General features: G+C 42.7%; 3 protein-coding genes across 13 annotated transcripts; 2 read left to right on the top strand and 1 right to left on the bottom strand.

Moving 5' to 3' along the window:
• Positions 1-2,506: 2,506 nt before the first annotated feature.
• On the bottom strand, positions 2,507-20,281 carry LOC117003458 (tumor protein p53-inducible nuclear protein 1-like). 4 transcript variants are annotated; one of them, XM_033073435.2, is made up of 5 exons: positions 20,167-20,196; positions 16,823-17,102; positions 15,975-16,323; positions 14,331-14,364; positions 5,841-5,940 (listed from the first exon to the last, which is right to left on the bottom strand). In XM_033073435.2, the coding sequence occupies exons 2-5, from the start codon at positions 16,932-16,934 to the stop codon at positions 5,923-5,925; spliced, it is 513 nt and encodes a 170-aa protein (XP_032929326.1). In that variant the 5' UTR covers positions 16,935-17,102; positions 20,167-20,196; the 3' UTR covers positions 5,841-5,922. The 4 variants fall into 4 exon arrangements, with proteins under 4 accessions (XP_032929299.1, XP_032929308.1, XP_032929326.1 ...); XM_033073426.2 differs by having other exon boundaries at positions 15,975-16,326; XM_033073408.1 differs by lacking the exon at positions 14,331-14,364 and having other exon boundaries at positions 2,507-5,940; positions 15,975-16,326; positions 20,167-20,281.
• Positions 20,282-39,236: 18,955 nt separating this feature from the next.
• Positions 39,237-58,570, top strand: LOC117004387 (NADH dehydrogenase (ubiquinone) complex I, assembly factor 6-like). 6 transcript variants are annotated; one of them, XM_033075153.1, is made up of 10 exons: positions 39,407-39,713; positions 42,464-42,544; positions 43,660-43,759; positions 44,655-44,777; positions 46,782-46,838; positions 48,451-48,553; positions 51,056-51,189; positions 52,960-53,061; positions 56,949-57,005; positions 58,418-58,570. In XM_033075153.1, exons 2-10 carry the CDS (start codon positions 42,528-42,530, stop codon positions 58,544-58,546), a joined length of 822 nt encoding a protein of 273 aa, XP_032931044.1. In that variant the 5' UTR covers positions 39,407-39,713; positions 42,464-42,527; the 3' UTR covers positions 58,547-58,570. The 6 variants fall into 6 exon arrangements, with proteins under 6 accessions (XP_032931028.1, XP_032931044.1, XP_032931061.1 ...); XM_033075145.2 differs by lacking the exon at positions 39,407-39,713 and adding an exon at positions 40,229-40,403; XM_033075137.1 differs by lacking the exons at positions 39,407-39,713; positions 42,464-42,544 and adding an exon at positions 39,237-39,376.
• A 16,830-nt stretch (positions 58,571-75,400) lies between these two features.
• Positions 75,401-96,487, top strand: LOC117008880 (pleckstrin homology domain-containing family F member 2). 3 transcript variants are annotated; one of them, XM_033082987.1, is made up of 2 exons: positions 75,401-75,487; positions 92,713-96,487. In XM_033082987.1, the coding sequence occupies exon 2, from the start codon at positions 92,727-92,729 to the stop codon at positions 93,474-93,476; it is 750 nt and encodes a 249-aa protein (XP_032938878.1). In that variant the 5' UTR covers positions 75,401-75,487; positions 92,713-92,726; the 3' UTR covers positions 93,477-96,487. The 3 variants fall into 3 exon arrangements, with proteins under 3 accessions (XP_032938878.1, XP_032938885.1, XP_032938893.1); XM_033082994.1 differs by lacking the exon at positions 75,401-75,487 and adding an exon at positions 75,770-75,873; XM_033083002.1 differs by lacking the exon at positions 75,401-75,487 and adding an exon at positions 76,024-76,104.
• Positions 96,488-120,865: the final 24,378 nt, after the last annotated feature.

Here is a 120,865-nt window from a genome sequence, read left to right on the forward strand (position 1 = left end):
CATGACCACATCATGGGAATAACAGTGCCACAGCATCAGCATGTTCTTTTGATGAATCATTCCTACATGTTCCAAAAAGCCCAAACTTTCCTTGCAAGTGTCACTCAATAACAGTCATGATATTTTGTGGCTGTGAACATGCACCAGAACTCAATGAGACAAAGAAAGGAAAAACTGAATGACTTGATGAGGAAACATAGTAATTATGGTTCTCTCTGACATTTAACACTGCTGAAGGCACTGTATCAGAGACATACAAGGATTTATATAGACAGAAACTAGAATGAAAAGTGACAACTTAAGCCAATAGTTACACTGATGCAACCCTTCATACAAACATCTTTGCTTCAGCACAGAGAAGTTTCAAAAAACACTAGTTCATGGTGTTTTGGAGACTGTCTAAGCTGAAATTTAAAAGTTGCACCAGGTCTGAAATAAGCAGCCCCAAAAGGAACACCATCAGCTTAACTATGTTAGGTTATCTGTGTAGATACAATAATACAAGCATAATTGATCAAACTTTCTCCTGAAGAATACTCTACAGCTCTCAGCATAGCCTTGCTGCTTTGATAAACATACAGGACAAAATCTACATTTCAGAGGCAAAGACTGTACTCAGTTCTTGCTCTAGGAAGATGGATGCTTTGTTGCACAAATACCTTTTCACTGCTGTCAGTTAAACAGATCATTTTGTCACCCTGCTTGTTTGGTGGGTGAGAATTAAAGCAGAAACTACTTGTAGCAACTCAGCCCATACAAATCTATGGAAGCCTGCATACAGTGTGCTGAGACAGCTGGCTGAAGTAATTTCAAGACCATTCTCCATGATCTTTGGAAAGCCACAGAGATCAAGGATCTGCAGTGGCTGGAGCCAAAAAACCCCACACACTCACACAGTTTCAGAAAAAGCCAAATAACAACGTGGTGAAGATCATTGTGCCCATTTCTTACATGCAAGGATTTCCTGTATTTCAGCTTGCGCACACTGCCTTTTGTCCTTTCATTAGGCACCACTAGAGAAGAGCCTGGCTCTGTTGTCTTTATTGGCCCCTTCAGCTGTTTATATACCTTGACTTTTTTTCTTATATACCCCCAGACTTTTCTTCCCCAGCCTAAACAATCCCAGCTCTCATCCTCTCCTGATTGTTTCACTCTTCAATCCTATGATTCCCTGGCCTCTTACTGGATACCCTCTAGTACATCCACATCCTCTCATCCTGGGAGCTCTAACAGTGTAAGGATCCTGCATTGATAGGGTGCACCAGTAAAACAACCTTGCAGCTTGGCTTCATGTGACTGATCACAGCACTTTGAACACAGGGTTCAGCCAGCTCTCCTGCTCACCATCTGGTTCACACAGTCCATAATTCATCACTTTGGGAAGATGTTATGGAGGTCAATGTCAAAAGCCTTGATAAAGGCAGACTAACAACATCCACCACTCTCCCCTCATCCCCTGAGCCAGTTATCTAAGGCTCAGTACTGTAGAAGGCTATCTGGTTGTCAGGCATGCTTTTCCTTCCACAAGTCCATTCTGACTACAATTAACCACCTTCTTGTACGCTTTGGAACTGGTTTCCAGGACTGTTTGTACCATTACCTTCCCAGACATCAAGGGAACAGTCTTGCTCCCCTGTATCTTGTCTGCCTCAAGGATAGGAAGGACACTTGCTTTTCTCCAGCCCCCAGGAATCCTGTCCATTTTTCTTAATTGTTAAGAACAGCTTCACAAAGCTATCAGCCAGCTCCTTCATCAGTCATGGGTGCATCCCATAAAACTGTGTATGATGCATTTCTTACCTTGAGACTTCTCATCCAAGGGTTGATCTTCATTGCTTTTGCATTTCCCACGGGCATCAGGAGCCTGCAATCCCAAAGGATGGTCTTCCCAGTAGACACCAAGGCAAAGAAGACATGGAGTACCTCAGCCTTCTCCATGTCCTTTGTCACATGGATTCTGGTCCCGCTTAGCAGCAGCCCACACTTCCTCTGCTCCTCCTTTTGCAGCTGGTATATCTGTGGAAGGTCTGCTGTCCTTCACATACCTGGCCAAGTTCAGCTGCAGGTGCCTTTGCTTTGCCCTTCCTAGCCCCATCTCCTAGGCATCTGCACAGCATCTCTGCCCCCTCATAGAATATCTGTACCAGCAGCTTTCCATAGTTTTTCATGGTGGTGCATGGCAGGAAAATGATAGACAGTGGGGCATGAATTGAAACAAGAGAGGTTCAGCCAAGATACACAAATAATTCCCCCCCACCCCTTGCACACTTGATATGTTTTTAATCTGTTCTGTTCACCTACAGAGTTCCTGCATGTTGATCAGGAAAGGCAGCAGTCAGCAGAGATGTGCAACCCTGCTCAGATGCACTTTATCATCACCTGAGCAGCAATGCAGACCAAGTCCCAGAGCACCTGCTGTATTAGAGCAATCATTGAGACACTCAGTACTTCACCTGCCACCTGAACAAGATGCTCAGGCACTTGGATTTTCACTAACCTGTAACATTAAAGAACAGACTGACAATTTTTAATAGGCCATTTTTTATTGAGAGTTAAGATCATGTTTTCCCACAGTGTGCAGAACGCACTATGAAAACAAAATACAGAAGATCACTTTAGTAAATACACACTGGTTAAGCAATGCTACTTTTTTTTGGCAAAGTGCTGTATTTTGTCTGTTTCAGCTTGTGTTAAGCTATTAAAAATAAGAGCCACACATTCTTCCATATCAAAAGGACTGCTACAAATAGAGAAGTGGCTCTGGAGAAAAGCTGCCATATATGCATAGACTGATGTACAGTATTAATCCCAACTGAAATGTCCCTTTTGAATCTTCAAGTTTGCTGTGTAGAAGGCACAGTTTAAAATGCAAATCTGTCCATTGACCAATACATATGAAAATACAATTTCTGCAAGATTCATGAATATCAATCAGTATGAGACAGTGCAAGGCCTCCACTTTTACAAGAAAAAACACACACTTTAATACAATTCAAAAAACCATATAAAAAGCCACACAGCTCACTATTAAAACAGAAAACCAAAACAAATCTAATTGCCCAATAGCTCCAGGCACAAAAGAGGGCTAGACCAACATAAATATATAAAACAAATTAACAAAAAGCCATTGATGTAGTACTATCTCACACAATAATATGGTTTCCAATATTACAAATTGAGAAGCACAGCTTTGTGCAACAAAATAGTTTATATCCTGAAAGATATAGGTTTTCATCACCAGAAAGTCATCTAGTAATGCAGTATAAAAAGATCAGTATCTCCCAATTCTAGGAGCAGTCTAAAGTTGCATTTACTTGCCTACTGAGAAGAACAGACCAAGGCTCTCATTTTAATGCCTGGGAGCCTTATACTCTCAGCTCCATCTCCCCATCAGGAGTTAAGGGATTACTTGCTCCTTCCAACACAGGGAGGTGGAGACTCCATCTTCCTTCATTGCACTTTAAGAAAATTAAAGCTGAAGGAAAGTAGTTACTTATATAAAAGAAGACAGGAAAGCAAAGAATTTTCCTGAGCTAGAAAGTTGGCATAAGGAAGTTTAGCTAGACAAAAAGTTGGAGTGATAAAAGTAGATAATCTGAAGCAAGTAAGAGTACTTGTGAACAGATAAGAGACTAGTGAAACTACAGCTATTTGCAGATAAACCAAAGTATTTGGACCACATGAGAATTGCTGTATGAACATGGGCACACACTGCTAAAACAGTAGTAACAAAATATCTCTTTTAGAAACTCATGATGTGGCTAATTTTGTTTTCCTTCAGTGACTATGTGAATTCAACTTGTCAATGCCCCCCACCCAAAAAAACCCCCTAAGTGCATCCAGGAAAGCACCTCTTGCTTTTACACATTTAATTATTTTCAACATCCCTTTGTGACATTAATTGCAATGAAGCAGCACATCTGCAGTGAAACACAGGTTATAAATGCTGTTCCCTGTATCCTAAGTAGGTTCCACAATTCCATCTGCAGAACATGCAACAGTACCACTACATCAAGGTCTATCTGAATTTTTGGGGTTTTGCTTCAGTGAAGTTGAAGCACCTGGCCGAGTTTAAATACTTCATAGGTCTGGAACAATTCACATTATTGACCTTGCCTTATTTCAAAAGCTCCCCACATGACTCCTTATACCATCTTCTATGTAAGGACTACTGGAAGACACAGCTGAGTGTAATGTTAACACTGTATTGCCCTAGGCACTAAATACAAGGGAAAACAGCAAGTCACATTAAGCACTGGCAAAAAGGAAGATAAACTTACTTTTACTTCCCCCTCTTCTTTCAGTGCAGATTTCTGCTTCCTTACTTCCATACCCATTTAATTCACTTCCCAGATTGATCTATCAGGGTTCAGCATACCACTGGCTGCTGTGTAACACAGCTTTTGTTAACAGGTGAACTTTACCTGTAGTTGCAGTCAGCAGTGCCTGCCAACTTCTAAAATATCTTGCACAGTGTTCTTAAGAAAACTACTTGATAGTTTTGAATGGCTTTTCTTTCCTGTTGGTCCATAGAATTGCTATCCAGTCCTCCTGCCTCCAGTGGGCTAGAACAACCATGGCTGATCAATCAATTTTTATACACTGTTATTGCTGTGTTTAGCTCAGCATCCACTTCTCCCTGCCTCACACTGCCCTTCATTTCCAGTCCCCATTAACTTGGATTTCATTCTCATAGAAAAAGAGAGAAAATTAGGAGAACTTCAAATAAAAGCTTCCTTCTAGCTACTTCTGAGCTACTCTCAATCTGTAAATATGAGACAATCTAAAAGCAACTTGTAGCTCAAATAGCTGTCCATCAGCCTGACTTCTTTGAAGAGCAGTCAGCTACTGATAGGAATAAAAGAATGGTCAATCCACCATCTTTTTCCTTTAACTAGACTAGAGATTAAATGAGCTAGGGTAGGGGAAATACATGCTTCAAAGACAGAAATAGTTAGAGAAACTCAAAGTTTACCTAGTAAAACCCAGTTCAGTTCTCTGTGTTGTGCATCTGCACATTACCCAAAGGTTCTTTTCTTCCCACTCCACTGTAAGGTACTACATTTGTAACACCAGTGCCATACTGTACTGCAACAATATTGGTGGGACATTTAACCCTATTTCAATATTCATATCCAGTATCCAGCTCACCTACACAGACCCCACTAACACAAGTAAGTTCTAGGAATTTAGATGAGATGTCCTTCTTGAAATAGCTCAACGCAGCTATGTAATATCCACTGGCAGCTATAGTATTTCCTTGTTAGAAAATAATCATATATGCTGAATACAGACAGATACACAAGCTGTCAAGTACTGGTCATTAAAGCACATGGCTAACCTCAAATTTTCTAACTCCATTTTGATTAATGCAAAATGTAACTGATTTCCATCTCAGTTAAGTTTCTTTAAAATACCAACTAAGAACCCATCTATACATAATAGTTTATAAAACAGCACACAAACTATCGTACTGATAGGCTTCCAAGACATTGATATTTAACATCAACATTTAGAACTTGATGCAAGATGTTTGGAGATTTATGTGTCTTTTGAAAATAACGCAACACTAGTTTATGATTGTGTTCAAGGGATTGACGATCAGCTTCAGATTGACCACACTTACCTACACATGAAAACAAGAGCAACCTAAGAAACAATTAGAGCAGAGATTAAAACCACAAGAACCATCAGTAATTGAACTGACGCTGGCAAGGCTGGTGAACAAACAGTCCGTTGTGCTTGATTTGCCGAGAGTGGCAATCCCGGGTAAGGTTTTGGCGACGGAGACTGTTTCTGTTGAGATACTGTCTTTCATTATGCTCCTTTATCCAGTGGGTAGGACGAAAGCTCTTGTTCTTTTCCAGAAAAGTTGAACTAGTAGCAAGAGCCGTGACATAGCAGTGAACACGCTGTCCTGTTTCATTTCGGGCCTCCAGTCTAGAAATGTAACAAGCAGGTATCAGTCACCACTAAGGTGCTTTGGAATGACAAGCAAAATAAAGGCTAAAACATGGACATCAACATCCAGCATTTCAAAAGGGTACCCTTATTCTACTGGACAAAGATTTGGGCTGAGGTGAGGTCAAGCCACTTACCATGCTGGTAAGTAATGTGCAGTGCTGCTAAATGACTTTCTGTGTGTGAAAGCCCCACAACAGCCTTAGGACTTTTGGTGTCTTATCCTACTGTGCTCTTTCTTCCCCACATCACCTCTCTAAGCCCAAGATGCAATACAAATCAGAAATAAGGCAATGTGTGTCACACTGCTCCAGCTTTAGAAGACTTGAAAGTTATCCACTAGGCAAAGTTTGGTTTAAAATCATCTTGAACATAGATGGTTCAGCCTGAAAACAGAAGCACACTAACAAAAACGCATTTCAATTATCAGCCACACAAGTAAATCCAAACAATGTTCATGCAGAGGAATGGAAAGGTAGACCAGTTGTGACACACATGAGAAATAACTTAGAAGGATTGTTCCTCAACCAGCCTCCTAAATTTCATGAGCAGTGAGTCAGCAGTTTTGGCAAACCCTTGCTTCATCATGCACTAGTGAAAAACAAACCAGCAGCCTATGCAAGCAGTGACTGACATATTGAAAAAGGACGTCCCTACTTGACAGAACAATTACTGGCATTTCCTGAAACTTCCAAAGTTAAAAATAGCCTAGCCATTTTAAAAGCAATGCAAAACCCTAATCTGAGTGCTACAGCTGGTGTGAGACAGTGGCAGCAGAATTTCTTGCCTTCTCTCTCCCCACTCAAGGCCTAACAACCAGCTGTCAACTGATTAGTGGTGCCCAGGAAAGATGTTTACAAGACCAGGAGACTACCCAGGCATGACACTAAGGGGTCTCTTGGGAAGCCTGTCTTCCAACACTAGCATGACTTTATCATAAAGTCTCTTCTGGAAGATCTTAACTTACAATTATTGTATGTCTCTGTAGACATAAGTCAGGTCTGCTATGGCAGACCCTTTGTAGCCTTACCCTGGGAAGCTGCAGGTGCCTGACATGAAGTAAGCTCTTCTGCCTCTTCCCACTCCACACTGGAGGGAAATGCTCCTTGTTATCAAGGGAATACTCCCTCCCTTCTACTTTCTTATTTTAAATATCCTAATCCTACTTTTAGATCCTTGGGTAGCTTGATATGATTGACTGAAGACTAGAGACTCCAGAACAGTCATGTGTGACATGCTGGTCTCCCCCTGTTTATTCACTGGATATTGTCCCAAACCTAGCACTTCAAATATCAAGCAAAATATAAGTGAATAACAAACACAAATAAATTCACAGTGGTTTCACATCCTTTGCAGATTATACCAGTTTAATTTACATGAGGGTAATTGCAAATATGGGACTACAATTTTCTATGTGGGGTGATCCCTTAGATCAAACAGTGCTGGAGGTAGAACTGCAAGTGAAACCTTTCTGGGGAAAGCTATTAAGGAGCCAGGAAGCCACACCACAGTGTTGTGGGCTGGTGAGGTTTAGAAATTTTTCCCATTATTATGTTAAGCTAGCCGGGATGGCTCTCCTATTAGCCGTTAAGAGCTGAAGACAAAGGAATGGCTGAACCAGCCTGATGGCTCCATTAGGGAAAGGTGGAGTCCTGCTTTTGTTTTTCGGCAAGTAGGAGGACACTCGGAGTAGGAGAACTCTCACAGCTCGCCGGCCGAACTGGAGGAGAGAGGTTCCTTTCTCCGTGATTGGGATCAGACTTCTTGGATTCAGACTGCTAAAGCTTTCCTGCTTCCTCTGAACAACTGGGAACTGGGATGCCCACGGTGAGCAGAGTTCCTTCCTCACCCTTTCTTCCTACCTGGGGCGGTGCCACCACCTCGCCCCCCTGCTCCTGCAGCAGCCGCGACTGAGAGGCTGCCTGCCCTGCTCCATCGGACTGTGTGGAGGAGGAGAGCCATCAGTGACTGAAAAAAGGGACTGAGACTGAGTTCCGTTCTGTTCTGTCACTGTTTTTTTTTCTTTAATATAGCTGATGCTGTTTTTGTTTGTCTTATATCAGTAAAGAACTGTTATTCCCAACCTATACCTTTTTTGCCTGAGAGTTCCTGAATTTCCTTTTCCTGGCAATACTGTCCCTTTAAACCGGGACAGATCTTGGCGCCCAACGTAGGGCTTCCTCAGCGCGGCTCACTTGTTCTTGCTCCTCGTCATCGGCGAGACCAAAATTTTCACCTTCTGGCCAGTTCGTAATTATCTCCAAAATCCCAGGGCGATTTGGGTTTCCGATGCGGGCGCGTTGCGTGATGAGGGCAATCCACTTGCTCCATGTGGCGTCGGTGGCGTGGTGGGTGGAGGGAACCTTTCCTTTGAACATCCACCCCAGCACTGGTAGTCAGGGTGCCAGGAGGAGTTGTGCTTCCGTCCCAATCACCTCTGAGGCAGCTTGGACTCCTTCATAGGCAGCCAAGATCTCCTTCTCTGTGGGAGTATAGTTGGCTTCAGACCCTCTGTAGCTCCGGCTCCAGAATCCCAGAGGTCAGCCTCAAGTCTCCCCAGGCACCTTCTGCCAAAGGCTCCAGGACAAACCATGGCTCCTGGCTGCAGAATAAAGCACATTCTTTACCTCTGGTCCCGTCCTGACTGGGCCAAGGGCCACTGCATGAGCGATCTCCTGCTTGATCTGGGCAAAGGCTTGCTGCTGCTCAGCACCCCAGTGGAAATCGTTCCTCTTACGGGTGACCAGGTAGAGAGGGTTCACAATCTGGCTGTACTCGGGAATGTGCATTCTCCAAAAGCCTATGGCACCTAGGAAAGCTTGTGTTTCCTTCTTGCTGGTTGGTGGAGACATTGCGGTGATCTTATTGATGACCTCAGTGGGGATCTGGCGCCGTCCATCTTGCCACTTTACTCCCAGGAACTGGATCTCTTGGGCAGGTCCTTTGACTTTGCTCTTTTTAATGGCAAAGCCAGCTCTCAGCAGAATCTGTATGATCTTTTCTCCTTTCTCAAATACCTCCACTGCCGTGTTCCCCCACACAATGATGTCATCCATGTATTGCAGGTGTTCTGGAGCCTCACCCTTTTCCAGTGCAGCCTGGATCAGTCCATGACAGATGGTGGGGCTGCGTTTCCACCCCGGGGCAGACAATTCCAGGTGTACTGCACACCCCTCCATGTAAAGGCAAACTGAGGCCTGCACTCTGCTGCCAGGGGAATGGAGAAAAATGCGTTGGCAATGTCAATGGTGGCATACCACCTTGCTGCCTTGGACTCCAGCTCGTACTGGAGCTCCAGCATGTCCGGCACGGCAGCGCTCAGCAGTGGAGTCACTTCGTTCAAGGCACGATAGTCCACAGTCAATCTCCATTCTCCATCAGACTTGTGCATGGGCCAGGTGGGGCTGTTGAAGGGTGAGTGGGTTTTGCTGACCACCCTTTGGCTCTCCAGCTCACGGATCATCTTGTGGATGGGGATCACGGCATCTCGATTCGTCCGGTACTGCCGGCGGTGCACTGTTGAGGTGGCAATTGGCACTTGTTGCTCTTCCACCTTCAGGAGTCCCACTGCAGATGGGCTTTCTGACAGTCCAGGCAAGGTGTTCAACTGCTTAATGCCCTCTGTCGCTACAGCAGCTATTCCAAAAGCCCATCTGTATCCCTTTGGGTCTTTGTAGTAGCCACTCCTGAGAAAGTCTATGCCTAGAATGGGCGGAGCCTCTGGGCCAGTTACAATCGGATGTTCCTGCCACCCCTCTCCTGTCAGGCTCACCTCAGCTTCCAGCAAAGACAATTCCTGTGATGCCCCCGTCACCCCAACAATGGAAACACGCTCTTCCCCCACATGTTCTGATGGTATTAGAGTGCATTGTGAACCAGTATCAACTAATACCATATATTCTTGTGGTTCTGATGTGCCAGGCCATCAGACCCACACCATCCAATAGACTGTTATCCCGTGCCTCTCCCTGGCTAGAGGCAGGGCCCCTCTAGCCCTGGCTATTATTCCTTTCCTGAACATACATAGTGGAGGTTCCTTCAAGTGGGTCTGACAGATCATCCTCCCTTCTGTAATGCCCAGCACCTTGGTCATGGGAGATTGAGGCTACCTTCACTTTAGTGTAGCTCCCTCGGTTAGCATTTCCCTCCCTGAGTTGACGCACCCGTGCTGCCAAGACAGAAGTGGGTTTCTGATCCCATTTTCCCATGTCTTCCCCATAGTCATGCAGGAAAAACCATAGGTCAGCTCGTGGGGTGTACCCTCTTCCACTAGCTGGGGGGCGTGGGGCTGTAACCTTGGGGTATGAGGCTCGCACTGGTGCTGCCTTGATCTTCCTGATCTCCTCCCTCATCTCACTTATGTCACCTCTCATCCCCCTCACCTCCTTCATCTCCTCCCTCATCCCCCTCACCTCCTGGACCACGGAAGAAACCTGGGCCTGCACTGCGCCATTCATCATACTGTGAAAATCCCTAAGCTTGTTAGCAACAGAGCTCACTGTTTCTCGGTGCTCATCATCATTAATCATTGCAATGAAGGTGGTGTATTGAGATGGCCCTCGGTTTGCCAGGTTCCACAGCATGTGACCTGTGCACCTGACCTTGTCAGGGTCATTGTCATGCTGTCCATCCCTCCCAAAGAGTACCTCCAGTACCGCCACCTCTCTCAGCTGTTGAATCCCTTCCTCAATGGTTTTCCAATGCATTCTATTATGGTGCTCCTGCATTCTTTCTTTGTTGACAAACCTCTCTCTTACACTCATTAAAAGCCGCTCCCAGAGGGGAAGTGGGCCTGGCTCCCTTACAAATATCTGGTCCACACCTGAGTCCTGGGACAAGGATCCCAAATTCCTTGCCTCTGTACCATCCAAGTGCACACCTGTACCCATGAGGTCCCAGACCCAAAGTAACCAAGTTGTCAAAGTCTCCTGGCCCCGTCGTGCAATATCTTTCCGCAGATTGCGGAGATTTTCATAAGAGAGGGACTCGGTGATGATTTCAACCTCTGGCTCCCCTGCTGGTTGTGAGGGCCCTCCTCTCTGGTCCTCTTTGTCTAGGTGCCTTGTTTTCATTTTAGACTTCCTAGTTTCTACAGGGGCGACTGCTGCTGGCTGTGAGTGCCCTTGCAATTCAGCTGGACCCTGGGCAGATGTAACACCTATGGGTTCCACTACAGCATCACTGGATTCTCCCCCTTTATGGCAGGGCTTCTCACCAGCTGGGGAGAGGTACTCCTTCATCAGCTCGCCCATCTCACTCATCTGCTTCACTAGAAGCCCCACCGTATAACCAACTGCCAGCAGATGAAACACGCTACGCTCTTTTCACCGACGGCTCCTGCCGCGTCGTGGGGATGAACCGGAAGTGGAAAGCAGCCGTATGGAGCCCCACTCGACAGGTTGCACAAGCTACTGAAGGAGAAGGTGGATCAAGTCAACTTGCTGAACTCAAAGCTGTTCAGCTGGCCCTGGACATTGCTGAAAGAGAGAAGTGGCCAAAGCTCTACCTTTATACTGACTCGTGGATGGTAGCCAATGCTCGGTGGGATTGGTTGGAAAGGTGGAAAAAGGCAAACTGGCAACGTAGGGGAAAACCAATCTGGGCTGCTGATGAGTGGAAAGACATTGCCACCCGGGTAGAGAAGCTACCTGTGAAAGTTCATCATGTGGATGCCCATGTCCCCAAGAGTCAGGCTAATGAGGAGCACCGACACAACGAGCAGGTTGATCAGGTCTCAAAGAAAGAGGAGAAAGAGTTCAGAAAAAAATTTAAGTTTGATGGTGAAATAAAAGTTCTTTACTCTGCAACAGGAGGGAAGAATGAACTGACTGTCAAACAGGGAGATGAGATTGAAATCAATCGCCTCACAGACAACCCAGAAGGAAAGTGGCTGGGCAGGATAAAAGGACGCCATGGATACATTAAAATAACTATGGTGGAGATTGATTATGATTCTTTAAAAAGAAAGCAAAAACCATCTGCCATAGCTGCTGCGAAGCATACAGACAGTGACCAAGAAATGTATGATGATGTTGGAGAGTAGGACACTACTATCAGTCAAAGTGGTGACCAAGGTGGAAGTGGAAACATGTTCCCACCTCCTCCTTCTGATCAAGATATTTATGATGGAATTGATGATGAAGATGCTACAGCTAGCACATCTTCTTCAACAAAGCAGTCTGGAAAAGATTATGGAGACGATGTTTATGATGACATAGATTCTTCAGACTTCCCTCCTCCACCATCCAATCCCAGTTCATCAAAATTAGGAAGCTTTGGAAAACCTAAGTCAGATGAAAAAGATGCACAAAAGCTCAAGATGGAGAAACAAGTCCTTTGGAGGCATGGCACCCCTGAGAGAATTGAGTCAGACAACGGGACTCATTTCAAGAACAGCCTCATAAACTGCTGGGCTAGGGGACACGGCATTGAGTGGGTGTACCACATCCCCTACCATGCACCTGCAGCTGGGAAGGTCGAACAGTGCAATGGCCTGCTTAAAACCACCTTGAAGGCACTTGGTGGGGGGACTTTCAAGAACTGGGAAAGTAATCTACCAAAGGCCACGTGGTTAGTGAATACCCGAGGTTCCACTAACCGAGCAGGCCCTGCCCAATCTGAGCTCTTGGGAACACCAGATGGGGATAAGGTTCCAGTGGTACACATGAGAGGTATGCTAGGGAAAACTGTTTGAGTGAACTCTGCCTCCAGCAAAGACAACCCTGTCCGTGGGGTGGTTTTTGCTCAAGGACCAGGTTGTGCCTGGTGGGTGATGCAAAAGGATGGAGAAACCCGATGCACACCCCAAGGAGACCTTGTCCTAGGGTGAACTATCTATGGTACTGTGTCTGTAACTGCATGTATGTATATAATTTAAAGGTTCTAATTTAATGTAGTATGTTAGCATGGAAAAAATTTGGGGTGGATAATGTTGTGGGTTGGCGAGGTTTAGAAATTTTTCCCATTATTATGTTAAGCTAGCCGGGATGGCTCTCCTATTAGCCGTTAAGAGCTGAAGACAAAGGAATGGTTGAACCAGCCTGATGGCTCCATTAGGGAAAGGTGGAGTCCTGCTTTTGTTTTTCGGCAAGTAGGAGGACACTTGGAGTAGGAGAACTCTCGCAGCTCGCCGGCTGAACTGGAGGAGAGAGGTTCCTTTCTCTGTGGTTGGGATCAGGCTTCTTGGATTCGGACTGCTAAAGCTTTCCTGCTTCCTCTGAACACCTGGGACGCCCACGGTGAGCAGAGTTCTTTCCTCACCCTTTCTTCCTACCTGGGGCGGTGCTGCCGCCTCGCCCCCCCACTCCTGCAGCAGACGCGACTGAGAGGCCGCCTGCCCTGCTCCATCGGACTGTGCGGAGGAGGAGAGCCATCAGTGACTGAAAAAAAGGGACTGGGACTGAGTTCCGTTCTGTCACTGTTTTTTTTCTTTCATATAGCTGATGCTGTTTTTGTTTGTCTTATATCAGTAAAGAACTGTTATTCCCAACCTATACCTTTTTTGTCTGAGAGTTCCTGCATTTCCTTTTCCTGGCAATACTGTCCCTTTAAACCAGGACACACAGTTATTGCAACCTGTATTTCCTAAGTATACCCTTAGCTAGCATAGGGCAGCAACTGTTAAACAGCAAACTGTTGTGGTTTTGTTATGGAAAAATATGACTAATCTGACAAATAGGGAAGTTTATACAACATCCTTTTGCTTTGAAAGGAATTTAAAATTAAAGAGATTTCCTCCACAAAAGGAGAAAGACTGGTTTAAACTTGCTAGCTGAAGATACTTAAGCTTTTTCTCCCCTCTTATCAAATACCCTTCCAGCAATGGTTTGCAAACCAACACTCTTCTATTTGTCATCATAAAGTGACACTAGGATAGCAGAGATGGTCTGAATTAGCTGAACAGCCACATACTCCTCCAAAATGCAGCATTTTGCTACCTTAGGTGCATTTGGTAGGCTGGCACTAGTAACCTGCATGCACTGAGGATCGGTAAGTCTCTATCATATTGTCAAAATTGATTTTTAGTAGGGCTGTGTCTTAAGCCAGACCACCACTACATAAATTCTCTGCTGTGCTTCCAGTGTCTCTTTTGCTAGAAAGCAGAAGTGTCCTGCTCATTGTGCTACAGAACCACACCTCACAAGAAACATTAAAGGCTTCAGACCCCCACCCCAATTATTTCAGTAATTTTTCTGCACTCAGCATTTTGGCTTGTTAAAGCAGATGTAGTTAGGCTTGATCAAGTAATCATTTGGCACAAAGGTTAGTCCTAAAACCAGTATTGCTTTGGCAGACAAGGCTCTAGAGGAAGCAGTGTTGCTAGCAGCCTGATCAAACAAAAAGCATTGTTCCAAAACAGTAGTACTTACTGTGCCAGTGTGCCTTAAGCAGCTTTTCTTGGCCCTACAATATTAAATGGCCAACCATTAAACCACTAGAGACTTCATAACAGTTTTTGAAACTTAATGCAATACCACTGTAACCATGTTCCCACATACTGCATTCTACCTCAGCTTTAGATTTGAATCTCATCCTAGCCTGTACAAGAGCCTAGATCCTCTGACAAAGCAACAGGACAGAGTTCAGTGTGAAGAAAATGACCAGCTGAAGAGCACACCTCTAGCTTCCCCACACATTAAAGCAGCTTAACTGTACTGTATAATGCAAGACATGATTATTCTCTGGATGAATTTACACCAATGTCCCAAATTGAAGTAACTGAAAAGTCAGTATCCAACTTCTGAGCGTTATTATTCATTGCAAATTGGCATTTTAGATAAAGTGGCTTACTGTCTTTTGCAGATTCCTTCAGATCCTCATTTTAAAGATGCTGTCTGCTCACAGTTTCCCCCAATTTAACTAAACCTAGACCCCGATGCCTAAGATTATAAACTGTCCTCCCCAAATAATTATACAAATCCCACACCAAGATCAATAGTACCAGTGCTATACTTCAACATTATACAGCAGCATATAATCTCAGTCACATGTTTTTTTGAACTAAAAACTTAAGTATGGCAAGGGGCTGATCAGACAGGTCAATACCTCCAGCAACTCAGCCCCTATAGTCATTTCTTCCTGTATATCAAACCTTAGTATACTGTGATACTATTCTTTAGTATTATTGTTTCTAAACTTAAGAACTAGATGGTATGAAACATCAGTCTTTGTTACTAACTGGGATTCACAAAACACCAAATTATCTCAAAACCAAGGAACACATGGGCAAGGGTGGGGTCATGATGGCAAAGAAATACTCTATTTGCATACAGCCATGTATGCTATACTGGTATAACTGCATACACCAACACCAAAGAATGGCAGTGCATGGCAAATGTGCCTCCACAATAAACCCACATGGATAGATTTTTAGGATCCAAAACCATAAAGCACTTCTTACTTTGCTAAAAAGTAGAAGTTTGCAGCACAGATTTTCCCATTGAGGGGACTAAGTTTTGTGGAATCTTTCAGTTTGCTTTTGCTCCACAAGCCACTTGTGGGTAAATTTAATTCTGTCCTTATCTATCACTAGGTTGAGGAATGAAAAAAAACAAAAACCTAAGAAGCCTCCCACCTAAACCCAAGCCACTTCTCTGCCAGGATCATTAAAGTTCTATGTTTCACCTCACAAGGTGACTGCTAGCAGTTATGAAAAACACACAAAGCTGTGAAGAGGGCAAAGTGCTTTCCTATCTGCGTTACTGGCTATACAGTTAACTGCCACCAGTTTACACAGGACTGGAATATACTCTGCAAAGGAGTAACAAGGCTCCATAAATATTCACTGTAGTGCCAAAATGCATACACCCAACTGTTTGCCAACTGGCCATCTTGTATAACATTTTTCTGAGTAGGCAGGCACTTGACCACTCTACACACCTTATGTGGTATTCATGCTTTATTCACCTACACTGAAATAAGCTGGAAAATTCAGTATTAAGTGTCTAAGTTGATCAAGGAGAAACCAGATATTTTCAGCAGCAGAGCTCCTTGACAAGAGAATTCCGACATACCTGGGACTACCTGGGCTGTGAAACTGCTCATCCCCACATCCAGTCTCATTAAGGCTGTGGCAGGTGTTGTGCACAGCATACACAGACATGCTGGGGTGCTCTATTAAGAGGTTCTCCATCGGACTGGTCTCCACTTTGATAGTGGTTAATCCACCTGCAGTAAAACATGGGGGAGGGGTAATAAACCAGCTCTCCTCCATAGGACATGACTCAAACTGGATGAAGCAAGACTCGCTGGCCTCCGGCAAGTGTTCCAAGGGAGACGATAAACAAGAGAACACAGGCGAGCTGTCCGTGGCTGATGGTTCAACAATGTCTGCTTCCTCCACGGAGCAATTAGTGCAAGTGTCTGCTGCAGGGGACCATTCATCAGTGGAGAGGAACCCATGGAGGTTGGTGATCGCAGGATGTTGAAAACAGCACAGTTGCATATAGCCAGAAATGAGGTATGAAAAAATAATAAAAAGAAAAAAAGGCCCTGTTAGCACATATACAAGTCTTTACTTTTTAAAAGCAGGGGAGGGGAAAAAGGAGCTCCCAGACAAGCCATGTCAGTCATGTGAACCAACTGTTATCAGTGAAGCTATATAATTGCAAAACAAGTCAAATATTTTATTTGTACAAGTGGTTCTGCTGAAGCCTGTGTCAGGCTTATAAAGCTGACATCATTTTTCTCACCAATTTACACAACATGCAACATTTGTTTAGATGACACCCTTCACTCTAATCCCACCTAGGTTTTGCAAAGATAAAGTTTCCCCAAGCTACTGGTTTGTTCATATGGAAGTAAGACAAACAAGAGCCAGAGCAAGAACAAAGGCAGAACTTATGTCTGACAGACATCTTACCTATGAAGTCAACCAGAATCCATTCGTCATCTTCTTTCTCACTGAACTCTGGCTTTTGGCTGGACAAGCTATCAATCTCTCCCATGAGCATGTTATTTAACCTCTGGAACATTACTAAGGCAGGAACAAGACTTTGGCTGGGAAGTCTTTATATCCAAGGTTCAAGGCACAGCTCACACTACCAGCAGAGTGGCACAGACTTGAGATTAAAGTGCATAGATGCTTTATCAGCTTAGGTACAGGACATGCAAAAGCATGACTTGTAAACAGTTTGTGAAACCTGTAAAAAATGATGACAAGGATCTTAATGACAAAACCACAGGTAACATTCCTAGGGAAACCAATTAAAAACCCCTTGTTAGTGCAGTCTGAGGTACCAGTGGACATTTTTCCCCGAAGAGGAGAGGCAACTTCACTGGCATTCGCCCTCCTCTCCCAGCTAGATACATACAGAAAACCCAATCCTGAGGTTCTCCGGGGAGCTGATTGCCTTTGTCTCAGACCCCCTCCCCAATAAAAGGTCTGTTCAGTGCTGTCAGTCCCACTTTCTCCTAAGGGAGGAAAGATTTCTGTACAGGACTCTTGTGTCTACACTCCCCCAGCTCCCCCCCCATCTTCCTCCATGTCAGAGAGATACCAAGGGCAAGGGTATGTTTTTTGCTCCAGACAACTCATCTCCTCTGACACAGAGGAGCCCCTGTGAGGGCTCCCAGGGAAGCCCAAAGCCTTGTTTCTTTGTTCCATCATACACATCTAAGGGCTGCTGACTAAAAGCTAACATAGTAGCAAGGCACATCCTGTCTTCAGGTTCAAAGTACACCACAGAGTCACCAGTGAGATCATTTTCACAGCAACCACCCAACTAATCATGTATCCTAAGTCTAAGGAACATGGAAGAGTATGGGATACGTTTAACTATTTCTCAATTCACTCCCCTAAACCTACATGCAATTGGTCACCATGAGCCTGACCTCTGCATCTGGCAGTTAAGACAAAAAATCATCTTAGCACCAAGAAGCTGAATGTTTAAACACCTCAAATCAGCACACTGACAGCCTTCGATATTTATGTATAAGCCAATAAATAGAAGCCATTAAAGCAGGCAAAAAAGTAAAAACTATGGGGAAAATATTCACCAAGTTATTTTTGCCCATAGCAATATTTGAATCATCACAACAGGTCAGAATTATTAATGATTAATTACCTGTTTGATAATTAAACACAAAATAACATATCCATGTAAGACAGTATGAATGCCTGAATTCAGAAAGGAAGCAAGACACAACAGTAGACCAACCCAGGTATTAAAAGACACAACTCATAAAGAATATTGCTTATATATAGGCCAGTATACCCTGCTTCACCCTAGAACTGTCAGGCCACACTAAAGAGTCATTTGGGCCTCCTGTGTCATCTTATCCCAGGAAACCAGACCCCATTACCCACTTGTTCAAGGTAAGGACAAGCACTTGCTCCATGCACACATTTATGCAACTTCCTCCTTATTCTGACAGCACAAAAGGATAGGAGCAGAATTCCAAGTAGTCTTCAGTAGCAACATGAAAAGGTAGAGTGAAACTCATGAAGTTATGCACTCTGGTTCCTCAAGAGAAAAGGCTGACTGCAGGAAAACACAAGACTGGAAACCACAGGCTCAGCTGCAATTGTGATACAGGTCTATTTTTAAGGACCACACTTGAAAATGAAACATAAGGTCTCTCCTAAAGAGAGCTACAAAAATGATCAGAAGTCTAAAGAAAATCAATTTAAAAAACTTTAAAAATTGAAAAGTTTAATAGAGGGAAGAAAAAAAAATACTACAGCAGTAAATTATGTGAAGAAAGAGGCAAACATCTATTGCCTTCTTGTATTCCCAGAACAAGCAGAAGTGGCTTTAAACAGCAGCAAAGTTCAACTTTCAGTGGTTATTAGCAGGAAACACTTTTAACCATTAAGGTTGCTAAGCCCTGGATGGGTTACCTAAGGAAATGCCAAATGCCTACAGTGTTCCTAAGCACCTCCTTGAGAAGGTTTGAGTGTTTCAGTTATAGGCAGAGTTTACTATGGATAAGGTAATGAACTCTAAGTGAAAGCTTGAAGTCTGTAGTTTTCCAGTTACCTTCCACATCTTTCCGTAACTCTCTCCTGGCACCAGGCCTATGAAAAAATGAGTTTGTTTTTTCTTTAGGCTAACTAGTAAGCCATTGCATTGCTGATCAGCACTGGCTTTCCCTGTACTCCCACACATACATGTTGCCTCCTTCCTAGACCAAGCCTGGAGGTACCTTAAGGCACAGGCTGTCTTTTTGTTCTGTGCACAGAGTGGAGCAAGCTGAGAGCTCACACTCCTCTAGAAAGGCTCCCAAGGCATCACAGCAACGCAAAATAATTAACCTCTACAAATAAGAGAGAGACCACTGTTCCCAAGAATGTGAGCGAAACAAACCTCAGCTTTTGACCCACAAATTACTCTCTGTAGATCAAAAGCAGTTTGTCCCATTTTTCCCTTCCCCCACCCCAAGGAGGATCCAAAAAAACATCTGAATCATTTTGTCCTGGTTTCATCTCCAGCTGGGCTTAAAACCACGGCACATTTAGAAAGTGGTTGATGCTTTGACATCCTTTTGGACAAGCGCCTTTAAAAAGGCCACACTAGTGCGCTATTGTGCAAGTCAGACAGCAAAAGAGAAGTCAGGCTGTTATCAAGGGGCATCGTCCGGGGAGGAAAGCAGGACAGAGACCGAGAGAGGATCTTAGACAGGAACTGCCAGCTGCAGGAAAACACAAGCCTGGGAACAACTGACTCAGCTACAGTAATGATTAAGAGGCTGTTACAGATAACACATCCAACGAATGTCAACAATACAGTACCGCTGCAACTAAAAAAGTATATTTTCCTCTTTTTTTGTTACTAACCTAGCAGAATAAATGGGGTACGTGCTAAGCAAAAAGAAAACACAACCAAAAAGAGACCCCTCCCAATGAACCCCAGTGTCAGAGCCGAGCCGCCGCTCCCCGCGCCCCCCGCCCCGGGCCGCCAGCAGGAGGCTCCACACGGCCGCGTCCGGCGGCCCGGCACAGCCGCAACGGCTGCGCACCTTCCCGGCTGCGCTCCCGAGCCTGCCCGGGGCACACGGACGGGACCACCGGCTGCCGCACAGCCGGGAAAACGCCAGGAGCCCCCGGCCTCGGCGCCTTCCCGGCGGAGAGAAGCCGGGATGGGCGCACGGGAAAACGGGAGCTCCGCCGCTGCTGCTTTCCACCGCTCCGACCGCGGGAGACCAGCGCACCCGGGACACCGGCAGCGCGCTCGGTGCCCGCAGCTCCCCGCAAAGCCAACTCACCCAGACCGCGGCCAGCCCAGCCCCGCGCCGCGCCCGGCCGCCTCCGCGGAGCCCTTTGTTGTCAGGGCCCGGCGCAGCTGACGGACCGGCCGCCGGCCACGCCCCCCGCCGCTCCGCCAATGGGCGCCGCCGCCGCCTGTCGCTAACGCACGTGACGGGCGGGCGGGGAGCGGAGGGGGCGGGGCCCTGCGCCTTCGCCCCGCCCCTCGCCCCGCCCCGCGGCGAGTTGGGCTGGCGGGGAGCGGGGCCGCGGCGGTGTCCCTAAAGTCCGCTCTGGTGGTGTCCCAAAACCCTGCCATGGACAGGGACATCTCCGCCAGACTAGGCTGCTCACCGCCCCCACCTTGAGCACTTCCAGGGATGGGGCAGCCACAGCTTCTCTGGGAAAAGTGTTCCAGTGCCTCACCACCCTGACCATGAAAAACTTGATGGTCTCCCTGGAGCCTTCTCACGGCTAAACAATCCCGACTCTCTCAGTCTTTCCTCACAGGAGAGGTGCTCCATCCCTCCAATCACCTCGGTGTCACTCCTCTGAACTTGTTCCAATGGGTCACAGAATCACAGAACAGGTGAGGTTGGAAGGGTCACCCGGTCCAACCTTCCTGCTCAAGCAGGGCCATCCCAGAGCACATGGCACAGGATTGTGTCCAGATGGTTCTTGAATATTTCCAGTGAAGGAGACTCCACAGCATCTCTGGGCAGCCTGTTCCCGTGCTCAGTCACTCACATAGTAAAGAAGTTCTTCCCTATGTCCGAGTCGAACTTCCTGTGCATCAGTTTCTGCCCATTGACTTGTCCTATTGCCTGGCACCACTGAGAAGAGCCTGGTCCATCCTCTTGACTCCCTCCCTTCACAGTCTGATGGACACTGGTGAGGTCCCCTCTCAGGTGCCTCCTCTTGTGGCTGAACAGAACTCTCTCAGCCTTTCTTAACAAGAGAGGCGCTCCAGTCCCTTGACCAACTTTGTAGCTGCCTGCTAGACCTGCTCCAGGACCTTCACACCTCTCATGGACTGAGGTCCATGTCCTTCCTGTGCTGAGGATTAGATGCAGGACTCCAAGTGGGGGTCTTATGGGAGCAGAGCACAGGAGAAGAATCACATCTCTCAACATTTATTAGGCTGAGGCACCTTATCTGGGCCGTAAAGTTACCAAGTCACAGATGTAAAGCCTTAGAAAAGTCATGCATTAGATCACTTCCCCCATTTTTTAGGGGAGGAAAAAAAAAGGCAATGAATGTAAATCTAGCACTTTTTGTTTTAGCTGCTCAGGTCTCAGAAAGGAATTTCTGGACAATGAAGTTACAGTCAAGGAGAGCTGCTGTAGCTGTGCTGCACACCTTCAATCACTTAATATAACTGAGTGTATCAGAAAGTTAATAGCCACTTCAGACTGCAGTGAGTGCTGGATGGGCAAAGATCTGTGTCCTTCAGAAGACACTGAAATGAATCAGTGATATGTAGCTAACCAGCATTTTACATGCAACCTGTCCTACCAATTTAGGATTTTTCATACTTTCAGTTGTGCTGTGGAACTTGGTTTATTACAAAATAATAACATTTTGTAATAAAATACTATGTGTGCAGCATGGGTGTCTCGGTTGCTAGAGTCCAGATAAACTTGATCTTTTAACCTCCATGTTTAATGATATCTTTCTTGTCTACTTTTTTGCTTTCTCTTTCTTTTTTTTTTCTCCCTTCATTTTCTTGTAAGGACAAAGCTTCTTTATGTAGAACAAAATAGAGAAAGTAGATTTTGGAAAAATGCTGCAAATGCCTTCCTGTGGCTGGGTATAGGCTGTGTGAGTTGACCAAGAGACTGCCTAGCTGTACAATCTGCAATATTTTTGCAAAAGCTTCAATTAACTAGCATTTGATGATACTTTTCTATGCAGAACTAGCACTTCCTGAATTAAAATATCAACTTTATTTTTATAATATCAGCACTATCAAGGGACATAAGTAGTAAATTTTATTGAGCTTTCAGTTTATAAGTTGAAGCAAGAAATGAGAATGCCTACAAAGTCTCTGCAATTTTCAATGATAGTGGCATCAGGATAGAAGGGGGAGGGGAGAAGCAGCACATATCTGCAAATTCAAGATAGGCGAGACAGAAAATTAAATGTAGAGAATAAATGCCCCAAAGGACTAATCTGTATTGCAAAATTACATAGTGTTAGAACATGTTAATTAAGGGGATACAAACCACTTAGTGTAGACAAGAACTGTCATGTTTGGCAGCTGGGTTACCTTGGGTCAACAACAACAAAAAATGTCAAAGCCTTAGTCTTTGTATATACTGATTGTTATATTAAGCATTACATGTTAATCAATTAACATAATGCATTTTTTCAGTGTAGGCAAGCCCTAGGAAAGCTTGGGTTGTATTTGAGACAGACTCCTATGAAGATAAAAAGTCATTGTTTATAATTTGGAAGTCCCCTGAGAAGTAATTGAAGGAATAGAAGCTCTCCTGTTTCTGTAGTATTGCTCTCAAATTCTTCCATTTTCATTTCACTTATTTCTTAATTCTCTATTGTAACAAAATGGTGGAAACAATGAACTTACTTATTTCTCTCAAATATCATTGCTGTTGGCAGGAGAAAGGCAGTTCTGAAGGCTACTCTCTTTCTCAGCCTGGCAACCATCATACTTCTGCTCCATATCTGACAAGTAGTTAGGCATATGAATGGTTTATAATGAAATAAATTATGTGTGTGGACTCAAATACCAGCTGAGCAAGAGCCCAGGTATTTCATCCTCCACTCACTGAGGTCAACGATAAATTTTCTGGTGATTGCAAAGTGCAGGTTGTGGCCTTGGACGCTTTATCCAAAGCCTTTCAAATCAATTAGCCTTTATATTTATTCTAATGGTTGTTAGAGCAGGCCCTCAGCAAAAGAGATAGAGTTGCTTAGGTCTAGGGCTTGCTGGACACAAAAATTGACTCAGAAACTGGCCTTCCTTTCAGGAATTTAATGTTTATATTTGTATTACAAAAAATATTCTGAAGAGATCTCTGGAGCAAGGGAACCATTCATATTCCAATAAATATGCCCATGCATGATTCTGGATTTATTGGTATGAGTTAGCAGAGAGCACTTTCTTTGTACACATTGTACATTCTGTGTGCTCAGTGGCAGCTTAATGGCACAGCCATTGCTGCTCTGTGTGTCCTGGGAATAGTAAACAACTGGGCAGCAGTCCCCTGTTATTTGAATTGTATTGATTTTTCAAGATCCTACACATTAATGCAAGGCATGACCTATTGTCTGGGCTCCCACTGCGATGAAATGCTACAGCAGTATTGAGCGGGCACAATATGTGTCTAGCCATGGAGTAGAGAGTGACCTTCCTACCACAAGACCTGTGAGTTACAATGAGTGCATTGAGCGTACAACAAAGCACTGCCATGTGTTGTGCCTCTTGGAGAGGCCCTACTCACAGTCCTGCCTGTTTCAAGGGTAGGTGAGAATGCAGATCTGTCTCTATTAGAAACACTGAGTAGCAGGAGGGAGAACCACACCAAACAAAGCTTGCACATACTAAAAAAATAATCTGCTCTAAACTTTGGACAAGATATATCCTCCAGACAAAGATAAATAAGAATTCTTTTCAAACAATCTGCAAAACCCCACTTGATATCACTCTGACTGATTTGCATAAACACACCCATAGTTCATACACAGAAAGAATCTGGTGTATCAGTACAGGAACCTCCACACCAGTCACCTTTGCTGATGTGTGCTATTGTTTTAAGGTCAGTCTAGCACAGCTACCAAAATGGAAGTCTCAGTTTAATGGTAAGCTAGAAACCGATGCTCTGAACTTAACCCTAGTAAAGAAGAAGTCTGAAACCTGCTGCCCTACTGCTTCCATCTGGCTGTGGCAGAAAGTCCTGTGCTGTATGGGAAGAGATTCTGTGTGATTCTGCAAGATCACAGCTTTCAGATAGATCCTGGTCTGTCCTACTGAATGCATTATGCAGAAATAGCCAGGGTTTCTAATTTTTAAAATATCTCAAGTTTGTGATTAACCATAACGAAATACTGTTGTGTTGGTTTGGACTTTTTATTTGTTGTTCCTATGGAAAAGATACGAGCTACTGTTCCAAAGAGCACAAAGTTTTCTGTCCAAATTTAGGTACAAACACTTCAAACCTGCTGTTTAAAGCATGAACAGTCTAAACAGATCCAAGCCTAAAAAAAGCACAGTCTGACATTTGTGTGCTTGTACAAATGTCAATCCCATTTTTGAAGTGGACTTCTAGATTTAAACGTCAGTCTCAACTAAAACAGGCAGTTATTTTTCTGCTCTTCTTCCCCTGACTTTATTTAGTGCAAAGATTTCTGCCACATTGGTTTCAAGATGATAGATTGATTGTTTCTGCTATAAGTCACAAGTTTCTAATGCTATTTTCCCAAACAGCAAATTATAATTTGAGTAAGAGCAGGCCTTTCCAGACTTTTATGCAAAACAGGTGTTAGAGACCTGTTGCTGTATTTCTACTGCATGAATTCAAGAATCCAATTTTGACATGACTAGAACCCTCATGATTTGGCTGAGAAAGATCCAAGGAGGCAGAAATTACTGGATATGATCATTTAAGACAGACTGAAAAAGTTGAGGGATTCCATTTTCAGAAGAGCTATTATCTTAAGACATCCAATCTGTTGCCCTTTTCAGCAGAGTGCATTTTAGAAAAAAACCTAATTTTCCTTCAAAACTGTCAAAACACAAATCCTGCTTTTTGTATTGTTTGAGAGCAAAACCAGGTATAACTCTGCCTTCAAATTGCTATTGGCAGAAAGCCATTTTAAATCATAGCCAGATTGAAAAAATAATGGTAAGCTTTAGCCGTACTTTTCTTCTTGTCAAAATAAAAATCCTCTCAGAAGTCAGTACAGATTTCAGTGGTCTGAATAACTCTGCTTTTTCCTAGAGCACCTTCAGTGACAGCATTTGAATTGTTAGCTTGACTTCCATTAAACTGAAGTGTGTTGGGCATCACAGGAGGTAGTACTGTACTACAGTGCCAGCCAGCAGAGAGCCAGAGACAGATTCCTCTTCTTGTCATTATGGGAGTGATTTTTCTCCTGAGCCCAGAGGCATTAATTAAATATTTTCCATTGGGATTGTCTGTCCTCTCTCATATTTGTCTCTTGTACTAGAAGAAGTCCAGTGCATTTTCACTATTCTTGCCTGAACCTGTTCTCTCCTTCAGCACTCAGTAATAAAAGACCCTATTGTAGCTCTGGGTACAGCCAGGAATACTTTCTACTGTTTTCTTCCTTGCCATGTGATTAGAGAGCCTTTCCAGAAGCAAACCTCCCACCTAACATAGCCAAGCAAAGTGTTCTTAACATCCAAAGGGGAAGTGACCCGTGAATTTTTGACTGTGGCATTGAACATGCATTTGTTACATTTATGAAATTCTTGCATGCTTCAGCTGTTGATGGGTTATTACCATGGGTTATTAACCCTTCATTTTTTTTGTTCTTCGTTTCAGTGGTGATGTTAAGATGATCAGCACCCCATAGTCAATGTATAGGCAAGTCTGCTTGATCAGTTAATACGGGTTGTTTAGGAGGAACTTGCCTTGATCATATAATTTATTTTCCTCTCCTGAATTTATCTTTCAAAGATTGTCAGATAATGTTCAGTGAAAGAATAAGCAGTGTCTGTCTGTATCACATCTTTGTTTGAAATCGCCTAAGAAGGACGGACAGTGTGCAAGATGACTTCCTCCTTAAATTGTCAGCTCAAAATGTTTTTTGTGTGGCTAACCATGCTTAAAACCCTTCCTCGAATTTTTTCTGCACAGCCTCAGAGTCAGCAGACACACTACTCACATCTCTGAGGCATTTTTAGTCTCACCAGTGATCTATTTGTTTCCTTTTGACTCTCCTGCTGATTCATATGCTTCCTAAAATAGAGCCCACTATCTTTGTTCTGTTGTGACAAGTTACAAAAGAATTAGCAACATCAGTTTTGCACCAAGTAATATGAATCATATCATATGCTTAGATGTACTTGGATTTCAACTGTAACATTCCAGCTAATTGTAAATTACCATTATTTTGAAAAAATTCTTAGTCTTTTCAGGATACAAAGCCACACACCATAATTCTGCATTGTTATTCTTTTCAGCCATGGATGCTTCTTACAAATAGTGAGCCCAGTGTTCCTCACCATAACTCAGACCAGTCCCAATTAAAAAAAAAAAGAAAACGCCAAATGCTTCTGAGAGAAGAACAAATGATGTCTATGGCAATAGAGGCTGAGGTGATCATGGTGGATAAAAAAGACATGACCTTTCCTGCGCCTGGGTCTCAGGCACTGCATTTGTAACAAAGCAGTCAATAGTTCACAGTGTTCTTAGTGTCCTTAGTCCCATTTTAACATGGGATATATTATATGTTAAATATATATGTGTGTCTTTGTGTATTTCATAATTTATTTATGCAGTGCATTACAGCATGCATGCATGTTTACGTAGCTGACACACATGAACACCAGCATTCTGTGCCAGCTGAGTGTGGCTGAATGAGTAAATGGTGTGGGAGGTCTTGTCTGTGGGGTTAAGCATCTCACAGGAGCCAGGTGCAAGTGTCATCTTTGCACACTGAATCTCTGCAGCTCAGGATCTGGTAATGCATCTATTTTTTTCAGAAAGCATTTCAAATTGGTCCTGAATAATAATGAATTTATGAAGTCTCAGTCTCTCCAAGATTTGTGTTAATGAAGCCTTCAGGCAAGGAACAGATTGTCCCTTCCACATGCCCTTCCAGTTTGGAAAAGTTAGTGTTCACAGAAAGGTTCAGCTTCCCTACATCACAATATAACTACGCAGGTGACAGCAAAGGTTTTAGTAAAACTTGCTAGCAAGGTCATGTTGTCCAGCCACTACAGCAAGAGACCTGTAGCTCTAGATTTAGTTGTTAACCTGTTGTGTGGCTTTGGACAGACTGCGTAACTCTGCCTGAGTTCCTTATGCCTAGGATGTGGTCAGGCAGCCAGGCACTCCACTGGGATGATGCAAGAGAGGTGTTTGCACTTAACCCTTTTTACTCTAGGCTGCCTAAGAACTTTTCAAATGGCTATAACTTGCTGGAAAGGTTTTTGGGTAAAGTGAAGTAGACATGCTCTTGGGATATTCTTCCAGCTGATAATTCAGCAGGTGTGAGGTCCAAAACATAGAGAAAGTAAATTAGTATGCTTCAATTCTTAAACAAATACACCAAAACAGCACATTCTTGGCCATGAGTGGCAGTATGACAGAATGTGACAACTTGAGAATGATGCCCTTCTAGCACCTGGTATCTCCCAGGGGTCAGCCCCAACAGTTGATGTGCCACAAACCATTTGTCTCATGTGTGCCGGTGCTTCCAAGGCATGCTACCCAATGTATTTTAAAGGTACATATTTTATCCTGCTGTAATGAAAGTGCTGAAGTATAAGAAATAGTTTCTTATTAAAAAATTTCTGGCTGAAGCAGGGCCTTCCAGTGTCTTCCAGGGTTTTTGGGAAAACACAATGAGTGGTTGTAACACAGTGTGGAATGTATCGTGAGAAATCAGGCAGTTCGAGAGAACAGATAAATAAGACTCTGAAGTTAAAGAACCCTTTTTCTCTGAGCCTGAATTTTGGACATAATATCACTCAAATGTCAGTGTTTGAGTTATTAAAATGATGTAATGAGATGTAATAGCCAGAGCTGCAAGGACAGTAAACATAACTGCACTATTATCAGAACAAGCTGAACTTCCAATGGTGCAACAGGTCAAACAGCTATAATCATAACACTGTTCTGGAACAGTGTAAGTGGAAGGGCCACATCCAGGCTGCCCATGAACATAATGTACCTGTGCTCTGGGAGTATAACTAGAGCAAAGCTGAAGGTTTATAGATCCCAGGCATAAGCCAGCATGATAAAGTTTAAAAAAATTTGAAAGTAAGATGGAAGAAATAAAATAGCTTAGCGTTCAACTAAGCAATTTCATACCACTTAACTACATAGCTGGATTGTTAGTGAAAAAATAAGAGGCTATTTAAGAACAGGAAATCCAATATTTTATGTCTGGTCAGGACTAATCCACTGCAAAAAACACAGACTGAGGAGCAAATTAGTAGGGAGCAGCCCTGAAGAAATATTCTGGATGTTGCATACTCTTTCAAAAAAAGCAAACTACGTACTGAGAAGTACAAATATAAATAGCGGCAATAAAATACATGAAGTGATTCTTCCACTTTCCTTAGTATTGGAAAAGATCAGTGAGAACTCAGCAAGCTTGGCTTGGGCCACCATGCTTTGGAGAGATAAAAATTCATCAAGCTACAGAGGAGTACGATCAGAGTTCTAGAAAAATACAAATTACATGGGAAGACTGGACAAACAGGGGTGCTTTCTCTAGTGAAGAGAAACCTAACAGAAATGTGAGAGCAGTCTTCAAAAATAAAGATATTGCAGATTAATAAGACATTCCATTGCAGCAGAAATAGGCTTTGGTTAGACATTAGGAAAACTTTCTAAAAATAAGGCTAGTGATGCATTAGGCAAGATTGCCTGGGGATTGTAAATCTTTTTAAAAGAGATCAGATAAAACTTAGTCAGTAATGACAGAGATAAAATTTATCCATCTATAAAGAGTGGGATGGTAAAGATAACTTCTTGAGATATCTTTTCATCTCCATTTTCTATGTTCATCCACAAGATGAGTGTTTGTTTTTTTTCAGACTTGCTTGTTTATTCATGCTAGTCATTTGCTTCTTCATCTTAGAAATGGAAATCCCATTATTCAGTCCCAGTCAGGGCTGAGTTCAGGTTTTTCTTGTACTCCGTGGCAACACAATGTGACTGTTCCAGGTGCAAAGACATAAAGACAAAATTTAAAACTGTGTTAAATTAATAACTATGAGCAAACAATCATACCAGACTTATCATTGGCTTCAAATCAAAAGAGTTCATGAAAACAAGTCCTAAGTCATGAGTCTTGGATAATTCACATGGTCCCTTTGACACTTCAAAGAGATTGTGATGCTTGGACGAGATGTGCAATTTTACTGGGACAGGCAAAACAGAGACAGGAACAAACCATTTGGATCCACTCTGCAAAGCAGCTGTTCCCACTCTTTCCACATGGGAAGCAGATCTGTGCTGCCAACACCACTGACACTTTTAAACATATCCACATCCACTGCCAGCAAGATGGAGTCCCTCCCACACAAAGGAGGTGGCAGGTGGATTCCAAGTCTGCCAAGAGTGCTCCCACTGAATTACTGGGGTCTTCAGCAGGAAGACTTGAGATGATATCAGCAACACAGGCCTCTCCTTGTCACTATGGACACCTTTGGTGGTTTTTCCCTCCAGTGGTCCTACAGCAATGGAATCAAAGCATTGAACAGCTAAGCCTTCTGCCTATACTCTGGAAGATTTGGTCAACATTTGACTATGTTTCTGTCTCAATGTAATTTTGGTTACTACTGAGAGAATTTTACCTTGGCATCAAATTATTTAAACTCCATTACAGTAATCCTTGTTATGACATGTTAAGGCACTTACCTCTGAGCAAGTGCCTTACAAAGAGGATAATATGCATATATCTATCATGATTAATATTATTTTGCTAAATATGGAGGGCACTTTGGCTGCTCTCCCTCTAGGTTGCTACAGCAACACACATCTGCAAGGAGTCATTCTTCTAATTGTGCCAGTTAGGCTTGTATAAAGGTATTTCAGTGATCCAAATGCTGTGGAAAGCACAGTCTGAGGTCTGGCTGAAGACAAACCTCATGCTCCAACTGCTAGTGAAATTATTTTAACCTCCTTCTGATGTAACTGTATTAGTCACGGTGAGCAAGGAGGAGTGCCGTAGCTCTGTGAGCTGGGCAGGTTCCTTTACTCTCTGAGAGAAGGAAACACAACAGGAGATTTCTCAAATGCATCTCTGAAACAGAAAAAAGTGAGCTTGCATTTTGTTTGCAAACATTATTATGCTAGCAAGGAAAGGAAATGAGAATGCAAACCTAGCATGTAAAGGGCTAATGAGATTAAAGATTAATACTTTACATCTAAATCATGCCAGATTAATGACTAATACTTTACAGCTATACATAACTTTTTGAATAAAGCCAACCTGTGAAATACATAGAGGTGCACAGGTTGGCAACAGTGAAAGTGCAGCAACTGTCTGATTGACACCTTTGACTGGAACAATGTGAAAGCTCCAGGGCCATGTGAAAACTTTGCAGGCAACAGCAGAGTCTTTCTCATGCAAGAAAACTGCTCTTTTCCACACAATAAAATTAAGTTAAGAAGTTTGTAATAACTAGCTGCTTATTTTATTAGCTTTATCCTCCAAGGGTGTTTTTGCAACCAGCTCATTATGTGTGAATAAGAAACACTTTGTGAAAACGTGGACTACTTGAGACAGTTGTCATTAAAACATTAGCAAAAGACACGGTTTTGCTGTTACATGACATTATAACACCACACTTGACATGATTTGTCGATGTGAGTGATCATAGGAGTTTCCTTGAGACTGGCTATTGGAACACCATCCAATTGTAATAATTGCTGTCTGAAACCTCCTGAAACAAAGAAAATTATATCTTTAAAGTGAGACAAGTATGTCTAATTACAGCCTATGATGGTCATAAAATAACTGTCCAAACATAACAGTACAATTGTTCAAATATGTAATTATGTTAATCCAAAAAAATTTGAAAGTTTCAAAAATCAACACGCTGATTCTTTCCGAGTCTCATCTTGTTTTCCAATGGACTTACTGGTCAGGCTGGAATACTATTTATTATGTATTTGCACACAATGTGTTCAAATTATACACTCACAAGATCATAGATCAGCTTGGGTTGGAATGGACCTTAAATATTATCTAGTTCCACCCCCCTGTCATGGGCAGGAACAACTTTTGTAGGAAAGTATAATAATGTCACTGTGAATAAAAGTTTATTCTTGCTTTGTTTTTCACATGGTTACAACAAAGTAACTCACAAATGCATATTTCTTTAAGATGGACCTTGAAATGTCCTTATGTTAAAAGGTGATAGTAGCTTATATAGGGTAAAAGATGACAAAAGAACCCCAATGCTACCTACATTTAAGAAATTCCTAACTCTAGGCTAAAGTATGAATCACCATGTTGGAGCAATTTATTTTACCCTTGCATCAGGCTGCCTTAGAGCTGCAGCCTTTGGTTAGGAATTAGACTGTGGAGCTGAATGTGAAATGACACCACCAAAATGCACTGGCTTCCCTTTGTCAAAGAGGGGGTGGGGAGGAGGTAACATGGTGTAAGAAAGCAACCAGAGAGGTTCCCCAGCTCAGCATTTCCAGAGCCATTGCTGACCTACACTGACCTGCCTCCCAGAACTGAAGCTTTGCCATGCTAGTGCTGAAAGGATTACTTCCCCATGGTTTTCAGTCGTCAATCTTCCAACCTAAAGCTCCTTTCTCCTTAAGATTCTCAATAATTGTTCTGCTTCAGCAACCAGAGAATCACCATAAATCACCTTTCTACAGTACTTTTTCCCCTTCTGTTCTCTCTCAGGGTGTTTTATCATTGATCTTGTCTGCCCTGCAACTCTTTTCACTATTTTAGCTGCATTTAATTAGCATGACCATTTATAATGCTCAGAACTGGAGTGTTTGTGGATTTGAAAAGAGTTGACTTCTAAAAGGTGTTTTAGAAATGCTTTGAGATTCCATGTCACTGGAAAAATGTGGGGAAGTGAAAAGCAGGGCAGTAGAAAGACATCTCATTCTTTCCAGCAAATGCTGTACTCTGTTAGTTGTTATGGTTGGCTGATAAGGAACACTTTTGAGGGCGATTGTTTCTACTTACCACTGCAAATTTCAGTATCAAAATTCCCATGTCTGCTTGTGCCCTGGAGCCCTCTACAGAAGATCCTCCTGGCTGCTGCCCAAGTGTGTCCCCTCTCCTAGGCCCCCTGGATCTAACAAATTATTTTGTCCAAGCAGAGCTGAGAGGGATTCTCCTTGAGGAGTCAGAACACCATCTGTAAGAATGCTCATGTGGATGGTTGAAAGAGTAGGATCCCACTGTGAGATGGAGCAGAACAATGTGACAGGGTAGAAGCACTCTGTGTGACCTGAGGAACCAGGCTGAGTTTCAGAAGGGGACATAGTTACCTGAGCTCAAGACCAGGCAGAAAGCAGTTTGACTGGATGGTCAGGCCCGAGTTGTTGATCTGAGGAGCTGGAAGTGCACAAGTTTTTGTCAGAAAACATACTTAAGACACCCAAGATCCTGCTTCTGCATGTGGCATTATTTTGGTACAGTTGGCTGCCACAGGACCTTTGGTACATCGGCATCCCTTACCTCAGGAACTAATCCCAGGAAAACTCATATTCCCTCAGCAACCATTTAAAAATAAATACAAGCAGAACAAATGCTGTACAGTCTCAGGAGCCTAGGCAGGTGTCTCTACATTGTATTCTACATTGTCCCTACAATAGTTTCTTATGGCCTGCATGGTATAAAAATTGTCAGATCATTTAACAGTATTTAGTTGGGTTGGCAACTCTTCACCTTTGCACAATGGGTTTCAGAAAGAACTTTTTTCAAAAAGAAGTTTGCAGGATTTGGGGCAGTCTCCTGCTAAGCAGCTGACTCTACAACCTCTTCTCACTGGGACTGCTGACACCTGCCATGAGGGTCTGGGATGTAGGAAGGACAGAGGAGGAGAGGTTAGTTTCATATCAGGAGCAGGGAAGGAGACTGCCACTGGGACACAGAGAGCAAAAGTCAAGATGCAATGAATCAGTCTGTGTCCTTGTAGCTCTACAAGTTTTGAACATGTTGCTGCCAGTCATTGGTTACAGGTGAGCTTCCCAAAGCATTGTCTCATGCTTGGCAACTGGCACACTGCCTGGTCTGCAACATCCTAGGAGTGTCTGTTCTGCACAGAAGGTTTTCTCTGAGCCCTTTTACAAGCTGTTACAAGGGCCTTGGAGGCAGCAAGGGTGCATGGATTGCTGTAGCACTGCCAGCAAACCTGCAATGTTTTGCCCAACTGCCTGGCAGCACACCCAACCCTGCAAGAGTTTGGAGCCTGGTTAAAGTTCTTGGACAGGTCAGGGGTTAGGCTGAGCTGACCATAATAAAAAGGGATCCCCTCAGGCCACTAGTTTTTTAAACAGCAGAAGACATCAGAAGTTCCTGGCTTGTGTCTGGTGGAACATATCCAAATGCCAAAACATGCTGTCATCTTGGACTCTGCCAGGGTAACCAGTTTATGAATTATCCTTGCTGACTGACAAGGCTCAGGCAGATCAGGTGAGGGATCCTTCCTTGCTCTTGCAGACACAGACCCCATACATAGGACAAACAGCAAAAGGAATGTGGGTCCTAATTCTGTCTCTTCTTTTGGTGAAATGGCATTAGGTAAATTCTCTTGCAGGTCACTCCTGATGCCAGGTTCTACCCTTTACCTCATTCTAACACACAAAAGTAACAAGCCCCAGCATGCCTGCATAGGGAGCACAAGGCAGGGAAGAACAGTAGAAGAGGAAGCTGTCTGTATCCAGCCACAGCAAGTGCTGCTGATCTCATCTCTTGTCCCTCAGTTAACAAAACTGGACACAGGCCTGGGGATCTTTGCCATATGGGACAGCTCTCATACCACCCTGTACCCCCATTAATATGCAGCAGTGATGTGCCCTGTGCACCAAAAAAGCCCTTAAATGTGAACACTAAAGATGCAAATCAGTTAAAATGACCTGTCCCAGGACCATGAAATGCAGGCCTCTCTCAGAGGTGACCATTGCAGACAGTACCTGTGTTGCCACAGGAACTCAATGACAGGACTTCAGAAGCCCAACTGCCAACTCTGTGCTTTAATAACTCAATAATGGTCCCTCCTGTATGTTCCTAAAAAAAGAAAACATAGGGAAGTGGGGGAAACCTCAGTAGAACATGATAAGGCTCTGGAACAAGTTGTTCTCTCTACTGTTGTTGCCTCTTTGCCCAAATGCCTAAGGCCTCTTTCACCATTCTGTATCTGCTATCACTTCTTTCCAGGCTTGTCAGGGACAAGTCCTGGTGATGCAGTTTCTCATTACTCATCTTCCCTCCTTCCGAGTGCTAGTTTGTTTGCAGGGGTCCAAGCAAAGAGATGTAAACAAAGCAGTGTACACAACAAATACATCTACCTTCATTCAACACAGCAGATACAACATTTAGGTCAATTTAGGTTCTGGTGAAGAAACATTCACTTGGTGAATTCCACTGAAATAATTGTTGTATTTGCAGTTGACTTCATCTGCATGCTTCAAACAAGCTTGCACACCCTCAGCTCCCTGTTTCTCATCTCCCTACCAACAACTTCACAAGAATTTCAAAGGAAAGGTTGGCAACTTCTTGAAAGAACACAAAGACCCTGTCCTTGCTAGGCAGAGGGAAAGTGCTGGTACCTGTCTGTCAAGAACTTGTGGCTTTTCAGTTTGCATATTTCTTGCTAACACTGTTTATCCAGGTAGCACAGATGGGGCGTATCATTTGGCAAGCTTACCCCCTAAGCTTTTTACAAGAAGGATGATAACAGGTGCAAGATAAGGGATACAGACAAAACCAGGATTTCATTACAAATACATTTGCATCCAAAGCTGCAGTAGAAGGACTTGGCTTTACATTATCTTTAAAGCACACACTTTGTGAATTCCATTCAAATATTCACTGTATTTGCATTTGATACTGTGCACACAGGATTTGATACTGTGCATTTGTAACTGTGTCACACCAGACAACCACATGGAACCAAACTGTGTTTGTGTGGGTTTGAGCTCCTGTGCAAGGGTGGCCAAGTAAGTAATCTCTTCTCATGGCAGTATGGAAGTTTTACCATGGGTGCTGAAAACTAGGGACAAAATTCCTAGGAGAGTACATTGTCCCCCAGAGAGCAGGATTTTTGAAGGGACGTGAGATTAATAACAAAGGCTTCTAAAGTCGAAGGTCTTATTTTGATCCCAAAGTTGAAGCTGGGCAGTTACAATGCACTAAACACTTGGAAACTTGGCCCCAAGTTCTGTATCCATGTGTTTGTGTGTTCAAAGGACGTGGCACAGCTGTGCAGAGGTTTCTGGTCAGAAACAGTCAGTAACCTACAGCAAGGAGACCGACTAAGTTGATCACCTGAAGCTATTCCTTATTCTAAATTGCTCTCTGTAGAAATTTTAATCTGCTGTCTGAAGAGAGATGAGAATAACCTAACAAAATATAGGTATCAAAAAGTTGCATGACACTGTTTCACTCAGAAGTCTGCATGCAGTCTGAATCAGAAGGAATTAGAAGTCGGTAATATCTGGCCTTTACTTGATGGATTATGTAAAGTGTGTTGATAGATCCATCTCTTTGGGAGTATACCTGAATCCCAGGTAAAACCCCAGAAGGCTTGGGATATCAGATGAGCAGCCACTCCTACTGAGTGCAGTGGTTAGCAAGGTGCCAGTGGATCGGGAAAAATTGCTGTTTCCTTCCCCTCTGCAGGACAGTTGCTCCAGCCCAGTCCTGCAGCACATAGCCAAGGAAGTTTGCAGTGGTTCTCACTCTCTGTAAATCACCAAGACCTTTGTCTCCCACTGCTTTTAGCACACCACCTTGTACAACCTCATTTGTGCTTGAAACTGGGAAGTGAAAGAGCACAATAATAACAAGAAATAAACAAAGGCTTACCAGCAATTTATCTACAGAGAAGCATACCAAAAATAAAATATGCAGCAGCAAATGAAGATGAAACCCCTTCACTGCAATGCCCTTTGGGATAGCTTTTCATCTACTTCATAATTAAAGACTGAGATGTTTAAAGCATGAAGAATGGGGGAAATGTGTTTTAAAGTGGCCTGTTATTTATTAGCGCACACATTAATGCATTATTATTTGGTCAGGACTGCCATTAAACTATGTAATTTTCTTAGTGTTCTCCTTAAAGAAAGATTTCTGGTTTAATACTTCTGGTAGTTCAGGTAAAAATAACTGCATATGCCTGTTCACTGTGGCATGGAACTTGACAGGAAACACTCTTGTTAGTACACATGGATTTTTCCTTAACCCTGATATTGGAATTAATCCAGGATTATTCAGAAAAAGATAATGAGAGAGAGAGAGAATCCTTAGCCATGTGAGTGTAGACAACAGACCTGTCAGATCCCTGTTTGTATTTCTGCTTTTATTGCTAGAGATGAGGGATCCTAGTAACTGTCCCCCATATCCGAGTTGACACCCTAGCTGCCAGTCACTGGATATTCTGTGAGAGATCTCTCACTTCCCTGCTCTGTTCTCTGCATGAAGACTTTTGTGTCTACAAGAGTCTATGTAGACTTCCTAAACTTCAGCCTCTGTTTTGCCAGTTTTTCTCATTTCTCTGTTGACAAATTGTACCTGGATGTTCTTTTAACAAGGGTGGGCTATAACTGATCAGTATTTCCTTGGCACAGAACTTGGGTTTTTTTCCAGAAATGCCAAGTTAGAGTGATAACTGAACCATCTCTGCCTAAACCAGCCATTGCTGTCACTAGCACTGCTGCCCAAGGATTTCAGTTTTGTCTGAGGAGTCAGTGGGACAAAATATTCAGTAAGAAGTATACATCAGAGAGGTGGTCACCTTTCAGCTTCTGAGAGAAATAATGAAAAAGGTGATGGAATACGCTTTTTAACAGTGAGATAAGGAAAAATAAGTTTGTGGCTGACTCTTACCAAGCTTCAATTTTCATATACAGTGTTAAAAATTTGCTTAAACATTAAGCCATTACTCCTACTGCGCTGGCAGCACAAAAAGCTAACTTTCTAGAATCTATAGAGTCTTGAGGAAGCTTTTTAGTAATTACACATGACACTTGGAGTATTTGTTTAAAAAAAAAAGAAGTACTTTAATAAGAACAGTAAAGGTACAGAACAATAAGAAACAAATGTCAGTACACTGAGGACAAGGTCAGGATTAATATTTTAAATAAACAACCAGTTTATTCTTTTCTTACTATGAGTTTAAATCAGTTTAGCACCCTTTTTGTTCAGAGACTTAAAAAAAGTTAGTATTTTAAAAGATTTATTTATAATACCCTTGAGGTTTAGAGTATGTTTATGTAACCCTTCTGCCAGGAATTGGCAGCAGCTGAAAGAGCTGGATTCGTTTATCTAGGGGTTCTCCCTGAAAACTTAAACAACAGCAGTTTCAGCCTCCACCCAAAGCTAAATGACCTTCTTTGGGTGCCCTGACAAACAATAAATCCTGCTCAAGGCATAGCAAGGGTTTAAAACAAGGTTCAGACTTTCAAGACAGAGAGAAATTTAGACATGAGAAAAAGGGAAGAAGAAAGGTTCGAAGGAAACCCACAAGCGCCACTATAATGTTTAAGAGTGATCCCTAACCTCCTTCTCCTCCTCGTCTCTGTAACACAAAATATAGGCTTGCTCTCATTTCCAAGTAGATGCCTTGTCCCTTTCATATCACTGCCCACTCAAAACTCTCCCTGTATTTGCTGCATGGCTTCATTTTGCAGAGAAGCTCATGAACACACGTTACTGCCCACAACCCAGCAGAGCCCACCCTCTCGTGAGCCCACAGCCCCTTGCTCAGCTGCCCATGCAGTGAACTAATTCAAGACACCAAACTGGCAGAAAAGGAACTCATGAAAAACAAAAGTGAGCAGTGGATGGGTCTCTGTTGGTTTAACTCCCTGTAGTATAAAATGAACATCAAAGTTGGCACCAAGGAAGAGGATGGCACAGCTGGGGATAGAAAGAAGAGTCAAACTGCTGTTGTGCCTCTTCTTGTAAGAGCTAGGTTGGGCTAGTTACTAATAGGCTGGTGTAGTGTTAAGGTGAAACTGCTTTTAAGCATAGTGGCATTTTTGTATGAATCTGCTGTCTTATCCTCATATAGGCCAAATTTTGAGGAAGCTCAAAAGTTCTGTCCATGACCACGTGGCTAACAGCGCCATTCTGTCTCTAGGTAAAGTTCAGCCAGCCTGTACTGTGAGGAACCCCTCATTCAGCTAAAAGGAGGAAATAGGGCTTCTGCTGCAAACCTCAAACACATTTTACCAAGGATGGAACCCCGGGGCTAGTTGTGCTGCATGGGCAAAACCACTCTGCCTTTCTCTCTCCCACAGTACAGCAGCCTGAGGCTTTTCCCAGTACCACAGCCACTCCTATACCAACCACACTGCCCAAAACAGGGAGGATTTTACAATTCAGCTTCCCTGAGTTTTTTGGGCACCAGGTTTAAAAATTTAATCACAGAATCAATTAGGTTGGAAAAGACCTCTGAGATCATCGAGCCAAATCTGACCAAGCACCACATCAACTAGATTAAGGCATGGAGTGCCATGTCCAGTCTTTCCTTAAATATCTCCATGGAGTTACTACTCCACCACTTCTCTGGGCATCCCATTCCAACGCCTAATCACCTTTTCTGTGAAGAAATTCTTCCTAATGTCCAACCTAAACCTCCTCTGTGACAGCTTATGCCAATTTCCTCTTGTTGTACCACCTGTTACTTGGGAGGCCAGCCCCCACCTGGCTAAAACCTCCTCTCAGGCACTAGTATAGATAAGGTCCCCACTGAGCTTCCTTTTCTCCAGGCTAAACACCTGCTCCTCATCAGACTTGTGCTCCAGACTTTTCCTCAGCTCCACTGCCCTTCTCTGGACATGCTCCAGCACCTCGATATCTTTCTTGCAGCGAGGAGCCCAGAACTGGACACAGCACTTGAGGTGCCGAATGTTTTCAGTGCCCTGGTCCTGCTGGCCAAACAGGCCAGGATGCCACTGGCCTTCTTGGCCACCTGGACACACGTTGGCTCACGTTCAGCCAGCTGCCGACCAGCGCCCCGAGGCTCTTTTCCGCCGGGCCGCTTTCCGGGCGCTGTGCCGGAGGAGCGGACGGGCTGGCCTCGGGAGGCGCTGCAGGCTGAGGGGCGGTCCGGGCCGGCCGCCATTGGCAGGCACAGAGCGCCGCGCGCCCCCTCAGCGTGCCGGCCGCGGGCGCCCCCTGCCGGCGGCCCGTGGCCATGGCGGGCAGCATGGCGGGCAGCATGGCGCGGGCTGCGCTGCGGCGCGGCGGGGTCGGGCAGCGCCTGGCGCGGCCGCCGGCGCTCGGAGGGAGGGCGGCGGCGGCGGGCTGGAGCGGCCCGGCGGCCGGAGGAGCGCTGCAATACTGCGCCGAGCTGGTGCGGTGAGTGCCCGCCGCGGGGGGCTGCGGGCGCGGGGGTGCGAGCCCGGCCCGGGAAAGCTCGGCAGCGCTTCCCACCCGACCGGAACGCTGAGGAGTTCTCGGGAAGGATGACTGGGATTGCCCAGGCCGCCCTCGGGCTCTCCTGGCCCCGAAAGCAGCCCGTGTGGGCCGGCGGGACCACGCCGTGTTGGGAGCGTGGAAACCAAGCGCGTATTTAGGCCGCGTGGATGATTCAGCCTGCATACAGAACCAGCGATTAGTTTGCGTTGGAAGGGACCTTTGGAGATATCCAGTCCAATCCCCCAGGCTAGAGCAGGTTACACAGGAACGTGTCCAGGTGGGTGTTGAATGTGTCCGGAGAGGAACACTCCACGACCTTCCTGGGCAGCCTCCCCCTCCTCCTGCCGCCCCTCACGGCTGCGTTGCTTCAGAAGTGTGGAACCTTCCTGTTTGCTTGGATCGGTGTTCTGGAGAGCGAGGTCACCGAAGTGGATGTGTAGAAACACTGAGTGTTTTCAGATCTTGGCTGCTGAGAAATAGCCATGCTTCCTGAGTGCTCTTTGGAAAAACGGGTCAAAGCAGAGGACATCTGACAGCTGGAGCAGCTCTATCCTAAACGCAAGAGGAAGGCTATGTTTCCAAAACGTCCTCTTTTTTTTTTTTTTTTTTTTTTTTTTTGTCAAACCCGAAATGCTCCAAGAAGAGCAGGAATGCAGTCAGACACTTCCAGGCCACTTTTCCTTCTTGGACTCTGGGCCATAAACAATGTGTAGGGCCCCTTGGCTGTTTTGTAGCTCCCAGAAATTCAATTATTTGTAAAGTAAAATATTAAACAAATCTTTTAGTAAAGATCTAGGTAATTTCCTTAGTATACAGCAGTATTTGCACAGTTCCGTTGTTCCAGATGATTGACAAAAGCTGGGAGAAGGGTTCCATGTGTGTATAGAAAGAGTGGAACAGGATTTCTTCTCCAAACTGGTGCTTGTAAAAGATGGAAAGGTGTGTGTGGTCTGCAGTAATATCTGAGGTAGGAAAACTAAGGGAAAGAAATGGGACAATCTTAAATGTTGAGTGTAGCACCAAGAAGCTGGCTTGTACAGATGCACCAGAGTGCGCAGTCACATTGCAATTTGCATGCTTTTCAGAATACAGCTTTCTTTTCCTAGTTATTCTACTCAGGATTTATTTCCCTTATACTCAGGAGACCAGAGGCTGTGTGCAAAGCCAATATACAGGTAGAGTTAACATCTGCAGCCGGAATATTTCCGGTAACAAGCAACTGTGAGCAGAATAGTTAGGTTCCAAGGAGATGGTTGAATTAAAAAAATTTTTAATATGTATTTTTGTTAAATGATAAAAAGACTAATTAGAAAAATACTCAAGCATTCAAAATAATAAAACGAAGGGTAGTTATGCTTTTAACATCATTTAATTGAAGCTGCTGTTCCCAGTAGCTCAAATATTGCATGGAAATAATAATTATAAAAAATAAGTGGAAGGAATTATTATTCAAACACAAATAAAACACTTGGGGCTATGCAAGTGCCAGCAACTCCCTAGTTCTGAATTTAAGTCTGAAACACATTAGGAAGTACAACTGAGTTATGTTTTAATAATGTATATTTGTTTTTTGCAATATGGAAGATGCCCTTTCTCTTGGATCTTCCTTTTTCTGTTAAACAGCTAAATTCACTTCAAGTTATTTGACTAAAAATGTGTTTCCCTTATGGATATGTTTTATGTTTTTTACTGTCTATGATACCTGATTTCAAAGACAAGCTTGTGGATTGATAGCTTTATTATAAATTCATTATAGGGAAAGTCTGGTTATGACCATTACTGCAGTAATTTCACGATTATAAGCCGCACCATTTTGACTAAAATTTTGGTCCGAACCCAAAGTGCGGCTTATAATCAGGTGCGGCTTCATATATGGACAAAGAATGAAAAGTTGCTGTTTTAGTTTGGAGGACAGGTGTCTGCTGAGAAAGGCAGGAACTTCTCTTTGAAATGGAGAGTGTAAACCCCCTTCCTCCAAATTATTATAATTTTGAAATCAAGGAGTTTTCAGGCAAAAATATGGGAATTAGGAATAACAGTTCTTTTCTAGGGAAATTAAAATAGAAATACAGTACTAGAAAGAAACAAACCTCAAACCCTGACAAAGTCAGAGTACAACCTGACACCCCGTCAGGCAGGGTGTTGGTAGCAGTCCCATTAAATGGTGGCTGCATCCTCCTGCACTGACAGATGTGATTCAGTTGGAGCAGTGCTCCTGTACAAGGTGCAGTTTCCCTCCGGAGATCCAGTGGTGATGTGGAGAAATCCGGTTTTCCTCTGGAGTCCAGTGGAGAAAGGGGCTCCCTTAGTGTCCCAAAGCCTCTGTTTTTATCTTGGTAAGAATAAAGTTCTGGAGCAACTTCCAATGGGATGCAGTAATTTTATCAGTCACACAGTGGGACTCAATGGGCCATTAGCAGAAAATGACTCTCTGGAGGAAGGATGGGTTGTGAAAAGATAAAGAACAATGCCCCGCCTGGTTTCAATGGATGGCCCATTAGCAGAATATCTGCTGTTGAGATAAGGATCACTGTCCCCACCCTCAACAGATGGTGATAGAATAGATACCTTTTGTCACACTCTGTATTGTAACGTGTGGCTTATAATCAGGTGTGGCTTATGTATGGACAAAGAATGAAATTTTGCTGGCACCCGGAAGTGCGGCTTATACTCTGTGCGGCTTATAATCGTGAAATTACTTCTGTCTGTGGGTTCATATTTAAGCTTATACTTATCTGAAAACTATGAAAACAGTCAATACCTGACTTAAGGTCATTCCGTCCTTTCTTCATTCCTTCCACTGATACATGGAGAGGGTTGGGGTGGAATGTGATCTATACAATATCAATTTTATTTTACTGAGGCTTAATGGATTTGCTACACTAAATTTTTAAGCTTGGAATAATTGAAAAAAACCCAACCAAAATCCCACTGTGTCAACACCATTACCACAGAGAAGACAATGTTCTGTATTGTGTTGCTATGTACTTTGTGTAACATATTTCTTTGCTTCCTTTCTGAAAGTAGAGGTGGTTCTGTGTTATGTGAACAACACAGACAGTTTGGAACTGGGAAAACGTGGCTGTAAATCATGCAGCTCTATTTAGGGTGAGCAATACTGAGTATTTCTACAATTAGTCTTGAAAAAAATACTAGGTTTTGAGCTGATAATGCTTTTCAGAAAGTGTCTTAACTGAGGGAGGTTTAACACATCTGTTCTGTAATATGAAGGTGTCCTTTAAAGCCTACTACAACTCAAAAGTGTAGGGTTTTTTTGGTTGATACTCCTGGATTTGCATCAAGGTCTAAAAGAGTTTGACAACAGTTGTGGAAACTAAGCATTTGACAGTTTTCAGCTGCTGTGTGTTGTAGGGTTAAGCATCTCTGTTAAACTTGACTTCCTTTTTGTTTGATGCTAAAAGTAGCAATCCTAATAAACCCTTGGGTTTAATTTGGCTTTCTATTTTAAGATCATATTCAAAAGAAATACGAGTGCATGCAAGAACAGCAAACATAATGAAAATGAGTACATGTGTTTTCCTTGACAACCTGCTTCTCCGCTCTCCAGGCCAAACTTGGGAGTTCGTCTTGTTCTAAGGAAGAATCAGGTTTCAGGCTTATCAGAAAGTACACAAAAATGTTGTTCAAAACAAGCAGTTTAGCTTTTCAGAGGTGGTCAGCTGTTTTTGTTAGCTGGGTTGGTTTTGTAGTTCATGATGCAGAGCACTGTGTTTTCAATTTCGTGGCACACCCACGTGGCCAAACAAAGGCACATCACTCCCGGCTGGCAATGAGTTACCTGCAGCAAAACTGCCAACTCCCCGAGGTTTTATGCTTTGAATACAGTTGCCAGTAAACAAAAACTGAATGGTTAAGCAAGCACTCTTCTGCCAAGCTCCAGAGCACAGTCTTATAAATAATGTGGTTTTGTGTTTGGATCAGAAATCTGGATTCTCTTTGCAGTTCTGCCACAGCCTTGCTTCATGGCTTTAGCCAGATATCTTGAGATGTGGATTTCAGAGGTGCACTGAGAGTTCAGACAGCCTGCTCTCTCTGTTGGACTTGGTCTTATTTTAAAACAAGCCTAAAAGCTGCTACTTTTGCAAAGTCAGAGTTTTGAGCTATAACTTTCTGCTACTCTTTCAGGAGTTCGGTGCTGAGGAATAGCACATCTAATGACTTAGAGCTGTAAGTAACAAATGCACATTTTGATTCTTTTATAGGAAACGTGACTATGAAGGGTTTCTGTGTTCTCTGCTGTTGCCTGCGGAATCTCGAACATCTGCTTTTGCCTTGAGAGCCTTCAATGTGGAACTGGCTCAGGCAGGTATTAAAATACATTTGTGAACTCTGGAAATTTAAAATAACATTTTTGATATTCTAAATTACGTTTGCAGGTACTCTCTCTGTAGTGGGTGGTGTTTTGCCAAGATCAACTTTTATACTGTCAAGGGCAATGAATAAATAGTGCAGTGTGAACCTCCAGTTTTGAATGGCCCATGAAAAGTACCCAGCCTGTCCTATTATTTGGTTTATGTATATAATTTCTATGACTTTTTTTCTTAATGCATTTTAAAATTGAATTATAACAGGCAGTGGTTCTTGGTACTGTTACATACATGATTGCATCTTAATCCTGACTTCATGTGCAGTTAATGGCTAAAGTGCCACTAAATCCTAACTGTAGAAGGTCGGTCAAAAAATGGGATGCTATAATCCAGTCTTTGTTGGCAGAAGTGAGATGATGAAAAGGCTGCAGGAGGGAAGTTTGTTCTAGAGAGTTGTGGGAGAGGAGTGGCTGCAGTCTCTCCCCTTTGCTAGGTGGCCAGAAACTGCCAGTGCAACCAGGAAAGTTGGCAGTGCTTGCCAGAAGGGAGTGATCCAGGAAGTGAGCTGGCCAGGCAAAACCCCTGGCTGGTGCTTCTGGCAGCTTGTGGTGTGCCCTCTCTTGCTGCTGTCACCACTGCTTTTTTTCCTTCAGGGAAGAAAGCTAAGGTGAGGGTTGCCCAGCACTTAATCTCTATGGGTTTTAAAATCAAGTTGTGGTGAAGATTTCACATTTACTCTATGTAGTGTTCCTAAGCTTTATGGTGAATAAATGTCAAGTCAGAGCTGAGCTCTCCCTGCTGAGTTGACTATGTCCTGTGTCTGTCTTTTCAGCATAGATAGACAAGTGTCTTAAAGATGCTGAATTTCACTCCAGATGTATCCTTTCCAGATTAAAGACTCTGTAACTCAGAAGACTACAGGTTTGATGCGGATGCAGTTCTGGAGGGATGCCGTGGAGGGCATATATGGTGATAACCCACCACATCAGCCTGTTGCTACAGAATTGTGGAAGGTAAAATACACCTTTCTTGTCCTAAAGTTTGCTTTAATACTACTTTGGGAAGTAATGTCAGTGTTTTGTGCCGTGCTGCATCTGTTCTGACCAACAACACAGTTTCCAGCACAAATCCAGAACACAGCCCCATAAAAGTACTGTGAGGAAACTTAACTCTATCCCAGCCAAAACCAGTACAGTATTCAGATAAAAGTAATTCAGATTCTGTGATACCAGTTGCAACCCTCTCCAGTAGGTAAGACTACCAGTCGTGTTCCTTTCTCACAGAACAGAAAATTGGTTTTGAAGTGGAAGAAGAATGGTCTTTGAGATTTCACCTCCTATATGATTCCTGTAAAGGAAGACCAGTGTAATACAATCCAAACAGAACTGCTTGCAGAAGAAGATTATGAAAGATAATTCAGAAAGTATTTTTAGGAGCTCTGATAGCTCTGAGCACTGCAGAGCACTGGACTAACAACTAGCAATTCAATGTAGCTTTATGACTTTTACAGTCAAGATGGGATTTTACTTCCATATTTCAGCAGGAATGACCTGCTTGAAGCCCATGACTTCACAAATGTCCAAGAATGTAATTAAAATTCTTAGAAAAAAGGATTTGGAAAGACACCTGAACTCACAAGCCTTGCAGAGCTGTTAGTAGAATTAATGTGTCTTTGCACAGCATATTTTATGTATGCTTCTTTGTTGCTGTTGAGTTTATATGAAGACAATCTGATTTTCCAGAATAAGTTTAATTTATGATATTTAAATGTGTTCCTGAAGTTTTGTATATCCTAGAATAAATACTTCCATTTGGGTTCCAAATTATTATGCACTAGTAAAGTAGATAAATAGTCTTTAATAGTATTTCTAGAATTATTAATAGCTCAGCTCTTGGTGACTTTAATATAAACTTACACAGCAGCTGTATGACGTGTGATCTTACTTTTCTGTCTGTTTTGAATGTATGAAAATTGGGGCCTAATTCTTTGTTAATTTGCATGGAAGAAGCAAATTTTTCAAACTTTGGAGAAATGAGGACCTATGTGTTTGAATGAAGGTAACTCAACATGGATATAATGTATAAATTGGGTAACTTAGCAGAGTTGAGTTTGGTCCTTTAAGTCTTGACCTGTTAGTATTTCAAGGATTTAATTTACAAAATGATACTTGAGGTGAAAAAGTGAGACTCAAAACTGACATTTGTAGTTATAACTTAAAATGTACCTTTTCATATACCAAGCAGAATTATGGAATCAACAAGATCTGGTCTTCTCAAATCTTGAAAAATATTTACTAATATGATGGATGTAAAGAAAGTTGAAAGTGAACTATAAGGAATAAATTGTGAGAAATCCGCTCTGTATATTTTGTTTATAGATGTTTTTATGTGTGTTTGTAGCCTTTCTGACAATGTGTACTGAAAAATTCTAAGTGTGGAATTAAGGTAAGTTGATAGAATGGAGTTGCACAGGAAGGAAGTCAAATATAAGACAAGAAACAAAAGAAGAATGCATGAATATGAGATGTTGTGAGATATCTTTTTTAAACAAACCCATAATATTAATTGTATTGCTTTGTTAGCATTCTGTCTTTACAGTATGTGTTGGTATGTTGTGCTGACATTTTCTTGAGAATTTACAGGGGAAATATTTTTATTGCTGGACTCTGGAGGAAACTGTTCTTTTTGGAAAGTGAACACAGTTGTCTGCAAATATTTAGTGGGAGCATATGACTCCAAGAATAAATTAATTTCAAGAACATTTTTAAAGAAATGCTTTTTGTTAGCTGGCTTGATGTCTGGTATTTATTTTCTGTGTGCAGCAACTTGCAGTAATTGCCAGTTGTAAATTTTTGTATTTGTAGAAAATTCTCATTTTCCACTGACATGCCACTTTGATTTAACCCAGTGAATACAATTCTTGTATTAAATACCTGAAATGTATTTCAACCTTCAGAATGCAGAACTACCATCACTTTGTATACATTAATATAGAGGTTTTATTTGATAATTTTCAGGCTGTCAAGAGGCATAACTTGACTAAAATGTGGTTCATGAAGATCATAGATGAAAGAGTAAGTATTTACCCTTCAGAGTCTGATTCTGGCTTTAATCATATTTAAGTTTTCTTTTCCCTGTTTTTATGTTTGTAAAACAAAAGCTTGTGTAATTTTCCAGACAGCAGTATTTCTCTTTAAAAATGATACTGCTACATTTTTAAACATTCTTTCTTGATGCTACTCTTCAAAGTTTGTTTTGTCTGCCAAAATGGCTAATAGAATCTTTTGTTTATTTTTGTCTTAAATTGATGTAGTTTGTGAGTTTACGTGGATACAAAATCTCAAGAATTAAATGACCTATCAGAACCCTTCTGCCACACTTTCGTACTGCTCATCATGGCTGTGGAATTTTTTCTAAGCAGTGGTGTAAACTGGAACATTCACATCACATGAAGTTTAAAATAGCCACCATTTTCCTGGGGATAAACAAGATTAAGAATATCACTGGTACAGTAATGTTGCTACAAACTCTGACACAAGGACGAGAATGAAAAGCAGAGTTCAGGAATCTCCTAAGCTAATTTTGCTGCTAAAGTAATGTCTCATGAAGCTATAAATTGAGCAGATTGATGATCAGTTACTTGCAGAGGGTCATGTTACCAAAGACTTAAGACTTTCTTAGTGTTAAGACTGTTTTTTAGTCTTAAGAGTGGTATGTTTCAGCCACAGAAACTCCTAGGACAGGAGGAATGCTGGAGGATGTTGTAGTTTTGGTTGTATTTCATTATTTTGAGTGTATTTTTTATTAGCACCGCTAAGTTGTTCAGAGGGCTGGAACACCTCTCCTGTGAAGGAATGCTGAGAGATTTTGGACCGTTTATTCTGGAGATGAGAAGGCTCTGGGGAGACCTTAAAGCACCTTCCAGTACCTGGAAGGGGCTTAGAGGAGCTGGAGAGAGACTTTTGATAAGGACATGTAGTGATAGGATAAAGGGGAATGGCCTTGAGGTGAAGAAGGGTAGGTTTAGATTAGATCTGAAAAAGAAATTGTGTACTGTGGGAACGGTGAAACACTGGAACAGGTTACCCAGAGGTTGTGGGCTCTCTGTGAGGTGTCCAGAGGTTGGGTGGACCTCTGACCAACCTGGTCTGGTACAAGGTTTCCATGTCCATACCAGGGAACTTGGAGCTAGATGATCTTTAAAGTCCCTTCCAACCCAAACCTATGATTTTTTTAGTCTATGGTTTTTTACATGACTTTAACACTTGTGTGCATTTCATACATTGATTTTATGTTTTTAAAAAATACATTCCTATTTATCTGAATTTCTCTCTACTTCAGATGCAAATTAAATATTAAAATTGACAACTTTATAATGTAAGAATACCATATGATGTTTTGTTTTGGCTGTTTCTTTTTTTAATGGAGAATTCTAATTTCATATTATTGCAGAAAGTTGTATTTGCTCCTATAAGCAGACTTGGCTGCAATTGAGCAATTATTTGTTAGGCTTGCTATAAGCTTTAATGACTGCTTCTATCTGAGTTTGTACTGTCTCACTCTGTCTCTCAATTTTGTCCTTTTTTTGTGTTTGGTAGTGCATTGGGTTGACATTACTGTAGCAATAAGCCTTTATGAACAGCAGTTACGTTTGTGTTCTACTGAAGCTCTGTGTTTATATTCCAGGAGAAGAATTTGGATGATAGGGCGTACCGTAACATCCAGGAGCTGGAAACATACGCTGAGAACACTCAGAGTGCTCTCCTGTACCTCATCCTGGAAACGCTGGGTAGGTGTTTTCCCCTTTCTAGGTTTTGCTGATGACTTATTAGTGCAGGTACAATATTTACTGATATTTCAAAAAGCTCTTTCTTTTTCCCCTGGAGTTTAATTTCAGTAAAAGTTGTCCTGGGTAGAACGTTCAGATATCTTTTGAATGCTGAACCATAGATGTGAAATTGTACTGTAGCTGTTGTAGAGCTCTGTTCTTTCCTTGGAAGCTGCTCAGTGTGTATCTCATTGAAGTGCAGTTTCCTACTGTTCTTTGTTGCTTTGTTTTCTCTGTTCTTGCTCCTCGTATAGAATGTGGTAAATTCAGCTCTTCACTGTATTTTGATTGTCCTACTTGTCAGAATCCAAAGTGCTATAAGTATCCTGCAACTGTTGTTCTGTATTGCAGTGATGGGCACTGATTATCCTGAAACAGGCAACTTCCCAACCTATAAACTTCCCTTGGTGATGTTGTAAATTTGGGTCTGAATCCTCTCCTCTTCCTAGAAGTAGGCTAACTATCAGTAATTGAAGAGCTAGAAAAAAATGCAACAAAGATGATCCCTGAGATGAAGAGCTACCATCTGTGTCGTGTCTATTGTAAGAACCACAGATTGGGAAAGAATTGCTCATTTATAGTGAAGAAAAGGGTCATTTTCATTTAGGTGTCTGTTGTTTTATAGAAATATTTCCAGTATGAGCTTGGATGTAAAAAAAAAGGTGAAAATTATTATTATTGTTATTATTTAGTTTTTAGTATTGTAGTAGCAGTATTTTCCTTTTGCTTGTCAGACTAATCTGATGCAAGGCAAATATTGATGTCAAAAGAGATAAAAAACATAGAAAAAAGAGAAGTAAAAAGAGAGAGATGTGAGTACATTCTTCTTTGAAGAATCAAGGAACTTATTTCTTAACATCTGAATTTTGCTTCCTCAGTAGGAAATCAGTGAAATGTTGCAAGCATCTTTCTGAATCTCCTATTGAAGAAATGTAGGACTATGAGAAATGCCAGTGTCTTCCATTCTGAGAAATCCTGAATAAGTTCAGTCATGGATGACTCACTCCTTGTACAAATCAGATAAAACTGATTTTGAAAATCTGTATGGAGACTCTGGATATTCTAAGTGTTCTGTTGTCATGTTTAACTTCTCTTAAATACACAAAGGTAATGAAGTATCTAAGCAAAAGTCTCCTTCATTGCGTATTAAACAGTTAACTTCTGTGATTTTTTTTTTTCTCCACAAACAGAGAAACAAATCAAATACAGCCGCTTTGTTGGTGTTGCCCATCAGCAGTGTTTTCTAAACTAGGTAGACCTGGTTTCATTCAGGTCATGTTTGCTAAATTTCTTGTGCCTTTTAGACTCTACTCCTGACCAGTCTTCAGTTAGTGTGTATCTCTCACAGCACTAGTGCTGTTTTATTCTTACTGATTTCAGGTTATTTCTTTTGTCAAGCTCATTTTGACTGGTCGTCATCTCAACTGAAGTCCTGGTACTTCCTCTCAATTCCTGTCATTTAATTAATATTAATATTTGTGCTCTCTAACTAATTACCCAAGTAGTTAGTAAATAATATCCAGTGATTCCTCCAAACCACACTTTGTTTTTTGCTGCCATTGCCAAAATCAGTCTCTGTAGTTTGGGTGTAGTCACTTTTTCAGAGAGGATTCTGAGGCCAACTGAACACTCAGGCTTCTGCAGTGAATCTGGTACCTCCAGTGTTATTTCCAGATGTCAGTTAGGCTCATCAATCTGTAATTGCTGTATCCTCATTTCTTTGTAGAATACTGTTTCTGTTAGCTTTTTTATGAATTTTAATTTAAATTTTCATTTTATCCCAGCTCAGCTTTATAATCAGTCTAAGCCAAGCTTGTACGGTCTTGCCGTGAAGAGCAGTGGTGCTCTGCCACACTCATCTCCCTCTTTCAGTTCTCAAAATTGTGTGACTGTGCAGTAACTGACATTAGTTTTCCATTGTTTTGGCGATCTGATTCAGTTTGCCTCATTGCTACTGACAGCACAAGGGACAGGGCAGAAATATGGATTTGGAGGGTGAAGCATAGGAATGCTCTCTTTGACTTCACTACACTGATTAGTCAGCTGCAGCTAATCATGAAACCACACTGTAAGCATTAATGCTTGTCAGAAGTCTCACACTTGAATGACTTTCTGGCAGGAAATGCAGTTGTTAGAATACTGTTACCCTGGAAGAGGATATGCAAGTGCAAATGAGTTTGTGTACGAGTGTGTTAAATCTGGATAGGTGCTGCTCTGCTAAGTATACCCTTTGCAGATACTCTAACAAGAGGCATCTTGCTCCTGGATGTGGAAATGAATGAATTTTCCTGCTGTTTTGCACCTCTGATGAGATCTCGAGGCAGTTTATGCACATGGACAGTTCTATCACGGACCAATGCATGTAGCTTTCCTAAAGTTTGACTGTGATATGCATCAGAGAAGACCATGCCCCTCAAAAGGCATGACTTCATGTTTCTAAACACATTGTTTCTGCAATTTTAGGTGTGAGGGACATCCATGCTGACCATGCAGCCAGTCACATTGGGAAAGCACAAGGCATAGTTACCTGTTTAAGGGCGACTCCGTATCATTGTACAAGACGAAAGGTCTTTCTTCCTATGGACATTTGTATGCTGGTAAGAGAAGCAAATAGTCTGGAATTGAACTGCATAGCTTTTCCTGAATGTGTTTCTCAAGGCTAGATATGAGATCATAATGTATTATGCCAGAAAGAAATGGTATGTTTTTTATTCATTTTTACTCATTTTGCTGTGGGCTGCTAATATGCCATTGTCACAGTTTTATATCTTTTGGGAAGTGAGAGGAGTGATCTTCAAGAAACTCAAGATTTCTCTTTGGGTTTGTTTGTTGTTATTAAATGTAGTAGTACTTTAGGTTTCAGGAATTTTTCCAAAAATGTATAAAAGTGCATGTATGGAATGGGGCCTGGAGTTCTGTATTTTGGGGTTGGGTGTGGGGTTTTTTTATTTTTTTTTTTTTCTTCTTTTCCTGTCACTATAAGGGAAACACTGTGAAAAATTTTAGTTTTGAACAATCTTCTTATGCTTCTCTTTATTTCCTTTTCATAATGTGCTGGTGGTTTGTGAGGTTTCTCTGTGCCATATTTGACAGTTATAGGCCTATATTCTGTACATTTCTGTAGGAGATGGTATAATCCTCCAATTTAAACTGTGCATCAAATTGGCAATGAAATTTAGAAGATCTTGCAGCTTAAGTAAAATGGGATTAAAGCCCAGAATTTTTCATTAATTTTCCATGGGTTAATCTGTAGGCATCTCAGCTGTTAGTCCTCTATTTCCAGTCTTAATACTCAGAAAATAGTAACCCAACCACCTTGGGCATCAACATAATTGCATCAATTTTGGTTGTTGAAAAGGAACGGTATTAACGTTTTTAAATAATTTCAATCCAATTAAAAGTTTGGATTGTAAGTTTAGTAATGTAGGTAGCTGCAAAAAATGTGGATATTAATATAGGTCAGGGTTATAAGACTGAAGAAAGGAATTGCACTCTCCTTTCAGCCCTTCTGGGACTGCATGTTATGGGAGGCCTTCCAAGTTTTCAGCTTTTCAAACGTAGCCTGAAAATTCAGTCATTCCTTGCCAAGGTAGGTGTTCTGTAGTGGAGCTGTAAAAACAGCTTGTATCCCTTCTGTGCAGACAATCGTGTAAGCATTTCAGCTGGCAAGAGCTGTGAAGTTCTCCTGAGCCTGTACCTCCTGTGAAGCCTTTCTGCCCACCTTCATACAGCTCTCACATGCCTGTGTTGCTGAGAGGAGTGTGCAGCTGGTGCAATTCTGAATAAGTCATATTCTGTGTTAACATTGCTCACTGTAGTCAAAGAATAAGTTTGGAGTTGGCTTTTTGGGGTTTGGAAGGGTTCTTTTCTGGTGGTTCTGGCTTTCATTGGTTGGTTGTGTTTTTGGAGATGGCTTTGTTTGATGTTTTGTGCGTTGGGAGTTGGTTGGTTTTTTGCAAGCTTGGGATATGCACACTAATCCCAAGATTCAAAAGCCAGCATGGCTTCTGTGGTAGCTGTTACTGGCTTTCTTCTGCTTAATATTGATTCTTGGATTATGGTTTTAAAAATTAGGTATCTAAACTGATCTAAATTGCTCAAACTTTAAAATCTGACTGTCTTACTGACCACATCATTTTAGGAAACAAACTTGTGCAGAGAGTCTGTACCAACTGTTCTCTTTGTTCTCTTTATTTTTTTTCCAAATGACTGACCAAAAGAAAGGGAATAAAAAAATAAGAGAGCAGTGATAGAACATTTAGGCTGTTTTAGTCTTTAGTCCTTGGCTTCATTGCTGGGACAGGTTTTTGAGAAGCAGATAGAGGGTTTTTTCTCTTTTTGATTTTGGTTTTCCTTCCTATGTCTAGCATGGAGTTTCACAAGAGGATTTCATAAGAGGCAAGCAAGAGAAAAATGTGAGAGATGTAATATATGACATCGCCAGCCAGGCTCATATTCATCTAGAACATGTGAGATTCCTTTCTTTTTATTTATCTAAATGAACATAACTGATGCTAGTCTTCACAAAGCATTTGTTGTTACAGGGCTTAAAGCTGCTTACTTAATTTCAAATATTTTGCCTTTTATTATTTTGAGAGTTTACATTAAAAAAATCCCTACACACAAAAGATCCAAATATTACTACTTCTGTATGAATATTCTCTTTATGTATAGGACACAAGTTTGCTGACATCCAGGTTCAATTTCATATATATATATATGCTGCCTGAAAGAATTATTACTTGTAATAAGTAGAAGAAAGAAACTTTAAGTGCCAGCATGGGATGAGCACCATAGAAAGCACATCTGCATATGATATTTCACAGCACAGTGGAATGGCTGCCAGGAAAACAGAGCATGTTGCCTGTAACTGCTGGTTTGTGTGTGTGGGAGCGGGGATTAATTCCCTAGCATGACCAGCCATGCCCAAAGCTATGTTGAGAAAGGTGCTTTCTGTTTATTTCTTTTCTGGCATGCAGCCAAGTCAGTTAGGGGAGTCTGGTTAGAACAGTGGATGATGGGCCCTGAAGAACTGCAGAGTCTTATTCTATTTTTTCTTTCATGCTTTTATTCTAGCTACATTCTCAGATGCTTGCTAGTGCATAGCACAAAAGCAGAAGAATGTTTTATTGGCAATGCTTTGTCTGCCTCTAGCTGGAAAACAGAGCTGCAAAGAGTTTCTTAGCATCTACAAGTACAGGTACACTTTGAGTATTACACCCAGTGGTTCCAGTCAAGGTAGTCTGGAAGGATACTACTTCAGAGAAAAGAAATGCCAGATTTATCTCTGCATTTGCATCATTAATCCTCAATTACAGCATTACATGTGATCACGCTATCTTATGCAATCGGAACAGGGGAGCCCTTCATCTTTTTTCAGCAGGTCAAAAGTGGTTTCAGTCAGTGCCTACTGAGCTGATTAATGTTTTTATTTGATGTTAATAATGTGTATATGTTAGCTTCCAGTATCTAAAGGGGGCCTACAAGAAAGCCAGAGAGGGGCTTTTTACAAGGACATTAAGGACAAGGGAAAATGGCTTTAAACTGGAAGAGAGCAGGTTTAGATTAGATATTGGGAAGAAATTCTTTACTGTGAGGGTGGTGAGGCACTGGAACCGGTTGCCCAGAGAAGCTGAGGATGCCCCACTGGGTGGGGCTCTGAGCAACCTGGTCTAGTGGGAAGTGTCCCTGCCTGTGGCAAGAGGGTTGGAACCAGATGATCCCTTCCAACCCAAACCATTCTATGGTTCTGTGTACCCTTTGGCTTTATTTTTCATACACTAATTATGATTCGCATTTAAGGCATTCCTGTTCATGTTATTTAACCTGATGTCTCAGTTTTTGTGGTCAGATGCCCAAAAAAATTGTTCCATTTAGAAGCAGGGAACAAAATACAACATCAGAACTGTCAATTGTCTTTGTTCAAGCAGAAATATTTCAATTTTTTTTCTTGTTTTTTTTTTTTATTCTCCACCCTTCAACCCATAATGTACAGTGTATAAAACCCATTGCCTTTAGTTGCAGTTTTGTCTTAGAAAAATGCCTAGTGCCTGGCCTGAAATGCCTCATATCAGGGGTGCGAGGTGTGGAAAGTGAATAATGTGTATTTATGGTCCACATATTTAAAATTTGGTTGCTGGTATTGTATGGAAACTTTGGGACAGAAGCAGGAAGAGAATTTGGTTCTTCAGAGCCTTTAGATAATTTGATAATTATAGTGCATTAGTCGCCTGGATCTCAACATGAGCCTAACAGCTTCTGGAGAGAAAAGGCCTCCTTTCTTCCCACTTCATTCCTAGAGCCCTGCCCATGTTATGCACTGGGAGGGTCCTGTGGAAAATATGCAATGTGATCATGTAACTGGAGACTAAAGAGAAAAGTATAAATACAAAGAAACCAGATTAGGGCAGCATTAGCATTTTATTCAGCTGAATGTTGATCCTGGCACTCTTCCCATTTTCTCTCTCCCGTCCCTTTTTAATGGATGGGTTATATCATCTTAATTAAAATTAAAAAAAAAATATCCTCTCTGAATACTTGCTTCTAGTCTCCCATCATCAGTAAATAGTTGACAGTGCAGGAACTCCAGAGTCTTCAAACCACTTGAGCTGGTCAGAGCTGGCAGCGGTAACAGAGTGTTGGCCTCCTTCATGATCGGATGGTCTTTGTTAATGCAAGGACAAGGATACTTTCTGCATTATGGATGAAATGGGCTTTTGCTGGCAGCATTTGTTGGGTATTTCATGACTTTAGGTAAATCTAATGGGCTGGTGCCTTGAAATGCATCTGTTCTGCAGTATAAAATAACCATTTTGTTTTGCCTGGGGGTCTTAACAGCCACTTACCCTTTGTTTTAGTTGGGATTACAGGGTAGGGTAAGGTTCAAATTTGCAAAGAGATTTCACCTATCTCAGCATTTGTTGCACAAAACAGGTATTTTAGAGGACGAGGGTAACAATTACTATCCCCATTTCACAGCCAGAAGACAGATAAATCTGAGATGCTGAATGGAGTCTCAGCCTTGTTACATGAAGCATACTGTAGTCATGTGGCCCTTAATCTTGAGAAAAAAAAGTTTCTGGGGTATGGTCAGGTCTTCCTGACACTGCAACTGCTGACCAGCAGGTGGCAAAATATAATAATGAAGATTGCAGTTTTCCTTAGGAATTGTGTGTCTTATGAGCATAAAAGCATCTAACATAATGTTCTGTCAGTCCCCTAAAGCGTTCCCTTTGAAAGCCTACAAATGCATTTACACATTCTCCCTCTTTCTTTTCAGCACCCCTTTCCCAATTCCTTTTGTGAAAAAGGGTCTCCCTTTTGGCTTTCTGCCCTTGTCTCAGTTGTGCTACATCATTATGGGACTCAGTTTACCGAGGGAGATAAAATGCTTTCTGAATGACATGTGACCCATTCTGGGTTGAGAAGATCAAATAAGACTACTTTATTTTTCATCTTGCAATTAATACTAGAAGGGCAGAGCATTAGATCAGGGAAGAACATTATTTTAGAAATAGATATACACACACAGAGGTATTATTAGACCACAAAACTTTAAAATCATTTGTCTTCTGAAAAGATGATATTTTCCTCCTAAAGTTTCAGGCTCATTTTCTCAGTTGTCTGGAAAGGTTCGTGAAAAACTAAACAAACTCACATGTCCTTATCAGTATTTATAGAGAGGTAGTTTGTTTCAGCCTGTAAGAAAAGGCAAAACAAGGAGGGATTTTGTTTTTATAGACAGGCATTACTTGTTCAGCTCTGTTAAATGTACTGAGTTGAATATGAGTTTAAATTGCAGATTTGATGCAGCTCTGCTTTAGATTTTTATATGTAGATGCTGATGAACTGAGACAATTTTGATGTCTTAGAAAGGTAACCAAAGCATTTACAGCTGGACTCCTGGAACTGATGGCAACGTTGAACCAAAAAGATGTGCTCAGAAAAATGCATTTCTGGTCCTCCATCATTTCTGTCTGTTGGGAGGGGAAAAAAAAAATGGTTAAACTGTGTTCACTAAATAAGATGCAACTTGGGACTTAGCTGGAACAAGGCATGCTAATTTTCCTTGGTTTATAGTATGTAGTCTTGAGATCTGTCAAATCATGCAAGTATTTTAGCAAGAAGCCTTTCCCAGTGTTACATACGTTTGTGTAACTACTTCTGTACACAGCTTTCGTGGAATTGAATGTTACAGTTTCAGGCTGTCAAAAAGGGATAATAATGCTAATACAGTTTGTTGCCTCTAAGCATGATACATAGTACTTGATGTTTAATTGGAAATGTTAAATTCTTCTGATAAGTACTTTTTTTTGTGTTTTGTTTTTCTCTCCCACCTTACCCCATTTACTTTTAGGCTAGATCTTTCAGTAAGAAAGTTCCTGTGAAGGCGTATCCTGCTTTTTTCTGTACGGTGGGTGTGATATATACACTCTTTAAGTGATGGACTTACTACTGTGCTGATAAATTTGTGAAGAGTGTCAAATGAAGCATGTTAACTACTACTTCACATCTGTTTTGGGAGGATGTAGTACCTAAAACTCATAGAAATCATAACGTGTGCCTGACTGTAGAGCTTTATAGTTTAGATCAACACTTACAGTAATTTCACGAATACAAGCCGCAGCAATTTGACAAAAATTTTGGTGGAAACCCGGAAGTGCGGCTAATAGTCGGGTGCGGCTAATATATTAATAATTTTCTGACATTTACAACCCCAGACGTGCCAGCCAGAGTGCCGAGCCAAGCACCTGCCAGTAAAAGCCGGCATTTCGCAATTGTTACAGTGTTGCCGTGTTGCCCTGGCTCCCTGCAGGCAGCACGGGGGGCGGGGAGAGAGGCGGGAGAGCTCTCTTTCCTCCTCTGCTGCAGCCCAGGGGAGGAGGGGGGGGGGGCGCGCCACCATTGCCGCGGCCCGGGGAGGACGCGGGGGGGCCGCGCCGCCATTGCCGCAGCCCGGGGAGCCGACGGGGGTGGGGGGTGCCGCCGTTGCCGCGGCTCCGGGAGCCGGCGGGAGCCCCGCGCCGCCATTGCCGCGGCCCGGGGGGGGGGGGGGCGGGAAGTGCGCGCCGCCATTGCCGCGGCTCGGGGAGGAGGCGGGGTGCTTTGTCCGCGCCCGCCGCCGGCGCCACGGGCGCGGGAAAGCTCCGTCCCCGCCCGCCGCCGCTGCCGTAGGAGCGGGGGAAGCTCCGTCCCTGCCTGCCACCGCGGGGTAGCGCCGACCCGGGGTGACCGAGCCCAGGGGCAGCGGCGGCCGGCCCCGAGCGGCAGCGCCGGGCTGGGCCACCTGGCCCCGTCAGCGGCCCCTAGCGGGCCGAGCCTGCACAGCCTTAGCTCAGCCAGTAAACCCCGCCCTCCCGCGGTTCTGTTACTAATTGCACGCAGGTCCTCGCTGCGAACGACAGAGCGGCTTATATTTGTGTGCGGCTTATCTATGGACAAAAACCGAAATATTTGCCAACACCCAGAGATGCGGCTTATACTCAGTGCGGCTTGTATTCGTGAATTTACTGTAATCTTTCTCGTTTAACTACATCATTCCACCCAAGATGTCTATTTATTCATAGACTACTGTTCTGATGCAAGAGCCCCAAATCCTGTCTATATTATAATTTGGTGTTTGGTCTACTAAAAGATAATGCTTCTCTTCACAAAACTTGACTTTTTTATATGCTTGGAATGGGATGATTACACTACCATTTAATAGCACAGGCAAACTGTCAAGCCTTTTTTGCAGTTTCTCATTCAGTGTCTCATTGCTTTTTAAATTTAATGCCTAATTACTTGTGTGCACTGTGTGTATTAAGCTTTTTTCTTCTTTTCTAGGTTGCTTTAGATGATTATTTATATAACATGCGAAAAGTGGACTTCAATATATTTCATCCAAGCTTACAAAAGAAGAGTACATTATTACCATTGCATTTATATATTAGATCTTGGAAAAAAACATATTAAAGTTTGTTTGATTACTTTAATATGGATTATGAGTGCTGAGTTTTTTTTCTTCAATGTCTTAACTTGCTAGAATTGTGAAGTGTCTGACTTAACACTTCTGCAAAGTGCTGTTCCAGGGAAACAGCAGATGCACATGAACTGTAGCTGTCAGCTTGCTGGCAGTAGCTAAGTTTCTTCTTGGAATATTAGGCTGATGTCTCTTTTTCACTTGTCTGCCAAGTCATATGTCCTTGTCTGAGATTGCTTTTCTTGTCTTTCCTGTAATAACAGCAGTATGACAGAATACTTGGACAAATACTTTGCTAATGGATACTTCTGACAGTTCTGATTCTTTGCTGAGAAAAGGAAAAATAAAAAAGACTGCTTTGTTTGTGCCCAAAAACAGTTACAGTAAATGCCCTATAAATCAGCTAAGTAGTTCTGTTTAGTGAAGGAGCAGACTTCCTGCAAGTAGTGATGATGCTTCAGAGTTGCAAGAATGAGCATATGTATTTGAATGCAAGAAAACTGTCAGGAAAAGCTTTAGCAGAAATTACTTAACTGTGTGCTGAGATGGAGCACTGAAGTGATTATAGGTAGTGGGAGGATAGCTTTGCAACCAAGAAAGAGAGCCTATATGTTAATATGTATGGATTAGCATGGATAAAACAAAATACATATTTTATCTCTGGCATTTTCACTCTGCTCTTGGTGTGGCTGTGTCTTCTTCCTGGCCTTGTCTCTGTAGTTGCCCACAGCTGTCATTGCAATGTGGGTTCAACTGCCCCTTTGTTGAGTATTCAGCATGTCTCAGAACACACTCCTGCTTGGCTTCCCTGAATTCCTCTCCTTTGGTACTGTGAAAACATTCCTGAATGTTACAGGTAATTTTAGTCCTCTCTCTCTCTAAAGATACTGGACTGGGGTTGTTTTGTGGGAAATTACTAGTAGCTTTGTACTTGGCATCTCTTAGGATCAAGGTTGATGTTTTTCCTAACATTCAGCTTGATTCAATTGCACAAATCTAGTAGTTTGTTCTGCCCTCATCCTTGTTCTAGTAAATAGCTGCTTTTCGTAGAGACTTTTTTTCTTAAATCTGGGCTAATCACCCCAGATGCTTGGCTGTATAACAACATCCTGTATTTTTGTGTAAAATGCTGCATAATGAATTTCTGTGAACAAGATTCATGGCTTTTTTTATCACAAACTGTCAGCATAGTAGAAATCTTAGGAACCCAACATTAAGTTCTTCATCTGTTGATTTTGCTTTACGTGTTTGAAGTTGGTTTGTGATCTTGGTTAATCTGCAGTTTTTATTCCTGAGTAAGACATCTCTCTTTGAATTTGTTCAGCTCAGGATCCTGGTTTCTGTATTACTAGAGGTGGTGATACAAATGAAGGTGATACAAACCAAGAACAATCAGTATGTACTGGATTGGGAGCATTCTGGCTGGTTTTTTTAATGTAACAGGCTCTGTCCACTTTGCAGATCAGCTGCAGGATCGTATCACTGGTGTTTCTGAATGTGGCAAAGAGGTCTGGTGAAAAGAAAATGTTCAATTCCTGTGCAGGCAATGCAGCTCTTCCTGCCAAATTAAGAGCAAAGGCTTCAGCTCTGTCCCTGCTACCAGGCCAGCTGCACGTTTACTCTTGTTTATTTTGTGATCTGGAGCAAGCATTACAAACGCCTCTTTTTGCGCTTGGTCATGTTTTGTTCCAAATGTGCTGAGTCAGGACAGTTAAGGCAGACCTGTCTGTGCTCTCAAAAGGAATCACTCTCCTGTGAAGTCTTCTCCCAGGTCACTAGCAACCAGGTGAGAGAAGACAGCCTCAAGCTGTGCCAGGGGAGGTTTAGGCTGGACATTGGGAGGAATTTCTTTGTGGAAAGGGTTGTTAAGCATTGGAACAGGCTGCCCAGGGAAGTGGTGGCATCACCATCCCTGGAAGTGTCCAAGAAATGACTGGATGTGGCACTTAGTGGCACTTAGTGCTGTGGTTTAGTTTGGAAGATGGAAATCAGTCAAAGGTTTGACTCAATCTCACTCAGATGATTCTGTGATTCTGTAATACTTCCTTTCTCATCATGGCAAGTAAACAGCAGCCTCCTCTGCCTTGACCATCCTCCAGCTCTTCAACCTAGCAACTTCCCAAATTTTCCTTATAGCAATATCCTCTGAAAGGCAGGTCCTTCTCCAGCCTTTTCCAATCCATGCAAAGTTGTAGCTAGGCCTGTCCTTCCTCAGCTGTAGCCTAGGATGGCAGCTTCTCTCCTCCAATGGACAGGATAACTTTATAACAACGCAACTCTATGTATGCACAATTCTAACACTGGATTTTGAAAGAATTTGAGAAAAAGCAAGTATTAGTATTTTGACCAGGATGAACTTCAGGTCACTAAACTTCAGGTTTAAAAGTCATTACTGCTTAAAATCAGTCCTTTCCTGGTTCCTATTAAATAAAAACAAGCAAACAACAAACCAAAACAACTCCACCCCAATCCATCATAAATACTGCTAAGACATTAATAACCAACATTACTAGGAGGTTGTCAGTGGGCTATTTTGAAATGTAAGTAGCCCTTTTACATTAAAAATTAGGAAAAGAAACTAGTCTCCTAAAATTTAGTTCACTAAAAGCAAGAGGAACAGTCTACACCAGCTGTGGAAACAAGCCATAGTCCATTACTGGTTGAATTATTTCACAAGCTAAATATCCCTCCCATAATTGTTTGAATTGGCATTGGTTAACAACCAACTGAATTTGCAACTGTACAAGTATCAAGAAAATGTCCCACTTTAGTATTAACAAAATTGAAATCAGACTTGCTCTGAGCTTAGGGTAATCAAAAAATGCTCCTCATGTGTAAATTTTCTTGCTTTCCCATCACATACGTGTGATTTTGCATCCACCAGAGAATATCTTGCATGAATCATAGGATATACACACAAATATGCAGTGACACAAATGTCTTAAATCAGGATTTCTCTGTATTTGGAATACAGTAGCTGAAGTATGCCATACTGGAATAGGTATGTCTGCAATAAGAGAGAGAACTAGGAAATGCTTGACTTATACTTTTTGGCAAAAGTCACAGCTTCATAAAAATGAGCAACTTGGATACAAAAGAAAAAAGCATTAGGGAAAAATGTCATGTTACGATTACAGCTCTGTACAGTAGAGCTCCAAGTAATTCAGGTTAGGAAAAACACCTTGCTTTGCAAACTTTAGGACATAATTACTCTGTTTCACATGGAACTCAGGGTCCACATTGCTTGAAGTACAGCTTTTTTACCCTACACTGTTTATTACTGGGACACTACTAATAGAAGAAATGAAAGCCAAGAGATTATTTTTCAATTAGGTACTGTTTGAAAACCAAACTACAGAATCAAAAAACATCAGGTGCTGAAAAACATGAGTTTGGCCAGCATAACTGGAGGGGCAGCAGCATTATGCAAGAAACTCTGCTGATTTGGGATAAACACAACAGAAGTAACAATGGATTCAAGAAAGCTAAAACCTAATAAATGCTGTAACTGTCCTTGGGAAGAAAAAAGGAGCTAAATGTCCAGTTTGACTTTCACTTGCTATCTGAAACTGCATTTCAGGCGTTTGAGCTCTTTGACAATCTGACATTTCATTCTCCTTGCTCAGGTGTGACTGTTTAGGAAATGTTATAGTCTTATTTCTGGAAGGAGACTTAGCCATGAGCATCACTCTCATTTTTTGACCCATTTTTCAGTTGTCTTTGATGTTTTAATGTTCTTCCACAGAACTATACTGCGAAGATGCAAACGGAACTTTCCTGAGAAAAGATGAATGAAAACAATTATCTGAACTACCTATATTGAGCTAAGAAGGAAATTCTGACTTGCTGAGGCAAGTTTACTCTGTAATTCTCCTGACTCAGCTACCAGCAGGTAACGAACCACTTCTGCACCAAGAAATAACTCTCAGGAAAAAAACAAAACCAGAAAACAACAAACCAGCTTTTACAGCTAAAGATCCCCTCCTACACTCTTTTCTTTTGAACAACTTGAGCTTAACAGCCTTTGAAAAAATTATTGTGGCAAAGCCTTTCATGAAAAAAACCAAAAAAACCCTTAATTTCAAAATTAGTTCAGTGACCAGCTTCTAAACATGACCAGCATCTACAACATGATGAGGGAAAAGCAGAGGTGCTTAATGCCACACAGTCTTAAACAGTAAAGACCAGCAGCCCTCAGGGTACCCAGCTTACTGAGCTGGAAGAAGGGAACTATGTTCTTCCTTCTTTTCCAAGGAGTTTTCCTCTGGCAACATACAGTGTTTCACTGGACACTAAGACTGATGAGAAAAAAGACTGAATGTTTATCACAGGTACTGTAAAATAGTATAGGTAGTGATAGTGCTGGTACCTCACACAGGTATTTTAAGAATCTATTGAGAATCAACACTTCACTCTCTGTCACTTCCCTACATGCCCCAGGTTGGATTTGACATCTGAGGTGCAGAAAACTTGCAATGGAGTGTGCAGGAAGTGGAGTTGATGATTAAACTGTTTTTACATGCATTTGAGCATGTACTGCAGTCAATAGAAATAAACTGTAGTTTATTTCTCACAGGCAGTTGCCATCTGCTCGTGTTCATAATGTGCTACAGTGCTGCCTGTTGCTGCTGAAAATAGTCTTTTAGAATTGCTTCCATGGATGATTCCATTATGGGAGTTGGTACCTAACTTTGGTATAGGCAAGGTAAGATATATCTAAGGGAAAAGAGGGGAAAAATTATTAATATCATTGTGAATGTGCCTGGTACCTGGGCTTTCAGATGAATACTAAACTTGGTCATACTCACACAAGACTTCGCTGGAGTCATGCCCTTCTGATCTTCCTGGGATAGAAACCTCATTAAACTGTATGACATAGTAAGAAAATCTTTGAAAGCAATTCTTCTGTTCCTTCTAATGCCACCCATATCAGAGCAGAGACATCTCTTCTGCCTCTTTTCTTCCCTTGTTTATTTACTTTCTTTTCCTCAGCCTCTGGCATCTCTCCTTTGTCCTCTGAAGATTCATTCAGCACCAGTGTTAACCTGGACCTGCAGTCTTTCAGCTTAAATCTGCACTTCTGGCACAGTAACATAAAATATTTGTACTGGTTCACTCTAGGGAAAAAAAGCACGTCCATCCTCTATCTTCCTTTTTGCCCCAAGCTGATTTTGCTCATGTTTTCCAAGTGCTTCTTTCCAACAAACTCACCAACTGCCCTGTGTCACACACTTACCTCCTCCTATGCAGTAATTATATTCTTCTTACTAAGTCCTAACTAAATGCCTTTCAGGAAATTTGGCACCCAAATAGAAATGGTGTTGATGTGTGGCAAGATCTGACAGTTGAGTCAAGGTCTTGGCACACTTCTGGCTCTCTGCTATCAGCAGACTGTAAAATCATGAAGGATGGGACAAAGTAATAATGAAAAAATCCACCTAATTTGGTTACACGGAATACTTTGATGGATTATTTTTTTGCACTTGGCTAAGGCATAACGGAAACACAGTGACAGTTCTGTTCCTCCGAAGTTCAGAATCTCAGCTTTAGACATATATCCTAGAAATAAAGTAATTGGAAACAACTGGCCTCAGACCTGCAGAACAGTGTATCTTTTTCGACTTGCTAAACAGGAATTTTAGGGGTTTTTGGTGGTTTGTCTTTGCAGACAGACTAACTCGACTTGTCCCTGAAAGCATTTTTGGCCTCTGATCATATATTGAATTGATATAATTTCTTGAATTAATAGCAAACAAATCAAACTCTCCTATTAGAAAGACAGTGCAATTCAGGGGAAAACAAAAATCAGAAAAATAAAACCCCCCCAAAAAAATGCACCATTAAGTCACAAGCCCGTGCTTTTGGCATGCCCCAGTCTTTTCAAAGTTTGCAAATGGCTACATGTAAAGAAAGGTTTGAGTTATTTATGCGTCCTTTCCTCACCTGAACTGCTAACTTTGTCCATTCTTTAACTGCTTTTTGATTACTTAAAAGCACAGAAGCTTGTCTATTTGGTTTTTTGTGTTTAGTTTTAGCTAATTCTGTATGGTTTGTATTGTTTTACCTTGTAGGGTCTACCTACTCCGCAAAAATCACAAGAGTAGTAAAAATCCCATTTTTGTTTTGCAGTATTTCCTTCACAGAAATATTCTTTGGGATGCTCTTTGCTTTTTTATTATTATTTTTTACTAAAAGGTAGTTGTTTAATGACTAGAACTGGTGCCCTTATGTAAAACTAGACTGTGATAAATGGTAATACTTTGAGAATAACGCATGTGCTGTGATGTCTTGAGAACCTTGCATGCTGCAAGAGTTGTGACGTTCAGTGTATGTGAGAAAATGCACACATGTGGCCAGAAAAACGGGTCAGTTCTTGTTTCCCTGACACCTTTATATGACTGCAGTTGTCTGGAGGAATTGATAATTAAAAACCACCCCATGTCCATTGAGCTGCATGAAGTATTAAACACCAGTTGAAGAGCTTTCCTCTCATAATACATTTTTCTCACTTTCTCCCAAATCAGGGAAAATAAATTTAGCAGTATTTACTTAGAAGTTACCTACAGATTGGATATATGATCAGTTAAACATTTTTAATGTATTTTATATAGCCATAGGACTTACTTGTGTACTCAATTTCATTGGCTGGTAACTGATTAACTGAGAAAAAAAGACTGCATGTTTCTGTTGGCTTATATAATAATGTTACAACAGTTCTACAGTGAATTTTTCGCTTGGAGTGATGGTCTTTATTTCCAATCTTTAGCTGTATCAAGTACTTTATATTTTCTCTCCAGGCCCTTTCAGTTGCTGGTCTCTGCTGAACCTGCTGTGTCAGACTTGTAGTTATTGACACAGAAAAAAGGACATTTTTTTTTCCTGGTTCTGGGTCCTGAGGGGTTTTTTCCCCAAAACAATATGTAGATGGCTGAATAAATGGTTCTAACATTATTGAGAGATGGTGGGTTTCTAGAGCCTTTGAGGCATAGGAGCCAACCCTACCTGTAACCTCTATGACAATGACACTTTTCCAGGACTGTAAATTTATTGCAAGTAAAATTAATGATAATTTCATTTTTTAAATGCCTGCAGTTTAGCAAGTAATAAATACATCCCATCTCCCACCCTCTCACAGTAGTCTCCTCTTGATGAACCATTTTATGCTGTGAGATGTCAGTGCTACTGGCCTGGATTCCTGACTTTCCTCTCTGGTTGAAATTACTGGCTAGGAGAGGTTAGTTGCTGAGATAATGGGATAGAAAATATGAACCCATTGGACTTGGACCATTTCTTTAAGCAAAGGTGTTCTGAAGATAGGAGGCAGGGAAGGTTAGAAATCCAAAAAGCCTCCATTTAAGTGGCAGTAGACGAGAAGGTGTTTGAGCTGCAGAGGTCAGGCAGAGATGCCACTGTCAGCTGTCTCTCTATGATTTTCCAAGGATCCTCAACCAACAACCTGGTGAGGTGTTGAGAGCACACAATATTGTCCTGCAATTGAACCGGCACGCCACCAACAGTAACAGCAAGGAAAATTCATTTCTAGCTGTCAAAAAAAAATTTTTTTCTAGTCTGAACTATTAGTTCATCTTGTGACCATCTGCAGACAGAAAATTGTTGCTGCCTCCTTCTTTTGGTGGTGTGGCTATAGAGAGAGATTTAGCTTTCAAAAATGTCAGTGTTTAGTTTAATTTGGAGTGCTTTGAAATGTGGTTTATTCATTAACCTGGAGATTGGTGACTCTTCACTGTTCTAGAGAGTGGAAAAGAGACTGGTTGAAACATCAGACCCAGCCACCTCAACATCTTCAAAGGTTACACCAGTGAAATCCTCAAACCAGACAGTATTGCTGGGTACCAGAAATTTCTGGCACTATTGAACATTGATAGCTTAATGCTCTCAATTCCAGATCATATTCACCTATTAATTATAGATAGGAGTTTATAGTGGATTGTAACCCCCAAAACTCCCTTGGTTTGGCTAAAAACGAATTCCTCAACGATGATTCTAATTATTGACAGGTATTGGAACAGTGTTCCTCCAGTCTGAGGAACATCTCTCTCTGCTGAACAGACAAAGGGACCTTTTCAGTGAGTATATCTGCAGATTGGGAATATAAAAGACACACAAATGCTGAAGTTACAGTCTTCCTCTTGAGCCTCTGTAACATTTCTACTGGCAATATTCTGATCAGTCAGAGTCATCCTTAGTTACACACAGTGCAGTCAGTGAGCACGCAGATTTGGACAATAAACATTAAAAATGGGTGTCAAGTACCAGTAGAGGCCAGTATACACCACTTGAAATCCATCAATAGGTCTGGTAGGTCATGGGCTAGAAGGGAGGGAAAGACTGACCCTTCTAGTGTATTCTACACTCACAAAATAGCAGCTGTCCTTTCACAGGTTGTCAGGTATTATGTCAGCAGCTGGAAGAAGTTTTGGTGTAAGCACACACAGAGAGAAAAAAAAAGAACCCAGACCAAATTTGGGAGGAAAAACCCTGGGGAGAGGGTGACTGTTTGAATTAATGTAACTTATTTTACGTGTGTGGATAAGTGTAGCCTCAGTCTTTGGAGAGTCAAGCTGAAAGGCAGAGTAGCAGTGCCAGCTCTGAAGAGCCAAGGCAACAAGAAAAAGAGAAAGAAAAAGGAGCAGCAGTAGCAGCACAGGAAGTAACACATTAAAAATGGAAGAGAACTGGAAAAGAGCCAAAACCACAAACATGGGGAAAAAACAAAAGAAGAGCAAAGAGAAAGATGATCAACAGGTGAAATCTTGTCACTTTACAGAATGACAGAGGATAAAAAATTTACTTAATTTCACATTCCTAAGTCCTTCCGTCCCTGGGTATGCGTGCTAGTTTTGGACATGCAGATCCATAGGACACACAAACCCATCAAGACATGGGTGTGTTCTGACTGGACTCAACACCAAGGACACACAGCCAGTGCATGGAGACACCCAAGGAACACACAACCCTTTGGCATCAGTCCAGCATCTACTGATTAAGGCAGGGACACAGTGGTGGAACTGGTTGAGTGAGGGGTCTCAGGAATGCTGCCTCAGCAGGCACAGGGTGCTGGGATGAGCTTGCCAGGGTATGGACCCCAAATGGGTGTGTACATGGGAGGATGGCAGTAGGTTGGAATGTAGCATGGGATTCCAGGCATGGGCTGCTGGAGTCCTTGGGGTTGGGGTTACCCTGACGCTGGGTTGGAATCCTTAGAACTTCCTTAGGGAAGTTCTTATGTCACCTTGTGTCTCCGTGGTTGCCTTCAGTCTCTCCCAGTCACTCCAGGACCATTCCATAGTGGATTTTTAACACCATGGTCTGTCTCTTCTTGTGGACAGGGAGGACAGGAATTGTCCCTGTCCAGGGACAGCTGGGGCTGGAGCACCTTGGTCTAATTCCCAGCTTCTAGTGCTGGTTTCATTCTTTGCTGTGTCCTCTTATGTGCTGCCTGAACACGACAAGATGGGACTGGAGCCATGAGGAGGCTGCAGGGACACCCCCGACTCAGACCACCCTTGTTACTCCAGGTTTGCCCACTGGAGCAGGCACTGAGTCCCAGGAGACACAGACTGCTGGTGTGGGAAAGCTGGGTTGAGTGCAGATCCTTATGGAAGATCCTGTGGGAATGAGAAATCCAGAAGTTGAAGAAAATTTGCAGGCAAGCTTCTGGGAGACATAAAGATGGGGCTTGGCAGGAAGTCCTGTGTGCACTGCTGTAGGAATAGAGTGTGCAACAAGAGGCACTGAGGAATGTGGGACAGTTAAATTGCTTCTGCTTTCTGCAAAGAGTTGGAGCATGCAAGAAAGAATGGACCCAAACCCAAGGCATTGCAACCATTGCAATGGTGGTGCTCCTCCATGAGTGTCCTCCTCCATCTTAAAATGGCTCTGCCAGAACGGGATCTTCTTCCACAGAAGAGTTCCATGGCCTGGCAGGAAAAGTGGGATGTGGAAGGGGCCTCCAAAACCCAGGCAATACTTGTTTCATCAATTACGTCCTGCAGTGCCTGATGTATAGCATGTTCTTGGCAACACCTGCTGTCATACGAGCACAGACAGTCCTATGAGTCCTTCCTGCTCCACCTTTTACATCTCTTGGGCAGCTTGGAAGGATGGAAAACCAACAGTGACTTTAGGAACAGCTCCTAATTTCCTCCTGGAAAGCCTTCAGAGCAGGCTCACTGTAGCACAGCAAACAGGTTGGTTTGCTGTCATGTGCCACATTCTGACTCCCAGGGAATTTCTTGCTTCCTGTGGCTCCTGAAGTGCATCTGAAAGTCCTACCTGGAGTTTTAGTCACCTGTCATTTAAATGTGGGATTGTTTGGTATTTGGGTTTTTTTCTTCCTTGAAAGTTTTTGTAAACCACATATTTCACCAACACAGTTCTTTATGGCACAGACAGCTCTTTAAGGAAGTTGTCCAACGGCTTCAGGGTCCTTTCTCATGTGTGACTTTTGAAAATCACTTTTCTTGCCTGAAAACAAAATGGTTGCACTTTAGTTTGTCCTAAGTTTTCTCTTAAAAAAACACAATGGCCCCCCGCCAAAGCCCTCACCCCAACACAAATACTTTTCTTATGTGCTATACTTTTAAACATTTTAAAGGTCAGTTATTAATACTCTCTTTGTGTCTTCAAGTAGGAAAGTCAATAATTCTCAACTTGTTACATTAAACACTTGCTATGAGTTGCAGTGAAATAAAAGGCATTTACACCTTCCATCAAAATTGAGTTTTCATAAGTGTGAGATCTAATGATCATGAGGAAAAAATTTGTAGTAAAAAACTTATCTGAAAACGTATATTTTTCATCAGATTCTCTGCAATTTAGCAAAATTTCATGGTGACAGTCTCAGTTCAATAAATTTGCTTTTCTGCCAGTTCTAGCTGGAACAGTCCTAGCACTCCATTCCAAATTGCTACAGTTACTACCAAGAAGAGTAGGTACAACTCAAATTACTGTCACTTATCCAGAAAATGTCAAATGTCACTTATCTCTGATCTTTGCAAGACTTTCTTTGAAGTACTTCCTTATTAATTCTGGCAGATTTTTAGAATTCTTCCGCAGTGGGGAATCGTGTATTAGATCTACTTCATGGCACCTCATCCTCTCTTCCTGGAAGCAAATAAAGACTGGAGACAAATTTTTGTGCTAATTAGTGCATTTTTGCTAGCCTTCAATCCAAGAAGCCTTTTATCTTTTTTTTTTTTTCCCAAAAAAGTGCTAAAAAGTATTAGTGGTAGCCAGAGAAAAAACACAAAACCAGGGTTCAAATTTTGCACACTGTCTCCCACACACCACCCCATCCCAGAACTTTTTGGTTGCTACATACTCTTTTTTTTTTTTATGCTTAGGTGTTGCCAATGAGCTAGAAGGTTCCGAAGCCTTGCACCTGTGCAGTGTGCTTTACATCTTAGTCCAAGTCTCTGTTAATAAGTACAAGTAAGAACGTTAGATCCCAACACACTTAATTTGCTCCAGCACCAGGCTCGATCAAAGCTTTTGTTACCAAAAAGAAATTCTTGTGTGCACACCATTTTTTTCGTCTTCAAGATGCTATAGCCATACTTTTAAAACTCATTCTTTTTTAAACATTTTGGTGTCTGGCAGCATCCCATTTCCATCTCTGGTCAAAATGAAACCAAAAATGACCAGAGAATTAACTGCCTGTTGTGATCATGTTACTCACACATATCCAGTACCAGGTCCACAGTAAATGCAGTCTCCAGACAGCTCTCTGGTGTCCAAGCTGGACACTGCTGATGGAGACTTGCACTGCTCTGCAATGCTGCCTTGTTACAGGGGTTTGTTATAAAGATGGACTTTGCCTCATAAGCACTAAGGCTGAGTTGAAGTTCTGACCTCTTTGTTTGGCAAGCTGAAGTGGAATTCTCACACAAAGTGCCCAGTCTTTATAAAGCAGGATCTACAATTCCAGTCTGCAGGTGGCTCTGATTACCACAAGCTTTCTGCCAGTGAAGCCATCCATTAGTGCCAGAAGTGCTCCTACAACAGAGCTAACAGAAAAATACAATTTCCATTCACTGGTTTAGTAAATTTTCTTCAGTTCTGCATAACTGTCCCCACTGATCCCTTAAAAAGGACAAGCTTTTAATGATGAGATGCTGATTTGCAAAAGACTCGTTTTAAGACATTAGATACAGATAACACAAACCTTGGGCTGATTTCAAGCTTATTGAATTGTTTTCATTTCTCATTTAAAATCATCTGACATTCGCTAGCACTGAATTACTAGCTTACAGGTTAAATGAAGGTGTAACATAATAGGTTGCAGGCTTCTTTTCACAAAGATCAAGCACCTTCTACACAAGATACAAGACATGTCCTACCTATGAACTTGGTCTTGTTCACATACAGGAGTTAAGAGAATCAGTCTCATCCAGGTAAACAATTGAAGGTCGCATCTGATAGGCCTAAAATTAAAACACAGGAACACTGACATCAGGAAAACAGCACTAAGAGAAAAATACATGAAAAACATTATGGTTACAAGAGCACTGGAACTGGTTAGTTTGGGGTTTTTTGAGGGGGTGGTGGTGCTTCAAAAATTGTTCTTGTTTGCATTATTAATATTTCCCAATACATCCCAAGATTTCCAGCCCCTCAAAACTCCTCTGGTAAAGGAAACACCGATAGTCCCATTTCAGTGGAAGGACCTGACAAAACATGCAAAAGAATTTCTTCTTGACTGCAGAAAATTAGTTACAACTCCAACAGAACATGTGGCACATTTCAATCTTACCTGCTTAAATATTAAATGAAACCATCATTCATATTCTCCTACCCATTCACTCAGGCATTTGACACCATTTCTCATAAAAAATATTATTCCCCCATCACCCTGGCTACATTCATTAGCAAGTGCACAAGCTATCAGTGTCTTTCCAATCCCTGGTGTACCATAGAATAGGAAATCTCTGCAATTAAAATAAAAAAAAAAAAAACCCACATAAGAAAAAAATCGTAATGGAAAAATGTCTGTTACAACCCCCACATGTAAAACACACAGCTCTGCTCTCCTCAGCAAAACACTTCATGGATAAGACAACAGTAAAAGCTAAAGTGTCAGAAAAGTCAAAAGGGTTCTTACACAATTCAACAAGGCAGAAAATTAAATGAATAAAGAGGATAATGTGTATGTACAAAACATTGAGAAAAGACAGTAACCTCCCAGAAGGACACATCCAAAAGCTCTGACAAACCAATAGGGGTGGTTACAACACAGTGGAGCCAAATAAACTTCCAGTGCAGAAGCTGAGACCAGGATAACTTAGAAATCACTAGTTATGCATATTCATTCTCGTTTTCACAGAAGGCGAGACTTGAGAGTAAAGCATTTAATTGCCCCTTAAATAGCTTTAGGTTTCTGGGTCTCCCTTTGCAGGTGATACAGAAGAAGTAATGTAAAGCTGGGAAGGTATTCTGCATTTCTGCATTTCCATCAGCTAGAAAAGCCAAGATGCTCTGCTTCAAAATGAATTTCATTTAATAAAGAAGCAAAAGACAAAGATTTTATTTTCATTGTTTGTAATACTTTTTAAAGTTACTGAAAACAAAACATTTAAAGTCCCATTTCCGTATACGATGACTGAATTTTGCTGACCAAGAATATATAATGTTAATAATTAAATCTCTAATAATTTCATTTTGTAACAGAGAACTCAGCTGTGTAAGTGAACAGATTCCTATTTTAGCCCAAGCACAACAAAACACTGGAAGATTCTGGTTGCAGGCTCTGTCAATTGCAAAACTGATGCTTGAGCGTTTGAAAAAAACCAGAGTTTCTGGGAGAGACAAGAGGACTTCCATGAAGCAAACTACAGCTGACTACCAGTAGGCAATTCATTGTTTGTGGAACTCCAAAGGAAAAAATCTCCAACTCCAACTTTTAAAGGCAAGATACCTTTAAAGGATAATCTGGCCATCTGGCCTCACAGTAAATATCTGAACCTACATATATGCTGTTTTCTATAAATTTTTTATCTATTTTAAATTTTTTAATTTTCTTAAAACTACTTTTTACTACTGATAACCACCCCCCCCCCCCCCCCCCATTCAACAGTGCTGAAAATTTTGGAGCACTTTTATATGTTAAAGAAAGCTGCAGCCTCAATAAAGTTCCATTAGAAATTCGATGTCAATGCAAAGGAAAGGTTTACAGCAATTTTCAAATTACTTGAGAGAAACCTGTAAGCCGAGGGAGTTGCAGAGAGCCCATTACTGGAAGCTTTCATAAATAGTGCAAATGTCTCACTGACATGATGAAGTAAAAATCCTTATTGAAACAAATATTTGCATTGGCTCGACACCAGACATTTAGTTCAATTTTCATGTGATCCCTGTGAAGATGTGAAGTGAAAATGCAAGCCCTGAAACAGCTGTTCATTCAAAAAATCATAAGGCAATTCAGGAAGCACAGTATAGGATACAATACAGATATTGTGTTGCAGCATATCACTGCTATTTCTTCTTTTCTGAAGAAGGTATTTCCTCCACCCTTAAAGCACAGCTCTGGCATAACTGACAGTAAAATTATAATTAGAAAGCAAAAATAAATGTCACCTTAGCCTACACTGTGCTTTGGAAGACTTTTTTTCAGCTAAATTAAAATTACAAATAAATAATCACTCTATGTGAAATAGTAAAATAAGTTAGTGTCTACTTTTCCCAGCAGAACACCCCATGATCTCCCATCCTTTTCCTTCTGTGCATCTTCTCTGTACAGCCAGTTTTTTGCAAGATTGCTTCTGCAGTACTAAGATACAAAGTAGACATGTAAGAGCAAAGAGAGATAAATACAAAAAACTCCATTGAAACTGGCACACATGATCAGTATGGCATTTTGATACAGTGAATACAAAGCAAGAATCACTGGCATTTAACCAAGTTTTTCAACTGTACTTAAAAAACAGGTCAAATGTTTACTTTTTTAATAGACTTGGGAACAAGTGTTTGAGGATTTGCAAACAGACCACTTTCAGGCTTACTTTTTTCCTCTTGCTGAACAGAGTAAAAAAAATCCCATTGAGCAGGAAAAAAAAGAATTCTGAAGATATAGGAAAATAACAGAAAAAAATCATGGCAGGTTTTCATAGCACTTAAAGTTGCTTTGCATGATAACATTAAGTCATTTTTAGTTCCCAGCCTTCCTCAGACAACAGGTTACTTATTCTTCTCTTAACCAGGGTTAAGGTCTCGTGCTGATTTTCCATTACTACATATGGTAGTAGTATTTATTAGTTACACTTTGCAAACCTTTCGGAAAACAATGTTAGTTGTTTCTAACTAATCAGTTTGCACTTCATGAGGAGAATTAAAACAGACACACAGGCAGAAACACTAGGACTGCTTCACTTTGCCTATATCCAACTTTCTGCTGCATCTTGACTCAACTGGGTGTTATAAAATTATTTGTAAGCATGAAAGAAAATTTGATTAACCATGAAACTGCTTCTGATGCCAAGAAAATTGATTTAGAGGACAAGTTACAGAAGTTTACAACACAAAGGGATCTTTTTGGTTCACAAGAACCAGCCCAGCCCATGCATAAAAGATCCTCTGGTGTGAAGATCTCTCTGCAACTGGCATTCACAAAATGAAGACATTTGTGGCCAATTTAAATATTGTCTGTGCCTGAATTCTTTACACATGAAGCACCTGCCAAATACACCCTGCTGCACACACTCAGATTTGTGGCTTTAACAGCCAAAAGCACCTGTTTCCAAAAAACTCATGTTAAACAGCTTGGCCCACACCTTATATAAATCAGTGCTGTAAGAATAATTACATGACAGCTCAGGCTGACACACTGCATGGATTTTAGGGAGAAGTGGAAGACCAGATTGTCATGCTGTAGGGTGCTCAGACCTCCACGTCCTGCTCCCTTTCCTGTGTCTCTCTTCCACAGCAGGAGAAACCCAGCTCAGTGATGTGGTTCTTGCCTATCTGTGTCTGAGCTGGGACAGAAAACTCTGGTGAAAGTCAGAAAGCTCAGCGGGTTCATGATTACTACTGGAAAGCCCCGCTACCTATTTTTAATCCCCAGAAAAGTGAACCATGTTATTGCTCAATAATGTGAAATTTGAGTAATGAAACTGCCATATTACATGCAAGTGAAATTTTCTTGGAGGGGTAAAAAAAAAAAAAAAAAAGCCCATTGGGCCATTTTCCAGAGCAACACCGTAGAAGTTAATGGTGCTGTACCCTCTTACCCCTGCTTGCCCCACAGCTCTTCAAAACCTTCCCAGCCACCCTTCCCCTCTGACAGCCTCCATCGACGGCTTGAAATCCTAGAGGATCAGGTGCTAAGCCACATTTGGAAAACACTGCTCTGGATGGCTCGATATGTACACATAAAAAATTCTGACACAGAGGGTGGAAGGGGCTCCGCGTGTTGACAGTGTTTCTGGTGGGAGCCCTTCAGCAGACCGGCCACAGTTTCTCCGGGCTGGTCAGCAACTCTTCATACTGCAAGGTGTTACTGATTCCCTTCCATGTGCAGCATAGCGAGAGGCGGTTAAAAACGCGCCCATCCTGAAGTACCTCTGGGCGAGCATACTTAAGAGCCACAGGCGCGAGCACAAACTCGCCATCGAGCACCAAGAATGGAAAGGTCCTGTCTTTTTAAAACACCCCACGAGGCAGGTCTCGCGCCTGGAACACCCCTCTCCCGCGAGGTGCCACTCGTGGGCCGGGATGGGCCGAGCGCGGTCCCCCGGCCGTCCCTCCCCGCTCAGGGCGGTCTGTGGGCAGCTCGGGCTCCGGCGCCGCTCTTTCCCGCCCAAGATGGCGGCGGCCCCGCCCCGCCGGGCGGTGTCCCGGAGCCCGTCCCCCGGCGCGGGGTGTATGACCGCGGCCGTGCGGCGAGCGGGGCAGGCGGCGGCCGGAGCGGGGTGTACCGGGTGAGCAGCACTGTCTGGCCGCGTTCTGGGCTGCCGGGGTTTAGCTTGGCTCGGCTTAGGGCCGGCCGGGGAGCGAGAGGGAAACTTTCCTCGCGGAGCCCGTCTCCGCCGGGACTCCGGCCGCTCTCCCGCGGCCATGTTGGGAACCGGGGGCTGCCTGGGGGGAAGGAGCTCCCGGCGGGAGGCGGCGCTGGGCTCCGCTGTCCCGCCGCGGGGCCGGGGCAGCGCCGCGTCCCGGCGGCAGGGAGGGAGGCGGCGGGGCGGGCAGGACGTGGGGAAGGAAGCGACGGCGGCGGCCGCTGACTTGTTCTTCGGCTCTGAGGGAACTGGGGGGTCTCGGAAACGAGTTCTTCGGGAAAGAGGAGAAACAGCAACGGCGGCGTTACGTAAGTGCCCGAAACTCCCGGGCTCGTGACTCCGCCGAGGCGGCGGGACGGGACGGGACGGGGCGGGCGGAGGGCGCTTCCTGCCCCGGCGGGCTGGCGGGGCCGCGCTGCCCCCGACCCTGCGCTCGCCCGGTGAAACTCCGTGTCGTTCGCGGAGCGAAGCGCCTGAAAAGTGTTGACGCTGTGGTGAAAAACCAGCGGAACCGTGAGTCGTACGGCTGCGAGCATAAGGTGCTTTTTTTTCTTTTTCTTCCGTATGAAATTCGCCTAATTCTGCCAGAGATACGTATGGCTCATAAGCTCTTTTCTGAAAGTAGCTGGAGAAAAGACAGCCGCGTGTTTTTCCTCTCGCCTCATTCGAAATGCTTATGTTCATAGGCACTGATGTTTATAAATGGCAAAACTGCTCATCATGGCAAGAAAGCGGTGGGTGAGTCTGAGAGCAGCACGTCCTGGCATCGGCTTTGTCCCTGCTAAGGGAAATAGCTCTGACTCGGGTTTTGACATGAAGCATCAGTACAATGCTTGTAGATAACTAAAAGGACCTTTTATATCCTTAATCAGGCATCAAGCATTGTCTTTTGGCTGAATTGATGCGATTGGTTCCAGAAGCATCGTTAAGTTCTAATTCAGGCTGTGCTAAGAGTTGCTGAAAGGGTTGATGCTTGTTTGGGAAATACTATATCTGAAGCTTCGATGTGCCTAAGAGCATAAGGTCAGACGAGGTTAATACAGTTGGCAAAGTGACTCTAAAACCAGACCCACAACACAGGAATCTGTTTCAAAACTGAGACTGCAAATTCCTCTTTCTCTCCTGAAATAAGGAGAACTTAAATATTCAGATTTTAAGTTCTGATACTTGTATATTGAATTATTTTAGGGATGCCTGTCTGAAAGAAGGGAAGTATTTAAAGACAGCGGTGTAATCGGTGCTGAGATCCTGCAGATTAATTGCTTTGTGTGCAGTCATCAGCATGCAGAATGGAATCGGTTCTTTAGCTCAGAAGGCAGTGCTCTTGCTTTTAGCCTCTAATCTAAATACTGTTGACTAATCCCAGTGGGTAATAGGAATCCCAGTGTTGCTAAATGTCTTATATTAGCTCAGTTTCTAAATAATACTTTCCCAAGAGTTTTAGTGCCACCAATTTTGTTGAAAACAATGGTGAAAGTGAGGTGGTGTGTGCCTGAGTCCCAGATTCTTGCTTCTGAATGCAAATCGGCTGTGTGCTGTTTGGTGTGCCTGAGTTTTGCTCTACATAGAAGCTCACGTAGAGGAAGTCCCTTAAATGCTAAATGAAAGCTGGTGTGTAGTAATTTTTAGCTGGGGAAGCTGGTTCAGTTTCCTCTGTTGTATTCTGTAGAAAGAGAGGAGCATCTTTTCACCTAAAAGCAAGCTTTCATGAGATGCGGCGATGAAATAATTTTTCAGCTAGAGCTTTGTTCTGTTTCCCTTAATTCTAGGGCTGAGCTTTAGCTGTAGTAATTTTAAACATGTGCCCAGAGTGACAGAAGGATCTATCCATAGTATTCTAAAGCCCTTTAGTTTACAAAAATTATCATTGACAAGATGTTTGCTATATTCAAAAGTTATGGTGGCTTTTAAGTTTCACTGTTGTGGTTAGTGGATGCAGGACAGTTTCAGAGCAGTAAAAAGATGGAACTGCAGTTTCAGATGAGGCATGATATGACAGAGCCAAAAGCCCCATGAGAGCAATTATGGCAAAGTACAAACACTGATTTCATATACTTAGAGCATTTGTAGTGCCTTGCCTTCACCAAAGAGGGCTAGAGGTGTTTAAGTGAAACCTTAGGGTCAAGGCATGGCACATAGATAAGGCAGAATTTAATTTTTTAGTGCTTGCAGATCTGATTTTTCTGAAAGTGTAGTTAGATAAAATGTTGGAAGTAGTGTCCTAGCAAGCAAATGGCATGCCAGGTTTTGTTTTTAGAATACACTTATTAAATGGTGGTGCCAACTAAGGAAATCCAGTGTTAACAACTGATACGATTCTGAGATAATGAAGGTAAGGAATTTAAATTGTTGATTTTGTATTAGGAAATGAAACCTTATTCTTTACAGCTTCAAGTTGCAAAGGTACATTTGTGACTTATTTCAGGGTCTGTTAATATTCAAGCTTACTTTTCAGTTTTATTTTTGTATTTTTTTAGGTTATGGATCGTGCTTATATATATATATATTTTTTTTTTACTCCTTTCATGAATTAATTCAGTGTTTGGATGAAAGTGTCATAATCTGGAGATTGTTCCAAAAGAGAATACATACAGGCAAATACGGATTTCTGAAATAGAAGCCTGTATTTAAGACTTCCTCCCTAGTGCAGCAAGTGCCAAGTTTGGTGTTGTGGGATAACTTTTGTCTTCATGATTCATTGGAGGACTGGTTTTTATAGTTGAGGGGGGTGAAAAACTACTGTGTAGATAGGTGTGGTAGTATTTGTTTACTAAAGATAATTTTATTGTCGTGAACTGTAAGATATGATGATGTTAGCGAGTCCTGCAAATTCGGGACTGCCAGAGTAGTCTGGTTGAAATAAATGCTGTACACATGAGAAGTGGCTTGATTGAGAGTGATTCTCCTTTTATTAAAATAAATGTTATTGTGCAGAGGTGTTATTGAACAGAAGAGTACTGCGTGATTTTCTTTTCAGCCTGCCACTTTAATGCTACACAGTCAAAAAGGCACACATTGACATTAGTTACATAAATAGGTGAGAGTACTGCTTCTTTGGACATAATGGGGTTTTTTTTTGTTTTTTTGGTTGTATTTTTTTAGCTTATTAGTGATTCTAAATAATTTAAGGATTTTAAAAATGAAGTGGGAGTGACTTTCTATTTTTTCTCTTTGCATCATTTAATTTTACAGTAAAACAGTGTTGAGCATACTGTATATGTAATGTAGCAGGATTTTGGTATTTGTCAGACTGTAAAAGAAGGAAAAAAAAAAGAAGTTGAATTTTAAGGGTTTTAAATACAGGAATGTTCTTGCTGCATCACCCTGCCCTCTGACCCCAATGTAATGGGGGTTGTAAGAATGTGGGTGAATGTAATAAGAGGACATGCAAGCACTCAGTTACTGTGAGAGGCAATCTGTTGAGAAATTTTATGGATTCCAACAGGCACAGGGGGCTGCTAAATAGTGATAAATACGATCTTTGTATCAGCAGCTTTAGCTTTCTTAAAATGCTTCTTGTGCCTCCAGCATATCATCGAGAGGTAACTGTTTTGCTTTTAAGTACTTAGTATGCCTTCTGAAAAAGTAAGTTACAGCATGTTCTTTAACATCTGCATTTCTAAAGTGTGCACATAATTTGCTAACCAAATCAGCAGTCTGTCGTACATGCAGCCGTTCAGGTTGTCAGCATCTTCTTGTGCAGTGTAACTTCAGTGCAAACCTTTGTGCAATTTTTCCAGTTGTCCTCTAGCTAGTCTTACTCCAGTTGCTTTCCCTGTAACTAAAATAAATCAAACACATCTGACAAGCAGTGAAAGGGAAAAGGGCCAGTGAATGCATTTCCTAGGAAGGCCATCACCTACGGTGAGCTGCTGTGATTAAGGGGTTCTGTCAGGAAATAACTCCTTGTTTTTACCCTTTTCCTTCTGCTTTAAATTTTTCCTGCCTTAGCTGTCAATACTTGGTAATGTAAAACTTCTGAGAGTGATATTCAGTGTACTTCTGTTCTAAGAGCTGTGTGTGACAACGATTAGTTCTCCCTCCACCCCTCTCTCTGATCTTGATTAACAGCATCAAGGCCAGTGAGCTGCCCTTTTAACACCCAGGTTATGTTTGAAAGGCTGGTTACATTGAAGATTGACAAGTTTTATTTAAGGTATCATTGTTATAACTTTCCTTTCGGCTTTTATTTATAGCTGTCAGATGTCAGTTTTCACCATTTATCCATGTGTCACCAGGTAGCAGCATGTGACATAACAAAGGTCTTATGCCCCTTGCTCAGAAAGCGAATTCAACCCTTGGCATGTCGGCTTATGTGCTTTTAAGTAGTGCTGGATAAATATATTTTAAATATTGCCAGGAGTCAGCAGTGACAAATCCATGATTGCAGCACTTCAGTGTTGTCAAGCTTCCTGAAAATCCCATGAATCACATGTAGTTTGATTCCAAACCCTAGGCTGTGTTTCGGCTGCCTGTGCCTCTGGGATCTCCCAGTGCCAACCCTGCACATGGTTACTGGGGTGTGAGCCATTTTTGGTACCTATTTGGACAACTTCTTTAAGTGGTTTTAAATAGTAGGAAAAAGATTACCTTCAACCAGTCATACTTAGTCTGTTCTTGCTGATGAACTAGTGGTAGAAGTTACTTGGAGCTTTTTTTAACTAAGGAGTGAAGAATTTGAAAGAATTCAGTATGTCTGTATATTCTACTATATTCTACTTTCTATTATTCTACTATAATATTAAAAATGTGCTCCAGCAGTGTTTTGTCTGATCCTGTTAGGTAGTGGTCAGCTGCCTGGCCTCCTGAAAGTATTTCTGCAATAATATATTATTAGGGTTACCTCTTGAAGTAGAAATTTCTTAGCTTAGATGGGCTAGGAGCAGGAGAAAGTTGAGGCGATTGCACCTGCTCAGAGAAGAGAAGGTTGACTATTGTTACTTGGCTTGTGTCTTGTTTTGTTTTGTGGAAATGCTTAAAATTAGTGAGCTGATAAAAGAAACCTCTTTATTGTACAGCTTCTTTTCCAGGTTTCAAAGAACACAGGAGGTGAAAAAAACTGATAACATCATTACTATTTCATTTTCATTTTATGTTGCTGTGTTTGTAAATTGTGAGACTCCTTGGGAGCACTTTGCTTTCTTTTTAAACCTGACTTGCTAAAAGTGGAAGTCCTTTTGTGTTGTAGTACTTTGTAGAAAATTAATGACTCTCATCAGACTCTGACTACTTGGTAACTCTCTAGTTTGTTCATGCTGTGAATTATTACCTGTCCTCTAGTCCTTGTTAGGTTGTAAGTGAAGTCAGTAACTTCTCTCATAATGGTAATAAAAGTGAACCGAAGAAAACTTAAAACAGGAAGTTTTTTTATTTTTTTTAAACACTGTCTTACTGTGCACAGGTACTTAAACAAAAGTACACGAGCCAGTGAACAGGCTGGTATGTCACAGGTTTGCATTTGTGGAAAGAAAAAAAACAAAATAAATTCTATGAACTTGATGAAGCTCTTTGGAACACGTAGCTGTTCTGGTAGCTCTGAAGTGCTAAACAAGCAGGTACCCTGAGATCCAGGAGATGCTGTTTTTAATATATATTTGTGTCTTACAGATGGATAGAGCTCTTTCTGTAAGTGTTCTGTACTTATTAGTTAAATTTACTGCAAGAAACATGCTGAAAAATCCAATTTATTTCAGTCCAATATTCAATCCATATTCAGTACTTTGGAAACCAAATCCTCTTTTTCACATTGACTGAGAGACGGTCTGGGTAGCCATTTACAAGTTGCCTTCATGTGTGCTGTTATAATCCATAACAAAAACAAACCACTCAGCCAATCTGGTTTTGGAAAATTGCATGCAAGATGGATTTGGCAATAGTTCTTGTAGAACAGCTGCATCTGGATCTGTGTTTTTCTATACTAATGATGATGTCTCCCCTCCTCAAAAGAATTTAAGTAGGTCTTTTCTAAATTTAAAATGTTGATGCAGTGGATTCTTTGTCATGCTGGGTTGACAAAGCTGAAGCAGGATCTAGCTTGCTTAGAAATTGGTCAGGTCCTTTTGACTGATTTTGTTTTGTTGGGTTTTTTTTCCCTGTCTCTTGCCCAATGTGCATTTAGTGTTAAGTGTGTCTATCTGTCAAGTAACGTGCTGGCCCAGCTGTCCAGATGTGTGGCCCGGTGCTGCTGAAATGGGCTATCACCAGTCCTTAAAAAGCAGTGCATCGGATGGGAGGGACACACCCGGCTCCTGTCCAGGCCTGGAAGGGAGGAGTGAGTCCCTGCTGCCAAACTGGAGAGTAACCTTTGCTGGGAGAGACTCTCCAAACAGCTGAACAGTTGGAGTAGGGAAACATTAAATTGTAAACAGAAAAATGCATCCCAGTGTTTGGTATTGCTGCCCGGTCAAGTGATCATTAGGCACCGACCCAGCAGATGGGGTTTGTGTCTTCTGGAGCTGCTTCAGGAACATTTTGAAGGTGTTGATCTGTTGTCTGTGTTTCTTCTGATGTCTTTTATCTACTCAGAATTGTGGAAAGTTTCAGAAGGAACATGAGCTTTTTTGGACTTCAGATCTGTGGAAATTGATTTTGAAACTATACTCTGGTCTATGTCCCCAGTGCTTTGGTTAAGATGAAAGATGCAGTTTGCTAGCACCAGAAGTTAAGCTAAATCACTGATAGTGCTCCTAAATACATGCAAATGGCAAGTCAAAATACTAAGGTGTTTTCCCATAACAACAAAAATTTGATTTTAATACAGGACTTTTTTAGTTAGTTGTTTGTTAATTAATTTTGAAGGGCACACTTGTGTTCTGTAGTTTATGAATACACGATTTTTTAGGTATACAGAATGTCAGCCTTTTTACTTACCCCTGTTTTAATATGCTGACAGCTGCAAGTATTTGCTGGGGCCGTAGCTGCCTTTGCTTTCTGTGCTTTGAGATGAGTTTGTCAAAGTTGAGCATTATTCATGGTGGATCAGGCCTGCCTGTTTGTTCATCTCTGCAGAATCCAAGCTTTCAGGGTTTTTGGCTGTGTGCTGTGGGGTTTTTTGTGTGTATTTTTTGTTTGGTTGCTTTTTTTTCCTTTAATTCTAGCTATTCCATGTGCCCATGCTAGCAGCATCCTCTTTCACATCTTGAACAGTGTTAAGAATTTGCACATTTAAATGTGGCAGTGCCTCGGCTCCTGCAGTGCTGCCCAAAGCTGTGTAAGCCTGTGTAGGTGCTTGGGAAAGGCTCAGCTTATCAAGAGATGGGTAAGGACACAGGATAGTTTAGATAGTTGCTCTGTTTGCTCCAACCCCTGACTACCAGGTGGGGGATGGAGAATTATGTGTTTCTTCCCAGCAGCAGGTCTGTCTCTATCATGCCAGAAGACAAAAACAGTACCAGCTACCATGGTTTATTGTAAATAGAAGCCTGACAGTGGTAATAAGCAGCTGACTTAATTAAAAAGTTGGACCTCTTACAAGAATGTTCCTCCTGGAGTTCGGCAGTGAGGTATCTTCTCCCCTAAGAGGCATTCAGGGATGACTTCCAGTGCAACAGGGGACAGAAGGGAAATGCAACCCCTTCCAATTGGTCTAGGAGTGCATGAAAGCCTCCTGATGATGTACTTCCCTGTGGTACAAACCCTTTAGTACTGCTTGCATTTCCATCTTTGTGTTTTCTCCAAGCAGGAGAAGGTAGTGGGAGCAGCTTTGAACTGAGCAATTCTGGATTTCTCTGTGTCTTTGATGGGTGCCACATGTTTCTTGCTTGGAGCAGGGGTGCTGCCATTCCTGCACGTGGCTTTATGGCCAAGGTGGTTCCTCTCATCCTTCATGCAGGGCAGGTTTAAAACAGGCCAGACATGTCTGGTGGGACAGCCCTCTTCTGCGTGCCTTTATTTTCTTTGTCTCCTCTGTGATTACTTAGCATTGTAACTTCTCGATGTGAGAGTTAGCCTTTCTGTTTACAAGCAAGTTAAGTTGGTGTTTTATTTCTGACTGAGGTTTATGGTGTTAAATACCAAACCTTGTGAGCAGCTAATGTGCAGAACTTAGGTGGTTTTGCCTGTGTACAGCTGCTCAGGGAGTGTGGTGATTGTTCAGCAGAGTAGCCTGGATAGTAAAGCAGCATTGCTCTGCTCTTGCTGTGCTAATACATATGCTGCTTGGCAAAATAAATAGTGTTTTGCTAAAAATAGCTTTTTGTACCCAAATGAGCTTCTGAGTGGGATAGGGAATACAAGGTCATACATCTTCAAAGATCTACCTAGAAATGGTTTCCATCCTGAAGATTGAATTGGCCTTTCTAGGCAATCCTAACTCAGGAATTCTCAACTGATTTGGATAATGCAAACTTGAAAAGCAATGTACTTACTGTGCAGATTTGATAATAAAGTGAGTTATTTTGTTATTGTTATACATTTAGAATTGTTTACATTATATGAGCAATTATTACACAACTGGTCAACTGAAGTGAAAGAGCAGTCCTTGTTTGTAAGATAGAAATTAGATTTTACAAAAATTAACTAATTTATAGAAGGAATAACTAAACTATAAGATGTCAGTCAGTTAAAACAAGAATTTCTACGCTGTACTTTCCAAAAGAATTTTAGTGGGATTTGACTTGTGACAGTCATGTGCAGCAGTTAAAAACAAAACAGTTCATTATAGTTTGTATGAACTATCATATAGTTCATTATAGTAATTATAGGTTTATGATGACACCCAACCAGACAAATGCATGGATTTGCTTTCATGACTTTCATGATGTAGTTGGACATAACTATATGCTGGACTGAGAAATAATCTGAGGGTTTCTGAAGTTTTGTCAAGGCAGTGTTCAAAGGCTGCACAGTACGAAGTAATGTGATTGCTGTTACCATATTTCCAGCATGGTTTCTGTGGTTGATACCACAGCATTGGCCAACAGGTTGGGACAAATGAAGGGTTAAGACTGCTGGGTCATACTGGATATACCAGTAAAGGGGTGAGTTAGCTAATCTGTGTTTCCCCTCACTGGAGCCATTGCTCCATGGGCTTGCACAATGCAGGAAGATGTGTCTTCATGGGGGGAAGAAAAATGCATTCATATGGTTTTCATGATTTTTAGGATTTTCTGTAGAATAAGACTTGGGAGAGTCTACAATAGCACCCTCTTTCCTACCAGTGTGCTGCTGATTGCTGCTTACACGGTTTGTTTATGTAGTGTTCAGATGAAAATGTTGCGAGCATCTTTGCATCTGTAATCTGAAGCAGCCTTGGTGTTGCCATCATCTTTTCTAGTGTTTTATCTTGCACTTTTTTGAACTTTATTAAATACCAGTATTTATTAAGGGTGTGGGAAATGGTTTGAAGATTCAACAGCTTATATTGCCATAAGGAAAAGGTTGTTTGACTTGATTTACAGACAAGAAAAAACCCAAAGTTTCTGTTCCACTCTCAGTACCTTTCTGAACACTGCAGCCATTAACCAGGTTAGTCAGAAGTGATTATCTGGATAAAGACTATGCTGAAGTTCAGAGGGATCTCATTGCCTCATTTCCTGCTATTATCTCTGCCTTGATTAAGTCTCTTTAATATCTCTGCTCTTTTCAGTTCTGTGATGAAGCTTTTTTGTTGTACTTGATCCATTTTTGATACATTATCAGGGTTATCCTCTGTGTCCTTATCAGCTGGTTTTGATAGTGATAGCAAGACTGTCAAATACAGCAGTTTGGGGAATACTTTTTTGAAGAGAATCATTAAGAGAACTGCTTGTTAGAAGACTGTACTCCTCTTTAAGTGACAGTTGTTGTCTTATGTTTTGAATAGCATCCAGCTAGCTCCAGCACAGCACAGGCATTTAGTTGTTGCTGTCGTGTCAGCTTTTAGCAGTGATAAAGAACCTTTAGAAAACATTTGTTTTACCTTTATCTCCTATCAGCATAATATTTTTGTGGGTGACATTTTTTTGATTTCACTTAAGTTTATGCTCGAATTGGTGTTTTTACTATTTAATAAAAAACAACTGGTGAATAATGCAAATATGTAATTAATACTAAAAAAGCTATCAGTTAATTGTTACACATGTGCTTAAGTAATTGCAGACAATTGAATGAAATACTAGTGGATTAAAAATAGGTTTGATACTTAACACTTAATTTTCCTCAGTATTTTATTTTACTTGCTGAACTATAGAAATAAAGTTTAATTAAATGCCTCTTCCTGTATTAAGTTTAATCTAGCTGTTTTTATTAGCACTATCTTTCAAGAACCATCAAGGTGGCTTGTGCATGAGTGCTTGGATTCTGATTACAGCTGATGAGATCTAAGACCACAGAAAATGTAATTTTGCCAACCAGGATCAGCATCAGTATCATCCTCTGGATGTACTGAAGGATGCAGGGTAGGCGGTGTAACTAGTGAGGCTGAAGTAAGATTTAAAACATGCTGATTTGTCTTCTCACTTGGGTCAGATCTCTGGTGCGTGTTTTCAGTTCAGCAGTTTTCTACACTGAAACTATTCTCAGCACATTAATTCCTTAAACATATTGCACTTCAGAAATTTACACTTGTGTTTTACTTGGCAGTAGTGCAAAATGTAAAATTTTGCTCTTGTGAACAATGTATATAATACTGATAGAGGGTACCATACTGTATTACAGTTTTGACATGCCTTTATAGCTGGAAGTTTGTCCACAAAATGTAGTGGTATTAGTGTTTCAGACAGAGCTTTAAGTGAGGGATGTGTTGGGGTTCTGGGTAACTTAATTGTTCGTGTTCATGCAACTGTAACTCAAATTAGCCTGTCTTCCTTACAAGAGGAAATCAGTATGAGTCTGATGTGATAATATAATATATACCAATTATTTGAAACCTGTTACTAAAAAACTCCCATGTAACTAAATGACTGATTCTGCCTGATGAACTCTTTTTAGTGAGAGTGTGATATTTTCCTCTGTGGATCCAAATAATGAGTCACCTTACAAACCAGTCACTTAATGTACAATACGTATTTGGTCTGCAGATAGTTCTTGTCTGTCGTTGGCTTACAATTTACTTCTGTCTTGCAAAATTTTTTTTAAATCTTCTGTACCTTTCATTTATGTTTAATTTGTGTCATTTAAGTATAATGAAGCAAAATTATTTTGTTTGAAATTTCTGTTTTATTTCAAACCTTCAAGCTGTGGAGTCAAGCATGATAAAACCTGTAGCTTTTGCCTGCTATTAAGTGACTCTAACTAGAAACTTTTATGAACTTTTATGTACCTGACCTTTAGGTGAGAAGGAAAATTGGTTAGTTTGAATGCATGTGGTGTAGCATAGTTACTGGCGTTGTATGTGCAGGTGTGAGAACGAGGGCTCTATGACAACTGGATAATCATTTAGAAGTTTATTGGGTGGCAAGGTGTAAAGTGCTTTGATTTAGATCTGCTGTTTCTACCTTTTGCTGTCTTTATTCCTTTTTGTACTCCTCCATTTCTGATTTTTTTTTTTTTTTTTTTTTTTTTTTTTTTATTCCCTACATGTGCTCCAGTGCACACATATCTAGATTTCACTTTGTCCATTCTGGTGGTATGGTTAGTGACACTTTTTTATTGGAGTTGTGCTACTAAATCTGTCTTTGAAACATCCAGGATCCTGCTGCATCCAAGAGGACTGGATGGGCCTCCTTGTGATTAGTTCTGAGCTCTTGTGCTTTTTGCAGCAGCTTAAATATGCTTTTCTTTAAATCTGTCACCTTTAACTATGAATATTCATAGGAGTGGATAAACTACTTGTGTCCTGATACCATGGCTCTGAGAAATGCAGACTGCCTGGTTTGTATTAATGCAGTGTCTTAAATGCAGTTGTTAACAACCTAGTAGCTAATTGCAAAGATGATGATAGATGAACTGACAACTATAACAAGGCCAGTAATATTTTTCTCCCTTGAAGGAGTGTTGAAGAAAAATAATACCAGAAGTTAGATGCTTATTAATTAACATTTGTTAGCAGGGACTGTACACTGGACATGATTTGTTCTTGCCCAAGCCAGAAGTAGTGGAACAATGCCAGTTCTGCTGTCTTGCTGAAGAAACTTGGGAATTTGGGTTGTGTCCCTCTCCTGCACACCCTTGGTGTGTGCTTGTCCTGCAGCCTGAAGGGAGCGTTGGTTGTGATGGTAGTATGTTTTTGTGCTGATCTGTCTACGTAGTGTGACTGCATAGTCTACATCACTGTGCCATAACAGCTCTTAAAATCTCATTTCTCCCCTCTAGCACCTTTGATATTTGTGGTTCTGCTTATGATGCTAATGCTAAGTGCTACAGTGCTAATGTAGTACTTGAAAAGTGTTCTGTCAGTATTGAATTGGGTGTAACTGTGTCAGTCAGGGTTGCATTTTTTTTTTTAGTTGACTCCTTAGTTGCAGTAATTCTGCAGCAATTCTGTGCAGTTTAGTCTGGCCATTATCATAAGCAGAGCTAGTATATTGAATAAACATTCTATTTTAAATAAGACCTGTAGAAGCATTGAGTCCTGGGAGGTCATTGGCTTGGTCTCCAGGATACAGTGGCAGAAAGAAAAAATTATGTGGAAAGTGACTTGGTGCACAGCAACTCTAATAGAATTATTTTCCTGCTGCAATAGTTTGGAATGTTAATAACCGTAGTAAGTGCCTGACTTCCTCAACATGGATTGTGTTTTAGGTATGTGGGTAACTTGTTAGTTCTTCAAATATAGACATCACTGTCTTCTGACTTTTGATGCAGTGAGCAAAACATTTGTGAAGTGGAGGTCTGGGGTGTTTGTCCTCCGTAGTGGCTGCAGGTGATCCGTACTCAGCATCTGAGGAGTGAGGTTTAGAGCACCAACAGGATACAAGTGTAAAACTAGACTGAAATAGGGGAGCAAGGTGATTTTGATATCTTGATAACAAAATTGTTATTTCTCTAGAAGCTTATTGTGAATAAAAGCGGAAATATAAAAGTGGTGCTTTATATTTTAGAAGAGTTGGGGCTTTCTGTGTCATGAAATATTTTGTAACTTTTGAATAGCATATTATGCCATGGAAATGAAAGCCTTTACTCAGTATTTTCATCATGGAAGGTACTAAGAGTGTGTGTGAGAGGGAGGAACTGAAGGTATTGCGGCATTTTGAGAGTTGAGACTTATTTCTTTGCCAAATCCTACTTACAAAGTAGGTCTTTGTAGCTACTTTGCTTAAAAAGTGATCTGTTTGTGTTGTTTTGGTTTGTTTGGGGGAGGGGGGTGTAATGTTTTGACTATCAGCTGGTAGTGTGCTGCCCTCTGGACAGGGCAAATGAATCTGATGTCTTTGAGGACCATCAATCCATCACAAATGGAGTCCCTCTGGCATAAGGGCCTCAGGACTTTTAGGGATTGTGTGCCATAAGTGTGAAATTAGTCACATGTGACAGAAGTCTGAATAATAGTCTGAGGTTTTTCACTTCACAGCATACATAAACTGAGAATCTGTATTAAGAATCTGTATCAAGCTCCCCTTGAGTGGAGCTGTCTAACCTTTATTTCAAAGCCTGTAATTCTGGTTTATTCCTCACTTGCTTGGGGAAGGATTTGGGCATGTTTTCAGCAGGTTGCCTTCAGTCAGGAATTGCTTTGTTTGATCAGGGCTTGGGATCCTTCATCTTCAGGGCAGTAGTCCAGTATCTACTTCTCGTGGTGGTCAACTGTAGAAACTTTAGAATAAAGTTTAGCTGGAAGAGAGGAGGATATCGTCACCCAGTTCCAGGGTATGATGATCTGCCATCTCTTACAATAGATCTGAATATGCTTTAATGCAAGATTGTAATTTTTAAAGACTGGTAATTAATAACTTTGCTTTTGGACTGTGACTTCTTGGGGTTAAAAATTCTTTTGTGTGTCCAGACAATATTTTAATTTAAATCTCTTTGGTCAGTGTGCTCATGAGAGGAAGAGGTGCACTTCTCATAACTTTAGCTCCTGTCAGGTAGAGATATCTTCTCTTGTATTTCTGGTCTGTTTTTGTCATGTTTTATGATTATTTGTAATCAGGATGTATTTTGGGCAGTTTCCTGTCCATTTCTGAACTTACTTCCTTTCTCAGAAAAGGCTAGTGAAGGTGTACGAACTTTAATATGCATAGGATTTCAGATGGATTTTTACTTTTTAGTTCTTTAAGAACTCCTGAGAAAAATATCTGAGTGCTTATTCTAGAAAGTCCAATCTGTTAGTGTGGGAAAAGACAATGTCTTGGAAAAGTGGAATTGGAGGCAGCAGTCTCTGGCACTTGTGGCCTTGAGGCTGGCAGGTGAGAATGTTATCCATTACAAAAAAAAGTTTCAATATAGAAGAGATGTGATTTATCTAAGAACTTAATAGTCCTTAACTTTCCCAGGATTCTTACTTAAGGACCAGTTAGTGATTATTTTCACAAACAGCTCAAAGTGCAGTCCAGCACAAGTTCTAGAGTTGTCTGTCTTGGTTTCAAGCCATGATGATTATTAAACAATCCTAGTTAGAGCTGTTTTTTCTTAAATTGTCTTAGGGAACAGTTAATTGAAACCTTTAGCTTTTTCTTGCCTTGTTTTCATCTCCCAGTGACTTGTATTTTGAAAGCTTTTCCAGTGGCCTTGAACTGAGTTTGCAGTTTATTGGCAGGGAGTGCAGTGGCTGAGTTGGAGCTGTGGAGCAGTGATTGCTTCCTACAGGTGGCTGTGGCTTCACTGAAACCCATTAATATGGTTGTGTTTGTGGGGCTGAGGTGGGAGTAGTGTTCTCCCTGTGGACTACCAAAGGCATTTATCTCACTGTAATTTGTAGGTAACTTGTGTAAAAGTGTAACTTCATAAGTTACATATTGATTTGTACCTGCAGAAAAATGTTTTTTTCTGGTCTGTCCCCTTTGCATTCTGATGACTGATGTCCTTTCCCAGTTCATGGAGAGCATGGGATTACTAAATAACTTTAGACTGATCCTGTGACTGAGACCTTGCTTTTTAAGTTTGAAGGGCTGTTGGTTCAGTTTTGATGTGTGTTTATTTCTTGTATGTTGTTAAATGGGAGTGGTTATTTGGCAGTTAATGGCAATTAACCATCATTCCAGATCCTGGGATTTAGCAGTCAGGCACCTGAATTTGGGGCCTAGGACAACAGCAAGTACACACAAAAAAGCTCCTAGTTTCCTTTCGATTCCCTTCTTACTACTTTTTGCTTGACAGTTTGTATTTTATCTTCACCTTCTGCAGATCAAAATTGTTTTGCATTTGGTGACTTTGTAATTCTCCTAACCATAAAACTAGTTAATACAATACTCATGTATTGTAACTAATGCTGTGGGGCATGTAAAGAAAATTCAAAAACAGTGCTGAGAAATAACTTTTGGAGGCTCTTCTATCTTGAGCGTCAGACTTTGATACAATGTAATGTGTGCAGAGCTTAAAGAAAGTAGTTATATCTGTGCAAGCTCACTTATCAAACTACTTCAGTGTGAAAATAATTACACTTTCAAAGCAGTAACTTACAATAATAATACTCCACATTGGCCACGTGGATGTGTGTAATCACGGGTAACACACTTATTTAGATGAGGCCTGATGAGAGGTTTCATCCCTATGTTGTAAGGAAGTATCTGTGCCTTGGTTCATGGGGGGAAGATTTCCTGGGTCAGGTTGTAGCAGAGTGGTGGAGTCTGAGCAGCATCAAGTCTGAGCCCTGTTTCAGCTCAGTTTCCTCTCGGTTTTAGGCTGATGCTGTACTGATGGCAGGCAGTGCAGATTAAAGAAAAACAAAGTAATGTAGGGGAATTCCCAACCTGGGATCATCTTGCAAAGCACAGGTAGCAAGCACTGGAGTATTTGCCGCTCTGCTCTTCTCACTGTTCAAAGCCGCAGCTTTAGCCAAGGGTGTTGTGAGCATCAGCCCTGTGCGAGGCCTGGGGCAATGAACGTCTTCTGCATGCTGAGAAAAGGTTTGTCTGTAGTACTTGCCTCTGCCAGATGTCTGCTCCATCAAGCACAACAGTTCAGGTTCATGGCTGTACTCAAGGGGTTTGAAGGGAGCAGATCTGGGTCGGACTGGCAGGATTTGCCTTTGCCAGACTTCTCCCTGGGAAACTCTAGGGCAAAAGAGGCTCAAGAGTGGTTTGCCAAGGTATGAATCACTCTAGTGACTTCTTAATTTTAGTTCCCTGATGGATAGCCTTAGCTATCTCTCACAACAAAAACACCTTGTTTGCTACTCGGGGAACAACAAGGTGGGGCTTTAATCTGTAATTGGAGCATACAGTTCATTAGCACTTCCTGAAATAGAAAATAGTCTTTTTTAAACTTTGAGCTGGTGCGGGTCACTTAGTTTTTCTCAGGAGCATTTGTGAGCTGTATGGCTTGTCCTCTGTGCAGGTCTGCCAGTGTAGGTCAGCTGAATGTGATGGATGCAGGTGTGGCTCATGTAGGTGAGGAGGGAGGGACTGTGGGACTCCTGCCAAATGAAGGTGGCCGCAAGCAGGTGGTGAGCCACCAGCTGTACTCATTCCCTGTTCCTGGCTCAAGAGTTTGCCATGAAAGCAGATGTAGTGGGGGGTGCAAGCTGTGGCCTGTACAGAATGTTTCCAGCAGGTAGATTCATGGTTTTGGCCCACGATTTGAGGTTTATGTACTGGAAAAAAAGAGCAGTAGTGTGCTAGCTCGGGGAGTGTGGTTTCCTATGTGAACAGCAATTATATAATTTGTTTGTTGTGTTAAAACTAATGTGGGTCTTCAGGCTGCTCAGTTAAATTGATGTTTTTGTAGCATTAGAATTTGAAATGATGGATGATACTTCCTGTTGCTATCTGGATTAGGTTCAGGAGAATATACAGAGAAATATGAGCATTAAACTAGGACACAGTAACCTTAGCAAAGGGGAGCTAGTTTTTTGCCAGAGGCTCTCAAATGCAGTGCTGTAGATGCTCTCTGTGTGATAAAGATAGCTGTCAGCTGCAAGAACATTTTTGCTTTTGGAAAAAAGACTGATCAGTTGCTAAAACTTCTTAGGTGTTAATACTGAGATTTAAATCTAGCCCAAGTCAATGCCTCTCAACCAGCAGGTCCTGTTAGATATTGTAAGAAATTTGGGGTTGGTACCTTCCTTGGGGAAGGCTGCTTGCTGTTGAATCAGTCCTGTTCTAATAACAAACTTTTTTTTCTAATTTTAGGATACTCGTGAAAGATGGTGGATCGCTTGGCAAACAGTGAGGCAAACACTAGAAGAATAAGTATAGTGGAAAACTGCTTTGGAGCAGCTGGTCAGCCCCTCACCATTCCTGGCCGTGTTCTGATTGGAGAGGGAGTCCTAACAAAACTGTGTAGGAAGAAGCCCAAAGCAAGGCAGTTCTTCCTGTTCAATGACATTCTTGTTTATGGTAACATTGTCATCCAGAAGAAGAAATACAATAAACAGCACATAATTCCACTGGAAAACGTCACCATTGATTCCATCCAGGATGAGGGGGACTTACGGAACGGGTGGCTCATCAAGACACCAACAAAGTCTTTTGCGGTTTATGCTGCCACTGCTACAGAGAAGTCAGAGTGGATGAACCACATAAACAAGTGTGTTTCTGATTTGCTTTCCAAAAGTGGGAAGACCCCTAGCAATGAACACGCAGCTGTGTGGGTCCCGGACTCGGAAGCCACTGTGTGCATGCGCTGTCAGAAAGCCAAGTTCACGCCCGTCAACCGCCGTCACCACTGCCGCAAGTGCGGCTTCGTCGTCTGCGGGCCGTGCTCGGAAAAGAGGTTTCTGCTGCCAAGCCAGTCCTCCAAGCCAGTGAGGATCTGCGACTTCTGCTATGACCTCCTTTCTACGGGGGAGATGACTGCTTGTCAGTCCACCAGGTCAGACTCCTACAGCCAGTCGCCTAAGTCATCTTTAAATGATGTGTCTGATGATGATGATGATGAAGACAGTAGCGATTAAGGACCTAACGTTTTTTCCATGTGTTGCAAGTTGTGTTTCAAACCATATGGAGCTGCTTTTGGGGAAGTCTGTAGTGAGGTTCCTCAGAGAAACCGTGTTCTAGCCATGAAATATGCCTGAATATCTTCAACTGCAATGTGCCTCAATCTATGAATTCTCTAGAGAATAGTTGTTTTTTTTCTCCTCTGCAGGGATAGACTGGTGCAAATGTTATCAGAATATTTTCCAACTTCATTTACTTGAGTTGTGTTCTAGGTTAGACTTTTGTGGGAGATTGGAGGATGAAATGTACTTAACAACCCATACTTTCTAATGTCTCACATTGGTATGTTATGTGGGGTTTTTTCAGATCTAGGGAGGAAAACTGAGCACGCGTGGGATGGTGATGTTTCTGTTAATCCTTTAGATCATCTTATTTTTCTAGCCATGGTATATAATTAATTACAAGGTCATCCAATGTACAAACCTAAATGTCACAGAACTTGGAAACCCTTGTTTTGCTGTTACTTATGACTTCCTATGCCAAGCAGTGCCTTGTACCAATTGTGCTGATTCAGGAAGAAACAAACCTATTTTATGTCTGTATGCCTAAATGCTGGTATCTGAGAGATTGTTGGTGCTATTAGAAATAACTGCTGTGTTCAAAGTGGAGCTTTGACAAGGTCATAATTGCACCCCATGGTGGATGTTGGAGACCCAAATGGCACATCCTCACCTCTGCAGGCAGAGACTGCAGATTCCCACAGACTTCAGCAGAGTTCTTCTTGCAGAAGTTGAGTTGTGGGTTGGGATCTTGAGATGGGAAGTTTAGGGAGGTTTTCACGGGGATTTATATACTTTCTTTTCAGAACAGTTTCTAAGTTTCAAATTTGGCAAATGCATACTGAAATTTTAGTTGGGCGATACAGCATTTGGGTGTGCTAGCCTACATATTTTTGGACTTAATTCCCAAAAATATCACTTTTTTTTTCTCAAAACACTGGTGAGAGTATTGGGTTTTTTCTTCCCTTCCAGGAGTTTTACTGGCTTGTTTAAAAATAACCTCATATTTTGAAGAAGCGTGCAAGTATCCTTACAGAATTAGCTTTCCTTTTTACACAGCTGACCTCAGGATAAATGTGAGATGCAAGTTACTTCATTTTAAATGTACACCCAGGACCAAGAAAGATGTATTTAAGGACTGTCATGAAATTGTCAGTGCAGAAAATGTCTCCATCATAGTGTTCATTTTAATTTCTTGAATACAGAAGTGTCATGTTCCCGTATAAATGCAAAAATTACACTTGCAAAGACATGTTAAACTCTCAGATATGTTTCTGTATTTTTATAATAACCTCAATTTTGAAGCAGAAAAACCTCTTTGAAATAGTTGTATGAATATAGTAGCAATTTACTTTATACAAAAAAAATGTTAAACTTTTGTATCTCTAAATGACAATTTCTGCACTGTTTGCCTTGGTTGGCAGTAATTGGGTTGAATATTTATTGAATAAACAATCAATGCTGCATGTTGCACTAGTCTCCCATTCTGTATGCTGAAAGTGTCAGTCATATTTTTTTTTATAAAAATTAGCAGAATAGTTCAGAGCCGTGTCCCTCCATGAGATTTCTGGTAGCTAAAGATGCACTTAGCTTCTATAGAGAGGCACTCTACGTTCTTACTTTGCAAGACATTGCTTCAGGTGAAAATTGCATCAGTATTTTTAGCTTAAACAATTTCTAAAAATAAGGCTTTCTTTTAGAAGCACTGAGGAGTGTTTGTTCTACTTGGAAATAAATACACAAAGGGAAAAACACTGATGCAGGCTTGGGACCAGGAAGATTTGTAAAATTGCCAGATTGTATATAGTGAAAGACTAGTGGAAATAAATGGTTGCATATACTTTTTCCTTGAAGGATGAGGGAGTGGTGACCCTGCAGCAGGGAAAATGGGCTGTTCTGAGAAGGCACTTTGAGTTAATAGTGCTTACTTTTTGTACCTCTTGGTATTTCTGTTTCAGGAGTGGAGACTGGCTAGCTTCAGTTTTTCTATGGAATCAAAGTACAAACCTCCCAGTGACTAACAGTCCTCTTCTTCCTTATCCAATTGTTTCTTCTTTCTTAAGTTGTCAAATATTAACTTGTCTTATTAAAGAGTCCATCTCCTTGCATACTTGGTTTCCATAGGTTTTACTTTTCAGCACCTTTTGGTGGTGGGAAAAGGGTTTCTGAGAGATCACATCCTGTATTTTGAGAATGTACTTGTACCTACTTCATATATCTTTTTATCTGTGAATGAAACTTGCACTGTGCTGCACTGACCCCTGAAGCTGTAACCAAACCAATGTGTGTGTGTGGAATTTTTCATCTGAAACTGTTGTATATGGTCCAAGCTTTTTAAAAAAGCATTAAAAATGTGTTTTATGGAAATATTCCTATTCCTCAGTGATATTTGTTTAGAACTTTATAAAATGGACTGAACACTGACTTCTCTTGTAGTTAAAACTTTCTGAAAGGGCTCATTTCATACTTTGTAATCTTGTTCTGTCAAGTTACTTTATTTACAAATATATGGTATAGCTTCAAGCCTGTGTTTAATTTTTTTCACTGTGGGCCTTCAAAGGTGAGAGAAAACAGGGCAGCTGCTTTTTATATTGACAAGTAGTTTAACAGTAGGTTTATTCACTGTCAGGAGATACTAATAAAATTTCTTCTGCAGGTTTATGCTCCCAGTTTAGGACTAATTTTGAAACAAATGCAGTTATGGATTTAGAAGGCACTTATGCACTTAAGGAGTGGTTTAAAAGAAGTGTGACCAAGCATGTTGCAAAGTTTGGGTTTTGTTGGACTGGTGCTGGTTGCTGGAATTGACAGTTCCAGTCACTGGAGGAGGCTGGAGGGCCCTGCATTTGGAGTGGCCCAGCTCCAGCGCTGCAGGTCTCTGCTCTTGGTCCTGCCAGACCACCCTGGGGATGAGACTTCTTGGGGTATCAAACAGGAGAGGAGCTTGGTACTCTGCCCAAAACCTTTGCACTCTCCAGATGATAAAATAGTCATTATCTATGGGCAATCTTTGTATTTTTTGTACTCTTTGTTTGTGGTAGTTTTAACCTCCTTCTTTCTTTCCAAATTCAATTAAATAAAAGCAATAGTGTGCATGTCCCCTCCAAGGCTCTGCAGTCAGTTTCTGCTTTCTTGAAGATTCTGTATTGGAAAAATAAGTACAAATTTGCTTTACCTGAGTTCACATTTTGCACATTCTTTATCAGTACTTCATAGTTTGTTTGTGGGAAATATTAAAGGAAAGGGAAGAGTCTTTCTTTTGAAGATTTTAGTTGAACACTACTAATTTTAGTTTGTGCACCTTAACTGCTATTAAGATAAACGCAGCTGTTCTCCTCCTGGATTTGATGCAGCTAAATTTGCTGTAGCTGTGATCTGAGGGTCAAGCACTGCTACTCAGTTGAAACAAAGTTTAACAAAATGGGGGAGTGGATTGATGAGTGCTGAATTTGCCGTGGGGCTTTTAAGATCCTGTCTCTAACAGGCAGATTATGAAAATCACAGTCAGAAACCTTGTATTTATGTGAGGCTCCCCTTCCCCCGGGGTGATATGCTTTAGCTAATCTCTTAATGCAAATGAAACAGTGGTTGTCGTAGTTGCTGGTTAATGTTTGTGGAAGCAGATTATGGATTGTATTGTGATTTTTGTATTTCCCTGTAAGCCCTGAACTGAGGGAAGCATGCCTGGTTCTGCTAGCAGATACAGTCAGAAAAGAGTTAGAGTATTGCTGTCCCTCCCCCGCTTACCCCTCCAATAGCAAATTATTGTAGTAAATATTAGAAAGTCTTTTGGCTGTCTATTGCATTTCATTTGATGAAATCTGAGCTACTTGTTTGTGCCTGCTGCCGGGTCTCTTGCCAGAGCTGGCTCCCATGACTCATCGAGTCTCTCCTGGTGCTCTCCCTGGGAAGAATCTCTGTTCCCTTGCCGTGATGGAGTTGGGAGCTGCTCGGGAGTGCAGCACAGTGACCATGGATCTGCTGCATGAGAGACAGCTCTGCTTTGCTGCAGGGACCTGAACATACTCTGAAACTCATTCACCAGTAAGAAATCTGAACTTCGGTCTTTGGAATAAAGATTAATTACTATGTATATTTTTAATTGTCTGTGAAATACTACATGTGCCCAGAGTAAACATCAAAATGCTTCAACTATACTTTGACACATTTAGGATGAAAATTAGCAGAGTGAATCAGTTGAGTTGACAGTGAAATAATATGTTGAGGAGAAGAAGGCTCATTAGTTACTTAGTATATCTAACTAGTTAAATCTGTCCCTTGAGATGAAGTTTTGCATTTATGAAACTTGCAGTTACTTCTACCTGGTATTTTTAAAAACTCCATCTCAAGTTAACTTCTGTAAGCGTAACAGCAGCAGCAAAGGCCAAGGTGAAGCCCAGAGGACTGATTGCACTCTCAGCCTCCCCCCCTGCCCTGTTCAGGGTCATGCTCAGTTACACAGAAGGGAACTGGATTAAAGGGTAAGAACTTCTCTAAAAGAAACCTCCTTTACAAATCCTTTTAGACAAGATGATACTCCCAGACTAAATAAGTGTTCAGGCAGAAAGCAAGAGCTGATTTTATTCAGATATTCTGAGGCACAATGCTAATGAGTTCAAGGGCTTAAGTCTTTCAACAGTCAGACCTTCAAGAGCACCTTTCTCAGGTAGTCTGTTTTGCTGATGAAAAGTAGATGTGGTCAGCTCTATTACAGGTGTGAGTGTCTTGTTGCTGATTCATTTTAGCATCTGGCTGCTATACTTAGTATTTAGATTTTCGTCTCCAAAAGCTGTTGCCTTTATGCAAATTTAATCATAGGCTGTGTTGTAATGAGAGTTAGGGCTTGCTGGCTATTTTATTTACAGAGCCTGGTGCTGCTGTTGAGCACTTCTAACCTCTGGGCTTGTACGAGGTTTGCATAACATCAGTAGTCTCTGAGAAATGTGTCCAGCAGCAAAGGAAGGGGATGTGCTTTGTCTGTTGGAAATAGCAGTCAGTTCCTTCTGGTACCTGTTTGCCCCACTCCAGGCTTGTACTCTCCAGAAAGACAACTCCAAAATGAGTTGGGATATCTGCTTCCATCTGTGTAAATATGTAGGTAATTCCCTTCCTTCCCCACCTGGCTTGCTGCATACTTGCTTTATCAGGGTATTACCCTAGATGATAAATGGCTGAGGGCTGAGCCTGCCTCTCTGGTGTGGCCAGGACAATGTGAGCACTCCTGTGGTGTTACAACACGCGGTGGGATGTGCAATCTGTGCTGGGAATGAGGAAGACAACAGAGCTAAGTGCTACACTGAGAAAACAAACATTTTCTGTAGAGAAAGACCGGCCTCTCAGCCTTCTGAGAGCATGCGAAATGCTGTGGTGCTTATTGCCAGATGCAGAAGGAAAGGCAACCAGCTTCAGGGGTACAGGCTTTGGAGGGTCTGCAGTCTGGAAGCTAAAGTTACTATTAAAAGTAAAAAAAAGTCTGTAATAGGTCTGTGAAAGTGTTACCCATGTGCATCTGACCTGGAAGTTACTTACAATAACTTGACTTTTTGGATAGGTGGGCTTAAATGTTGGAAAGATCAATCTGGCTTTTAAACAAGAGCATTGTGTAATGTTCTTAACAGTGAGGAAACAACAGCATGTGAGAGGAGGAGCCCATGAAAAAGTCCGTTTTGAATATTACTCTCTTTGGCTTTTAGTGATGCATATAGTTTGTCTCACATGAGACAACTGGAAACAGAGGAGATTTACCTTCTGTTGAAGTACTTCCTAGTTCATGTGATAAAAGGGTTTGTTACTTCCCTTGGTGGAAGTCAAATGTGGTAAGTTCAAGAAAATCCTCATCTTTCTGTGAGTAAACTAATCTATCTGACTTGTTGCAGGGAATATCTGACGCAAATCAAATGAGCACAGTGCAGTTCTGCTCATGCCTAAACCAAAGTCTCGATGTGCTGCATACTGGTGGCTTCAGGAGTACAGTGTTAACATGGACCCTCTTTGTCATCCTTTTCCAAGGGACAGGAACAATTTGGGAAGGAAAAAGTTACTGCTGTTACATGTAGAGATTAATTCTGGCAAGTTTGGTGTGTGATTCTTAGTGGCTGCAAATGCCTGAAGATTTTTTGATGTAGTTTTGGAGACAAGTAACTTCCTGCCAGGCTGTCCCAAATCCACATATGGGGAAGGAACGTGCCTCATCTGAAGTGCCCTGTGCCTGTCTGCCCTGGAAGAGGGTGCCCAGCACTGTTGGGTGCTCCACAGCAGATCTCCAAAAATGCAGTGAACTCTTGCTGCCCAGCTGTGCCCCTGCAGCCCTCACCTGAGCGGGCTGGGTAACTCAGAGCTGGTTTGGGGGTGCAGGGAGGATCAGCCCAGCATGCAGATGGGTTTGGTGAAGTTTGCAGTTGGTAGCAGTGAGTGCAGAGACTGCAATCCGCTCATAACACAAGTGCCAGCATGTCTTGTACCTGTCGCTTGGCTCTGTCGGGTAGGTGGGGCTCAGCAATGAATACCTGGCACTGGAGCTGCTGGCTCAGAAGCTTTATCTGCAGTTTCTGTCTTGGATCTGGTGCTCTTTGTTGGTACCAGAGCTAAGAGGCTGTTTTGGTTGTCAGAAGAGCGTCAGGCATACAGGCAGTTGTCCTGCTTGTGCAAGCGGCAGTGCTGGTGTACAGGGCCAGCTTCTGCCCCTGCCGTGTCTCTGGCTGCTGCTGTTCACCACAGCACGCAGTGGCAACCTAAGTGGGGTTAGAAGGAAGCTTGTTGGTTCACAGAATGAATACAACACAGTTGCTGGCAGGAGCAAGGGGCTAAAGGTGCTCCTTCTGCTCCTCTGTCCCGTGTACTGTCAGACCAGTGATGTGAGGCTGGGTAGTGACAAGTGACTCCTTGGCTGAACAAAAATCTGTGCCCTGTTTTCTCAGTACCTGTGCAAACTGGGAGGAGAAGGAAAATGGTGTCTGCTGCTTCCTGTGGGAAGTCGTGGGACAGCTGAGGCTGGGAACACCTCTGGAGGTTGTCTGAACCAGCCCCTGCTCACGAACTGCCACCCAGAGCTGGTTGCTCAGGAATGTGTCCAGGTGGCTTTTTAATATCCCCAAGGATGGAGACTACACTGTCTCTCTGGGCAATGTATTCCAGTGCTCAGTTGCCCTCATGGTGAAAATGTTTCCTGACATTCAGAAAGGCTCCTGTGTTTCAGGGTGTGTCCATTGCCTCTGGTCCTGTCGCTGGGCACCACCGGGAAGAGCCTGGCTCCCTCCTGGTTGTGCCCTCCCTTCAGGTATTTATACACATTGATAAGGTTCTCCTTGAGCCTGCTCTTCTCCAGGTTGAACTTTTCCAGGTGACTCAGCCTTTCTTCATAGGAGAGATGCTCCCATCCCTTAATGATCCTTGTGGCCCTCACTGGATTCTCTCCAGTATGTCCATGTCTCTTTTCTGCTAGAGAGCCCACAACTGGACTGGATTCAGGTATGGCCTCCCTAGTGCCAAGTATAGGAGAGGGATCACCTCTTTCTGTTTCCTGACAATTTTTCCCTCATGCAGCTGAAGATACTGTTTACTGCCTTTGTTGCAAGGGCATATTTTACCTTGTATAAATTGAATCATGAAGTGCTGGGCATGTAAGCTTCTTCTAACTTGATTTTTTATTTCAGGTTGTTAATCACACCTATGTAGCTGTGTTCCTTCTTCCCCCTCACCCCCCTCCAAAAAAGTTGTATTTTTATGTGTTTTGAAAGAGGAAGGGATTTTAAAAGTTACCGGTATTTTCTTTCTTTGTACCCAGATTTTTCACACAAGGATGTTTACCCAGTTGCCATCTCTTTGCTCTGCCATGCATTCTCACCCACACTGTGTTTCTTTCTAGGTGAGAGAACTATTACTCAACCTCTTAAATACTTCTCTGTTTTCTAGCAGAAGAGCTGACAGTGTTTTGATTTGGCCTTCCCAACACAGTGTGAGGATTTGATTTTGCTCCAGCCAGGAGTTCCCATGCCAGAAATCTTGGCTGTGTCTGGGATGGTTACATCCCAGATGAGGCATGGCCGCTGCCACACCTGTGGGCCTGCCTGTGACTAAAATAGCACATCTGTGGGTGTTGGTTCCATCACAGCCTGTGGTGGTGGGAACAGGACTTCCCTCACCTCCGTGTGTTTGTCCTCAATGCCCAAAGCAGCTCAGTGTGGTGGCTGCTGCGCTTCCAGCCATGCAGAAGGTGGGGAGAGGATGTGGTGCTCAGAGCATGAAACCACCGAGCAAAGTGGGATGGGCATTTGCCTTGGCATTAAGCACTCGTGTGCTGGTGCTTCTGTGCCTCTGGGAGGCAATGCCCCACCTCTGCTGTTACAGAAACAGCCCTGCATCCCTGCTGAGATAAGGGCTCCTTTGTTGCTTCACTTCACAGGAATGCCTAAACCTGCCTTCTCCAACAAACTGGGAAGAAAAAAGGGCAGATGAAGGAGAAGAGGAATATGAGTCACAGAGAAACAACTGGTTCAGGGCAATTCGAGAGAAGCTCAGGGCAGGGTTTGGAGACTGCTGGGCTGTTTTCCTCTTGACTCACTTTCTCTGCTGTGTGCAGTTTTTTCTTCTCTTCGATCAGAGATTTGGTAATCAAGACTAACCTCACATTTCCCACAGAAGCAGCACTCTCAGCTCTGTCAAGGAGAGGAGGACAGTGCTGGGAGCCTCAGTGGAAATCCTTCTCACCCGTAGCGTGCCTGTGCGCTGGGAGCACCCTCAACACTGCTGTGGCTCCAGGAAGGATGCACCAGACTCCTCCTTGCCCCAGTCCCTCACTGTACAAAGTGCCTGACCCATACAATGGTGCTGTCTGGATGTTAAGAGCTGTGTTTTGTGGGTTTTGGGATGTGGGGAGGAGGGGGTGGGTGCCTGTTAGTGACCAAGCAACCAGGGCTGTCTTTACACATGGAAAAGTCAAAGCAGAACTACAGGCAACTTTTTCATGTAAGGGCAGGAGGGGAGCTGAACCAAGGTTAAATAATAAAGTAATGCTGCAGATGGGATTTTCCTCTTAAAATTTGTGTCACTGCTTGTGCTGGGAATTGCAGAGGCTGTGGTGGGAAGGAGAGGGTTTCCCATGCTGTGCCTGCCTTGCAGCTAGTGGCTGCCAGGGCTTTTTTAGCAGGTGGATGGATGTAAAGGTGCAGCTTATGCTCTGCAAAGCTCTAACTGGGCTAAACCCCTTGTGCGTCAGAGCCTGCCTTGTTCCAGATGGCACCTGCCCGGCTCAGATCTGGCCGTGCCACCATGGGCATGGGCCATTCCCAGGGATGTGACTGGGCTTCAGTGGAGCCTAGCTCACAGAGCAGTGTGCAATGCAGCCTTCAAGGAAGCTATTCAGGGCCTTCAGAAAGCTTTCCCCAAATCTGTGAGTCTCTGCTCGGCTCAGATTCATTCATCTGTCAAAGACACCATTGATCTCTTTCCCTTCGCACACGCTGCAGTTCCCCGCGCCTTTGCTCGGCGCTGTCAGGAACTTGAGCTGTGCTTGGTAGGTTTCCAGTGCAGCTTGATTTAAGAGCAAGGTGGGGTAATGGGTGCTGCAAGAGTTGCTCTGGTCAGCCCCTGTGGAAGGGGGAGCTCCCTGGAGACGGCCGCAGCCATTTTCTGTCCTTTCCTGTGCTGAGGCGGGGACTGTGCAGAGCTGCTTTGAAGTGCTCCACTGAGGAGAAGGCATGAAACTCCTTGGAACTGTGAGAAAGGGCAACTCTTCCAACCACAGATAAGGGAACACTTGAATCTGATCCAGAGATGGAGGCTTCTTCCCAAAGGGGTTCACAGCAGACCACCTGTGAAAGAAAATTGGCTGCTCTCTTCCCTCTCCCTAGCATGCTGGGTGGAAAGCAGGAAAGGTATGGAGGGGAAGGGAAAGGCAGCCAGTTTCTGCTATTTGTCTGTAAACTGAGAACAAAGTGGAAAACTTCCAGTTTTAGGTGTTGCTAATTGTTTTTCCAACACAATTCTTAGTACAAGTAAAAATCAAAGCCCTTTTAGGGACCTGTTATCCTTGTGGCTCCAACAGCAAACTAATGTGAACATAGATGCACAATTTACTGGGAATCTTAGAGGTCTTTTACAATCTTAATGATTCTGTGGAACTCACGAATATGAGCTCCCACCTGGTAAAATGCTTAGGGTGACTGACTGCCAGTTGTTGCCTGTCCCATGGGGAAGTTATTCGGTGTCCTGGGGATCTCAGGAGAGATGCCAAGCTGTCAGTGAGACCTGGCTCTGGGCTGTGTTTCTCCACCAGGGAACAGTCACTGTGGTCACTAAAACTTGGTGGGCAGCCAAGCCCCTGTTTAAGCAGCATGTGGTTACTTTTTGGCTTTTGTCTCTCAAGTTTCAACTCTTCAGAGACAAGAAGCACTAAGATGTAATTGGTGTCTTGGATTTGCTGCTTGCAACAAAGGACTGCTCCAAACAGGGCAGCATTGCTCATCCACAAACATGTGCCATTCACAGGTCTGGGTTTCTCACTCTTACAAGTAAAAGTTTCCATACCTGGAGAAAAGTAACTTTCCAGCAGTCCCAAGGCACTTTGCAGAGTGTGCTGGGTGTAGTTTTGCTCAGGATGGGGACATCAATGAAGTTATGACTTGTTGAATGTCAGGCTGAAGGTTGGACACAAACCTTTTCTGTTTTGCCTGCAGGTGTTCTACATGATGGACTGTGTCCTTCCTTCGGTGAAATGATGCCAGCAGTGGGAGAAGAAGAGTTGGCCTCCCCTTCCCAAGAGCCACTGCCTTGCCCTGCAGAAGGGGCTCCCGCAAATCCATGGTGGTTTGCAGAAACAGTTGGACATTGGCTTCTGGTTGGTCCTCATGGTGACATCCTGCCCTGGGGCTGGCACTCACTTTTGCAGAACCCACAACCTTTGCAGGATCCATAACCAGGAACGAGGATGTAGCCCATATTCCTTCTTTCCTCTCTATAAACCTGGGCTTTTCAGCCATGGTCTCTCTAGAGCTTTTCTTTAGTCTGAGTGTGTATGAATGTGGCCCTTCCACTTGCTGGGGAAGGACAGGAGAGGGCATCCACCTCCTCTCCTGGCCAGAGACAGCTCAGGCAGCCCGTGCTGCCATGCCAGTGAGCTGGGTTGGAGGGCAGAACTAAAGATCCAGTGCAGAAGAGGAGCCAGACCTCAGCAGGCATCTGGCTCTTTCCCAGCACATTACCATGGTATGCAGAGGCACAGCTGCCTCGCCTATATTTTGTAAAGTGCAAAGCTGGTAGCTGCTTATTTATCTCATGAGCTGAGGGAAGTGCTAAGAGAGCAATCTTTCCCCTGCAGGCTGCATGTGTGGGTTTTTGCTTTTAACAGGGAGAGAAGAAAGATTTAAAGACATTTGACCTGCAATCTAGCTCTGAGTTAGTTGAATATTTACTTTATTGTACATGCAGTTAGTTATTGAAAGTCTTATCGTGGAAGCAAATCAGAGAGGAGGCTCATGGTTCAAACCCAGGAGGCACCCAGACATGCAGAACATCACAAGGAGACCGTGCCACACGCAGAGAAACCTGCTCCTTGCCATAAGCTCACCTACATCAGGCTTTGTGTGGTGCAAAGGGCCGATTATGGTGCAGTCACTGTCTTCAGGGCCTTTCTGCATGAAACCCTCCAGCCTGTGGACACTGGGAGCAGCCAGAGCCCCTGTTTGCTGTGTGAATCTGCTGACACACAGGACAAGAGAAATGTTGTGTGTGTTTCTGAAATGCTGTAGCTGCCCAAAGTAGGAGTTTTACAGAAGCGCTGTAGACCAGGCAGCTGTGTGAGCCAGAAGAGATGGGGCTCTGTTGTGGGGATGCCTGCTGCAAGCTGGCTTCCTTTATCAGCCTATTCTGCCATGAGGGTGATGCCAAGATTTTTATTTACTATTTCTATCTTCACAAGATTTCTGCAGGCTTCAAGGCTTTAATTTTCTTTCTTTTTTTTTTTTTTCCTTCTCCTTATTATGTTAAAATTTGGAGGGCAGATTCAAAACCTGTATGAGCATGTTAAACAGGAGAGGACCGCTTTCCTCAGAAGACCTGGCTAAAGTTGTAGCTCTGAGTCTTGCAACACAAACTGGATAAGAAACTAAGAATGAGCAGAGCTCTTGGAGAAGGCAAGAATTTGCCTGGAAGCTATGCAGGGGGAGACCCCTAACAGCAGTGTGAATTCATTTTTGGGTACCAGTACAGTGGCGTTTACCTGACACAGAGTGGGGCTGGATGCCTGTCTGCAGGTGGGGAGGATAGTGCTGTGTTTACCCAGGGTGAGGGCAATGTGCTGCTTCAGCAATGCCTCCCAAAAAGCAGTGGGGAGTGAATGACATGGTTGGTTATTAATTTTCTTCTCAACCAGATTCTGCCCCTCTCATGTTTTGCTGTCATTTTTTTGGGGGTTGGTAAGACCACACAGCATTCCTCTTCAGCAGAGAAATCAGGATGGTTAATTTGCTCTGGCAGCCTGCAGAAGAGGAACCCTTTTGCTGGCTGTTAGAATGGCAGCCGGCTGCAGAGGGCCATGAAAAAGGTGTTGCTGGCTCTTAATATATTTGGTGTTTTACTTAAAGCTCCACCTTCCCAGAATAATATGAAATACATCAAAATGTCAGGTTTCATTAAGCAGTTAGTGGTTTGGGAGGAAAACTAAAACACAATCCTAAAGGCTCCCAATCTGAAGGAGAAGCCAAGTGCATTATATGTAAATTCTTGCTTTTTAAGCACTAAATTCTGACCTTTACGTGCTGGAGAGTTGGCAACTCTGTGCAAAGTGCTACACTGCTCCTGCTTTTCATCTTCTGTTTGGCAGCTTTGGTGTGTTTCCTGGTTAAGCCACGGTGTAGTGGCTTAGGGGCTTTGATGTGCTTTCCAAAGCCTGATACTGCTGCCTTGAGTGCATCTCCACTCTCTCCCCCTTGCTTCTCCCTGGATCAATTCCCCACCCTTGGCCTCCATAGCCAATATTCCATATTTTCATGATTATAAGGCGCACTTAAAATCCTAAAATTTGTTCAAAACCCGGAAGTGCACCTTATAATCCAATGTGCCTTATATATGAAAATAGTTTGAAAGTTTACTGTTAACTGATACTGTGCCACACCTTTCCCAAGCAAAAATGGGTTGAAGTGGATTCGCCTATGTTGTTTAGACTAGGGGATTGTTTGAGTGTGGAGATTTTGATGATTCGAGTGTTTTTGACCACGATAAACCAATCAGAGAAAAACTCTTGCCTACCCGGGGATGAAGGTGTTATTGAGGGGGGGTGTTAACGGGGAGACGGACACATTTCCTTCATTCTACGCGCTTGTTGACCTCGACCCCGACTTTACACGGTATTAGTATGCTGTGAAACCAGAAGTCCTGTAAGTCCAAAGTGACTTCGAAATGACTCCACAAAGGAGACTTGCTTACGAGGCAGATTTTAAATTGAAAGCCATCAACCATGCAAAAGAACATAGAAATAGATTGATGATTTCCGATATGGAGGTGTTGGAGGGGGGAGGTTTACTCTTTCCCTCGATGGAGGTTGAGGATTTTTTCCATTATCATGCTAAGAAAGCTGGCCAGGGCAACTCCATTAGCTTTTAATTGCTCAAGACAAAAAAGATGGGTGGGGGGTTGTCTGGCTGGCTCAATTGCTGGGGGGGAGGTGAGTTAGTGGTGGGTCTGTTTTGTTGTTTTGTCCTTCTGGGGGGAGTGGGGGATGACATTTGCCAGCCTGAACGGAGAGGAGAGAGGTTTTCTCTGTGGTGAAATCTACCCTGCACCCTGGCACTGCTAAAGCCTCCTGCTTCTGAGAACAGCGCTGAGAACCGGGATGCAAACGGTGAGCGGAGTTTCCCTCCCCCTTCTCCCGCCTGGGACAGCCCTGCCGCTGCCGCCTCGCATCCCTGCTCCTGCTGCAACTGAGAGGGGACCGCCCCGCCCCGCTCTCCACCGAGACCGTGCGGAGAAGAGTGTCTGTGACTAGCAAAGGGTCTGAGACCGAATTTCGTTCTGTTTTGTCACTGATTTTTCATAGCTGATGTTGTTCTTGTTTATCTTGTAGATACATCAGTAAAGAACTGTTATTCCTAAACCCATACCTTTTGCCTAAGAGCCCCTTAATTTCCAAATTATAGTAAACTGGGAGGGAGGGGATTTTCACTCTCCATTTTAGGAAAAAGCTCCTGCCCTTTTCCTGGCAATACTGTCCCCTAAACCAAGACAGGAGGACGGAGAGCTCAAAGATTTCATGGAAGATGAATAGAGCTGACTGTAAAATAAAGTTGTTTAAAAGTTAAAGAAAAGTGAGTGATTTTTCTCTGTATTTTTTTTAGTGTTTTGGTTCTTTTTAGGCTGCATTTAAAGGCTATGCCGATCCATGAAAAATGATGCAAATTGAGCACCTGCCGGTAAACCCCGCGATCACGCAATTCTGTTAGTAATTTGTTTGTCTGCGAAAGTTGCACACAGATCAACATTGCAAAAAAAAAAGTGTGCCTTATAATCCAGTGCGCCTTATATATGGAAAAAAGTTTGGAAATTTACCATTAACTGATACTGTGCCTTATAATCCAGTGCACCTTATGGTTGTGAAAGCACGGTACAATGGCCTAAAAGTACAAACCCTTTGAGCAAGGTAGTCCCCTCTTTTCACTAATTTAGGAGAATCTTTCATTGCCAAGGCTCTATCAGTGAAGAGCTGGGATTAACCTGGGCAATCCCAGCCTCTCCCTTCCAGGTGGCTGCTGGTGTGATTTCTGCTGGAGGCACTGCCTGGGCTCTTGCCAAGGTCCAGAAAAGTGTCAACTGCTGTCCCCTTGGATGGAAGCAGGGAAGAGGATGAACCTGTGATATGGCACCTGAGCCTGCAAGGCAAGAGTTCAGGAGAGCTCACAAGGCTGTCATCTGCATTCTGAGTACTGGCAGCCGTGTCTGGGGATGATGGTTTACCCTGCAATGTTGAAGAAGGGAGGGGAAGACAACTAGGGAAGGGGCTGCAAAGGAAAAGCAGGGATAGAACGGCCTGGAAGTGAGACAAGAAGAAAGAGAGAAAGACAGATCAGATAACAGTAAAGTAAAATGGATTAGAAAAACAAAGAACCAGGATTTGGGATGTGGTCAGGCTGGTCTAGGATGACTCTTGTCCTTCTGGACATTTCTTGTGGTGGGGTACATGCCAAGGTCTGGCCAGCCTTGGACCAGGAGCTGCTGCTCAGACCAAGCCCTTTGCTGATTAGGTGATGACAGAGAGGGTAGTTTGGGATGGGTCTGGAGTGAACATGGATTCACTGATGGGCACAGCACAGGCCCTGGGGATTGAAGATGCAGGAGAGGGGAGAAAGCACTGCCCACCCCTTGGAGGGGCCAAGATTGCCTTCATGCCGTCATCTGTGGGATAATGCGCCAAGGAGTCCTTTGGCCAACCAAGTTATCTGCTGCAAAAACTTGGCTCACAGAAGAGGTTCCAAGGGTGAGCTGTCTCCAGAGTTTTCATTAGGATAGCAGGATAATGCAGCAGAAAATGCTTAAAGGTTTTGGGTTTTGTTGCCTTTCACACAATAAAATTACCAATTTCACCCCTCAGCAGAGGGACAGCCCTAGTCTTGTACTGCCAACAGAGAAAATTTGGCTTTAGATGAGATCTAGAAAATGGGGCAGATGCCCAAGCATAATGAATGTGAAATAGGCTGCATCTTGGAGAAAGAATCTAAGTCTGCATTAGTGTGTGATAAACCATCCCCACCCACTTTAATACTACCCAGTAGTGTTTGTAGTTTGCTTTTGAAGGTTTTTTTTAAACATAAACACATGGTTGCTGGTGGTGTGGCAGAGTGTAGGGAATCAAAATGTAATTTTAAATATCTAGAACTGACTTAGCCTCATTCTTAGGGGTCTGATCACTAATGAAGGGCAAGCTGGTGCCTGCCTAAATGCCTGATAACCTTACAGCACCTCTGAGTGTCTACAGCCTGTTTTGCATAGCTGCTTGTCCAAGTTTTGAGTAGAGGGAGGTAAGAAGCAAAATAACCACTTGAGGCCATGGATCAACTGTCCTTCGACAAGGCAAAACTAGATGTGTGTTATCACACCCTAGCAGTCCTCTGCCTGACTGCAATCTTCCTGATGTTACATGGAGTATTGAGTGATTAACACCAGGGATCTGGTTCCAAAAAATATCATCTTTCATAGCACATCTTTCAAAATGCTGGGGAGCAGAAGACTGCTGCAAACAGCAGCTCCTTGGGGACAGTCCCCCCCTGCTGCCTCTGGTGGCACCTCACCAGACTGAACGTGGGGATGTCAGGGGCTCTGCTGTGGCCATGCAGCTGTGAGGTTTTTTAAATTCTGCATCCATGGCTGGACACCCACAAGTTGCACTGTTGCTACACAGGTACATCATCAGCAGTGAGCAAAAGCTGATAGACCAGGATTTGCTCCTCTCTTAGCCAGAAGCACTTGACCATGATGAGACTGTCCTGGTGGGGAAGGAGAGCAGACCTAACCCAAGGACCTTGCAGTGCCTCCTGCTCCTGGCTGAGCTTGTTTGTCCCCTGCCCGGTAACTCGATACTGAGGGATGAGGAGCACTGGCTGCTGAGAGAGGAGGGGTGGGACAGGGATGCTCCAGCACCTGGCAGAGCAGGGATGGTGCTGCCATGCAGTGACACAGGGATGTGACGCTATTAGCAACCCCATGATATTGCTGGCTTGGGGGCTAACATGGGTCAGGTCTTCTTATGGCCATGACCAGGACCCCAAAGCCCAAATCTCTTTCTTTTCTTGTTGGCTATTCGCTATTTTTAACTGATGGGTTTAGCAGAAGCTTAGCATCTTTAGCCATAAGGAGGTACTTGGCAAACTCTTTTGCATTCCCTAAGGGCAAGTGCCCTCTGTCCTTGCCCTCACTGGGATAAACACTTTCAAATTAGAGGGGTTCACTGACAAATTCCCTGCCTGTTCCTGTAAGCAGTTTCCACTAGGTCACTGGATGAGTGTGTTGCCTTACGGGATTTGGGTGTGCTGGCAGAAGTGGGATGGAAATCTCAGCCCTGGCTTCCTCTCCCAGCCTTGCCATTTCTCTGGCTAACAAGGCAAGCCCCCTCCTCCAATATCCTGGCATGAGTCAGCAGAGCCCACACAGCCTTCATAAGCCAGGTTTTAACTTAATTCCTGCCTTGCTGAGGGGGAATAAGCACAGAGTTCAACTATCAGCGTTCCCTGACCTGGGGATCCTGCCAACCTCTTGCAGCCCTTTTCCTCAGCTTCCCATTTGGAAATCGACTCCTGGGTCTGAGTCCTTGGTGCTGCTGTGCCAGTCCCTGCTGCAGGTCTGGCCTCATGGACCCCCAGAAGCAGGGGGTCCCTGTGTGGGCTGGAGCAGCTGTAAGCATGATGCATGATGCATAATCACAGTGTAACTTGGTTTCCTGAGCCTGCACTGTGTTTTAGGGCAAGGCCTATGAACACATCTTGGGCTTCTGGTGCTGGACAATGCACCTGACCTGCACAGTGTCCAGTAGATGTTGGCTCCATCTGGTTTTCCTTTGATGAAACAGAAGGATTGTTTGTGGTGATTAGGTCTGAGTCATAACCAGCCCTGGCCTATTTGTAAATTGTCATGTCTCTAACCAGAAGTCTGTGCCAAGAGAAGCAGATGCTCATGGCTGCTGTGCTGGAAAGGTGACTGGAGCTCCAGGACACCTGGTAGGGCAGCAATAAACCACCTTTTATTAGCTGCTGTGAAAACAGGTTCTCCCATCTGAATCCTGGCCAGATTACAAGCAGCATGATGAATTAGTACCAGTTAATGCGCTCATCATAACTACTTCAAGGGAAATTACTAGGAATCACAAATGCACTACTCATTTAAATATTATTCATTTACTTTAACTTGCTGCAAGTGGCAGGTGGGAAGGAATCCAGGGAGTAAATAGTGATTAGCTGCAATTGTCAAGGCTCCACAGCTTCATGCAGAGGCTGCCCCTGGATGTCAGAGCATGTCCTGTGGTCTCAGCATGAAGGAAGTGGTAATTTTAAATATCACCAGGCCAGAGCTGGAGCTGCCTGGGCAGTTGCATGGTGCCAGAGGCCAGCCCACATCACCCTTCTCTAAGCACTCTGGGGTGAGATCCCCTTTAATGAGGGAAATAAGATCCCTCATCTTGGTCTGTATGGATGCTCAGGCCTCTCTGGGCTGAATTCACTTTGGACAAACGTCAAAGGCTCATCTAATTTTACCTTTGTTTCCAACCATGCAGACTTTCCTCCCCAGTGTTAGCCCCTCCAAGTCACATTAGCACAAGAAAAATCAGTTCTGCAGCTCTCAAAGGGCAGCTTGCCCATGGCAGCACCACTCTACAGATGCTTTGCAGAACTTCTGAGCATGCCTGAGTGGCTCTTTTAATATTTCCACTGGCTATGCCCCACACCAGCAAGAGCATGAGCCTTATTAAAGCGTTGGGGCAGTGGCTCAGAGGTGAGTGGCCAGTGGTGGGGATGAAAGGCAGGTCCTGCAAGCTCACAGGAATGTCCCCTGTTCACCAGGTCTTTACTTACCCAGCAAATGGGAATCTAAATACAGCACCTGGCATTCCTCTTGCACCCAGCTCCACCCAGCCACGTGCCTGTGGCTCAAGCAGAGCAGTGCAGAAGCTGAGGCCACAAGAGACCTCAGATGGCTTTGAGGCTGAAGCCACAGAAATGGTGTGCTTTGAAAGTCTTCCTGAGAAAACCAAACAAATACTAATTTTTTCTTTTTCTACAGCCATTTCCCTGATGAATAAAAGAAATGCTTGTGTCTCTGAGCAGAGCAGCCAAAATGTCAAGGCACAGTCAGTACCCATGGGGCTAAACCTGCTTCAAAACCACACTAAAGCATGTTGATTTGGGTAAAGGAGTGGGTCCTCCTTCTGTGGGCTCCACAGGAGGAAGCTGCCAAGCTGGAGGCATCCACAGAGGCACAGGAATGACATCTGGAACCCTGGGATATGAAAATAGGCTGGGAATGTGGGCATGTTTGCTCAGGTGTCTCCTGCTAAACTTGCTACTCTGAAAGAGGCATTGATGAGCAGCCCCAGCCACAAGTGGGGTCTGATCCAGCCCAGCAGGAGATTTTTACCAATGACACCTCCTCCACTGTGGATTTTGGTCTGGCAAGGCAGGCAGCACCGACCAGAGGAGGGGACTTCAGGCCCCATGGTGTCATTTTACAGCCACCTGCCTGGTTGTGAACACTCTGTTGTGGGACTTCAGGGTGTTTTTTCAGCAGGCTGATGTCTCAGAACAGAGCTTAGTTTTTGAATAAATTAAAAAAAAAAAAACGGTAAAAAAAGGTTGTTTACCCAGAGGGTCATTGGGTCATTGAGCACTGGAACAGGCTCCTGGGGAAATGATCACAGCACCAGCCTGGCAGAGTTCAAGAAGTGCTCTAAGGCACGTGGTGTGACTCGGGGTGTCCTGTGCTTGGCCAGGAATTGGACTCGATGATCCTTGTGGGTCGCTTCTAACTCAGTATATTCTATGATCTATGATTCTATGGGTTTATTATCCATAGCTTCTCAGCATTTTTGGCTTTTCTCATTTCTGCAGTACCTGGGCTTTTCTTCTGCAAGCTGAGTATTCCAGGTGGGAATCAGAAATAGCTCAAACCTGTCCACCTGTCCATACTTTATCTAGCATCTTTGTAAAGTTGATGTTTCCAAAGCTGCTGCAGTATCCACATCTTTGGAAGCAGTGGTGGACAGAACATTCCATGGACCACACATCCTGCTGTGCCCTAAAGAGCCTTTCAGCTTTGAGTCCTTGTTTGCTTACTGTAAAATTTAGTAAGGGCTCCCCTGTGCAGGCCATATGGCTACAGAGTTCGTGGAAGATTCAGTGCTTGGAAACAGCCTTTGGGCCAAGGACCAAGAGCAGGAGAGGTACATACAGGTGCCAAGAGGAGCAACATCACTTCTGGAGTCACAGAGAGGAGAAAGAACAAGGGTGGCACTTAGCTGGCACTCATCAGAGGGAGCAAAAATGCATCCTCCTTACTTTTTTTCACAAGGAAAGGAAACTTCCTGCAGTGTTTAAAAGTATCTTTTTCACCTGTTTGGTGGGACAGAAAGAGCTTTTCTGCCTTTCTGCAGCTCCACAAGTAACTGGAGCTAGCTGAAGCCTCTTGATGTCTGGGATACAGAAGGGAGGCATCTCTGGACTTGTGTTCTGGTACAGCATAACCCTGCATATGCTGGGGTAATTTCTTGGCTTGCAGTGTGTTTCCAGCTGCTGGAATGAGGAAAGGGAGTGCCAAGGAGGACAGTGGAAATAGATTTCTTATTTTGCTTAATTTCCTTTCCTGTAACTAAGTTCTTTCAGGGAGCTGGAGAACAGCAGCCATGCTATCAGCTGCCCATACCCCTTCCCAGTTTCTGATAGCACTGAGATAGAAATATACAACTACAGCAGGAGGAAACAGCTGAGCCTTTGTCTCTTCCCTCCTGGCTGAGGGCTGGATAATCCTCCAGATCTTACTGTCGATACCATGTAGTGTGGCAGTTGAAAAATGACAGGAAGGGCAGTAAGAGGCTCAAAGCCTGTCCCTACAAATGTCCCCTGCCTGGGATGGGAGGAGGGACCTCAGTGTGCTGAGGAGGTGCTGTGGGACAGACAACCCTTGCTCACCCCAAGCACTTCAGTGTTCCACATGCCTCTCCCAGGCTGCTGCTGGACACAAAGCAGCTCCTCCTTTGCCAGTGTTGTTGGCATAGTTGTCTCTTCCAGGGGCATTAATGTCACCCTTTGCCATGCTGTGTCTGTCACTGTCCCTTGTGGCTTCCTTGGCACAGATATCTGTCCCCATCACTCCCTGTGTTTCCTCTCAAAACATGAATGGGTCCTGCACTTCCCAAACACATTTAACCTCTTCTTCTCTATTTGCTGCCTCCTCCAGCTTCTTCACCAATTATATTCAACCTCCCACTGATTACTCACTGCTGGCCATGCCCTCTGGTCCACAGTGTCACCTCTCCTCATTGCAGCATCTCTTGATTCACCCCACCAAATGCCTGTGGTTGGAAGGGGAGTGGCAGTGACAGCACAACTTCTGATAGATTATTTCTGTGTTAAAAAGGAGTCTTTCATCTGCCTCAATGCCAGTGTGCTCTGACAGCAAGAGAAAGGTTTGTGAGCTTCAGGAACTCTTAGGGCCCAGAGGAAATATCTGCACCCTGTATCTGCTGTTATAGAGGGGATCCTCTTCCATTTTAAGTGCATGATGCTTTAAATTAAGGTAAAAGAACTGCAGGAATAGCTGAGCTCCTTGCTCCAGGTTTTATCCTTTATGAGATAGCTAGATATTGGTTTGGTAAAAGGACATATCCGTACACAAGCATTCCAAAGGTTCTCTTTCTTGATAGATTTTTCTCTATATATTTCCCATATTCCTTAGTTACAATTAAGCACACCAATTGATTCAGCTCTAACTGAAGTATTTGGAGTGATGGTTGTTTAACATGTTGTTAGATCACTAATTTAAAAGCAGGTAAAGACAATGAAATTGCACTTGATGCTACTTTCTTACTTCTGCAAAAACAGTTGTTTAAAAAAAAAAGCCAAATTGAAAAAGTGGTGACTGTACAGGAAATGAACAGACATTTCAGTGTGCAAAAATATCTGTAATTATAGAAGTTATCTAAAAGAAATCTATTTACATTTAAAGGTTAAACACTTTAAGGAGGGCAGCTCTGTTGGGAATGGTTCTGCCAGTCTGGAATATGATCAGATACTGTGATTACTATAATTTAAAAATGTGGTTTAAAGGATGAAAAGGGGTGAAACCTCTGTGAGCCTTTCTCCTTCCCACCATGTGTCACTACCCCAACATTTGCTTCTGAGGGGATCTGAAGCATACATTTTTATACAACAATAATAATTCCATAAAATAATCAGTGCATTTTAGTGTGGATGAAGATTTTAAACCCTTCAGCCTCAATGCTTTGTATTTTAGCTGTGGGAACTACTGAACTAGAAATCACACAGGCAAAATTTTCCCTGAGGAGCCAGCTTGGTTCAGCTCCTGCCTGCCAGCAGGGCTGAGGGTGCTTTGCAAAGCCAAACCTCGGCCATGTGGGGACATCCCTGTGGGTAGGACCACATCTGTTGGCAGGGGACAGTGGGAAGGACAGTGCCACGGATGCCCTGTGTGTGCTGGGCGTTGGTCACCCAGGTTTGCAGCTGGACAGTGACTCTCTGGAGATCTCTGAGCACCTGGATTTGGCAGAGATGAGGTGGTGACAGGCTGTCATTTTCTTTATTTTTGAAGCCCATGGCATGGAGAAAATAAATGGTAGGATGGGATCCCACTGCACAGCTACACCCCTGAGTGCCCTGCCATGGCACCTCTGCTGCAGGACAGGCAGTCAGGTCACTCCCAAGGCATCAGTGTCTGGGGGAGAGGTGGGTTTCATCCCCAGGCTTCAGCTATATGCTTATTTAGCTCACTAAAGAAGCTGTTAGCTTTTTTATCTTTTAAAATTTGTCATCTGCCCAGTCACTTTCCAGTGCTTATTCAAGAGGAATTCAAACCTGTTGCCAAACTGCTTTTCTCAGCTCTTTTTTGTGACGTGTATAAATGTGGAGGAAGCACGCACCAAAAATTGTTGGAACAAGCAATGGTGGAGGCAGGTATGAAAGACATTTGGTTAAAATGTAAGTGCACAGTGTTTTGCAAAAGCTTCAATTAGTTTAATTGTTCCTGTTGAATTAATGCAATCCTACATTTAGATAAGCTCCAGAGGTGTGACTCTTAAACTAGTTTTCTTAGGAGAGTGTCAAAGTCTGGCTGACTGTTCTTCTTTCTGGCTAACTCTAGACTGTGCTGAAAGGGATGATGCACAATCCTCTCAGCTTTGAGGTGTGGTTTGATGTAACCACCACGGTCTAAACCAAGCAAAGGCACTGACAACTTGTTCCCCAGCAGGTGTTAAACCACTCCTAGTGGGAAGTTGTCCTGGAGCCAGCTTGCCTTGCTTAGTTACAGCATGTTTTAGTGCTCAGACCCATGATCAGTTTGGGGGAACACGTCAGCCAAACGTCTTCACGTTGCCTTTAATCAGTGGCAAAGGAAGACTTTTTCTGGTGTGCAATTTGACTCAGATCTTATTCTGTTGCAATTTTGGGAGCTATTTTTGAGAGAAGAAGCCCTCAGAAGTGAGCATTGGTGATGGTTGAGGGAATATGTACGTGCCAAACCTGCTTATCGCATCAAGGTGTTGTAAGTGTGAAAATCCCAGCAACAAAGGCATGGAGCTGCATTAATGTCAGCAGCAGGGGAAAGCTGGCAGTGCAGTAAGGGAAAAAGAGTGTGCCTACACTTGGGAACCTTAAAATTTTTATCTACTGGGCAAGACCTTTGAGCATCATTCCTCTTTTGAGAATACAACACACTTACACAGGGACCAGTCTTTCCTTCACTGAAGGCTAATACTCGCCCAGTAGGCTTCCCCTGCAGAAAACCTATCTAGTGTGTTATCACAGTAATGGGAAGGGTAAGCTTGTCCTGTGTGCCATATACAAGGCAGCTCTGCATGGGCAGAGTGCATTACAGGCTCTCTGCAGTCAGCAGCATCCTAAAATCCATTCTCAGGTCATGAAGCACACAGAGAGGTGTGTTCGTTTGAGATATCTCTCAAACGGAAACAAAACAGTAGATTTAGTTCAAACAAATGGCATTTGTGTGTGTGCTGTTGCCTAAATCCAGACAAACTCCCCAAGGAACACCTGGAATAACCCAGCTGAAGGGCTGTATTTGAAGTGGAGCCTCCCGCTGGTGTGTGGCCTTGCCTGTGCTCTCTCAGGAAGGAATGAATGCCTGCAGCGGATGAGCCAGCTGTGCCAGGCATGCCCTGGATTACACTGCCTGACCCCAGCTGAACATCAGGCTCTACGTGACTTGGGAGCACACCACGGGTATTTCCATGGCACAGCAGCAACTGCTGTGTGCTGCATTTTGAGGAGTGAGTTGAAAGGATGGCTGTCAACAAGCAGCATTGCGTGGGGAGCATTCCCCTGCTGGGACGTGCAGGGATTTAGGGACGTAACTCCTGACGCATAATAGACACAATAAACGGGTTTTGCATCAGTCCTTAATACTTTACCCATCTGCCTCCTCTGGAAAGCAATGCTCACTCTGTGGAGAGCCACTGCAGCCTGTGGGGTGAGCAGGGTTGGCACAGACACACCCCTGAACCCCTTCTTGAATGCCTCCCTGCGCAGCCACGGCTGCCCTGAGAGACAGTTCAGTCCTTTCAAGAGAACTGCTGTGCTCCTCAGTGGGAATTTCTGTATTTAAAAGACCATCTTGCAATTTCTCTAATCCTTTTGTCAAGGCCTCAGCAGTGACCAGGGGTGTGCTTGATCCCTGCCCAGCCGCCCAGTCGTTTCATCCTTTAATTCAGGTTAATGCTCCAAAGAAGTACTGTACTTATCCCCATTACACAACCACAGTCTGGAGGCATTTCAGGGCTGGCATACCTTATTTTAGCATCAACTCCTCTTAAAACTATTAACTTCCTGATGCTGTTTGCATCATGTTGATTTATTTTATGAATCAAAGGAAGATAATTTCTCAAGGCTCTAAGGTGTAAAACTCTGTGTCATTAAACTGTGGCTGTAGCTTATTCTCTTACTTTTTTGCTTTTCTTGCTAAGAGTTGAATTTTTTTTTAAATGACTAGCAGTTTATGGAGAGATTTTAAAAAGTAGGTGATGTATGTGAGTACTCATTGTCTGGACTCCCCAAACTTCTAAAAAAATGCAGTTTGCCTCATCCATCTCATCTTCCTCTGCTTTCTGGCTGCTGACAAGCCTTCCTCAAATGCAGTGCACTCGTGGCTTCACAGATGCCTTCTTTCATGGTAGAGCCCCAGATTCCTACTAGCAGCGTGGGATTTAGGAGAGGAGGAGGTGTGGAAGGGCCTTCATCTCACAGGAAGCATTCTCCATCTCCTTCCCCTTTCAAACTCACTGCTACTCTTTTTGGCAGCAACCACTGAGGAGCTCCTGCTGGGAGCTCCTTCCTTTGCATTCAAGATGCATGGAACTAAAATGGAGCCCCTTGGTTGGCAGGGGGGGTTGTGCCATATATTAAAACTTCCCCTAGAGTGTAATTAGGAGAACAGGGGAGCCCTCAGGTGTGCCTTTCCAGTGAGTAGGCTCCTCAGTGCTCACTCGCACCTACCTGGACGGCAGCAATTTAAGTGATGATGCTTGTACACAAATATGTTAATGGTCTATAGTTTACACACCAGTGCCAAATCAGAATATGCTAAACAGTGGAAAGATTTTCTTGAAAACATCTTTCAAAGTTTGTGTTGAAAAACACAACAGCTGTCACTGTCTCACTTGTGGCTGTGCTCTCAGACCTTTCAATCTGCAAACCCACACTTTTTAATTTTTCCTCAGCAGTACAGTTTCCAGCACAGAAAATTTAAGGCTGCTGAAAACAGAACTGCTTTTCTTAGTTACCCTTCTTGGACTATTAGATGTGGCCTGTGACCTCCTGGGGCCCAAGGACCCACAACTCTAGACAACATGCCCCAGAGAAGATCTCAGTCTCCACCAAAATTTAGAAGGACGGCTGTCAAATGTGATAGCTGAATTGGCCAGATTTATTGAGAAACTAAATTTACTTCCTCAAAGTTTGCAAGTTTGCATTGCAAGCATGCCCTGAGCCTTTCCCAGGCCATTCAGACAAAGATAAGGATTTTTCTGGAGGATGAATAAGAGTAGTTTCAAGTCCGTAAAGAAAACAACAGCCAACAGGAGCTGAAAAAAGTGTGGGAAGAGATGTTTTATTTTAAAATGTATGAAGCATGAATGTGCCCAGTTAAAGACTGTCAAAAATACCACCAAGTGCCTAAAATCCACAGCGCTGTTAGCTTATTGCAATTCCCCCGTGTTCTCCCGTGCTCTCCCACGTATTTCTGTTCCTGGCTAAGGCAGAGCCCAGCCCATCAGTCTGCAGGGAGAGAAGGGTGTTCCTTCCCTTCCTCCTGGGACTCACGGGGCAGCTGGCATGGAACACGTGCTGTCACTTTCTTTGATGTGTACCCAGCTCCCCTGCAGATGGGAGGGGCATTTCTGAGTGCAGAAACCTGCACCTGGGGTTAGCCTGAGCTTCCCGTAGGGGTGGTCCTGTCTCAAGGCACAAGGTGATGCCTTCCAGCCCGAAGTTACTATCATTCATTTGAGCATGGCTGTAGAAAAAGAAAAATATTTAATTCCAGACAAGTTAATGAACTCTCATTTTCAGCCTTTAGTCCTTTAAATAGCAGGATAGGAAATATGAGTAACTTACAACATCTGACAGAAAAGGAAAGTAGCTGCTTCATTCTTTTATGGCCTGTTACCCTATTGAACAATGACGTGAGAATGTGTTGGGACAAACATGATGAGGTGCTCTCCGCCACGAGGTGCCCATTAGGCTGTTTGTTCTTCCCCTATTTAAAGGTGTCATTTGCCTTATGATGGATCCTGAAAATACGCAAGGTGACCACATGCCCAGCACTGCCTGACAACCCGGAGTAGGGAATTGTTATTGCAAGGTCTGCCAAATGCTTTAACATCTGGATATTATCCAGTTTACAAACATACACTTTTATAAAGAAGTAATGTTCTCCAGGTTTTAGGAAGGATTTGCAATATACCACAGAAGAAAAACTCTTTTACAAAATTAGAATGATTAAAGATTTTAGCTTACCCTAGCAACCCTGGTGTGGAGCACCTGGCTGGATACTCTGGTGCTAAGACTGCTGACAGCTGTGACACCATGTCCTCCTGTGCTCAGGAGATGTATGTTACCCACGTTCAGTAAGCAGAACAAATGGACACTTGAATTATTTTAGCCATTCAAATACAGAATGTTGTCTTTGCAATGACCCAGGACACATTGCTTTATTGCTCTTCAGAACATGGGTAGATTCTTTTACACCACTCTCCTTTTTCACAGTTTGTTTCTAGCCTTCCTCACTGGAATGGAACTAAATATAAATCTAGCATGGAGGATAGGGAAAGGGAAAGGGAAAGGGAAAGGAAAAGTGTTTCAGAAATATGTGTGAAGATGCAACTAAAAGACTGCTTTAAACTGCCTCCAGGTGAGAATTTTAGCCAAAATAATTTCTCAGTATGCTTTGGGGAAGACATGAGAAATGAGAGTTATCATTCATAGAAAAATCAGTGTGGAGGAGGCTAGCACTTTGTGCCACTTCAGCCGCTGATCAGCACATATTGATGGAATGGTGCTTTGCTGTGCTGTAGACTCAGGGCAGATGGATTTCCCAAAATATACACACACATAAATCAAAAGGAAAATGAC

The sequence above is a fragment of the Catharus ustulatus genome, chromosome 1 (genome assembly GCF_009819885.2).
Source record: "Catharus ustulatus isolate bCatUst1 chromosome 1, bCatUst1.pri.v2, whole genome shotgun sequence".
NCBI lineage: Eukaryota > Metazoa > Chordata > Aves > Passeriformes > Turdidae > Catharus > Catharus ustulatus.

Excerpts from the sequence above, each read along its gene's own strand:
- LOC117008880 (XM_033082987.1), top strand. The coding sequence starts at position 92,727 with ATGGTGGATCGCTTGGCAAACAGTGAGGCAAACACTAGAAGAATAAGT.
- LOC117003458 (XM_033073408.1), bottom strand. The coding sequence starts at position 16,934 with ATGTTCCAGAGGTTAAATAACATGCTCATGGGAGAGATTGATAGCTTG. Across the intron at positions 16,327-16,822 it reads GATTCTGGTTGACTTCATAG|CAGACACTTGCACTAATTGC; the intron begins GTAAGATGTCTG and ends GGTCCCCTGCAG. Across the intron at positions 5,941-15,974 it reads CACAGCCCAGGTAGTCCCAG|ACTGGAGGCCCGAAATGAAA; the intron begins GTATGTCGGAAT and ends TTACATTTCTAG.
- LOC117004387 (XM_033075137.1), top strand. The coding sequence starts at position 39,237 with ATGGCGCGGGCTGCGCTGCGGCGCGGCGGGGTCGGGCAGCGCCTGGCG. Across the intron at positions 39,377-43,659 it reads TACTGCGCCGAGCTGGTGCG|GAAACGTGACTATGAAGGGT; the intron begins GTGAGTGCCCGC and ends ATTCTTTTATAG. Across the intron at positions 46,839-48,450 it reads TGAAGATCATAGATGAAAGA|GAGAAGAATTTGGATGATAG; the intron begins GTAAGTATTTAC and ends TTTATATTCCAG.